Source organism: Rattus rattus, chromosome 1 (genome assembly GCF_011064425.1).
Source record: "Rattus rattus isolate New Zealand chromosome 1, Rrattus_CSIRO_v1, whole genome shotgun sequence".
Lineage (NCBI taxonomy): Eukaryota > Metazoa > Chordata > Mammalia > Rodentia > Muridae > Rattus > Rattus rattus.
In genome coordinates this window covers 46297457-46441635 of record NC_046154.1, presented here as the reverse complement: position 1 = coordinate 46441635, position 144179 = coordinate 46297457, and the positions used below count along the sequence as shown (strand labels likewise).

General features: G+C 39.0%; 2 protein-coding genes and 2 non-coding genes across 9 annotated transcripts; 2 read left to right on the top strand and 2 right to left on the bottom strand.

Moving 5' to 3' along the window:
- Nucleotides 1–42128: 42128 nt before the first annotated feature.
- Nucleotides 42129–143452, top strand: Tut4 (terminal uridylyl transferase 4). 6 transcript variants are annotated; one of them, XM_032900691.1, is made up of 30 exons: nucleotides 42129–42642; nucleotides 60878–61752; nucleotides 66892–67055; nucleotides 71571–71687; nucleotides 74833–75010; nucleotides 77194–77282; nucleotides 79578–79629; nucleotides 82789–82858; nucleotides 85828–85954; nucleotides 87772–87891; nucleotides 88106–88318; nucleotides 91292–91466; nucleotides 92917–93611; nucleotides 95988–96138; nucleotides 97928–98014; nucleotides 100890–100993; nucleotides 105509–105566; nucleotides 105658–105761; nucleotides 109299–109388; nucleotides 110802–110915; nucleotides 121370–121447; nucleotides 121625–121802; nucleotides 122022–122069; nucleotides 122154–122236; nucleotides 127477–127592; nucleotides 128834–129018; nucleotides 130307–130407; nucleotides 134588–135035; nucleotides 141368–141523; nucleotides 142751–143452. In XM_032900691.1, the coding sequence occupies exons 2-30, from the start codon at nucleotides 60969–60971 to the stop codon at nucleotides 142816–142818; spliced, it is 4953 nt and encodes a 1650-aa protein (XP_032756582.1). In that variant the 5' UTR covers nucleotides 42129–42642; nucleotides 60878–60968; the 3' UTR covers nucleotides 142819–143452. The 6 variants fall into 6 exon arrangements, with proteins under 6 accessions (XP_032756582.1, XP_032756574.1, XP_032756566.1 ...); XM_032900683.1 differs by having other exon boundaries at nucleotides 128831–129018; XM_032900675.1 differs by having other exon boundaries at nucleotides 42131–42642; nucleotides 142748–143452.
- LOC116899156 (40S ribosomal protein S27-like) lies at nucleotides 57027–57272 on the bottom strand. Its single transcript, XM_032900712.1, has one exon. It carries the CDS (start codon nucleotides 57270–57272, stop codon nucleotides 57027–57029), a length of 246 nt encoding a protein of 81 aa, XP_032756603.1.
- On the top strand, nucleotides 57381–57508 carry LOC116890601. The gene has a single exon (XR_004386752.1). It is a non-coding gene; the product is annotated as a small nucleolar RNA SNORA40 (small nucleolar RNA).
- LOC116890387 lies at nucleotides 117225–117327 on the bottom strand. The gene has a single exon (XR_004386593.1). It is a non-coding gene; the product is annotated as a U6 spliceosomal RNA (small nuclear RNA).
- Nucleotides 143453–144179: the final 727 nt, after the last annotated feature.

Genomic DNA, 144179 nt, shown 5'->3' with positions numbered 1-144179 from the left:
TGTAAATGGCCACAGGTCCCTCTGGGGAAGGACTGGAGAAAGGCTAACAGTAAAGCTCTTAGGTATTTTATCAATGTCCTTCCTCCAGGGAACCTGGCCATCCCTTTGTTCAAGGGGTTCTGGGCTTGCAAATTGGCTTAAGTCTGGAGATTGGTTCATGTGTGGAGATTCCCATTTGCAACAATCCAATGGACTCTTTCTCTCATTTGTTTGAGAATTTTCTGCTTATACAAACCAAACAGTAAGCTTCTTATCTATTTCATACTTGGAAACACCATAGTTGATTAGCCAGCATCAGAGTCGAGCAAGTCATGTCACCATTCACTTTGCTCGTGCTAGCCATTATGGGTTCGGCCATTTTGGACATTGCTTTGTCTTTGCTGCCCATTATAATAACTACGATCACCTCACCTTTGGTGACTCAGTGCTGCTACCTTGGGACTCGATTAAGCTCACTGCATTTAATTCATCCAACTGAGCAGCGGCATCTCCAACCTTAAGGTCTGGCACCAGGAAAAGGATGACAACGAAGCTCTTCAAATGCGCTGGTGCCCCTCTCACCATTTTGTCTGAAGGGCTTAGTAAAGGGCATGCCTTCTGGGCCTTCCCATAGCACAGGCTTATGTTTTACACAGAGTATCCACTCTGACATTGTAGCTTCCCTGAGCTTCCAAATCATTCCATCAACATTAAGGCAAGGGCTATCAGACAAATGCTTCAGTGAACCATTCAAAATTTAGAAACCTTTACGAGATGTGTGAGCTTCTCCACACAGTGGGTCCGTATTCATGAACACAGCCTGATCTAGTTTTAAGTTCCTTCCTCCATTATCCCACACCCTTAAGATCTATTCCTACACATATTCCCCCAGACTTGCGCTTGAATGAATTAGCAAACTTACTAAGCTCTTTTGTAGTGCAGCATGCGTTCTCATGGACTGTACTTTCTATGTCCTCTCTAGGAGCCTGCTTAGACTTTAGGTATGGTTATGGGTCTAGAGGCAACTACTGATAGGCCCTGAGAGAGAGCAGCATTGTCTTGCCCAGCATCTCCTTTAGGGAAAGTCCACTGATGGATTAGCAGACAATGAAGCATTAATTTCCTCATCCAAAGGTAGAGAAGACAATATTTCAGGGGGGTGGGAGAACATCTTCTGCTGAGGATAAAAAGACTACTTCCTCAGGTAAGATAAACCGTTGAGGATCTGTGGGCCTCATTAGCTTCCTTCCATCCATCTCCATCCCAAACTACAGGATCCCGCTCTCTACCAATGAATGCCCTTACCGGGTTGTCTAGTTGATAGCCAAGAATATTCATCACAATGTGTCTGTACAAAAGAATGGGTTCTATTGTTGCACTTGCATAGTATGGACAGTGTACTTTGATCCTCAGTCCCCTCCACCCTGTCTCATTCTCCTCTCTCCTCACACTGGACAATTCATCGGAAAAGCAGTCTCTCTTTCAGGCTAAAGAGATGACTAATTCAGTAAAGGGCTTGACATGCAATCAGGAGGACCCGAGCTCGGTTTCCAACACCCAGGTAAAGGTGGGTAGCACACACTGGGAATATCAACACACGCTTGTAACTCCACCACTGGTCATCAAGAGGTGGATCTCCAGAGCTTGCTGGCCTGACAGCCTAGCTTAATTGGTGAGCTCTAGGTTCAGTGAGGGGCAGCAGAGGTGGATGAATCTCTGAGTTTGAGGCCAGTCCTGGTCCACACAGTGAGTCCCAGGCCAGTCAAGCTCGTATAAGTCTGACCTTCTCTTTAAAAATAAAAAAGGTAAAGAACGATTGAAGAGTACGTATGTCCACACACATTAACACTTAAAAAATTAAGGAGTCTTCCTTCTAATTTCATATCTTTTGGGGATTGCAATTTTATGTCAGTTCATTAGGAAACCTCATTGAGAAAATGGTACTTGAGTACAGACCTGAAGAATGTATGAGAGAAAGTTAAAAATGGAGAAGAATGTTCCAGATGGTAGAAACAGCAAGTACAAAGGCCCTGAGGTGAGAACATGCTTGATGTGTTTGGAAACCAGCTAAGAGGCCAGTTGGCAGGAGTGAAGTGAGGGATATCAGAGAATGGAATGGACAGGCAGGTCCTGTAGCCGCATATCAGCCACCATGGAGACTTTGCCTTTGACTCTATGTGAGATGGGAATCCATTAAAGGGTTTGAAAACAGGGAATTGACATTTCTTCTTCTTGGGGATGCTAGTCACCACCCAGCTTGGGAAAGCATTTTTATAAGTTGGATATAAGAGCCGAAAGAAGAGAGTCAGAAACGATGCTAAAGTTTTGGGGTGAAGCAACAGGAAGTATACAGTCCCTTTAATTGAGATGAAGCATGGCTACAGAGGCAACTGATTGGAGTGAAACAGTCAAGAGGTCAGTTTTGGACAAACTAAGTTCAGGTTACGAATGAGCAAGGGCAATGCTAGTAAATGTTTAACAACTAGCTAACTAGGAAAAGGAATGGAGTGTATTATGTGGATGTGGGTGTGGATGTATATATGGAGGTTTACTGAGAGTGAGACAGATAATAAAATGTATAGTATGCCCTACTGGAAATTCATGTGTGCACGTCTACTACCGAGCCAACACAGGCCTTGAATATTATCTTTGTCCCATTTATATAATTTAATTTTTAGTAATGGCTATGGTGAACAGGAGGCTTACCAAAGTCCTTAAAAAAATATAATATCTGAGGTTTGAAGCTGGCTCAAGAAGCGACTCTTCAGTGTCATGAGGCTGGATACAGGAGTGAGGAGCTGGGAGAGACCTGAGTCAGAGCTATAAATGTGGGTGTGGGCAGAGTGCAGAACGTTTAAAGCCAGGAGACTGGATGAAGATCGAGAGTTGGTATGGACAGACAAAAGAGCCAAGGGACAGACAGCCTTTGGGACTCCAGCATTGAGCATCAGGAAGATGAAGACCAGGGCAATGAGGAAGGACCAGAAAAGACTGAGATTAGCCAGAGGGAGAGCAGAGAAGCTCAGTAGTTACTTTGGACGCCAAGGGACTGACTAATCTGCTCCAGGGTGGAGAGCCACGAACTGGTCAAATGCTGCTGATAAATCTAGGAAGGTTAAGGCTGAAAACTGAACACTGGGGTTTGGTAACTGGTCCTCGGTGAAGGGAGTCAAGCAAAAACGAACAAAGGAAACATGCTTTTCTTTCCCGACTCTCTTGCTGAGATTTCTGTCCTTCCCTTATTTTTCTTTTCTTTTTTGTTTGCTTTTTGTTTTTTGGGGTTTTTTTGTTTGTTTTTTTGTTTCTTGTTTTGTTTTGTTTTTTGTTTTTGGTTTGTTTTTTTTTGTTTGTTTTTTTTTTTTTTTTGGTTTTTTTTTTTGTTTGTTTGTTTTTTTTAGTCAGGATTTCACTTTGTAGTCCTGGCTGTTTTAGAACTCACTCTGTAGACCAGGTTGGTTCTGAACTCATAGAGATCAATTGTCTCTCTAACCCCAAGTGTTGGGATCAAAGGTGTGTGCCACCACTCCTGGCTTCCACCCCTCATCGTCTGTCACGCTCCTCCCCTGCTTACAGGCTGTTTTTTAGTCAGAGCCTAGATAGGAAGCTCACATGATAGAGGCTTATTTACAAAGGAACTGATTTCAAACATGCAGGTAGACAGCAGGGATAACTCAGGAACCTTTCCGAGCTGTTAACACCCCTTGACCTAGAACTGGTGAAGCTAGTCGCCATAAAGGAGATTCACAGCCAGCCACGGGCTTCCTTTCAGGGACATAAACAGAAAATTAGTTTCTGAGCGAGCCTTCTCCCCTCTCTAATCACCTTCAAGGCTGCTCTGGCTTGAACTTAAGTGAAAGGTGGGAAGAAGAGAAATCAATTATGTTATCAATTGGCACACTAGATAGTGTCAGGTCCCAAAGAAACCCAGGGCCAACAGCTAACTGTGCTGCTGGAATGCCACAGTTTCTGCTTGGCCCCACTCAGTACCTGTAGCTCCCCTGGGCACTTCTCACCCTGCCCCCTACCTTAAACCTCCCTAGTCCAGGGGCTTCCCTTCTTTCCCTTCCCCCAGCTTCCGGTTCCTATAAACTTGCCATTCAATCACCCGTTCCCTTTGTCCCCTTGGTTACCTTGTCTCTCCTGGTCCTCTTGGCTCTCTCTCCTCTCTCTTCCCTTCCTCTCCCCCTCTCCCCATCTTTCTCCCCTCTCATGACTCTCATGCTTTGGAGTGGCCATGCCCTCATTTTCATTCAGATAGGTAGTGAGGCAGACAAATAGAAGGTACCCAGCACCAGAACCCACTCAGAAAAACAAGCTTCGGCCACAGCTAGGTCAGTAGATCAGAGTAGACCAGTGCTAAAACCCCTGCCCAGGGCACCTGAAACTTTGGTTCCATCCCAGCACTGCAAGTAAACACAAGGTCTGGTGTGGCATCCTATACCTGTAATCCAGCACCTGAGAGGTAGCTGTGGGAGGATCAGGAGTCTTAGCTAAATATTGAGTTCAAGGACTGGCTAAGTCTCTACCGCCACTAACCCCCCCCCCCCACACACACACAAAGAACGCACAGAACGAAACTAAGTCATTACAATTAAGTTTGAAGCCAACTTGGGGGTCAAGGAGATCCTGAACTTAAAAACTAAAACATGTACATGTGTACATAGATAACAAGAACAGCAAACCAAACGGAAAGCACCTGCTTCTCTCTGAGCGTCTTTAAGTAGCCCTCTGTCCCATGATTCCCCAGAACGAAGCACTTAGCATGTAATCCTCAGTCCTGGCTGCTGCATCACGGACTCACCTAGGACTTTTAAAAAATGTTCATATCCAGGCTTCACCCTAGACCAGTTGAATCAGGAAGTCTGATATGGCCTCAGTGTTATGTTTTTAAAATCTTCGAGGCGATTCTAAGATGCAGCCAGGAGCGAAACTGTCCATGTGCCTGTGAGTGAGACCCCATCACTGCCCACGCGCCTGTGAGTGAGACCCCATCACTGCCCACGCGCCTGTGAGTGAGACCCCATCACTGCCCACGCGCCTGTGAGTGAGACCCCATCACTGCCCACGCGCCTGTGAGTGAGACCCCTCACTGCCCACGCGCCTGTGAGACCCCATCACTGCCTATGTGCCTTTGTACTGCAGTATAGGACCCAATACAGAGAATCTCAGGATGTTAAAGTTCACATGACTGAGTTTTATGATTTAGGAGTTAGGGATGTACTTAGTACTGGAGCGCTTGTCGAACATGCACATTGGGTTCAATTCTCAGCTCTACATAAACAACAAAGTATTAAGATTTACAGTTTCGGGGTTGGGGATTTAGCTCAGTGGTAGAGCGCTTGCCTAGCAAGTGCAAGGCCCTGGGTTCGGTCCCCAGCTCTGAAAAAAAGAAGAAAAAAAAAAGATTTACAGTTTCATTATACTTTTGTTATATTGGTGCATATAACATCTAGGACTTTCTTCTGTTTATTTATTTATTTGTTTATTTTTATTTTTAAAAATTAAAAACATATTTTTTTTTGGCTTTTGAAACAGGGTTTCTGTGTGTAGTCTTTGATGTCTTGGAATCTGCATATCAGGCTGGCCTCAAACTCAAAGAGATCCGCTTGCCTCTGCCTCCCAAGTGCTGGGATCAAAGGCATATGCCACCACCACCCAGCTGGGGGTTATTTTTCAAACGGTAAATAGAAACCCATTAGTAGGTCATGGAATTAATTTAGTGGTGCACAGTGTCCTAGGGAAAAATAATTAAGTAGAAAATTTGGGGCTGGCAGAATGGTATAGTGAAGATAGATAGAAAGAAAGAAGGAAAGAAAGCAAGAAGAAAGAAAGAAAGAACTGACTCCCGTACGCTCTCCTCTTACCTACAAATATGCTTGCATATTCACATACACACACACACACACACACACATACACACACACACACACACTTCCGGGTGTTTTATATAGTCGGGGTACTGTGAAGTATCATGAAAGTACTTTGGTTTTTTTCTTGTGGTTTTGTTTAAGAATACTTGAAATCCACTGCCCTGGGACAAGAACTACAACTGGGCTTCAGTCTACTTATTTTAAAAATGTGGATAAAAACACTAGCGATTATAATAAAGAATAAATGAGCTGGCACACGTGGAATGCTTGGTGTGTAGCACAGAGTAAATAATCAGCAGGGGCTGTTAATATCGTAACAACAAACGCAGTCTTCACAGGGGAGAATATAACATCATGGTGTGGTAAATACAGCATAACATCATGCACGGACACAGGTGAGGGTGGTTACTCTATCTGATCCACCAGATGGGGTAAATATTGTAGCAACAGACAATCTTTGGCAAGCAAAAAGGAGTGGGGCCAGGCTGGCCTTTCTTATCTTGAGGCCAAGCTTGGGTAGTGGAGGGAGGCCTTACCTTCTGACTGAAATCTCTCCCATTAACATCTTTACTGTATGTGACCAGTGCTTGCTGTCTCTCTACGCACCTGCTCTTGGAAAATTAACACAGCTCTGTCCAAAGCCCTGTGGGGAAGGACTCAGCAGGCTCAGTTATTTAAATGCCTAAAGCACTTAGCACCATGCCTGGCACTCAATAAATGTGGGCCAACTTGAACTGAACTGCTGAGAACTGATGTGTGACCTTGATCAAGTCACACTCCTACTCTTGAGACCAGAATTTTCTGTGAGGAAATAAGAGAAATTGCACAAAAGGCTTAAGCAAGAAGCACTTCTGGTTTTTGAAACGGGGAAGCAGAGCCCCAAATAGAGGAAGGTATCTGCCCAAGTTCAGACCACAAACTAATAGACAAGCTGAGGTTGTGGCTGGTCTCCAAGGCACAGCAGAACACTTTCTGCAAGTGGTGTGCTGCCAATCTGGTGCCAACGAACTACAGCAGGGATCTAGATCCTGGAAAATAGAGTGTGGAGCTAAACGTGGAGATTAACAACCTCTATCATTTATATGAAACACAAAATACCGCTGTGCATGTGTCATGGTTTAAATCCGAATTGTTCCCGGCGGGCGAATGTTTTGGAATCTTGGTCCCTGGCTTGTGATACTATTTGGAGGGCCTTGGAGCCTGTGCAAGGTGGTCATTAGAGGCAGGCCTGTGTACCAGATTCTGGTTCTGGCTCGCTTTCTCTGTGTCCTGTGTCACCTACCATGTCTTTCCTTCCATCGTGGACTGAAATCCTTCTAAAATGGTGAGCCAAAAACTTTTCTCCCCGTAAGTTGCTTCTTCTGTCAGGTATTGTCACAGCGACAAGAAGAGCAAGTCACACAGCACACAAAAGGAATATGCAGTAGAAAAGAGCACACAACCAAACACATTAAATGTCACCTCTAGGGGTGGGGAGAGGAGAGCAAATGGGAGGGGGAGAATAGGTAAATGAAGCAAGAGACCTTTAAGAGCAAAGCTCATGAACTGTGTAGGTAGATGTGCACATATTCTCTCTCTCTCTCTCTCTCTCTCTCTCTCTCTCTCTCTCTCACACACACACACACACACACACACACACACACACACACACACACTCATGTCTTAGGGTTGGAATCATCTATTCCAAGGACAGTAGTAGGTCTGCTGCAAGTATATAGTGAATTCTAGTCCAGCCAAGACTACAAAGTAAGACCCTGTCAAAAAAAAAATGGAAATGAAACCATTAATAAAATATCTGATCATGCTACTCCTTTGTTTAAATATCCATCAGAGATGTAGTCTGTGACCAAGTGGCATGGGTAGTGTGGGGCAGTGGTCAAACACACTAGAATTGTTGGTTTGTGTATGTAGCACTGTTCTCTTAATTTCTGTGGGATTTATTTATTTATTTATCGGCAAGTTAATTGAGCCCACTTTGCCTCTATTTCCTAATCCGTATAGGGGATAATAATAGCATCGTATAGTTGGTAGGTAAATATTTTGCATTGCTGGTTCAAACAAAGTTATTATTCATGTATCCTGAGCTTTTCACAGTTTAGATTCTAAACAATCTTCCAGTTTCATTTCCTGCCTCCTCCATGTTTCTGATGCCCAGTAAGCCCTGCTTTCTCTTTCCCAATAGACTCCCACTCCATTGAGACAATCTCACCTTCTGGGAAGCCTTCTTGGGCCTCTTGCCCCAAGCAGGGCACACTTCTGTGTGCTCCCAAGTCCCCTGTTATCTCTCACGCTTCCTTGTACCTTGCTCTTTAAATGTTTGTTCAACACACAATGCTTGGCATGTGGTAGGTGTTCATAAATATTTTACTTAAAACTTTGTGTTGACAGCGAAGTTAAGATATCCCACGTGTACATCCTAGGTTATCTTTTGAAAACCGAACATACCGTGTTACCTGCTTCCAGGTCTCTACAGGGGATATTCCCAGGGCCCAGAAGCCTTCCTTGTTTTACCTCCTAACTCCTGCCACTCCGATCTGACAATGTGGATCAGTTTACTTTGTTTTTTATCCAATCTGGAATCATATAGATACACTAGCTATACACCCCCCTCTGCTTCTCCTGCCCATTCAACATTCATTCACAGGGTTGCATATTTCTGCGTATGGTTGTAGATTACTCATTTTAACTGGGTGCACACTGTTAAACTGCACGAATAGTTTACAGTCTGTCCACTTTGTTTATAAGCACTCGTTTTTGTGTGTGTGTTTGTGTGTGTGTGTGTTTGTTGTGTGTGTGTCTGTGTGTGTGTGTGTGTGTGTGTGTGTGTGTGTGTGTGTGTGTGTGTGTGTGTGTAAGGTAGATGTGTTTGGAAGCCAGAAGTCAACCTTGGATATTGTTCCTTTCGAAACTGTCCACCATGTTCTTTTGAGACAGGGTCTTTTATGGCCTGGTGCAAACTTGCTAAGCAGGTTAGTCTGGCTAGCTGCCAGTGAGCCCCAGGGATCTGTGTGTCTGTCTCTCCAGTGAACGGAATGTAAGTGGACAGCACCATGCCTGGCTTTGGGTTCTGGGGACAAGACCGAGATTCCTAGGCTTAAAAGGTGAGCACTCTACTGCATGAAGTTCTTCCTCAGCCCATAGTGAAATCTTTCCTTTCTTTTCTGCCTCACTCCCCTTATGCTAGGGATTGAAGCTAGGACCCAATACATGCTAGGCAAATGCTGTACCACTGAGCTATATCCCCAGCCCTCAAATATTTCTTAAGTCTGTGAAAATTCTGTCCATCCCACTACACTAGGAATCTCTTGAGGAAAGAGGGAAAGTTTTATTCATTTCTAATTCATCAGTACCTACAGTTGTGCCTGGTTTTTGTTGGGAGCCCAGGATTTGAGGAATGAGCTGATGTAGGATCCCCCTGAGCCTCTGTAATTAAACTGGTCATTTCCCCATCCTTGGAGGGGCCCCAGCTTCAGATCCCTGGGTGATGCAGGTGAGTTGCTAGGCAATTGCCGGTAATTGGAAACACTTCTATTCAGCAGTCTCTTAAACTGCCTCTGCTTTCTCCCCTCCAGCCCATCCCCCCACTCAGCTGCAGGAGAGATTATTTTAAAGCAAGCAAGCAATCCCAGCACTCCCCCACTCCAAAACCTCCTGTCTATGAGGGAGGAATCCAAGGTTCAAGAGCTAGAGGAACCTGTTCGAAGTCCATGTTAACAAGTACAAAGTGAAACCTAGGTTTTTGTGGTTGCAACACCCAAACTCTGTCCAGTACTTTGGCTTTGGAGAAGTTGAGTTTGGGGTGCCCACTGGAGGAGAGATGCATGCTGGATTCAGCAATGTCTGCATTGCTTGTCAAATGTTCACACTCCTTGTCAAAGCATGTGGCGTGGGTGCTCCAGCAGCAAACAGATGCTTATGGGCTAGGACACCTGAAACTCCCTGGGCTAAGAAATGACCCAAGAGGTCCTTCCCAGTCTGAGTTCAAGACTTGGGGCTTGGGATGCCAACTGATGTACTTTGATCAGGAAAGCAGCAGTACCAGACCCCCAGAGCCTGTTTTCCTAGTATCAGTGATCCCAGAAAGGCAGGACAGAGTGGAGAGTCCTGGATCTGGACTGTAAGAACAGAGGTCTGAGACTTCAGACTAGAAGAACATGTTGAATAGTGGGTAGGAGATAGCCAGGGAGATAAGGGAGCACGATCACGTTCAAATGGATGCTGCTGTGAATTTGAGAGTGAGTGAGTTTTCAAGATGGCCCTTCAGATCTTTCTACCTTTATTTAGCTGATATTATTTTGAGCTGTTGGGCTTGTTTTGTTTCTTTTTTTTTTCTTTTTCTTTTTTTTTTTTTTTCGGAGCTGGGGACCGAACCCAGGGCCTTGTGCTTGCTAGGCAAGGGCTCTACCACTGAGCTAAATCCCCAACCCCGCTTGTTTTGTTTCTTTGCGTGCGTGTGTGTTGTGTAGGAGACAGGATAGGATCTCATTATGTAGCCCAGGCTGGCTGGCCTCAAATATAATTTTCATGCAGCTCACGCCATGTGCTGGGATTACAGGCATGTGCAACCACATTCACTGAGAAGGTCTAATGGAACCCTGTTTACTAGGTGAAATTACAATTCTTTCCAACATTCATTCATTCATTCTATATTTGTGTGTATGAATCGATGTACCCTGTGTTTCAACCACACTGCATTTCTTCATTCAATAAACAAAAACCTTACTTCCTTATATCCAAAGAGGTGCGTGTTCAGTTGTGTGCTAGTGACAACAGCTAAGATACAGAATCAATGTAGATGTCTGTCAGTGAGTCAATAGATAAATAAAATGTGGTAGATACATACAGTGGGATGTTATTCGGTCATAAAAAGGTGACATACAGAAAATGGGTACAACTGGAGGCTGTTATAGCAAGGGAAATAAATCAGAAACAGAAAGGCGAATACCACATGCTCTCTCTTGTATGTGGATGCTTAAGAAATATCCATGTGAGTTCAGGAAAGAGGGAGGTTGGATGAGCAATGGGCAGTTCTCCTCTATCCTTGAATAGGAAGGTTGCTTCCCTTATCAGAAGACCACTGACTGGTGTTGCATGCTCAGTCCCTGTAGGATTTTCCCCGCCTTTTAAAAAAATATCCGTTATGCCATCTGTGAGCACTGGTTTATTTCCTCTTCAGCTTAAAGTCTAAAGGATGGATTCATAGCCCTGGACACTCAGTGCCTGGGACATGAGGAGTAGTTCTCACCAGCCTCAAGCAAGGAGTAGAATAATTAATCTGAATGATACATTCAGGGTGAATATGGGCTAATTTCTACCCAGAAACATTCAGTTTTAAAACAAAAACGTCTTCTTTCCTGGTAGCAATTTTCTACTTCCAGCCAGTGACTTGATTTATTGAGAGACCGTTAAGTGCTGTTAAGCTGAGCAAAAGAAAAGTTGGGGAAGGGTTTTCCTGTCAGGGACTCAATCCTTTCTTTCTATTATGTCAGTTTCTTTAAACAAAGAAGGATTTAAACAATCTTTTTCAATTGATTCTCTTGTAAACACTCAAAGAAAGAACGTCTATCCCACTCTGCGAATAAAGTGGAGGTCCCTTAATTGTAAGGACATGAAATGCCCGAACTCCCCGCCTACATAGTTCGAGTAATTGGCAATAATTTCTCCCTTCCCCTCCCCCTCTTGAGAGACAGCTCACATCTTATTAGAAGCAAACCAGATCACTAACCTGGGAACCCGAGACTTGGAAGGAGTTTATTTTACCAGCTAGCACAGGCTTCCAGAGGGAGCAGAAGGCAGGAAGCCTGGGCTTTCTCTCTGTCCCAGTCCACCTGGTACCTAGACCGATCTCCGTGCTTCTGATTGGCCTCTGCTTCCCCGCTCCCTCGTGGGACACTTTGTAGCCTTCGAAATATTCAGGCAGATGTTTCCTGTGGAAAACATTCCCTAGGACAGCTCTCTGTTATATGGGTTTCTGGTAGAAGTATCAAAGGTTTGAGGCATGGACCCAGATGAAAATCCTAGGAGGTATATAGTGTGCTTTTAAGGACCTGTGGTTAGATTAGAGATTTCCTTCTTTCCTCGTTTGTTTGTTCCTTCGTTCATTCCTTCTTCCCTTCCTTCCTTCTTCCCTTCCTTCTTTCCTTCCTTCCTTCTTTCTTTTTGCAATTTCTTTTCATTATCGACAGTTAAACTCCTTTATTTATTTATTTTTTTCTTTTTTTCAGAGCTGGGGACCGAACCTAGGGCCTTGCGCTTGCTAGGCAAGCACTCTACCGCTGAGCTAAATCCCCAACCCTGACAGCTAAACTCTTTTTCAGTAAACAGATTTTGGTTCTACCTTTTATTATTATCATGGTTTTTGCTTGCTTGTATATCTTTGTGTGTGTATGTGTTTGTGTGTGTATGTGTGCGCGCGTGCATGCGTGCGTGCATGCATGTTCATATGTGTGTAGCACATCCGTGTGTGGTTGCATCTGTGTGTGTGAATGTGTAGGCTGGAGGTTGATGTCAGATGTCTTTCCTCATTGCTTTCCACCTTACTTACTGCTGAACCGAGAGCTGGTCATTTGACCAGTCTGACTAACCAGCTTGCTCCAGGATTTCCTGTTTCTGGCTTCTGCTCATTAGACTACGGGGAAGTTTCCACGCCCATTTGAATTTTATATAGGATCTTGGGGTCTGAATTCTGGTTCTAAAGCGTCACAACTAAGCCTGGCCTAAGACTATGGCTTTGAAAAAGTACTGTAACTTCTCTGCATGTCAATTTCCTGTTGTTTTGAGTCTGGGTTTCATGTACTTCTGACTGGCCTAGAATTTATTATGTAACTGAGGTTCTTGAACTCTTAATCCTCCTGCCTCCACCTACTGGGTGCTGGGATTACGGACCTGTACCACCATGACGTGCTCTCAATTTCCATTCTCAAAACAAATCTTTCCTTTTAGTTTTAGAAATGACAGGTTTCCTCCTCTGGGTGTTGTGATGAGGTTGTATGGAAGTCCTAGGTCAAGGTACTCCAGGATAAATTATAGTAATAATTATTATTGTTACTGTTATGCACTTTTATCAAAGGCTCAGTTCCCTGCAATGTCTGAGCCAATCCAGGCCATCATAGGGAGCAGACGTCTTCACCTCTAATAGCAGCTGGGTCCAAGAATGAGAATTGATTTTAGGAACGTCAGACCTGAGCTCTGACTCAATTGGTACCACTGGTTTTCAGCTGATCAGTCCACTGACTACGCTTGTCTCATGGCTGTCAGCTTGCCTACACCCTACTTATCCCGACTTAGGACAGGAGTGGCGAGGATCCTGTTCCTTGTGCCACTAGTCTGCATACAACTGGGCACAGAATAACAACCCGGAACCATAACGCCTCTCCCATCAGACTCCTGTCAGAACCACTTGATGCCTGGCTTGTTGCCACCACAGCCAGTCACCCAGAGCATATCTGAACTCATCATACTCTTTGAACATTGTGCACTGGCTGGAGAAGTTCTTTATCCTTGTCCCTAGGTTGTCACCTCCCCACTCTATCTGTAGCCTAAGAAAAAAGGAATTGACATTCGATCCTAGGCAGCTCGATATATGGGCTCTTACTTAATGAAACCCTACAAAATCAATATTAGTTTCTAATCTTTGTTTTACAGAGAGGAAACTTTCTGAGGGGGCTGGAGAGATGGCTTAGTAGATAAAAACATGGACTGTGCAAGCATGAAGACCTGAGTTTGAACCCCCAGCACCCACTTGAAAAGCTGGGCACAGCTACATGTGTCTGTAACCCAGGGGCTGGGGGTAACCCGTGGAGATGGGAGCCTGTTAACCGCCAGCCCAGATGAGATGGCAAGCTTCCAGCTCAATAGAAGACAATAAGGCAATAAAGAAGGATGGCTTCCAGATGTGTACACACAGGCGTGTGCTCTGGATTGCATTCTTAGCACACACCCATACACACACCCACACCCACCCACACCCCACACACACGCACCCGAGCACACACCCATATCCACATGCACCTGCACACACACACACACACACAGAGAAACAAAACAAACCCAAAGGCCCTCAAGTCATAAGTCTTAGTCAGAGTTACTATTGCTATGAGGATACACCATGACCAAAAATAAGTTGAGAGAGGAAAGGGTTTATTTGACTTACACTTCCACATTGAAGTCCATCATTGAAGGAAGCCAGGGCAGGAACCCCTGCAGGCAGAAGCCAGTGTGGAAGCTGTGGAGGCTGCTGTTTGCTCCTTATGGTTTATTCAGCTTGCTTTCTTATAGAATCCAGGGCCGTAGCCCAGGGGTGCACTGTCCACAGTGGGCCTGGGCCCTCTCCAGTTCCCATCAATCACTAATTAAGAAAATGCCCTACAGGCTAATATTATGAAGAATATTTTCCCAATCGAGGTTTCTTCCTCCTGGATGATTTTAGCTTGTGTCAAGTTAACAGAAAACCATCCAGCACACCACAACCACTTACCCACCTCAACAGGAAAACCTTCATGAAACAAAAACAAAAAGAAAGGAAGAAAGAAAGAAAGTTAAGTAATTTTCTAGAATCACATATTGAGTGACAGGGTAAGATTGTGAACCCAGATCTCTGCTGTTGAAATCCACGATATCCCTCCATGATAGCCCCTGTAAGGGGCTAAGACTCTTAATTTTGGGACCTCTGTAAACACTTCCACTAGGGCTTTAGGAAGGCCCAAGGAAGGGCTCTCTTCCTGCCTTGGCTTTGCATCTTTTCTGGGACCCTGCTCTTTTCCTCCTTTCGCCCCCCCTTCGTGTGCTGTTCTTGTTTCCATGCCTACTCTGTGAGAAGAAACTACTTTATTTACCCACGGATTCAGTCACTAAGCACAGTCAGTCACCTTGGACCTCCATAGCAACAGGCCAGCTGGTCTGAACCACAGGGATTTATTTTCTTCTAGTTCTTGAGGCTCAAGATGGTCGGCAGGTCTGGTTTCTTTTCTTTTTTAAGTTCTGGATTTAACAATTGTATTTTACATGTCTGTGAATCACTTGCATGCTTGGTGGCCAAAGAGGCCAGAAGAGAGCGTTGGATTCCCTGGGACTGGAGTTAGAGACAATTGTGAGCTGCTGTGTGGGTGCTGGGAATTGAACCTGGGTCCTCTGGAAGAGCAGCCAGGGCTCTTAACCGCTGAGCCATCCCTCCAGCCTCAGGCTTGGCTTTTCCTAAGGCCTCTTTCCAAGACCGGAAGTGGTCTTATGGATGCTTTTTTCTATGGAACCCCATCTGGGAATGAGTGCTCCTGACGTCCCTTTGTGTCCAGATTTCCTTTATGTGTAAGGATACAGCAAGACTGTATTAAGTCCTTGATGAGCTCTTTAAAGGCCCAGTCTTCAGATGAAGTCACATTCTGAGATATTAGAGGTTAGGGCTTCGACATGGGAACTTTCTTGAGATTGGAGTGTCGGTTTAATTCATCCTGTAACAGCGTTCTAAGAAGTAAGCAACAGAAAATGACTTGCTTATTTCAGGAGAATAATTGTAAAAGAGCCCTTAGGATCTCACAGAACCACGGGGAAACTTGAACATAGACTGGACTAAGAAAGTTAAGGCAGGAAGAGCCCCAAGCCCCGCTGATACAGCTGCTGACACGGTGACTTTTGAATCATCTGTGGCCGCTGCTATGCCCACTGGGTTGTAAGAATGGATTCTCCATGCTCCTTGCTTCTCTGGGCTATAAGTTCCTGACTTCAAGTTTGGATGAACACATCTGCTTAGAGCATTCGTGCTTTCTCTGCAAGGGAAGCATTTGTGTTTTCTGCTTTTACATTAGGTGTTCTTCCCCTTATGACTCATGAGGAATCTCTCAAAATAGGGAGGAGGTGGGAGGAAAGATGGCTCAGTGGTTAAGAGCCCTGGCTGCTCTTGCACAGAACCTGGGTTTGTCCCATTCCCTGAACCCAGCTAGGTCTCTTCTGCTCTCCATGGGCAGTGCTCGCCTGTGGTGCACAGACACACATGCAGGCAAGACATCCGTACACATAACCTTTTTAAAACATTTATTTTAAAAATAAAAAAATATATAGGAGGTTCAGACATGGGCCATGGAGAATTATAAGTTATACCAGATATTTATTACACTAGGAATAGTGTCCATCACAAATATGAAGACAACTAGACACAGTGTTGGCCTCCACCCGTTCCAAGTGTGGTAGGATGAGTAAGTGGGCAGCTTGAACGGACTGTGATAATGACCCTGACCGGGGAAAGCAGACATCTCAGTATGCTTACAGAGACGAGGAACTTACCAGCCTTGATGGTGATGTGTAGGGGGTATTAGGAGAAATCAGGGGATGTAGTCTATAATGATAATAGCTCAAACCTGAAGGAGAAAGGAGTGTTAGCTAATCAGGAACTATACTCCCAACTTTTCCATCTCAAGGACCTGCTTTCAAAACTGACGACATGAGAGCAAGAACAAGAGAAAGGGGGAGGGAGAAGGGCATGCTTTTAAGGACCTTACAGTTAGGCTGTTGAGATAATAAAGCATATAGTGGGGCTAAGAAAGGGTTCCTGGGCACAGCCAGCTGGCCACCTGGACTCAATCCAAGGTGTGAGATTGCCCTGGTCCAATGTCTGCAGACATAGAACCTTGATTTTGTGCACTGCACCTCTCAGAAAAGATCTCTGTTATATTAGTAAGCTCACTATGACTGGTACATAAACCAGAAGCCTGTTTATTAATTTGCAAAACGAAAGTACTGTTTGCAAAGTCACTCTAATTTGCAAAGCAGACTGGAACATTCACCTCAGAATACCTGTACATTTTCTTCCTTCCTCAGAGCACGTGACATGTGGCATGGCCATAGGTCTGGCATGAGAGCAAGAGGTGTGTGAGCCAATAAAAGAGAAAAGAGAAAGAAAGAAAGAAAGAAAGCGAGCGAGCGAGAGAGAAAGAGCAGCCAGCGAGTTTGGACTCTGCACTCTGTCTGTCTCTCAGTCTGATTGCCAATAGAATCACCTGGGAGGGTGTTTGGAGTTCTTGCCCCTGTGACTCACTCTCTGGCGTTCCAGATAAGTGGGCTTATAGATTGTAAAGCCTCAGAAAAGGAATCTCATTTTCAGAGCCACTGAGGCAATTCTAGTGTGTAGCAATGGGTTGCTCTCTGGACCTTGCCAAATGAGATGTCTGCAATCCGCTAAGGTGTCTCGCTCTGGGACGCTGCCCGGAAAGATGCCTTAGTGGCTTCCTTTTCAGGGAGGGCTGGATGGTTGGAAATCTTCTATTTACACACATGATCCGCAGTGTGCAACGCTTACTTAGACTGCGACTAGCAGCCCCAGACCATCTTGACTGGAGTCCGAGTGTCCTAGATTTCTTGGACATCATTTCATAGATGGACTTTCACTTTCCTACACATGATTAATCTCATCTATGGAGAGATTTTTATTTCAGGGACATTTTCAGGTCTTCGAAGAACAACCCCCCTCCTCCCGTTTTCTATAGAATTATCCAGAGAATAAGCCAAAGTTGATGGCCTTCAGATAGTGTTTAGTGGTTCAATGGGAAGAATCAGTGAGGTCTAAGTCCATATTTTTTTTTAAGATGAGGTCTCGGGGTTGGGGATTTAGCTCAGTGGTAGAGCGCTTGCCTAGCAAGCCCAAGGCCCTGGGTTCAGTCCTCAGCTCAAAAAAAAAAAAAAAAAGAAAAAAAGATGAGGTCTCGTGTAGCCTAGTGCCAAACTTACCACATAGCCCAGGCTGGTCTTGATCTCCTGATCCTCTTGCCTCAGTGTCTTTTTTTTTTTTTTTTTTTTTTTTTTCTTTTTTTTGAAGCTGGGGACCGAACCCAGGGCCTTGTGCTTCCTAGGGAAGCGCTCTACCACTGAGCTAAATCCCCAACCCCTTGCCTCAGTGTCTTGAATTCACTTCTGGATGCTAACATTCTTAGGTACTGACTTTGGGAAAAGGGCTCTTTATAATCCTGTCTTTCAGAGCTGTGAGCTATATGGAGATGCAAGATGAAAAGTCCTTGGGGCTTGGTGAAAGGAAGTGCTCACCTGTTAGGGAATCTGTCTGTCAGTCAGAGGACACTGTCTCAGAACAAAACTCCCTCTCTCTTATTTTTTAGACTAAATAACTATTTTTTGCACTCCAAAATTATGATACATACTCATAAAAATTAACGTAGTGCATAAATACACATATGAAGAGAAGACAGTAACATATCTCCCTTAAGTGTCACATGGAAGGGGTTGGGATTTAGCTCAGTGGTAGAGCGCTTGCCTAGGAAGCACAAGGCCCTGGGTTAGGTCCCCAGCTCCGAAAAAAAAACCAAAAAAAAAAAAAAAAGTGTCACATGGGGAATAACAGTTTTGACATACGGTGAAGATTGTTCTGGATATGACATATGGTGAAGATTGTTCTGGATATGACATATGGTGAAGATTGTTCTGGATATGACACATGGTGAAGATTGTTCTGGATATGACATATGGTGAAGATTGTTCTGGATATGACACATGGTGAAGATTGTTCTGGATATGACATATGGTGAAGATTGTTCTGGATATGACACATGGTGAAGATTGTTCTGGATATGACACATGGTGAAGATTGTTCTGGATATGTCTCCGTAAAGGTCTACATGTCCTGGTGCAACATCACTGGCACACCATAAATAAGGTATTTTCAATAAAATAAATTATTGAATTTAAAAAATTAAAAACCAAAAATACACTTGGGTGGAGGGTAGAACACGCCTTTATTCTCTGCACTTAGGAGACAGAGGCAGGCTCTATGACTTCGAGGCTAGCTTGGTCTACACACACACACACACACACACACACACACACACACACACACACCACACACACACCACACACACACACACACACCACACCACACACACACCACACACACACACACACACCACACATACACACACACACACACCCCACACACACCACACACACCACACACAACACACACATACCACACAACACACACAAACACATACACACACCCCACACACACACATACACACACCACACACACACCACACACACACACACATCCCTACACACACACACACCACACACACCCCCACCCACACCACACACATATACAACACACACACACACACACACACACACACACACACACCACACAGAAGAGACAGAGAGAGAGAGAGAGAGAGAGAGAGAGAGAGAGAGAGAGAGAGAGAGAGAGAGAGGTTAATGATAAGAATTAAAACAGATGATGAAGACTGGACTGGGAACTCTAGAACCCCAGTATGAGGAAGGTAGAGGCAGGAGCTGCACAGCGTGACCCTGCCTCAAAAAATCAGAACGGAATCAAACACAACAGGACAAACTGCTGGGAATCCGCTGGAGCTGTTGCTTTTTAAACTACACAGCTCCGTGTCAGACAATAGTGACTGACTGCTGTCTGTCATGCTAAGGTGACTCACTCATCCTTCTCCTACCGTCCGTCTCCCACCTCCTAACGCCTGTTACTCGTTACTCGAGTTTTAAAAACTCTGCCAAAGATTCACGGTAATTATGTTTTGTTTTGCAATTAAAATCCTGTTAGTCATTAAGGTTTAGCTTTACACTTAAATAGATTCAGGACTGTCATAATATGATGAGGGAGGAGTAGGGATGGAGTGGGGAAAGGGGGATTCCTTAGAGCTTTGACATATAAACATTCTCTTATGATAGCTTCTTTTCTTTTCTCTTTTTTTCTTTTCTTTTCTTTCTTCCCTTTCCTTTCCTTTTCTTCATCTTTCATTCTTTTAAGTCTCTCCCTCCCATACCCTGCCCTGTGGGTGTAGAAGCATATATATGTAGATCAGAAGATAACTTGCAGAAATTAATTCTCTCCTCCATCATGTGGGTTCCAGGGTTCGAACTCAGGACATCCAGGTTGGCAGCAAAGCATTTTTACCCACTGATCCAGATCAAACAGTCCCAGGAGTTTGGTTGCACAAATGTCTTTCTGTAGATACAAGCGGGTGCTGCTGGAGGCGAGTGCATGCCAGCGGAGGCCAGGAGTTGCCATTTTCTACCTTATTAACCTTTTCTGAGGTAGGGTCTCTCACAGAAACTGGAACTTGCTGATTGGTTAGACTGGCTGTCAGGCAAGCTCCCAAGGTCCTCCCGTCCCTGTCTCTCCAGTGGTGCTGGTATCACAGGAACACAATGCTACTATCCGCTTGGTACTGCAAACTAAACTTTCATATAAAGGTGAAAGGAGAGAACCAACTCCACAAAGCTGCCCTCTGACCCCACACACATGCCATGGCGTATGCATGCCCCTGCCCAATTAGAAATTTTTAAAGCTCGTAGAGCCTGAAGTATAGCTCAAGATAGAAAGAAGCCTTGCCTAATAGATGAGAGGCTCTGTCCCAAGCAGCGCCACCACCATCAACAATAACAAAAGGTAAAATTTACAAAATGGCGTACGGAGACTGCAGCTATGCTTCAAGTTATTGGGAGAGAATAGACTAAATTAACCACCCCAAAGTCTAGGGTTGTTTTCTTTCCTTCCTTGTTAGAAAGGTGACTCTAGGATAGTGATGTTTTGGTGTGTTTGTGTGGGAGGACTGGGTCGGTTAGTTTTTGGTCCGTTTGATGTACCTAGAGTCATCTGAGAGGAGGGATCTCACCTGAGAAAATGCCCTCAGCAGATTAGTTGATAGGCAAGCCTTTGGGGTGTGTTAGGATTAATGATTGACGTGAAAGGCCCCAGTCCACTGTGGGTGGTGTCATCCCTAGGTAGGTGGTCCTGGAGTGTATAAGAAAGCAACTGGACGAGTCAGGAGGAGCAAGGCAGTGAGCATCACTTCTCCGGAGCTTCTGCTCCGGCCTCAGCTTCCAGCTCGGAGTTCCTGCCCTGCCTTCCCTCAGTGACGGACTGTCCCCTGAGAGTGGTAAAACGAAATGAACCCTTTCATCCCCACTGCTTTTGGACATGGTTTATCACAGCAACAGGAAGCAAACTAACACAAAGACACTGCTGTTATCCCATAGACGTTTACAGAACAAAACCTTCCAAGTTAGAGCGGCTTCATCATTCGTGATGGATGCTCAGACGTGAGATGCGACGTGTTCAAGGTCACGCAGGGAGTTAGAGGCACAGCAAGGAAGGGAATTCAGATGTTGTCGTTTCCATTCTACAGCCAGGATAAGGAGACTGAAAACACAGCTGTAAGATAAGGCGAAGTCCATTGGCACTGCCTGCCGCTGTGCCTTCTACTCTTACAGTGAGCGCCTGTGAGCATTTCAAGTGGGAGCAGAGGGAGGGGACAAAGTGAACGGATGCTCTCCTCTCTCATCTGCCTATCCCCAGACTAGCAATCCAGCTTCTGTGTTCTCTAGGGAAGACTCCCCCCCCCATACTTTACTTCATTTATTATTACTGTGTATGTGTGTAGCTGCATGTGGATGGGTGTGGCCCTCCATGCATGTTCTTAGAGGACAGCTTTGTGGAGTCACTTCTCGCCTTCCACCTTAATGTGGCTCCTGGGGAGTTTGTTTAGGCCATCGGGCTTCACAATTGTCTTTACCTGCTGAGCCATCTCACCAGCTCTTACGAAGCCTTGATATCAGAATTTTAGGTGATGCTACATTCCTCTCCATCCGTCCGCCCACCCACCATTCAACATCTAATGGGCATCTTCTTTGTGAAAGACTGTTTGTATATATCACGTGTCCATTTTCATGGAGCTCCAGTGTGGGAACAAAGGCAATCATAGTGTGGTGTGAGAAATAACCAATAAGATCTTTAAAAATAAATCTGGATTGCCCTTTCTCTTCTCTTCTCCCCTCCACGCTCACTTCTTAAGACAGAGTCTCACTGTATCGCCCTGGCACGTCTGGAACTCACAGTAGTTGGCCTGCTTCAGCCTCCAGAGTGTCATGTTTAGAGGGTGTGCCAATATGCCCAGATGATCTTTCTATTTCGAAGCTTTTTGCATTTGCATTCCTTAACTCTGAGGTTGGTTAATTTTTAGTTAGAATGAGGTGTTAAATTCTTGCATATACGACAAAATGGCAGAGTATAAGACAGTTACAGTAGAGCACTACGACTTATTGCACCTAAAATTCTACATTATATCCTAGAGTTGTTTTAACCAAATTATTTCTTGAATAATATCTAAATCCAGCCAAATCAGGGCTGGCAAGTTGGCTCAACAGGTAAGGGCACTTGCCACCGAGCCTGATGACCTGAGGTCAATCCCAGGGTCCTAAATGGGTGGAAGAAAAAACCGACTCCAGCAAACTGTCCCTGATCTCCATTCAAATACTCTAGCATGCATTCACACACACACACACACACACACACACACACACACACACACACACACACACACGAATAAATGTAATAATTATTATAGTCAGACGATTCAGACTCAATCTTAAAGGCAGCTCTCTTTTTTTTATAAAATGGTGAATGAAACTGGAGATTACAAAATACAATGAGAGAGAGAGAGAGAGAGAGAGAGAGAGAGAGATTATAAAACAGTCCCAAAGGCAATTCCAAAGGATGATTATCACCACACAGATTAGAGATGAAACCTAAAACTGGAGTAAGAAAATGAGACAATAGCTCACCACGCTCCTTCAGCCACACAACATGAAGTTTCATCCCTAAAGAATTGCATAGGGCGGTTGGCCAGGCAACCAAACCCTTGTACTGTGTTCCTTAAAAGACAGAGCACTCATGTGCCTGCAGAGCTATAATGCCCTAGGGTGAGAAGTGGGCCATCAACTGTCCCTTTTCTTTAGGGTACTGCCTACTTCATGTAATTACTACAAATGACTAACAGGAATACTTGGCAGTGTTTAGAGATAATACAGACGATGAGTCACCAAAAAAGGCTACTATTAAGACAATCTTCAAAATGAACAGACCAGAATTCTGTATCAACATGGATAAATCTCCAGAGCAAACGCTGGGAGCTGGTGAGATGGTTCAGTGGGTGAAAGCACTTGCCATACAAGCCTGAAGACCCAAGTGAGACCCTGAAACCCACATCGAAGAGCTGGATGTGGTGGCATGAATTTGCTTCTTAGCATTCCCACGGTGAAACAGAAGGCAGAGACGGGAGAGTCACCAGAAGCTTGTGGGTCAGCAGGCTTGGAGTATGCAGCATAACATAAACAACAGAAAGATGGTCTTAGCAAGGTAGAGGAAGAGGAAGAAAACTGACTCCCCAAAATTTGTCCTGTGATTATACACTCACTGTGGTGTAAGTGCAACCACTTACACGCATACGTCATGAATGCATGCACACACATTGTTTATTCATGCATATACACCATCCACATAGACAATGCACACACACACACACACACACACACACACTGTGCACACACATAAATATACCATGCTCAGACACATACCACACATGCACACACACACCGTGCACATAGACAGTGCACACGCACATTGTGCACTCACACGCATAGTGAATACACCCACATAGATCATGTACACACACATCATGCACACACGCTGTGCATGTGTATACAATGCATATACACACATACGTCATGCACACAGACAGACACACACACCATACCGGCACATAGATATACATCACGAGGGGTTGGGGTTTTAGCTCAGTGGTAGAGCACTTGCCTAGCAAGCACAAGGTCCTGGGTTCGGTCCCCAGCTCTGAAAAAAAAAAGGAAAAAAAAAAAAGATACACATCCATAATACACTCACTACTCATACAAAACCATCCACACAGATGGATATCAGAGAACATCTTTCAGGAATCAGTTCTTGCCCTCTACCATGTGGCAGCCAGGATTATGCTCAAGTTTTCTGACTTGCAGCAAGTGCCTTAGACAGCCAAGCCATCTTGTTGACGCCAACTTTTGTCATAATGGCTCATGAGAAATGCCACTAATACTAAGTCACTAAGTGGTGATTCTCGAGTTTGAAGTAAGTAGCACCAAGAGTGGTCTGCCAAAAGCTGGTCCACTAAATCCTACTTGAAACGAAGCCCTGATTCATTTATTCAGAGCTTATTAATATAATGTTAATCGAGTGTCTGTAATACACTATAGTTCAAATGCTGGATCATGGAACCCTGTGATTTAATGAAGGAAAGAAAACCAAATATTTAGAGGTGTGATGAATGACACAGTGAAGACATGTGGGCAAGCCTGGGCTACAGCAGGTAAAAACACTAGCTGCTCTTCAGGAGGACCCAAGTCGGCCTCAAAGCATCCACATCACAAGATCTCACTCTGAGTTTAACCACAGATCCAAAACTGATCTCTGGCCTCCAGTGGCATCTACACATATGTGGCACTCACTCACGCAGACATAGACAGGCACAGAGACCCACAGATATAAATAAAAATAAATATTAAAGAACACGTTAATCTTAAAAAAGTCCAGCGTAGTATAGAACCATGTAATTGGAAGATATAAACTGACTTCAGGTCAAATGAAGTTTCCTTGGAAGTGTTTAAGCTGAAATGTGGAGACTAAGTAGGAGTTATTGAGAGAGCAGCAGGAAAAGGAGTAGGAAGGAGGAGGTGGGGGTGGGGACATTGTTACATTCGGTGACCCAAAGGCTCTAGGGAGCCAAATTTTGTGTAGGGAACTGAAATGTACTTACTATTGGTTGGAGTGTGGGCTATGAGAGAGCTGAGAGAGTGCTGTAAGTCGGCTCATTTAAGCCTTCATGGTGTATATACTACAGGATTCTGAGATCTTTTCTGGGCCTGACTGTGCTTAGGGAACAAGGCCAGCACAGGGCCAAAACAAACCATGAATTCTGTAAAACAAAGCCTTGCATAACTCACAATTAAGTCGTGTAAAGACATTTTGGAAATGGCAGTGGGGCTTAATCAATAGGATACCATAAGGAGAGGAGGAAGAGAGAGGGGAGTAAGAGCGGGGAGAGAGAAGAGAGAGGACCACAGTGCCTATGAAAGGGCAGAGGACAAATTTGGGGGTTCAGATTTTTCCTTCTAGGGACTGAACCCAGGTCAGTTGATTTTTACGGCAAGCGTTATTTACTTTTTTATTTTGGCCGTTTTGTTGTCGTTTGTTTATTTTTTCAAGACAGGGCTTCTCTGTGTAGCACTGGCTGGCCTGGAACCCTCTCTGTGGACCAGGAAGGCCTCGAACTCAAAGAGATCTGCCTGCCTCTGCCTTCATAGTGCTGGGGTTATTCCTGGCTTTTTGAGAGAGGGTCTCATATAGGCCCGGCTGGCCTTGCATTTCTTCATCCTTCTGCCTTCACTGTCTGAGAGCTGGAATCACAGGTATGTACCCCCATGTACAGTGCAACATTCCTCCTCTTGTACCCCCTGGACTTCTTTTCCTCACTAGAAGCTTGCTTGCTTGCTTCTCTGCCTGCCTGCTTCCTTTCTTGCTTTCTTTCTTTTTTGTTTTTTGAGACAGGCTTTCTCTGTGTATAACCCTGGCTGTCCTGAAACTCACTCTGTAGACCAGGCTGGCCTTGAACTCACAGAGATCCACTTTCCTCTGCCACCTGAGTGCTGGTATTAAAGGCTGTGCTACCACCACCAGGCCCCTCCTAGATTTCTTTTTTTCTTTTCTTTTTTTTTTTTTCGGAGCTGGGGATCAGAACCCAGGGCCTTGTGCTGTAGGCAAGCGCTCTACCGCTGAGCTAAATCCCCAGCCCCCCCTCCTAGATTTCTTAAGTGTAGTGATCGTGTCTGGCTCATTCTTCAACGTGCATCACCAATCACCTATTATGTGCAAGGCCTCAGACTAGGTGCTGCAGGCTTAGTGTTAACGGGGAGAGAAATGTTCTTTTTGTGTGTGTCCAGGGAGACTGAGTCTCTCTATGTATCCTTGGCTAGACTTCCATTCACTCTGTAGACCAGGTTGGCCTCAAACACACAGAGATCCATCGGTCTGCCTGCTGAGTGCTGGGATCAAAGACCTGCACGGCCATACCATGTCTGAGACAATTCTTGCTTTCATGGAGTTTGTAGTCTAGTGCAAAAGACAGATGAGTAAATAGGAAAGAGGACCAAGTAGGATCAGGAAGGTGACACAGGGACCTTGGGAAAGGAAATGAAAGGCTTCCAGAAGGATGAGGGTTTAGCTGAGAATTGAAGGAAAGCCACAACTTGGCATGCAATGTGGCTACCATGGGTCTTTGTGGGAGGGGAGAGAGTGGGGAAGGGGAAGGGGAGGGGAGAAGGAGCAGAGGGAGGGGAAAGGGGAGGGAGGAGAGAGAGAGGAGAGGGAGAGGGAGAGGGAGAGGGAGAGGGAGAGGGAGAGGGAGAGGGAGAGGGAGAGGGAGGGGAGAGGGAGAGGGAGAGAGAGAATAAAAAAAGCCAGAGAGCACAAAACACAGGGGATGGGGTGTGTGGGATGGAGAGGAACAGGGACAGCAGTTAGAAAGAGGTGTTTACTGTGCTGATTACACATAGAAACCCTTATGTAGGAGTCATGGAAGGAAGGAAAGAAGGAAGAGAAAGAATAAGGAGGTGAAGAAGGGTAGAGGGAGGGGAGGGAGGGGAGGAAGGAAGAAACAAGACTAGAAGCAAGTTCATTTCCTGCCTTTAACAGTAGGCCTGGGCCCAGTGTTGGCTCAGTGCATGAAAGTACCTGCTACCACACTAATGACCTAAGTTCAATCCCCAGGACCCACAGGGTGAAAGGAGAAAATCAATTCAGGAAATTTGTCCTCTGTCCTCTGTATGTGCCGTGGTCCATACTCAGTCCATGCACACAAATAAATAAAATATAACAAAAATAATGTTTGAGAAGAGTAGAAGGAAGGAAAGGGATAAGAATGGAAGGAGGAACTGGGCCTGATGGCTCACGCCTTTAATCCCAGAATGTGGGAGGCAGGGGTAGGTTGGCTCTTTTGAGTTCAAAGCCAGCCTGGTCTACATAGTGAGTTCCAGGACAGCCAGAGCTACATAATTTGACATTGTAGTACTTTTGGGAAGGGGGCTGCAGAGATGGCTCAGTGGTCAAGGTCGTAGTCCTCTTCCAGAGGACCCAGTTTTGTTTTAAGTACCCGCATTGCTTGGTTCACAACTACCTGGAACACCGGCTCCAATGAAACCCGTGGTATTTTATGGCCTTCTTGGGCACTTACACACAATGGCAATACTTCACATAGAAATATACACATAAACAAAAATAAACATTCAAGATTTTTGAGAAGAGCCAAATTCGTTTGGGCTTGCTCCCTTGTTCACCGGAGGTATTGTCGTAGTAAGTGGCTTCCTGGTTACGGGACCTGGACTCTGGCACCAGCCACTTAGGTTGAATTTTGACTTTGGCCAGTTAGTTGAGTGACATGATCTCACTGTGTAGAAATGACAGGAACCCACAGGATTACAATGAGGATTAAACAAAGCTAATATTTGTAAAGCACTTGAAACAATGCCTAGAACTCGGCGGTTTTGAGCGTTTGCTTTATCATCCCTCCATTTATGAGCGTATTTGTCGAGGGCCAAGTGTTGTAATAGATGCTGTGAGAATGAGACCTGAGCCAGGCGGTGGTGGCCTAGGCCTTCAGTCCCGTATTCAGGAGGCAGAAGCAGGTGGAACTCAGAGTGGAGGCCAGCCTGGTCTACTGAGGGAGTTTCAGGACAGCCAGGGCTACACAGAGAAACCCCTGTCTCAATAAAAACAAAGCAAAAAGAAAAGAAAAGAAAAAAGATCTGGCTTTAGTCATGGATGAGGATCACCAAGTGACGGAGACGTGTAAATAAGAAACGATAACACACTGCAATCAAGTGAGGTGATAGCTGGTAAGTTCTGCAGAATCCAGCCAGAGTGGTGACTCATTCTCTCTGAAGAGGCAAAGGGAGGTTTCAGAGGCGTGGAGGCATTTGAGTATGTATTGACGCACTTTGAACAGGTTCGCAGAAGGGAAAAAAAAAAAAACCTAAAACACAAATGGGAGGGCTTATCGGGACAGGGAAGCACCCTGTCTGTTGCTCAGGCTTAGTAAGAGACAAAGACTAAAGTGTGTTGATACAAGTCACATACGTTGGCGTGTGCTGCTAGTCACAAGTACCCAGGTGTTTGAAGTGGGTGTTTTGTTTGAACTCACAAGTTGAAGGCCGTCCCGGACGATGTAGGGATACAGCAAGATCCTGTAGATTACTGAAGGAAAATAAGAAAAAAAAAAATGTCGGGGTTGGGGATTTAGCTCAGTGGTAGAGCGCTTGCTAGCGCGCAAGGCCCTGGGTTGGTCCCCAGCTCCAAAAAAAAAAAAAAAAAAAAAAAAAAAAATGTCAGCGTGCTCTTACATCCCGGGTCTTTCCTTCTTTCCTTCCTTTCTTTCTTCAACAGTTTTATTCTGTAGCCTTGACTAGCCTAGAATTCAACTATGTAGATTTGTAGACAGTGCTAGCCTCAAAGACATCCTGCTGCCTCTGCCTCCTGACTGCTAGGATTAAAGGTTTGTGCCTGTAACAGGTACTTGTTATTCCTTTTAGTCTCTTCGTGTGACTCCGTATTAGTGTGTGCACGGGAGTATGAAGGCCAGAGGTTAACCTTGGGTGGCGTTCCTTAGGAGCTAGCCTCCTTGTCTTTTTTGGTTGACCTGAAACTCGATGACTAGATGAGGCTGGCTCGCCTGTAAACCTCAAGGATCTGCCTCTTTCAGTGTCCCCACCCTCACCAGTGCTTTCATTCAGTATCCATGCCTGGCTTTTTCAAATAGGTTGTGGTAATCAAATTTGATCCTCATGCTGTACTGTGAGCACTTTACTGAGTCTCCTTAGCTCTATTTTTCCCCCACCCCACTTTGGTTTTCCAGGATAGGGTTTCTCTGTATAACAGCTTTATAGATCAGGATGGCTTTGAACTCACTGCCTGCCTCTGCTTCAGAGTGCTGGGATTAAAGGTGTACACTACCATGTCTGGCTCCCTTTACTCTCTGTAAGTATTTGGGAGGTAGTTATCTATCTATCTATCTATTCATTTATTTTATTTTATTTATCCATTCGAGACAGGGTCTTTCTCTGTAGTCCTGGCTGTCTTGGATATGTAGATCAGGCTGTTCTGAAACTCACTGCCTGACTCTGTCTTCCAAGTGTTGGGATTGAAGGCACGTGTCACTACACCCAACTTCTGGATCCTTTTTAATGTTGAACTGAGCACATTTTATAAGCTAGGCAAGAGCTCTATGCCTTAACTTTTATTTTTATTCCTTTTTGTCCTTGTTTTCTTCTTTGCTACATTTTGTCATTACAGTTACTCAATACACTCAATACACCATGGTACTTATAATTATGGGCACCTTATAGACATTAACCCATGTACTCCTTATGACGACTGTGTGAAATAGTTACTGCTCCTATGTCCATTTTACAGATGTCTTGTTCAATGCTTTTCTAAAAATAATTATTAATTAATTATTTTTGTATATGAGTACACTGTAGCTGTCTTCAGACACACCAGAAGAGAGCATCGGATCCCATTACAGATGGTTGTGAGCCATCATGTAGTTGCTGGGAATTGAACTTGGGACCTCTGGAAGAGCAGTCAGTGTCTTTTTTTTTTTTTTCTTTTTTTTTTCCCCCGGAGCTGGGACCGAACCCAGGGCTTTGCGGTTGCTAGGCAAGCGCTCTACCACTGAGCTAAATCCCCAACCCCAGTCAGTGTCTTAATAGCTGAGTCATCTCTCCAGTTCTGTTCAATGCTTTATGGCTGTTAAGAGATACCATGACCACAACAACTCTTATACAGGACAATATTTACCTGGGGCTGGCTTACAGTTTTGGAAGTTTAGCTCTTTTTCGACATGACAGGAAGTGTGGCAGCACACAGACATATATGAGGCTGAAGAGGTAGCTGAGAGTTCTACAACTAGATCTGCAGGCAGCAGGAAGAAAGAGATGGGGAAGAAGGGGAGAGGGGGAGAGGGGGAGGGAGAGGGAGAGGGAGAGGGAGAGGGAGAATGAGTGCGAGCACCACCAGGCCTGGCTTGGGTTTCTGAAACCCCAAAGCCCATCCCCAGTGATACACTTCCTCCAACAAGGCCACAGCTCCTAATCCCTGTCAAGTACCACTACTTCTAATGACAAAGCATTCACGTATGGGGGCCAACGGGAGCTATTCCTAATGAACCACCACGGATGAAGAAATTGAAGTAAAAACAGTAAGAGGTTCATTCAAAGTCATACAGCTGGAAACAGCAGCACCAGGCTTCAAGCCTACAGTTTACATTCCGGACTTGTGCTCTCCACCACTGTGGTTTTTCTGTACCTCCCACCTCACACTGCCACCTCTATTAGTTGTCATTAATGATCTGGAGTGGGCCTGGAAACTAGATATGCCAGCTTGGGTACAAAATCAGATGAAAGTCACTTCTAGGGGAAGAGTGCATGGATTCTACAACCCGTGCAGATTGCAGAAGACATTCTAACAAGTTACTTCTTCCTCTCTCTGACTCTGTCAGCTTCTCTGGTCATCAAGGGATTGGGGATAGCACCAACATTTGTTGTATTATACAAGATATCTCAGGATGTTTGTGTTAATGTGGGTGTGTGTGTGTTAATGTGTGTGTGTGTGTGTGTGTGTGTGTGTGTGTGTGTGTGTGTCCGTCTTTAAATTTGGATCCCCCAACCATTAGTTTGCTCTTTGGAAGCAAAAGTTTAAAATATGTCTTTCACTCTAGGAAAGGACAAATGTGGGCATAAATGCATGACAAAAAGAATTAGATTTATCTAGAGCAAGGCAGCACCACATTGATTCACAAAGAGAAATGTCATTTCAAGAGACAATAAAGAATTAAAAAGGAAGCTGGGTGGTGGTGGCACACTCGTCTTTAATCCCAGCACTCAGGAGGCAGAGGCAGGTGGATCTCTGAGTTGGAAGACAGCCTGGTCTACAGAGTGAGTTCCAGCACAGCCAGGGCTCACAGAAAAATCCTGTCTCAAAAAACCAAAAGAGAAAACAATAAGGAGGAGGAGGAGGAGGAAGAGGGAGAGGAGGAGGAGGAGGAGGAGGGAAGGGGGAATTTTGCAATTTTACTAGAGAAAGCATTCATATTAAGAGATCTGATTAAGATTACATGATATAAATAAGCATTAAGTAAATATAACTTTAGATATGTGTGTATATACATATCTATCTGCCTACCTACCCATCTATAGCCCAGGGTCCACCCTGATATAAGGAGAATAACAGAAGTTGGGCAGCATAAGATGGGAAGTCTAGATAGATTGAAACATTCCCAGTGGTAAGAGCTTTCTCTAATTTTTTTATTTCAAAATTTTATTTATTTCTACTTTACATACATTGGTGTTTTGCCTGTTTGTATGTCTGTGCGATGGTGTCTGATCCCCAGGAAATAGAGTTGTAGACAGTTGTGAGCTGTCATGTAGGTGTGGGAATTGAACCGGGTCTTTTTGGAAGAGCAGCCAGGGCTTTTAATCACCCAGCCATCTCTCCATTCCCTCTAATTTTTTTTTAAATGGGAAAAGTATGGGAAGTTTAATGCAAACCAAGCATATCACGATTGGAGATTGTTGCTCTGATTTATGGATTAATTAATGAGTAGGATGCTAGGATCAATCTTGTTCAGTGAATTGTTTTTGTGAGTGTCACAAAGTCTCCAGTTAAGAATCTCTCTATGTTCTGCCTCTTATTGTTGGCTCTCTTCCTTTCCCTCCCTGCTTCTCCACATGGTTCAGGGTCATGACCACTCTGGACTCTCCCAGATGTGTCTGCCTCTGGCTATGCTCTCTCATGTATCTATAACCTTTCTCCTCTACCATAGAAACAAAGATTCACTCAGTGTATGTTTTTAATATATGTGCTGTTTAGTATACATTGTTAGCATATATAGCAGTTGAAGCCAACACTGGATATGATTTTTAGACAGTGATTTGGATGTCAATATCACAGACTTAGAGAGGGTAAGATGGGGTACAACGGAGTAGGGAAGCCCTCTCTTTGGATTGAGAACAATATATAGAGCACAGACTTCCAAGCAACTCAGTGTTCAGGTTTCTTCCTGTAAATCTGCTTAGGAGTTGGATTCTGGATAGGTGGAATTTATAGCAACATTATGTCCTAGATTTTTGAGGACAGCCCCAGACTTCAAATATTTTATCCTGTTGTAACAACAGTAGGCTTAAAGTTGTGTTCTCTTGTCCTTTTCTTGGCATGTTTGGTAATAAATACTCAGAGGACGCCTCGGATGAGTTTAGAGAGATAACAATACTGAGAGCATTCATTGCTAGTAAGGATGCAAAATGGCTGTCTGAGGTGAGAGGCAGGCAAAGAGAATCCCCTGTAAAATTGCGGTTGGTGTGTGTGTCATTTGTTTACAACAGATCATTCTAATAAGAGCCAGAAGTTTAGGGATAAACGGGAGAAAGGATGAGCCTGAGGACAAGGAAAGGACTCAGTGAGGTAGGGCTGGAGGGTGAGGGTCAGGGAGGAAGGACAGAGAAGCCTGGAATGAAAAGAGGAGCCAAGATACACAACAGAGGCAGGCAGGCAGGCACACTCAGCGAGAGGAGAAGGGAGGAGGAAAAGAGGGCAGGGAGAATCAGAGCAGGAGAGCGTGAGGCAGTTAGGACAGACAAATAGGCAACCGTGCATGGACGAGACACAGAAAGAAGCTCAAGGTTTAGCTGTGGGCATCTGGAGCACCCTGGGGGGCGGGGTGAAGACTGTGGGAAGGATTATGAAACCACCCCAACGAGAGCTGCAAGCCCCATCTACTATAATGGTCACCCCTTCAGAAAGCCCCCAAGAGAGCTGCTTGTAGACCCGGCATGTGCTGAAGGGGAGAATCTCTGCTTCAAAGTACCTTTTGCTGAATCTTCCTCTGAAGGAAGGGCCCGGAGAGTGTCCTTTAATTTCTCTTTATGAAGACACAATTCCAGGCCAGGCAGTGGTGGCACACACTATAATCCCAGCACTCTGGCGGCAGAGGCAGGTGGATCTCAGAGGTCAGTCTGATTTATAGAGAGAGTTCCAGGATAGCCAGGGCTACACAGAGAAAGCCTGTCTTGAAAACAAACAAACAACCCCCCCAAACTTCAAAAATCACAATTCATGATCCAATCATTTACCAAAAGGCCTTACCTGTAATACTATCTCGTTGTGTATTAAGTTCTAACATGGGAATTTTGCTGGGACACAAGCATTCCAGCCGTGGCACATTTTAACACACCCCTCCTTTATTCTCTTGCTCTTTGCTTTCTTTACACATGTTTGGCTTGGTTTTAGTGAGACAAGGGTCTTGCTATGTAGTCCACGATGGTCTGGAACTCATGACTCAGCCCAGACTGGTCTGGAACTTGTGGTCATCTGCCCTCCACCTGTCACTTGTTTTCTTGTTTTTGACTCATTTGTGACTTGGCTTTTCGTGGATCCTGCTTTGTTTTTTGCCAAAACATACTTAGTGATTACTTTTGGTTCTGACTCTACAGATCTGACTTAGCTCATGTTGCTCTCCTAACATCATAGTCTGCCTGCCTCATCTTGAAGAAAATATAAAACTGACTCAAAATCCAACATACTAAAATAGTAATAGGACTGTGATTGGATCATTGTTACTTTAATGCCAATTTTTTCAAAAGGTTAAAAAATATGATATGGTTATATTACACATATAAATAAAAACTATTTAAGTTTGACTTAAGATCACTCATCAAGTCTTTTCATAGGCAACAACTGAATTATCTTTCCCTTCATTATTTTCAAGAAAGGATATAAAGTTAGTATCCCTTTGGCTAAGCAGCTGCTGCTGAGATCCTGTCTGGACCAGAGAAACCTATTCTCCATTTTCTCCCTCCAAGCTGACTTTGTAATGTCCTCTGGAATTTACTTTCCAAAGCAGAAATGTGAGCATGTACTTCTCCTACGTAAACTTTGAATGCGTCTTAACATTACCTGCAGGATGAAGTCCAGTCTTCTTTCTTTCTCTTCTTCTTCTTCCTCTTCTTCTTCCTCTTCTTCTTCCTCTTCCTCTTCCTCTTCTTCTTCTTCTTCTTCTTCTTCTTCTTCTTCTTCTTCTTCTTCTTCTTCTTCTTCTTCTTCTTCTTCTTCTTCTTCTTCTTCCTCCTCCTCCTCCTCCTCCTCCTCCTCCTCCTCCTCCTCCTCCTCCTCCTCCTCCTCCTCCTCCTCCTCCTCCTCCTCCTTCTTCTTCTTCTTCTTCTTCTTCTTCTTCTTCTTCTTCTTCTTCTTCTTCTTCTTCTTCTTCTTCTTCTTCTTCTTCTTCAATATATGTCTTTTATTGTCCCCAAAGAGCCCATGTTGTACTTGTAATCAGGATCTTGTTTCTGGAACTGGGTATCTTTGGTCTACCCATCAGCCTGCTGCACTGTTCCCTTCTTAGACACATAGATAACATCCAAAAACTTTCTGATATCCTTGTTTTTAACTGTTGTGGCTTGCCGAATCGGAGCCCTTGAGTTTGAAACAAGTTCAATATCATTTACTTCAAGGATTAATTCATCTCTCTGGCTTGAGAGACAGAACAAGCAACACCTATCCTCACCTGACCCCTGCGGATGTAGTTTTCACTCAAGAAATTTTGGATTTCAACCAAAGACCCATTCTCCCAAATAATGACGTTGATGGGGGAAGGGAGCATTCACAGACCTCATCTTGTAACTGAAGCCCAGCGTAACTCCCTTGATCATGTTCTGAACATGACTGCAGATGGTTCTGACAGTGGCCAGTTCCTTTCTGTCACCCCACCATTTGTCAACACGGAGCCTCTTTTTTTTTTCTTTCCAAGGAGACTCAGCTGTACACCGATGTGATTAAAGTCCCTTCTCGGAGTTTCGCTGGTGTCCTTCACAAGGACTGCGCGCCCCTTCCGAGTGATGTCGACATCTTCTGGAATGTCAACAGTCTGACTGCTGAGAATGGTCTTCGTTCTCACAGTAGATGGGGCAAGGAGCGAAGTCTAGTCTTTTTCATATGGCTCTTTGCAACTCTACCTTTCTAACTTCATTTAGCAATTTACTGTGTTAGCCACCATTTTCATCGCTGCGACAAAATACCTGACAAAAGTGGCTTAAGATAGGATTTATTTCAGCTCACAGCTTGATATATTATATCTTATAGCAGGGAGGCGTGCTGGTAGGAGTGTGTGGTGATCAGTCAGGAAGCAGAAACACAGCAATGCCGGTGCTCATGTTTTCTCCTTTGCATTCAGTCTGGACCTTAGACTCTACAGTCCTGCTGCCCCATAGCCAAGTGGGCCTTTCCACCTCCACTTCGTATCTTTGGAAAACCCTCAATATCACAGGAGTTCGTTCCCATAAGATTCTAAATCCCATCAAGTTAATGATCAAGATTTGATCATCACATCTGCTAACCTTTTCTTTCGTCTTTGCTCCATGTTAAGTCAGACTACTTGTCATTGTAGAATCACAGAATAAGGGTACAAGACTTACGTGCACAGCTTGGTGAATGCTTGCATTTACATTTGTGTACAACCGTGGGACCATGACTACTGGTCTTACTTTTTTTTTTTTCTTTTCTACTAGCCAGAACAATGAAATACTATCTCATTGTAGCTCTCTCTGGCATTTCTCTGACCATTTGCTTTTCAGTGTCTTTTCCTGTGCGTACTGGCATTTGGATCTTCTCTGGAGAAGCTGTTCCAATCCTGTGTGTGCTCTGAGTCAGGTTGCTTCCCTGCTCTTGAGTTTAGGAGACTTCTGTATATTGCACTTATCAGTTCCTCTCCACATACGGAATTTGTAAATATTTTCTTTCTTTCCCGGTGTTACCTTTGTACCCCGTCGAGAGTGTCTTTGCAAAAATAAGGTTTATAGGTCAGGGAGATGGCTCATCGTTTAAAGGTGCTTACTGCTAAGCCTGACAACCTGAGTTCCATCCCCAGAGTCCCTATGGAAGAAGAAGAGAAGGGCTCTCAAAAGTTGCCCTTTGACCTTCATTCGTGTACAGCAGCAGCCCATGCATGAGTGTGCAAACACACAGTTTTAAAAAACGTAAAAATAAATAAATAAATAGACTTTGATCAAGAAAAAAAAAATGAACACAAATTTACAATATATCTTAGTTGTTGCTCCCTGTCCCTTTGGTGTCTTAGAGCTCCTCCACTATGTTTTTGTCTAAGAGTTTTACAGTTTTAGGTCTACGGTGTTGCCACTTAGGTCTAGGTTTTACAGATTGACCTCTAGGTCAGGGATCCATGTTGAGTTGGCTTTAGTATGTGGCCTAAGGTTGAGGTCTAACTTCACGCTCTGCATGTTGGGGATCCGGTTTCTCAAGCACTATTTTCTGGAGGAAAAATTAAACACAAGCGATTCCTGATGCATGGCTCAGCAACCTTGTTGAAATCATCTGACCATATATGTAAGGGTTTATTTATGGATAGAGGGCATGGCATTTTATAGGACACAAAGATGAGTCAGAGTACAGATTGTCCTAACACATTAGAGTTGGTTGCAGAGAGACTGGTAGAATGCAATTGGATCTCATTTTTGTTTTAAAGGACAAAGAAGAATATAATCGGTTTAGAGGAAAGTAAAACAGCTCCCTTAAAGGAGAGTTCATATCAGAATTTTACTATTTTGGAGCCTCTTCCTGCCTTAGTTTATCTAATTCATCCTCATTTTTACACATGAAGAAAAAGAAGAGTGAGGCTATTCTTGAAGCCAGAATTACCAGCAGATGAACTGAAAGGAAGATGTCTGGGTTGGAGAAGGAGCTCAGAGTTTGCCAGTGTACATGAAGCCCTAAGTCTGATTCCCCAGTCCTGAATGAAACGGGAGGTAACTACAGATTTCTGGAAGTCGAGGCAGGAGAATTAGAAATTCAAGGTTTTCCTCAGCTAGTAAGTGGGAGATCAGCTAGTAAGTGCTAGTAAGTGTGTAGCTTAGGCTTCACAATTCTCAATCTCACTAGAAGAAGAAAGGAAGAGAGGAAGGAAGGAAGGAAGGAAGGAAGGAAGGAGAGAAAAGACCTCAATAGATTATAAGAAGAACTTCTGTCATTGAGAACTGGTAGATGTAGGAAGGAATGTATCCTCTATTAAATGTACAGATATTCAAATAGAAGTGTAACAATCACCTGTAAGTTGTTATCACGTTGTTTTGTTTTTGAGACAGGGTTTCACTATGTATCCTTGGCTGGCCTGGACTCTCTATGTAGATCTGGTTGATATCAAATCCATAGACATCCATCTGCCTATGCATGCTGAGTGCTGGGATTAAAGACCTGCACTTTGACTCCCAGGCACCTGTATGTTTTGTTGTACAAAAATTAGATTTAAATATCTCTCAGGTTTATAGATTGTTCCAAAACTGACCTGTAATTTTAGGATAAAGAAAGGCTCTTAAATCAATCAATCTTTCTTTTTTTCCTTCTTTCTTTTCTTTTTTCTTCCTTCCTTCCTTTCTTTCTTTTTTTAAAATTGTATTGAGACAGGGTCTCTCCTGGAATTCACACTGTAGACTAAGCTGCCTTCAAACTCAGAGATTCACCTGTCTCCCTAGTCCTGGGATTAAAGGCATGTATCACCATCACCCAGGTAAATTTTCTAAGTTATTTTTTTTTTTTTTGGTTCTTTTTTTCGGAGCTGGGGATCGAACCCAGGGCCTTGCGCTTCTAAGTTATTTTTAATTATGTATATGTTTGTGTGTAGAGTGCCAGTATGCACACAGAAATGCAAGTTCAATTCCCTGCAGCCGCAGTTATAGGTCATTGTAAATCTCCATATGTGGGTATTGGAAACTGAACTCAGAACTTTTCAAAAGCAGTATGCATGCTCTCTTAACTACTGGACCATCTTCTCAGTTCCTAAAAACTCTTTTAAAAGGAAAATTATGCTTTCTAGGCTGTGTGCAGTGGTGTACAACTTTAATCCCAGGCTGGTGGATCTCTGTGGGTTTGAGGCCAGTCTGGTCTACGGAGTGAGTTCCAGAATAGCTAGAGCTTAATGAGCTCCTGTCTTAAAAAGCAAAAAATGAAAACAAAACATATTTTTAAAAGATTTATTTGTTTTATTTTCTCAATGAGTGTTTTGCCTGCATGTATTTATGTTCAGTGCATATGTGTTTGGTGCCCCAAGACATCAGGAGAGGACGTTGGATCTCTTGGAACTGGAGTTACAGATGATTTTGCACCACCATATGAGTGCTGGAATCAAACTCAGGTCCTCTCGGAGAACAACACATGCTCTTAACTGTTGAGTCGTCTCTCAAGCCCCCTAAAGAAAATTATTTTTATTTTAGCCCTTATGGTGTGGTTCTAGATTAGGTCCATAGAACCATAATACTAATGTCTTTTTAAGATCATCTTTTATTCCTTATGAGTGTGTGTGTGTGTGTGTGTGTGTGTGTGTGTGTGTGTGAGACATGACTGTCACAGTGCATGTGTGAGGGTCAGAGGTTCTCTCTCTCCTCTCGCTGCATACATGGGTCTTTATGATCAACCAGATCTTTATTTGGACAGACTTATCTTTAGGTTTATCTTTCTTGCTTTGATTTCACTTCCTCACCAAATTATGTTCACTATTAGGGTTTATTTTATTTTAATATGTTTTTGCTCTGGGTAGGATTTGGTTGTCCCTCAGTGGTTCACAAGTTTAGAAACTTTGCTCCTGGTTAGGCCATATAATAGCAGATGTAACCATTGCGGAGGAGAGAGTAGGTTCAGCAGATCAGAGTGCTTCCTGTGAAAGCCAGGGGACTGAGTTCAAATTTCCAAGAGCCATCTGCAAGCCAGGCAAGGCCTCAAAGTGACTCTAGCATTAAGGAGTAGAGAGAGATAGACCCTGGGAGCTCACTGGCCAGCCAGGTTCAGTGAGAGACCCTTTCTCGAAAAAATAGGATAGAGAGATTGAGGGAGACTTTCAGTGTCCCTCTCTGGCCCCTGAACGTAAGCATACACACAGACAGACTGAGCTTTGTCTCCCAAGACATTTATTTGAAAAAAAGGTTGGGCCTAGTGAAAGATTAGTAGCACTGGAGGTAGGGTTTTCCTGCTAGGGCTGTTACGAATGCCTGAGCCTAGCCCCAGTCCTGGGTGGAGCTAGGAAAGCCTGCTCTCTTATATAATTTCCTGCCACGATGTGACACCATGTCCCACTCTCATCAGAGGCCTAAACCACCATCAGATCTTGAACTTTGAACCTGAAAACTGTGAGCCAAGTAACCCCCTCCCCCAGAGATAGAGAGTAAACACCAGGACTTTGCGCATACTAGGCAAGCAGTCTGATATTGAACTACACTCCAAACCCTAAACCTTTTTCTTACAGAATCGAGCTACTTCTGGTATGTCATTTTATTAACAAGAGCTGGATAATATAGTTCTACTATCTAAAAAGATAACAGAAGTATTGGTGCATTAGGTAATTGCATTTCTCATTTTGCAGGATGGAATCAAACTTTAGCTGCAAGAAATCTTCACCTTTTAGGGTGAAGTAGAGTTCCTGGAACATCTAGATGGGAAGTCTACATTTAAAACCGTAACTACAGCCATGGGGCTGTTTCTGAAAGTATTACAGAGAGGTTCTCTCAATATTTTCACAGAGCAGTCAGATATTTGTAATTTTTTTCAGTAATCTGTAGCTCAAAGCAAAGAACATAGGACTGGCATTCTGGTCCTGTCTGTGATATATTTATGAATGTTGGCAGTAGTTAAACCCTGTATTTCCTCATTCTTCCTGTCAGAATACCAGAACTATTTAGCTGTAATGATAAATAGGAGTATGGTGGCCCAAGCATTCAACTCAACAAATATGTAGGTTCTGCAATATAAATAAAAGTCTTTGTGTTTAAGATTATAATCTATTGGTGTCAGACAGGTAAGATAATTGGGATTCAGAGATTGGAGAGTGTGTAATGTTTGTGTGACCAGATTTAGTAAAGGACACAAGAACAAAGGGGTATGGGAGTACATGCTTGTGATCCCAAGATTTGGGAGTTCAAGGTCATCCTCAGCTACATGGCTAGCTGGAGGCTACAAGAGATTCTGTCTTAAGCAATAACAACAACTAAGTAAGAGTTGGGTCTTGAGAAATAGGAAAAGGGAGTTATCTGGAGACACAGGACTTTCTCATCTGTCTGAAGCTTTCTCGTAGACTCAATATTTTCATACTCTAGACTAAATGCTGTCTTCTGAATCATAAACATGTGTTTGGCACAAAACAGGTAATCCTTGAAGGTCTAGGACCTATCTCTTCCATGTGGAATTTATCAAATTCTCTCCTGTGTTTGCCTAACTCTGTTCATATGATCTATTGACTACAGGTTAACAAAACTACCTTCCTTGCTCAACAGTGAGCTTTCTGAACAGCAGCCTGTGTAGTTTGTCTAGGCACTGAACTATGTTTTGCTTATACTAAGTAATCAGGAGTTCAGTTGAATTTGGTCCAAGGACATTGATATTAGTGAGGAGTGTGTTGGTAATCCTTTTAAATGTGTCTATCAGCTTTAAGTTTTCATTATTCTTTTTCCAGCACCGAGGACCAAACTCAGATCCCTTTGCATGTTAGGCAAGCACTGTTACACTGAACTGCTGTATGCTCAAGCCCTTGTTTTTGATACAAGGTCTTACTTGGCAGCCCTGGCTGCCCTGGAACTCCCTATCATATTGGCTCGAAACTCAAAAGATCCACCTACCCCTGCCATCCTAGCCCCTGCTGGGACTAATGGTTTGCTCTACCACACAAGTCATTTATTTCTATTTATTTAAACTTTTTATTGATTCTTTGTGAACTTCACATCATACACCTCAATACTCCTCCTCTCCTCATCCCTTCATATCTGCCCTCTGCCTTTGCACTCTCCCCAACCCCGCAAAGAAAGAAGAAAGAGTCAAAACAAACAAACAAACAAACAAACAACCATGTCCTTGTGGAAACTATAGGTCTTTTTAAATTTTTTTTTTTTTATTTTTAAAGAGATCTTGTTATGCTGGCTTTGAGCTTCCTGCCCCAGCTTCCAGAGTGCAGATGTAATCCACCACACCTCACACTAGGTTTTCACTTTCGTTTCCTCTTCTGTTCCTTGCCTTATCTCTCTGAAGTACGGACACATTTAAAAATGTTTCAGATGAAAAAAACTCTGGATTTCTATTAGTTTGAAGTCACCCAGGTGATAACTGCTCAAAGCTGGAAGGGTTGATTCTCAACCCTCTACCCACAGCTCCTGGATCTGTTGGAGTCAGAGAGAGGGGGAAGTGCATTTTCAGATCTTATTTTCTCCTCTGCAAATGGAAACTAAAGTATCTATTGTCACCAGATCATTATGAAGATTAGGCTTTTAAGTGTATGAAGTCTTAGCTCAATGCCTAGTAGTTAAGTTGGCAGTGCTCGGTCCCTTCTCAGGAAGCTTAATAGCTTTTGGGATTTAGATGGACGAATCATGTAAGAGGTGTTCAGTTCTGGGATGTAGCGGGAAGTCAATGAACTATGCAGAGACAATTGCCTCTCTGTAGCCTCTTAGCAGCTCTGGTCTCTGAGTCATGAGAAAATTTGTCATTACCTTGTAAATATTTAAGATTCGGCTGCTTCCCTTTATAAACCCCTCACGTTTAGAGTGTCACACACTTTTTCTGCCTAGTAAGTATCAAAGACTCGACTGCAGTTCTGTGATTTGTCCAGCTCTGAGTGAAATAGGAGACTGGCCAAATAATAATCTAGAGGCTTGGAGTTATTAAAATAAACTAACAAAGCCTTCAAGTCTTCTATGAGTGTAAATGTAAATGAGAGGAACCTAACACATTTAAAAAAAAAAAAAAGGGAGGAAGGAGGGAAACCATTCGTGGTAGTTGTTTCTATGCCCACCTGAAACTAAAGAAATGGTTTTCGAAATGTTTCTCAAGATTTCTCTGCTTTGTTATTCCTGAAGTGATGCAAAGCTGGATTGGTTGCAAGGGTGAAGGGGTAGGGGGCTCTTTCCTGCTAGCAGCTTGACAGGGCTCCAAAGCCAGGGATGGTTGGAGGGGGTTCAAAAAAAGCGTGGGCAATCGGACAGTGACAAGCCCGAGCCTGCACCTCTGCGACCTCCCTCTGGGGAACAGCTAGGCAAACTGCCCCCTTTCCCGCCCGGGGGCCTCAGTAGAGCCGCCCGCAGCCGGGGAGCCTGACGTGAGAGGCGCGACGGTGCACGCGACCCTAAGCTTGCTGGCGTCCTCGCGCCGCTCCCTGGCGTCGGCGTGCTGGACCGCAAGACCCTCTCCTTGCAGGCTCGCTCCAGCCAGCGAGTCGCGGGTAGCTCCGACCCTTTCCCTCCTCGGGGGCCCGCCCCCAGCTCGGGCGCAGACGAGAGCCCGCGCGCTCGCTCGCTCTCCTCAGCGCGGGTGTGTGCGAGCGGTCCTCCCACCACGATCCCCTCCCCATTGTTTCCGGGCGACCGCCACGAGCCCCGGAGCGAAGCCCCTCCCCCCCGGGTCTACCCCTCCTCCGCCGAGGTTTGACGGGTGTTTGGGGGATCCCCAGAATTAAAGGAGAGGGAGCCCCCGAACCCAGCCCTGGGAGGCTCTGCTCCGGGCCTCCGAGCTATCTCCTCCCATCCCCGCCGGGATCCCTGTCAGGGGAGCGTCGCTGACTCCCCTCCCCCTCTTCCCGGCGCCACTCTCCCTCAGCCCCCTCCCCTCAGCGGGTCCTCCTCTTTCTCTCGCTCCCTCCTCCTCCCCCTCCCCGTCCCTTCCCCCCCACAATGCAGTTCGCGGCGCGGCGGACATGGCGGTGGAGTCCTGAGCTCGTCGTGTCCTGGCCTCCATCGGCGGCGGCGACGACGGCGGCGGCGGCGACGGGGGCGGCAGCGGCAGCGGGAGGCGGAGGGGGAGCCGGAGCCTCTGAGATGAGGAGGCGTCGCGCGCGCCTGTAGCTCGCGGGCTTCTCAGGTACGGAGCTTCGGGCCGCCGCGCTGCGCGGGCTGCCGAGGGGGTGTGCTCGACCGTGCCCGGAGGCCCCCGCTTGTCCCTTCAGGTGCGGCGCCTCGCAGGTGGCGGGGCCGCTGGGGCGCGTCTCCGCCGCCCCCTTGGGGCCTGGCACTTCCTCCTTTGCTGGAACAGGCTTCTAGGGTCCCAGGGGAAAGCCGAGGGAAGGAGGGAAGTAGAGAAGGTGGCCTGGGCGGCCTGAGGAGGGCTTTGGGGGGCCGACCTCCTTAGAGAAAGCTGGGGCACCCGTCCGACCACCGAAACCTGTTGTAGACAGGGTAGGAGGATCTGAGTTAACGGGATTGGTCTAGCCTTCGCTTAGATCCAGGATGTGTGTCTGTATTGTGTGCCTTTTCTTTCACCCCGTGTAGATGTATATACACACACTTGTAAACACACACACAGAAACAGCGTGTCCCCCCTCCACCCGCCCCCCCCCCCGGCTTGTCCTTGTAGGGAGAAAGCAGAGGTAGGTTTGTGTGGATTTCGTTTCCTGCTCGCCCGCCGTCTCTGTCCCCCGCCCCCCCAGTCGAATGGTGGTAATGCGCGCTTTTGACGTGGGTAACTGTGAGATTCGTATTTGTAAACAGACAGCACTTCCCCTGTGTGTCGCCCGCCTCCGCAAGTGGTTTCTGATTCTTTTGATATCAGGATTACAAAAGAATGAGGTGGTTAGACCTCAAAGAAGCAGCGGGATTTCTAGTCAGTACCTGAATGGGATTAATTACTGTTATCTTAACGTTGGTTAAACATTTTAAAAAAAGATCATCAAACTTTAAAACAGATGCATCTTGTACCTTCTGTGAGATTTTAGTTTCAGTATACCATGTTTCTTCATTTTGATACAAAAGTAATATCTTAAACATTTGCCCTTCTGCGATCTTTTGTAATTTTAGTGTCTAGAAGTGCAATTTGAATTGTGTATTATTGGAATGCATTTAATAATTAGCTCACGGAGGTCATATAACCTTTTATATCTATAGACTTATCCCCTCCCCCTCCTGAGTGTGCCTTGTAGCAGGAACGTGTTTGAAGCACTTGGTGAAACAACATACTCTGTTTTAAAAGGAATAAAATAAGATAATCCCAAGTGGATCTGGTAATTTAGGGGAAATGCCATTCCCAAAAGTTGAATTGTGGGAAGTTTTAAATGTCGACTGTGTATGTATGCGTTTAACATTTTCTTTACTCAGAGTCCATGTGTATCCCCTTAGAAACATGGTGTACATTGCATCCTACTACTGATTAACCACAATTTTGTAAAACTATGAAATACTGTTTTATTTAGCTTTCCTTAAGATAGTTTATTAGGATGCAGTGTGCTTTACGATGCCTTTATAAACAAACTATACAAAGGGCTTAAAAAACATCTTTGTTGAGGAAGATAAGTTTAAGCTGTTTTTTATTTTAAAAACATTATAAACAAAAGAAAGTTACCCAAACCTCTTAGATATGTCCTTTTCTTTCTTAGTTTTATTTGGCTAGTGTAGAAAATGGTTAAAAAAATTGTAAAGCTTCCTTAAAAGAATCTAAAAGTGGAAGTGAAAGTGAATACATTTTCATGTTTTAAGTATTGTGAACATCTAACCATAGAAAGTCTTCATTGGCTTAGGCCAAACTGTTAGTACAGTCAACAAGGTATTATTAACATGTACACAATAAACTTCAAATTTGTAAACTCTAACTTACCTAGAATTACATCTGACTTTGGTTAATTTAACAATAGTGTGTTGCATGTTAAGTTTAGGCTTTAAAATGAAATTTTATGACTGTAATTATAAATTTTTTATTTTATAGGACAGTACTTAAAGGTGATTTTTATTTGTTCTTATAGCATGTCCATTTTAGTAAAAATAGAGAACTTTTTTTTTACATATATAAGTTTATTATGTTGTGTTCTTTTGGGGATGGGGAGCTTTTTGAGACAGGGTTTCTCTGTGTAGCTTTGGCTGTTATGAAACTCAGTCTATAGCCCTTGCTGGCCTCGAACTCACAATAATCCAACTTCTTCTGCCTCCTGGGTGCTGAGATTAAAGTGGTGAGTCACCTCCACCAGACTAAATTGTGTTTTATAGAGTCGAATCAGGATCCAAGGATAGAAAACAACTGAATTTACTGACCATGAAAAGATATGGTTTCAGAGAAGCAAGACATTCAAGACTTAACCTGCAAATACTGATGCTTGTAAGTGTTTAGCACAATTTTTAGCTGTGTATGATGGTACACGATTTAATCCCAGTGTCTGGAGGCAGAGGCAGGTAGATCTCTGTGGGTTTGAGGACAAACTGGTTTACATAGTGAGCTCTAGGCCTGCCAGGGAGGCATAGTGAAATCTAGTTTCAGAAACAAATAAAAAATTGCTAAAACCCACCAACAAACAAAAAGTGAATATTTGAATGTAACAATTAAGTGAACTGTGTTTCTTTCAAGATTAAACTGCATATATTTTAATACAATAGTGTTAAGAAATTGGTGTCATCTGTAGTTAGAAGGATGTTCTTAAAACAACAATAGCAACAACAAAATAAGGGGCTGGAGAGATAGCTCTTCCAGAGGTCCTGAGTTCAATTCTGACCAACCACATGGTGGCTCATAACCATCTGTAATGGGATCTGATGCCCTCTTCTGGTGTGTCTGAAGAGAGCAACAGTGTACTCACATACAATAAATAAATAATAGATCTTTTTTAGAAAGTACTCAGGATATAGCTTAGTAGTAGAGCACTTGTCTAGTGTTTGTGAAGTCCTAGGTATAATCTCTAGTATAACACCCAAAACAGGTTTGTGGTTTGTCAAAAGTAGGATATGCAGATTAAAAAAAAGTTAGAGGGGCTTGGGGATTTAGCTCAGTGGTAGAGCACTTGCCTAGCAAGCACAAGGCCCTGGGTTCCGTCCCCAGCTCCGAAAAAAAGAAAAGAAAAAAAAAAAGGTTAAAAAAATTAGAAAAGAAAAAGTTAGAGGACTTAGGAGAGTTTACATGCTTTTAAATAAATTGTTTTAGGTCTGGAATTGTAGGTGATCATATAATTGGAAGAAGTTTAAAAACCAGCATGTTTCCAAGTACTTCACTTTTCAAACATCCAAACAGGAAAAAGTACCTAAATGCAAATAATAATTCAGATTTCACCATTGATTAATAGTTTCAACATTATCTTCATATAAATTTTTTTCATTGTATGCTCACAATTCTGTGTATTGAAGGAGAAAAAATTTATTAGACTATTTTTTTCAGGCACTGTGCTAAGACTTTTTTCATGCATTTCTTTATTTGTTTTACCTAAAACCCTATGAAAACTTTATAATGAGGAGTTTGTGACTCACAGGTTGAGGTATTTGCTGAAGAGCATGGAGTGACAGATTTCAAAGCAGGTCTTTATTCCTAGTATAGTATATACATGTCACTTGCTTATCAGATCTAGTGAATATTTTCTCAATTTTATAGAAGAGGAAACTGCCTAAGGTTGATTATTCATTCATTCAACCATTTACTTTAACAAACATTTCTATTTGTACTCTATACTAAGACATGTTTTGAAAAAAAAAAAAGCTTTAAATCTTGTAATTGAGTTCACCATGTGAGGTAATTAATGCTTTGAGCTGTGCTTAGAAATGTTTTCTGGGGCTGGAGAGATGGCTCAGTGGTTAAGAGCACTGACTACTCTTCCAGAGGTCCTGAGTTCAAATCCCAGCAACCACATGGTGGCTCACAACCATCTGTAATGAGATCTGATGCCCTCTTCTGGTGTGTCTGAAGACAGTTACAGTGTACTTATATACATAAAGTAAATAAATAAAATCTTAAAAAAAAAAAAGAAAAGAAATGTTTTCTGTCTTGTAGTACAATATTTTTGTTTTTCCAACTTGGCTTCCTTACTAATAGCTTCTATGACCTGCAAGGAAGTTTTTTATTCTTTTGACTTGGATAAACTTAAGAGTTTTCTTGTTTAATACTAGAAAGCAGTATGTTAGGACATTGTGAAGACTATGTAGACTGTCCTCAAATTCAGAAATCATCTGTCTCTGCCTTCAGAGTTCTGGGATGAAGTGCATGCACTAGCATTCCCAGTAGTTTTACTTTATTTTTAATTGTTTATGTAGTTCAAAAAAGAAAATGTATACAAGCTTATTGTAAACCAATAAAATTGAACAAAGACCAACTCTATACAAAACATCTTGTACCTTAAAAACAAATTAGGGAAGGCTAGCAGGATGATTCAGTGGGTAAAGGTGTTTACTGGTGATTCTGACAGGAATCCCTGGGACACATGTGATGCAAGGAGAACAACTTCTGCAAGTTGTCCTCTGAGTTCCATTCTTGTGCTGTGGTTATATGTATGTACATGTGCACACAAACACAAACAACAAACATGTGCATACACACACAAACACATAATTTTAAGAAACTATGGAGAAGTCAGTGTAAAACACATGTAAGGCCCTGCGTAATTCCTTTCACTGAAGGAAAAAGCAAATATTTTCTGTTAATTACACAAGTAAAATAATTTTAAATTGACACTTGATATAGAGTAAGAGTTCATAGTACTTTGTACAAATAACTATCGAAAGATCTTAGAAAATTAACTTAATCTATGCAGTAGTCTTTTATATTATTCTTATTTACTGGTAAAGAAAGGAGATGTTAGAATAGTTAAGTACAAAATCACATCTAGTTTACAACAGAGTCAGGATTTGATCTGAGACTATCCTAGAGTGCCTCACCAGTACACTATGAGTGTCAAATGTAGTGTACAAAAGGATATTAATTCTGGATAGTTACAGGGTATCAAAAATATTTTGTAAGCACAGAAAGCATGAATTATACAGAATAATTAAAATTAATTTTATCTTTTAGTCATTGTAATTTAAATGATTTTGATTATTCAGATCAGCTAATCATTAACTATTAAGTAGTCATGTGTAGATTTATAGTACTCAGTGGTAAATCAAACTTTTTTTTAGACAGGCTTTTACTATGAGGTTATCCTCAAATTCAGAGATCCTCTTGTCTCTGCCTCTAGATTAAATTCATGTTCTACCATATCCAGTAATTTTACTTTGTTTTTAATTGTATATGTATCTGTGGGTTTGTGCACATTAGTGTGACTGCTCAAGGAGGCCACAAGAGGGCTTTGTTTCCTAGGAACTCATGTTATTGGCAGTTAAAAGCCATGTGGCATAGGTGCTGGGAATTGAGCTATCACTTCAGCCCCACATCTTTTTGTTGTTGTTGTTGTTGTTGTTGTTGTTGTTGTTTTTGAGATAGTGTTTCTCTGTGTAGCCCTGGCTGTCCTAGAACTCACTCTGTAGACCATGATGGCCTAGAACTAAGATCCACCAGCCTCTGCCTGAGTGCTAGGATTAAAGGTACATATCACCACTGTTGGCTTTTTTCCCCCCTCAATAGCTTCCATTTTTAAAATTTATGTGTTTCTTTCCTTTTTGAAACAGGATCTTTTTATATAGTCTTGGAGTTTACTATGTAGACCAGGCTGGCATATGCCTTCAGGTGCTGGGTTCAAAGGTGTGTGCCACCATGATGCCTGGCTAGCTTTTATTTTTATTTTTTTCAGAATTTGTGTGTGTGTGTATGTGTGTGTGTGTGAGAGAGAATGTATGTATGTATGTATTTATGTGTGTGTGTGTATATATGTATACCTACATGTATATGTATAGTACAGGTTAGAGGACAACTTGTGGGAATCAGTACCCTCTTCTGGCTTCCTCCAGTACCTATACCCATGTGGTACACACACACATACACACGCACAAACACACGGGTGTGCACACACGTAAAAAAATCTTTTAAAGTACCACAGGTTAGTGGTATACACAATTTAGTGTACTTGTAAGGTTGTGTAACCATTGCAAGCATTTAATTCCTTAGTATTTTTATTATCCCAGAAAGAATTTACTAACAATTACTTCCCATTTCAACCTCTTATACTTTTGATGACTGTCTTAGTCAGGGTTTCTATTCTTGCACAAAACATCATGACCAAGAAGCAAATTGGGGAGAAAAGGGTTTATTCAGCTTACACATTCACATTGCTGTTCATCACCAAAGAAAGTCAGGACTGGAACTCAATCAAGCAGGTCAGGAGGCCCGAGCCTCCTGCATAGGCCATGGAGCGATGTTACTTAGTGGCTTGTTTTCCCTAGCTTGCTCAGCTTGCTCTCGTATAGAACCCAAGACCACCAACCCAAGGATGGCACCACCCACAGGGGGCCCTTCTCACTTGATCACTAATTGAGAAAATACCTTATATATAGCTGGATCTCATGGAGGCATTTCCTCAAAGGAGACTCCTTTTCTCCTGTCACACAAAACCATCCAGTACAGTGACCACTAAACTTCCTCTGGAGATTTTGCTTGTTTTGGGCATTTTATAACTGCAGTCATGTGATGTGTGTCTGTCTAGTTCCACCAAGCCTAATGGTTTTTAGGTTTACCCATACTGTAACCAGCACCTTCATCCTTATTTATGAAGTAGTATTGCAGTCTCCGAAATGCCTTAAATTGTCTTTATCTATTCATCATTTGATGGGTTTTTGGGGGTTTCCAGGGTTTTTTTTCTTTCTTATTTTAAAAATCAATGTAAGTGTGGTTTTTCTTGCCTGTACAGTTAAGAGTGATCTTTCTGAATGTTTTGATATATTTGTGTTCAGTTTTATTAGGAACTGCTGTTTTTCCAAATTGGCTAGGCAGTGGAACAATGTTGTGTGTGAGGTACCAGATTACCTACAACCTTATTGTTACTTGATACTGGGGCTCACGCCTGCCTGCCTTCCTTTCCTTTCCTTTTTTTACTTTTTTTTTTTTGAGATGGTCTTGCTACTCAGCCTTTGCTAGCTTGGAGCTTACTCTGTAGACCATCCTAATTTCATAGCTATCTTCCTGCCTCTGTCCTGAGTGCTGGACATTGTGCCCTGCTTTAAATCCTTTTACTATAAACTCACTTTTTTTTTTTAAAGATTTATTTATTTATTGTATGTATGTGAGTACACTGTCACTGCCTTCAGACACACCAGAAGAGGGCATCGGATCCCATTACAGATGGTTGCGAGCCACCATGTGGTTGCTGGGAATTGAACTCAGGACCTCTGGAAGAGCAGTCAGTGCTCTTAACCACTGAGCCATCTCTCCAGCCCTAGACTCACTTTTAAAAAGACATGTTTTATTATTTGTGTGTTTATGTGTGTATGCCTGTGTGTATATGGGCATTTTGTGGACCTGTCTATCCAGAAAAGGGTGTTGGATCTCTTGGAGTTGGCATTCTCTAACATGGATGATGGGAACTGAACTTGGATTCTTTAGAAGAAATATAAGTTCTCTTAACAGCTAAGCTGTCTTTCCAGCCCAGGTTATAGACTTTATAGTGGCATGCAGGAGCCTTTGGAGGTCAGAAGGCCACATTAGATCCCCTAAAGCTGGAGTTAGAGTGGATTATCAGCCACTCTGTGGGGTCTAGGAACCGAACCTGGGTCCTTTGTAGGAACAACAAGGGTTTCATTAGCAGCTGTTAATTAACTCTCTACTAAACTTTTGTTTTTAGACATGTGATTTTCAAATCTTTTCTTTCTTTGGTTTTTTTTAAGACAAGGTTTCTTTGCATAGCCTTAGCTGTACTGGAACTTGCTCTGTAGACCATGCTAGCCTCAAACTCACACAGAATCCCCTGCTTCTGCCTCCTGAGTGCTGGGATTAAAGGTGTGTACCACCACCATCTTCCTGCTATCTTTTTTTTTTTTTTTTTCCTTCGGAGCTGGGGACCGAACCCAGGGCCTACCACTGAGCTAAATCCCCAATCCCCCCCCTACTTATTTTTTAATTGGGGTAAACAGTACAGTTTAAAAATTTTTGAGATTGTAGTAAAATATTCACAGATTTTAAGTTTTATAAAATTAATAGCTTAATAGTTTATGTAAAGTGGCTAGTTTTTATAAAGTTAATAGTTTATGGTATTTAGTCATTAGTCATTACTTCATTTTCTCCTACACCATTTTATCCTTTTTGACTATTTTGTGGTTTGTGACTGGCTTATTTTATTTAGCACAAAATGGTCAAAGTTAATCCATATTATGGCATATTTCCTTGTTCTTAGTCATTTATTTAGAGTTGTATATGTGTATGAACCCTGTACATGCCTAGTATGTAGAGGTCAGAGGATAACTTGGAGGATAAATGGAAGGTGTCTCTCCCTCTATTATGTGGGTCCTAGGATTTGAATTCAAGGTTATCATGCTTGGTGGCAAGCACCTTCACCTGCTGAGCTAGATAAAATAAACCAGTCACAAACCACAAGTACTTTACAATTCCTTTCATATGTAATGAAAAAAAGAATATAAAATAGTATTTTACTTTATTTTCTAAACTCAATTACATACCATTACACAGGTAGTTAAGCATTTTCTTTCTCTGTGGACACTTGTGTTCATTTTTTAGCTCTTGTGAATAATGCCACATAGAAATAAGATATATCTCCTTAAGTGCTTATTTTTGTTTTTTGTTTTTTATTTTCTTTTTTGGTGAAATTGCTACATTTATATAGTGTTAGTCATTTCTCTGTATTGGAACAAATAGCCTAGATAGTTAATTTAGAAGGAGAGATACTTTATTTTAGTTCACGGTTTTAGAGTTTCAGTTCTTGATCTGTTGCTTCTGAGCCTGTTGAAAGATAGTACACCATATCAGTAGTATGTGCTGCAATGTGCATAGTAAAAGAAGAAATGTGCTGGTGTCTTAACCTGTTCTTTAGGAACCATATCATCAGTGATTTGCAGACTTCCCATTAGGTTTTTCCCCTTAAAATTGTTTCTACTACCTCCCAATAGCACTAAGGTAAGGAGTAACAAGTATTCCTTTAGGGGAAGTTTAAGATCCAAATTGTAGCATTGTGTTCCCAGTTTAGGAAAAATTATATCCCTCAGGCATTTAATCCCAGCACTTGGGAGGCAGAGGCAGGCGGATCTCTAAAGTTTGAGGCCAGCCTGATCTGCAGAGCTGTTTCCATGACACATAGGAAAACTCTGTCTCAAAAAAACCAAAACAAACAAGAAAGGCTTACATTTATCTTAAAATTTAAAATGTTCATTTATTTCAATCCTTAAAGTTTTAAGTATTCCATCATTAAAAATCCAAGTCTGGGGACCTGGGGAGATGGCTCAGCAGTTAAAATCATTTGGTTTTCTTGCACAGGACCTGGGTTCAATTGTTAGCATCAAAATAGTGACTCCGTGTGGTCTGTAACTTTAGTTCCAGGGATCTGATGCCCTCTTCTGTTTTTCTGTAGCATCAAACACAAAGGTGGTGCATGTACATAGACGTAGAGCACTCTTATACATAAAATAAAAATTCATACATCTAAGAAACAATGCTATTAAAAACATCCAGGGGTTGGGGATTTAGCTCAGTGGTAAAGGGCTTGCCGAGAAAGCGAAAGGCCCTGGGTTCGACCCCCAGCCCCAAAAAAAAAAAAAAAAAAAAAACCCACAAACCATCCAATTTCAAGTCTGGAGATGAAGCTCAGTGGTAGGGTATTTGCTTAACTTGTTTAAGACCTGAGATTTTTTTTCAGCATTATAAAAGGAAAAGTCCATACTCTCTGAGATTCTAGGCAAACTCATGTGTGAGCACTTGTGAAAAAAATAAGTTAGAAACTTCCAAGGTACGGATAGTGCAGGATAAATACCTCCATTTCAAAAGGGAAAAAGGGAAAAAAAAGCATGGAGAGTTTAGGACCAAAGCATGACCAAAAACCCGGTAGGACAAACAGACAGACACTTTGTGTGTCCTGGCATCTCTTAACTTTTTGGGTTTCCATTGGAGCGTTAGCTTTCTTTCACTAACAGCTCCATGATTTTTTATCTTGTTGGGTGCTTCTTTCAGTGACTAAGCCTGTCATACATTGCCTAGCTTTTTTGACTTTGCTTTGAAATCTCAGTGGCATTCTTCATAATTCCAAAAACTTGAAAAAACTCGTGTTATTGAAGGCTTGTTTCCTAGCTGATGGTAAGAGGTGGTGGTTGGATCATGGGATACCTAATTTCATTAATGAGTTCATTCGTTGATGAGTTAATATTGAATGGGTAGTTGGGAGATGGGACTTGATTAGAGGAAGTATGCTTTTTAGAACAAGTCTATGAAAAGTGTGTCTTAGCTTTCTTCTGTCCCTTTCTGTTTGGCCACCAGAAGTTTTACAACATCCTTTTCTGTGAGATGCTGTGCTTCATCTCAGATCTACGATAATAGAACCAAATGACTGTAGGAATCTTTGAAACTGTCAAAATAAATCCTTTCCCTTTAAACCATTTCTTGTGGAAGTTTGACAGGTTCTACTCTCTTTATGAAGCAGTTGTACCCTTCTTGGCTTCATCCTTAACATCCCCCAAACTTGTTTTTCCAAACTACAAGTTCCCCAAATCTTTCTGCTCTGTTTCTCTTTGCTCTCAGTTTTCTTTTTCCTTTTCTTTCTTTTTTTTTTTTGGTTCTTTTTTTTCGGAGCTGGGGACCGAACCCAGGGCCTTGTGCTTCCTAGGCAAGCGCTCTACCACTGAGCTAAATCCCCAACCCCTGCTCTCAGTTTTCTGTAAAGGCTAGTTTGCTCTAAAAGCAGCCAATACTTCATAGGCCACTGTCTGAGTGCTTTGCTACCTAGGAAATTTCTTTCCATATAAATTTATCTGTTATCTTTTAGAGAATTTGAATAAAAGCCAGCCATCCTACTTGCCACTGTTTAAAAAGGGTAGCCTGTTATTCAGTTGTCAACACAGGCCCTTCCGTCTGAAACGTCATCAGCACAGCTTTTACTGGCCCACATTCCTGTCAGCATTCTAGTCTTTTGAATCCCATTAAAATGGCCAGTGAATTATTGGCTGCTTTCAGCCTTTTTGGCTTTATCTAATTTTCCTTCAAACTTTTCCAAACTTCTCCTTCAAGCTAGTTCCAAAGGCTCTGACATTATCTCAGGTTCAGAAACATTGCAGATCTCAGGTAGCCTAGGCGGTCCTCAGGTTTGCAGGGTTGTTGAGGCTAGCCTTGAATGCTTCATCCTCCCTCCACCTCTCAAGCATTCGTGAGGTGTCCAGCTCACCAATTCACTTTTTTGGAGTAGTTTTTCCGGGTTGTTTTCCTTTTTTTAAAAAAATAAATACCCAAACCAAAACCGAAGAAAATCACCTTATAAAGAGAAAAGGTGTATTTTGGTGCACAGTATTGGAGGTTTCATTCTAGTTGACTGACCTTGTTGGTATTTGGTGAGATCGCACATCATTGAGGTAGTGAGTTGCAAAACTTTATCCTACATCCAGGAAATTAAGTTAGTCCCCCCTAAGGGCATGCTTCTAATGATTAATATTTTAAATTTAATTTTAAAGTTGTAGTATTTGTAAATTGTAAAATTGTATCTCCCCCAACCCACCGTGTGTGTGTGTGTGTGTGTGTGTGTGTGTGTGTGTGTGTGTGTGTAGGTCAGGACAGATAGACAGATAGCCTTCCTTCGGTAGACAGTCCTGTTTTCATTCTATGACATGGAACCTAGTTGTCAAACTCAGGTCCTTAGGGTTGGTGGCAAATGTCTGAGCCACTGAGCTATCATTAGACTAGGTCCTATGTTTAAAAGTTTCCACCACCTTTGTTATTGCATGGACCTTTTGCAAAAAATAAGATCCAAATTATGTAGCATGGGTTATTCTGGTTTTAATATATTTGAAGAACCTTTATAAAACCACAATGATTTGTGCATTTCCACCAACAGTATGCAAATGTTATACTGCAATACCTTTTTGTTTTGTTTTGTGTTTTGACCGTATTTCTTAGTTCAAAACTATCCTGAAGGCAGGTTTGAATAGCCAGTAAGCTCCTGGGATCTGCCTTTTCACCTGTAGTTGCCCACTGCTACAGTTATAGATGTGCACCACTGGTGATTAGAATTTGAAGTCAAGTCTTCATGTTTTTGCAGCAGATACTTGTCCATTTAGCTGTCTCTTCAGGCTACTTTATCTGCATCTCTTAAATTGTCTTTTATGAATGTTTGAAAATAATGTTTGTAATATTTCACTCCAGATTTATTTATATCTGTTTGCCAGAAAATAAATGCTGTGTAATTTTCAGGGCCCAATACAAAATGAAAACGTAGAGCCTCTTGTTTAAGAAGTAGGAACAAATACCCACAAAGCTGCTAGAATATAAAGTTTACTCTTTCTTATGGGTAATTTTTTGTTTTGGGACCCACTGAGTTTAACCGCTTTGTGAGTATGGATTTGTAGCTAGGCATTGGAGCCTGGCTGTTTAGTAGTAGGCACACAACTGTAGAATATTATATCCTCCTCCCATTCTCCATTGTGGCAAAAGGTGAATAAGGTCTTTGCGTTTAGTTATTAATGTAGCTTGTATGTATGCACTCTCACATGCCACAGCACATGCGTATGTGGAGGTCAGAAAACAACTTGTGGGAGACAATTTTCTCTTTTCCACTATGTGGGTTTTGGAGATTGATCTTAGATTATCTGGCATGGTGATAAATACCTTTACCCACTGAACCATCTCATTAGCCCTAATGAGGTTTTTATAAAACAGAACAAAGAAAGATATAACACAGTGTTTGTTGGAAACATCAGGTTAAGTGGATTACAGTAAAGCAGGGAAACCTCAGCTGTAGGCTTCATATACTATCCGAGGATATTTTAGCCTGTGGGTAGTTGAAGCTTGGGATCTCTTTGACCATTCCTGGTAGTCATAAGGCTGTTAGGTCAAACACAGAGCCAAGCAACATTTAGTTATTAAGGGGACAATAGATAGAGATTATTTGTCTCTCTGTAGTCTTAGTTCTAATTCAGTTTGCCTTGTAGAATTTTTAACACAGGTTTGACTTTTTTCCTGGAAATTTCAGTTTACTTCAGTAAGATACTTATCTACAAAATATTAAAGACTAATAGAACGCAACTAGAAAATAAAAAAAATTAGTGGCTAGGTGATGTAAAATAAAACTTCTAAAAATATAAACCATTTTCTTCCAAAATTTTTTACATTTATTTTGTATGTGTGTCTGTTTTTGTGTATGTATGTGGTCATGCATATGCATGTATCGGTCAGAGGATAATTTGGGGAGTTATATCTTCTACTATTTGAGTGCTAGTGATTGAATTCAGGTTGTCAGACTTTGAGACATTCCTTTATAAGCTGAGCCATCTTGTTGGCCTTATTTTTTTCTTTTTCTTTTTTTTTTTTTTAAATAAGATGTATCTGTTTCTGTATGAATTTAGGAAGAGCCATTTATTTAAGGAACTTTAAAAACATTTTGTGTGTATTGAGTGAGTATGTGCATGTGAGTGCTGGTGCCCATGGAGGCCAGAGCTGTTGGATCCACTGGCCTGGGATTTATAGGTAATGGTGAGCCATATGACTTAGTTGCTGGCAATTGTAGTTTGGTCCTCTGCCAGGGCAGTACATTCTCCTAACCTCTGAGTCATCCCTCCAGCCCTTGGCAGCCCTTTTAATAGTTGTATAGAACATCAAGAATAGGAAAAGCAGAATGTGTTTATTATTAAAATACAAAAACACAAAATCCAGGAGCAGAAACTTTTTGTTTTGTTTTTGTCTTTCAATAACAGTTTCTCTGTGTAGACAGGGCTGGCCTTGAATTTAGAGATCCACTTGCCTCTTCTTCCAGTGCTAGAATTTGTGTGCTACCACCACCTGGTGCAAAAACATTTTTTGCATTTGTAAATTATTGTAGATTTTACTAGAAAATATTAAAAAAGTTAATATACACTGATGAGATGGCTCAGAGGGGCTTGCTGATCTAAGTTTGATCCCTAGAATACACATAAAGAGAAAGAGAACGACTTGACTTTATAAAGTTGTCCCTGACTTCTACCTGTACACTATAGTATGCACCCCTCTGCCCCCAAGCACAAATAACAAATATATTTAAGAAGATTTACTTTCATTTTCTGTATATGAGTGTTTTGCCTATGTATATATGTGAGCTGTGTGTGCCTGGTATGCCCAGTAGGCTCAGAGGCCAGGAATAGGTGATAGAGCTGGAGTTTTTGTTTCAGACAATTTTGAGCCACCAAGTGGATTCTAGGACTTCAACCTGGGTCCTCTGAAAAGCAGCCAGTGCCCTTTTTTGTGTTCCCCTCATGCTCCCCAAGACAGTCTCACTATGTAGCTCTGACTGGAACTCACTGACCTTGAACTCACAGAGCTTCACCTGTGTCTGCCTCCAGTGCTGGAATTAAAGGCGTATGCTACCACACCCATACAGTCATTGCTTTTTTTTTTTTTTTTAAAATCCAAATGTGTTTATTGGGAAGGTTCCCACTCGTCTTTGAATCAGGGGCTTTCTTTCAGTGCTGCTTCCTCCTGAAGGAAGTTAGCCTTGCTTTTCCACCTGTAGACTGACAGAGTACAGTGGCGCAGCCAACACACAAGACTACCAGTTGTGCATGGCTAAAGACCGTGGTGATTTTATAGCATCCTGGGCATTTCACATCCATAAAGTAGGAATTGGGGCTCTGCACCAGGCACTTTTTCTTGTGTTTCCTCTTCTCCTCTTCTGGAGAGGGATGAAGGAGATCCTTTGCAAAAGGCATGTTCTTGTAGGGAGGTCGTCACTGCTGTAAAGGACAGCCAGTGCTGTCCTTTAACAGTAAGCCATCTCTTTAGTCCCAGAACCTAATACTTATAAAAAAACAAAGATAGGTTTTTTTTTTTTTTTTTGTTCAACTGGTAGACAAAGGCATGAAAGACAGGTGCAAAAATAAATCATCTTTTGCAACTAATAACTCACTGTACAGTATGAGTTTTGATACATGTAAGAAGGAGTATAATATGACAGCTCTAAATGATAATGGTGGTGATAACAAGGCTTGTTTTGAACATGAGTTATGGAGTTGAACATACTTGTCTTACTGTGAGTGGATGGATGTTCATTTCAATGTTGTATTGGCATTACAGAGCCATAGTGTTCCTGAATGTGATATTTTAGGAGTATAATAACCTTTTTCTTTTTTTCATTATTATTTTTATTGGTTATTTATTTACATTTCAAATGTTATCTCCCTTCCCAGTTTCCCCTCTGGAAGCCCCCTATCCTGTCCCCCTCCCCTTGCTTCTATGAGGGAGCTCTCCCATCCACCCACCCACTCCTCCTACACCACCCTAGCATTCCCCTATGTTGGGGCATCGAGTCTCCATAGGACTAAGGGTTTCTCCCCCCATTGGTGTCAGATAAGGCCATCCTTTGCTACATATGCAGCTGGAACCATGGATTCCTCCATGTGTAGTGTACTCTTTGGTTGTTGGTTTACTCCTGGGGAGCTTTTGGTTGGGTAGTCTGGTTGGTTGATATTGTTCTTCCTATGGGTTACAAACCCCTTCAGTTTCTTCAGTCCTTTCATTAACTCCTCTATTGTGGTCCCCGTGCTCAGTTGGCTTCGAGCATCCACATCTGTATTGGTTAGGCTGTGGCAGAGCCTCTCAGGGGACAGCCATACCAGGCTTTTGTCAGCCTGCACTTCTTGGCACCTGAAATAGTGTCTAGGTTCGGTGTCTGCAGATGGGAATGGATTCCTAGGTGGGGCAGTCTGTGGATGGCCTTTCCTTCAGTCTCTGCTCCACACTTTGTCCCTGCATTTCCTTTAGACAGGAACAATTCTGTTAATATTTTTGAGATGGTGGGTGGCCTCATCCCTCAACTGGGAGCTTAACCACTGGATATGGTCTCTACAGGTTCTCTCTACCCTTTGTTTGGTATTTCAGCTAATGTCATCCCAGTTGGGTCCTGGGAACCTCTTGTTTTTCTGGCATCTTTCTAGTGGCTAACCCCAGTTTCCCCCAGCCCCCACTGCTACACACCTCTTTCAATTTTCTGACCCTCTGTACTTCCCCCTTCCCAGTCTCCCCCCCACACCTGCTCCTGTCCTCCCCCCCCCCACCCCAAGCGCCTCCCTCCTTCTACCTTTAGTGATTATTTTGTTCCCCTTTCTAAGTAGGACTGAAGCATCCACACTGGTCATCTTCTTCAGCTTCATATGGGCTGTGAGTTTATATCATGGGTATTCCAAGCTTTTTTTTCCCTAATAACCACTTATTGAGTACATACCATGTGTGTTCTTTTGTGACTGGATCGCCTCACTCAGGATATTTTCTAGTTCCATCCATTTGCCTACGAATTTCATAAAGTCATTGTTTTTGATAGCTGAGTAGTACTCCATTGTGAAAACGTACCATATTTTCTGTATCCATTCCTCTGTTGAGGGACATTTGGGTTGTTTCCAGCTTCTGACTATTATAAATAAGGCTGCTGTGAACATAGTAGAGCATGTGTCTTTGTTATATGTTGAAGTATCTTTTGGGTATATGCCCAGGAGTGGTAAGAGAAGTATGAGGTGCCAATAAGCGAGAAACAATCCATTCTAAAATGGTTTCTAAAGTAAATGGTTAGAAGAAATTAATTAGATGTCAAAGATCTTTAATAAAAAATGTTGACATTATGATTATGTCTATCCTTGATTCATGTAGAGATAAAAGAATAAAAGAATTATGGGTATTGATAGTACACCCAGATCAAGCATCAGTTGTTTCAGAATAGACTTTATTGAGAATTCTTGAACTTAATTAAGCCTCCCAAGTGAACAGTGATTAATTAATTACGTGTGAAGTTTCTTAAAGAAAAACTTGACTTTACAATAAAAAATAAATGAAGATAATAGTAATCTAGACTGAAATTAAAGCAGGATATATAGAAGACTTTCCTACAAATTAGAATTACAAATTACAGTTCCACCTGGATGAGATGTAGACATACCTGGACTTGTTTTCTTTTTGTGTGTATTGTTTTGCATGTATCACAGTTACAAGTAAATTGACTAAATGTTCTGAGCTTTTTGTTTCAGATACTTTTGTGTTTATATGAGTGTTTTATATAATTAGACTTGACTACTTTGATTCATAATTGAATAATATTACCCAGTAAAAGTCAAAGAAAGGGATATACTTTAATTCCAGGGAATTAGTTTTTGTTGATAGAAGACTCAAAAAACCCAATTTCTATGATATGTAATATATAAAATATTTCTGATGTACGAATACTTTAACAAAATGCAACATTTTTTAACTGTGTATAGTCTGTTAAATTTAATATTTCTTCACCAGTATAATTTTTTCTATTAATTTTTTTAGAGAAAAGTAGACTGATTAATTTTAATGTGCCCTTTACTGTCACTTTCTTGAATTCACAGTAAAATTGAGCAGAATATAGAGTTCCCACTTAATTTTTGTTCTTCCATGTACATAGCCTACCCCTACCATCAAAACTTGGCACTACAGTGATAAATTTATTACAGCTGATGACTCTACACAACAAAGCTATCCTGCAAAGTCCATAGTTTTAAGCAGCATTTGTACTTGGGAGTGTTCATTCTGTGGGTTTAAGTAAATATATAATAATGGAATTTAAAAGTTTATTTACTTGAATTTGTTTATATTTCTCATGTTTAGAGAATCCAGTTAGAAGTAGGGTGTGGTATAAATTGACCTGTTAGTAGAAAATCATTGGGGTGCAAGACTTTATTTAACACTGGGGATACTTTAACTTTTTAAAATTAATTAATTATTCACTTTATGTCAATATCAGGTCCCCCTTTCCTCCCAGTTCCCCTCTTATAGTTTCTCCCTCATTCCCTCCTCCCATTTTCCTCTGAGAAGGGTGTCCTCCTGGGTATCTCCTCCTTGTACATCAGTCACTACAGAACTTTACTTACAGTGCATAGAGATTGAAATTCTGCAGCTCTTCAGTTTTCCATTTCCTTACAGTGATGGGGGCTTATGATTTTAGGTTTTATTTTTCTGTTAGTGAAAATTTTTATGAGGCAATATAAAGCAACTTTGTTTTTTTTAAAAAGCCTATTTTTTTGTTGTTTTTGTGGGTGTTTTGTTGTCTTTTGAGACAGTCTTACTCTGTAGTCTTAGGTGGCCTTGAAGTAGTTATGTAGACCAGGCAGGCCTGGAACTCAGAGAGATCTGCCTGCTTCTGCCTCCTGATAAATGAGTATTTAAGCCCTTTTCATACGGCTTTCTGAAGAATGTTTCTTTAGTTTCAAGAACACATTTTAAGTTTTTTTTAAAAATACCTAATAATTAAACATGTTTTTGTATTTAAATAACAGTTTTTTATTTTTATTTTTAAATCCTATAGTTTGCTTGCCTAAACTAGATTTGGAACAGTTGATATACCTGAGACCTGCCATTTTACAGTATCAAATTGGGAAGAATCAGATTTTCAAATAATGGAAGAGCCCAAGACTTCTAAAAACGAAAATCATGAACCAAAGAAGAATATTATTTGTGAAGAAAGCAAAGCAGTTAAAATTATAACTAATCAAACCTTGAAGCCTAGAAATGATAAGTCCATGACAGAAATTGGGACCAGCTCTCTGAATAGAAATAGTAGTAAAAAAACCAAGCAAAATGATATTTGTATAGAAAAAACAGAAGCTAAATCATGTAAAGTAAATGCTGCCAGTGTTCCAGGCCCTAAAGATTTGGGGTTAGTACTTCGAGATCAAAGTCATTGCAAAGTGAAAAAGTTACCAAATTCACCCATGAAAGCCCAGAAGGGATCTTCACAGACAAAATTAGAAAAGGCACCTAGTTTACAGGCGAAAGCAGAAAAAGTACCAAAGTCTCCGAATTTACCAGTAAAAGTAGAGAAAACGCCCTGTACAACAGCAGCAGCAACAACAGAAAAAGCACTTAATTCACAGAGAAAAGAAGAAAACGTACCCACTTCTCAGATGAAATTACAGAAGACACCCAGATCACCTTTAGAGCCAGAAAATGTGCCCAGTTTACTGTTGAAAGAAAATGTGAAACAGACAGAATCACAACAGACTGGGAAGAAACTTACAAGCTCCTTTGTTTCTATGGATAAAAGGAACAGTGCAGCTCTACAAGGAGAGAAGTCAACCCTGGAAAATTCATCACTGTCTCAGAAGCAACAGACACAGGCAGATAATATTGCTGATTCTGATGACAGTGCTTCAGGGATGGAAGATACATCAGATGATTTGAGTAAGTATAAATACACATAGTGCTTTCCACAAGCTCCATTGTGGGCAGGATTTTTCTATGTTAATGTTCTGTAGTTTTTCTCTGGTTTAACTACTTTAATTACAAAAAGTTGAAAACAAATAAGCAAAACCTCTATGGTGTGTATATACATCTGTCTTAGTTATAGGATATGGACATATGAGTTTAGTGGGTGTTTATGAGTACTCTACCTACTGATAGTTAGGATCTGTCTTCTTATCCTTGTCTGTTTTAGACAAGGACAGCTGATCTACCACTGGGCTACACCTTTGGCCTTCTACACTATTTAGGTTTTTTTTTTAAAGATGGTCTCATTGTATATCTCATACTGGCCTTGAACTATGTGACTCAAGCTGACTTAGAATTCTTTTTTTTTTAAACTTTAAAATTTATTAATTTTGTACATATATCTGTGTATAGGTGTGTGTGTGTGTGTGTGTGTGTGTGTGTGTGTGTGTGTGTGTGTGTTTTACATGTGCATTCAGAGGCCAGTGGTGTTGAATCTCCTGGATCTAAAGTTAGAGAAGGTTTTTACTCACTTGGTTGGTATAGGTGCTAAAACTTGAACCTGGCTCCTGTCAGAACAGTATATGCTTTTAACTGTTGAGCCATCCCTCTAGCCCTAGCCTTGAATTCTTAATCCTCGTATCTCAGACATCTCTGAAGTGCTGGGGTTACATGACCTTACCACTATACCCAGCTTTCTAGTCTTTAAAAAAAAGTAATCTTCGTCATATATTTTCAATTACTCACAAAATATGTTTATATGTGTTTCTGTTTGTAGTCCAGTCATGTGTTCACGGTAGAAAACTGAAAACAAACCCAACTCTAGGTCTCAGGGTAGCTTCCTGTTTGATGCTGTGATGCAAAACTGATTTTTCAGTGGTAAAAACTTGGGTTGAGAAAGTATATGATTTAATTTTGTTAAATGTGAGACAGATTATAAATGCAATTCAATATTGATTAGAGCAGGAATTTGAGGGCATGATAAAATTTCAGCTTTCAGGGCATCTTTTGGAAAATGAGTCTTTTGTGTTATGACATAACATTATGAGTGATTTTAAGAGATATCCAAGAGGTCAAAGATAGTTCTATATAAAGTTTTCTATCTTATTTCTTTTAAAATCTTTTGAGCTTCAGTTCACTAGAATTTTTGTTAGGAGTTAAAGTAGAAGCAGAGAATAAAATATAAACTGTTAAAATTTATTTGAACTTACTGTAATTTTTTTTTTCTTCTGTTCCACTGGATGTGTGTGTCTTGGGGAGAGAGAACTTTTTTTTTTTTTTAAAAAGAGAGTGTCCTTCTGTGCTGTACTGGACCAGGCTGCCCCCCACCTCTTTAGTGCTGGGATTATAGGCATGGTCACCACATCTGAGCTTTACTTCTGTTTTAAAAAATGCTTTGGCTGACTTTGGTGGCCATTCCTTTTCTTTTTTTTTTTTTTTTTTTTTTCAGAGCTGGGGACCGAACCCAGGACCTTGCGCTTGCTAGGCAAGCGCTCTGCCACTGAGCTAAATCCCCAACCCCTGGCCATTCCTTTTTAATACCAGCACTAACACTAAGAAGAAAGGAAGGTGGGTCTCTGTTAGTTTGAGGCTAGCCTGATTTACATAAAGAGTTCCACGTTAGCCAGGGCTACATCATGAGACCCTGTCTCAAAAACATGTTTTAAATTACATTTTATATGTAAGCATGAGCCACCATTTTTAGGTGTTTTATTTTCAATTAATTATGTAAGTGTATGCATACTTTCTTCCTATTCTCCTCTGGTCCCCTCTGGTTTTAGGAAACTTATGTAGCTTAGGTTAGCCTGAAATTGCTGGGTAGCCAAAGATGAAGACCTTGGACCTTGTACTCTCTTGATCTTATCTCTACTTCCCAAATGATGGTAGGATGCTCAGAGCGCTCGCTCGCTCTCGCTCGCTCTCGCTCTCTCTCTCTCTCTCTCTCTCTCTCTCTCTCTCTCTCTCTCTCTCTCGGTGGGGGTACTTTTATTTTGTTTTGATTAAACCAGTGATTTGGGAGAGGCAGTCTTTTTTCTGTTGTTTTTATGACTGGAGAATAAAATTTACCTTGTCGTAAAAATAAAAATAAACTGGGGCTGAGGATGTAACTCCCTGGGTAGAACAGTTGCCTAGTATGCATAAAGCCCCGGAGTTGATTACTAGCACCTCTCTCAAATTTGTTTTTCTTTTACAAATGTTTGTTGCCATATTTTGTGAAATGTTGGTAAAGAGTTCAGAAGTAAGGCTGATGAGTTGTCTCAGCAGTTAAGAGCACTTGCCATTAAGTTTGATGACCTGAGTTTGGTTTCTGGAACCCACATGATGGAAGGGAAGAATTGACTCCCTGAAAATTGTCCCCTGACTTGCACATATTTCCCCCACTCCCCAATTTTTTTATTTTCAGAAATAGCTACCTTTTCATTTCTGGTTAGGATATGGATGATGGTCTGTACTTAATTGGGTTTGCTTACAGTTTCAGAGGTTTAGTCCATTGTCATGGTGGGGAGCATGGTGGCATACAGGTGACTTTTTCTAATTATTATGTTAGAAATGATAATTTTATGGGATTTGCTATTATTTATCAGTCATGGAGGGAAAGTTAAACTTTTTTTTTAAAAAGAGGGTTATGTTATTATATGGTCTTGTTATTAATAGTTTTTCCTGAGCTATAGAAATAAACTAGATTTTATCTTCTGTACCTCCATAATAAAAGTCACTAAAAATTTCCCAAATATTAGGAGATAATTCAGTATATCATTTTAATACTTATCATGCAGATTGTGACATTGTACTCAGAAAGCGAAAACAGGTGGATCTCTGTACATTCAAGGTTGACCGAGACGTTTTCTTTTTTATAAAAATTTTATTTGAGTACACTGTAGCTATCTTTAGACACACCAGAAGAGGGTATCAGTTCCTATTGAAAATGATTGGGGCTGGGGATTTAGCTCAGCGGTAGAGCGCTTACCTAGGAAGCGCAAGGCCTTGGGTTCTGTCCCCAGCTCCGAAAAAAAGAACCAAAAAAAAAAAAAAAAAAAAAATGATTGTGAGCCATCATGTGGTTGCTTGGAATTGAACTCAGAACCTCTGGAAGAGCAGCCAGTGCTTTTAACCGCTGAGCCATCTCTCCAGCCCCTTAAATTTTCTTTTTAAATAAAAATTACTATTTACATGCATGGGTGTTTTGGCTGCATGTATGTCTGTGCTCCACATGTGGAGGCTGGAAGAGTGTGTCAGATCTCCAGGAACTGGAGTTATAGATAGTTGTGAGCTGACTGACTTGTGGGTGCTGGAAATTGAACTTAGGACTTCTAGAAGAACATCCCAAGAAATCTGTTCCTAGGAAAAATCTGAGGCACTTACCTTACCAAGTAACATTTGAGTATTTGTGTTTTTTTTAAATTTTTTTTAAATATTCTTTTAAAAATAGATTTATTGGGGTTGGGGATTTAGCTCAGTGGTAGAGCACTTGCCTAGCAAGCTCAAGGCCCTGGGTTCGGTCCTCAGCTCCGGAAAAAGGAAAAAAAAATAGATTTATTGAGCTGGGTATAATGGCTCAAACAAGTGGATCTCTGAGTTTGAGGCTAGCCTGATTTAGTGAGTTGTAGGACAGCCAGGGCTGTGTAAAGAGACACTGTCTCAAAAAAAAAAAATAGTTTTATTTTTTGTGCATGGATATTTTGCCTGAGAGTGTGCTTGTGTGCCATGTGTGTGCATTGACTCTGGAGACCAGGAAAGTGTCAGATCATCTGGAGCTGAAGTTGCATACTGTTGTTAGTTGCCATGTGGGTGATGGTAACCAAACCTGAATCTTCCATAAGAGTAGCAAGTGCTCTTAACCACTGAGCCATCGTTCAAGTCTCCTATTATAATATTTTTAAGAATTTGCTTTTTATTCTAGACAGTCCTTTGCCCTTTGGTAGGAAATGTACCCACTTAGAAATACTATTTCTTTTCTGTTTAGAAAATTATAACTTTAGTATTTTAAAAACACACACACATCTCTCTCTCTCTCTCTCTCTCTCTCTCTCTCTCTCTCTCTCTCTCTCTCTCTCTCTCTCCCTCTCTTTCTCCCCTCCCCCTCCCTCTGTCCCTCCTTCCTTCCCTACCCTTACACTTATCTACCGTAAATTCAGCCAACCAAAGGTGAGATTGACTGTCAAGCTTTCTGTATAAGGCAAGTAGTTGGATTTTGAAGACAATAGGGTGTTTTATTGATTGACTATAAAAGAAAAATACTTTGTGCGTGTGGGTGTTTTGCCTCCATGTATCTCTCTCTCTCTCTCTCTCTCTCTCTCTCTCTCTCTCTCTCTCTCTCTCTCTCTTCTTTCTTTCTTATTTGGCCTGGTGTTAATGGAGGGCAGAAGAAAGCAGCAGATCTCTAGAACTGGATTACAGACAGTTTTAAGCTGTCATGTAGGTGCTAGAAATAGAACCTTGAAAAGCGGAAAAGCTCTTCTCTTTTTTCTTCTCTTTTCTTTTCTGTTATTTTTTTTTCTTTTTATCTTGACAGAGTCTAGTTCTGACTGTTCTGAGACTCACTGTGTAGACCAAATTGGTTTTGAAGTCTGAGAGATCTATCTGCCTCTGCTTACCTGCCATCAATGTGCTTAACTGCTAAGCCATCTGTCTCTTCATTTCCTTAGCATTTCTTTTTTGTTGTTTTTGTTTCTTTTTAGGACAGGGTATCTCTGTGTAGAGCTTGATGTCGTGGAACTTGCTCTGTAGACCAGGCTGGCTTTGAGCTCACCGAGATCTGTCTACCTTTGTCTCCCAAGTACTGGGATTCAAGGTGTTTACCACCACCACTTGGCTTCCACTGCTTTCTAAAAAGATTACATTTATTCATTTATGTATGGGTGTGTACATGACATACATATATGGATATAAATTCTGGGGATTGAACTTAGGTCATAAGGCTTAATGGCCTGGCTAAGCCATCTCAGCCATCTCATGAGCTCACCATGCATATATATATGTATTTTGACCTAAACTAGCAGCTTGTACAACCAGGAGTGTATAGAGAAAGAATTTACCCCCATAGTTAAATGTTTGTTTTATAATTTTAATGATGATAATTTATTTAATAATGATAACTGATTGCTTCTTTTTTAGGTAAAATGAAGAATGAAGAATCTAACAAAGAAAATTCTTCAGAGATGGACTATTTAGAAAATGCCACTGTGATAGATGAATCTACTTTGACACCTGAGCAGAAGCTAGGCTTGAAACAAGCAGAAGAACGTCTAGAAAGAGATCACATCTTTCGACTTGAAAAAGTATGTTATGCTATGTTAGTTATTGAGGGAGAAATACATGCTTTATGACTTTTTCCAGAGGGTAACACTTAACACTTTGTGTCACTTTTTTTGATGAGACACATAGTATTCTGGTCTCTTAGGCAACCTTCCACCCCCATTCAGCCAATGCACTTGTAAACCCTCCCCCTTTTTTTTGAGAGACAGTCTTATTGTGTAGTCTTGGCTGATCTGGAACTCACTATGTAGATCAAGATGAGCTCAGACATCTACCTACTTCTGCCTCTTGAGTGCTGAGATTAAAGGCAAGTCATAGGGGTTGGGGATTTAGCTCAGGGGTAGAGCGCTTGCCGAGCGAGCGCAAGGCCCTGGGTTCGGTCCCCAGCTCCAAAAAAAAAAAAAAAAAAAAAAAGGCAAGTCATCATGCCTGGTGTAAGGTGATGTATTTATTGTAGGCATTAGCAAACTATGGCCTATCTCTCTTGTTTGAATACGGCAAGATATATTTTACCTCCCGTTTTTGTAAATATTTACTGGGATACAACCGTGCTCATTTTCTTTATTTATTCTCTATGGCTGTTTCCATATTGTGATGGCAAAATCAACTGGAGACCATTTGGCCTGATTAAAATATTTATTGTTTTCTTTCTTTTCCCCTTTCTCTTTTAGTTTCCTTTTATTTCTGCTTCTCCTTTCCCTTTGCTTCTTCCTTCCTTCCATTCCTTATTGTTTCCCTTTTATGACTGTAACCTAGGCTGTACCTCCTATAGGCTCCTGAATATTGTGATTATATGAATGAATGGCCAGGCCTTCCGAGTATTTCCTGTTTTTCTTATTTTTAAAAAATATTTATTTAAATTTCTAATTATATATTTGTGTTATTTGTATGGGATATGTGCATGTGAGTGCAGGTACCCTTGGAAGCCAGAAGAGGGCATCAGATGGAACCAGAGTTAATCATGGTTGTGAGTTGCCGTGTATGGATTCTGGGAACTAACATGGGTCTTTTGGGAGAGCAGTAAATACTCTTTTTTTTTTTTTTTTTTTTTTTTTGGAGCTGGGGACCGAACCCAGGGCCTTGCGCTTCCTAGGTGGCGCTCCACCAGCTGAGCTAAATCCCCAGCCCCATAAATACTCTTAACTACTGACTCATCTCATCTCTTCAATCCCTATGTTTACTATTTTTCAAAGCTTAAAATATTTACTAAAATGCCACCTTGGTTGCTATAAGTTGTTGACTGATGATTTACTCCCTCATTTAGTAAATATGGAGTGCTTGCTATGTGCTAACAACTGTGACAGACATTAGGTATATATTGATTAAAAATGGCATGTTACTTTTCCATCAGAAGTCTAGCTGGAAATGTAGTTCATTAGCAATGCATTTGCCTAGCAAGGAAAAGGCCTTGGATTTAGACCTCCCTCCCACAATTCATTCAGTTATTCAGATGGATGAAAATAAACTATTAAATGCTGCTTTACATTATTATACATATTGTTACATTCTTTCTCTCCTTTTACTGATATTGTAAGTAAAAAACTGTTCTTTTGGTGTTTTGTGTCTGAGTGCTAATTAATCAATCTCTTAATCTGGAAACACATTCATAGGTTAAGCAATAAAAACACCACTAGATATTGAAAAATTAAAAATCAAACTACAGAGAAATGCGTACTTAAGATGTTTATAAATATGTATACAAAAAGATAAGTCATTATTCTCAAATAAGAATGAGATGAAGATAAAAGTATGATTTTGTAAAGTTTAGGAAAAAAATACCTAGATAAAAGAAATTCTTGTGAGGACACTTTGTCTCATTTGGTATTCATTTATTACTGTATCCATAATTAGAGTTAACATGCATATTAGTAAAGCACATGGAATTTGGAGTCATCTGGTTTACTGTCACTTACTGATAGTTAAAAATATGCTATTTAACCCTTTTAAAAAGGTTTTTTCCCCTTTCTGTTTACTTAATGTGTATAGATAGGTGTTTTGCCTGCATGTGTGTGTGCTGTGCAACATGTGGGTGCTTGGTGCCTGCAGAGGCTGGGACAGGGTATCAGATCTTATGGGACTGGAGTTAGAAAAGATAGTTGTGAGCTACCATATGGGTGTGGGGAATCAAACCTGGATTTTCTGAAGAGCAGTCAGTGCTCTTAATCTGTAAGTCATCTCTCCAGCCTCCTACTTAACCTTTTTATATATTAGTTCCTTCATCAGTAAAATGAAGGTGGTAAAAATAACACCTTCTTAGGACCAGGATGACGGCTCAGTGGATAAAGTAACTACCACACTAGTATAAGGATTAGAGTTTAGGTCTGCTAAATTAGATGCAAAAATAGATGTAGTAGTGTGTGTCTGTGTTCTCAGCTGATGAGAAGAGTAGAATATCCAGAAGCTGACCAATTATCTAGCTTAGTAGACATGGTAGTGAATAAGAGACCCTGCCTCAAACAAGAGAAGAGGTAAGGAGTGAGAGCTGAGGTTGCCCAAATGCACATGTGTGTGAACATATATACACACCACCTTGCTCATAGAACTGTGTTAGATAAGATGATGTAAGTGAAATTTTTGACATAAAACTAGTATATAGTAAAGATTAGCTATTCTATATTCATTTAAAACTGTTTTGTTACATAAGTATAGGCATAGAAGTAGGCCTCTGTGATAGTTTCCAAAAAAAATCAGATGAAATATCATCCTAGTATTCTTCCCTTTTACTCAGTGTTTTTAGCTGAAGTTGGGATTCTCCCACCCCACTAAAGAAGATACACATGGTCCATCCACTACGTTTTAATCACAGATTTATGTCTCCCTCAGTGATCTCATCAGTACTCATTGCTTTATTAGTATTAGGTATATAGTATATATATTTTAAGTTCCAAAATTCAGCTCGCTTTATTACTCTGCAACTTTTGCTACCTCTTTTCTGTATTAGCGCAATATGCTAATGACTGTGAATCAGTCTTTCTTGTTCTTAGAAAACAAATAGTTCTTTTAAATAAAGATTAGAGATGTGTATTTATTTGCTTGTTGCTTTGGGAAATAGTTAAATATTTGAGGTTTAACTCCTTTGTCAGTAAAATGGAAAACCTCGACAGTCTTAAAAGTTAATAGTACTTTATAAATGTTGAGTTTGTTTCTAGTAGTCTATGGTAGTACTGTTTCTAAATTTGGTGCAGGTTTCTCATTTAAAGAGTATCTTTTATTGAGGCTGGAGAGATGGCTTAGTGTTTTAAGGACATTTGCTGTTTTTACAGAGGACCTGAATTCAATTCTTGGCACCCATATTGTGGCTCAGTGTCCTGTTAACTTCATTTATAGAGGATCTTGACACTGTCTTCTGGGACCACCATACACATGTGGTGCACTTAAATACTTGTAAGCCAGATTCTAACACACATGAAATATATATGAATAAATAAACTCTTTTAAAAAAGAATATATAGGGCTGAAGAGATGGCTCAAAAAGAGGACTGACTGCTCTTCCAGAGGTCCTGAGTTCAATTCCCAGCACCCACATGGTGGCTCCCAACATCTGTAATGGGATCTGATGTTCTCTGGTGTATCTGAAAACAGCTACAGTGTATGCATATGTATAAAATAAATATATACATCTTTATACCCCTTCCCCCAAAAAGAATATATTCTCAGATGAGAAAACCTTTTTGTCAGGAGTTTCATTGAATATTGAAGATTAATCTGAAATAAAATGCTAAATATTACTGAAACTTTAGTGTATGGCCATAGAAACAGTGATTTTAAATTAGCATTTTAAAGCTTTCTTTTTACTGAATGCATGGTGTTTTGTCATTTTTATTTTTGTTGTACAAGAGTGTTGACTTTGGACTTAGATACATATCAACTGAAATTTGTTATGTCCTTCTCAGTACTATTGAATTGGTGTGAAGTCCCAAGCTCCATAGTTTTTATATATCTATAAAATAAAAATATTAATCTTACTGGATTATTAAGAATTAAAATGACAATTTATATATGAAACATTTGGCATAGTGTCTGGTACCTTCAACCATTTAATAATTATCTTATTATTTTGAGGAAATAAAAGTCGCGACATAAGGGTACATTTTATTTTTCAGAGTACTCAGAAAGACCCAAAGTTAAGTTTGAAATTGATTTTGAGGACAACATTCGAATGAGATTTAAGGAGCAGGATAATATTAGATAAGTAGTAAACCTATTTAGCATTTTTGTGATACAGTTTGAAGTTAGTATTTAATATCCTATAATGGGTATTTTGAAAAAAGTTAACTATCTCTTGAGTGTATTAGTTCTGGTTGGTTACCCATTACAGCATTTGTTCGTGCAGTGCTCACTTGTTTTCTTTCTTGTGGTGCTAATGGGTATCTAACCTAAGTCCTAGACATGCCAGGCACGTGTTCTACCACTGAGGTCCACAGCAGTCCCTCAGGGCCTTTGCAGTCTGTTACAGTTACATAATCACATTGCTCACTTATCTAGTCTACCACTCCTTTGAATACTGAAAAGGTGTGTTTTTAAACTTGTTTCCTCAGCGCTCACCAGAATATACCAATTGCCGTTATCTATGCAAACTTTGCTTAATTCATATTGAAAACATCCAAGGAGCACATAAACATATAAAAGAAAAACGACATAAGAAGAATATTTTGGTAAGTTACCTCTTTTAAAAATGATCTTTAGTATTTGAATTATAAAAGTACATTAGGCAGTTTTCAAACCTATGAATCTAATAAGAAGCATGCTTTGAGTCTTACATAAATAAAGTGATGGCCTTGAAAGCTGTGATAAATTTGTTTAATCTCCTGAGGTTAGAAGGAACCTTCTAGAAACCAGTTTAAAGAAAACTGAATCCTTAAATCAAATCTGTCAGGGATAGTTAGTTTGTCCATGTTCTCAGCAGCAGCAGAGAAAGGCACAGCTCCACACTGCCATCTTCAGGAGTTCCCTGAAACTGCATACTTGGCTTTCATTCAAAACCTGATCCAGGACAGTCTGTGAAGCAGACCTGAACTTATTAAAAGACTGTGTGTATGTATAGGGTGTTGAGGAACCTACTTGTACTGAGGTCATGGGAAGTCTTGGGTGTCCTGCTCTGTCAGTCTCTCCGTTATTCCTCTGAGACATGGTCTCAATCTGGAGCTAGGCTGCAGGCCAGGAAGTTTGTTCTTCCTCTCTTCCATTGTTGACTCCTTGCCTGACTTCTTGGATGTGGGGAGCTGAACTCAGGCCCTCATACTTGCTCAACAACCTTTCTTTCCAGCCCTCAAAAACATCTTTATTTTGAGAGTTTTTAAACTTTTAGTATAATTTATTTTCTACACGTGGGCACACATGCTATAGTATACATGTGGAAGTCAGATGACAACTTTCAGGAATAAGCTTTGTCCTATCATATGGATTCTGGGATTAAACTCAGACTGTCAGGATTGGTGGCAAGTTCATTTACTCATTAAGTCATCTCTCTTGCCCCCTAAAAGTCTTTGTTTGAGACAGGGTTTATGTAGTTAATGTTGACCAGGTTGGCCTCAACTCAGAGATTGGCCTAATCACTTTCTGAGAATTGGAATTAAAGAGTGTACTACCATGCTCAGAAACACTTTTTATTTCCTAGACAGGTGTTCTTTGTGAGCTCTGGCTGTCCTGGAACTTTCTCTGTAGACTAGGCTGGCTTTGAACTCATGCAGATGCACTTGCCTCTGCCTCCACAGGCTGGCTTTTGCATTGTGTTTTAATGTAGATTTTTAATCACATAGGTTAAGAAAAAGGAGGCCTTAGGAAGCAAGACATACCTAAGATCATTGGTGTGGGTTTTTCAAAGAAGTAGCACTTTATTATCTTTTTAACAGTCATATGTATTTGAATGGGTTTTGAGTCTTTAAAAGGTTGCTAGTGAAACCTAAATGTGATTATCGGGTAGGGTAGTTCCTGTGGAGTTCCTGACAGGATTAAAATTGATAAAATAAAAGCCTATAGGGATCTTAAAGTTAATTTCTCTTATTTTCTTTTTTGAGATTCTCAGAAAATGTCTGTGACAGGAATGAAGTCCTACTCAAGATCAGGCCTTCAGCTTTGTTCCTTGCTATTTTAACATAAAATGTCTATATATGGAAGGAATATTATCTCTGTAGCCTTCACAATGAACATTTATTGTACTGGAAGTTTGAGGCTCCAACTGGACTCTGGGATGAGGAGCCCTTTCCACCTCCTATGTCTTTCTACCTTGCCTCACATATCCAACTGGTATTTATTGTCTACTTGCTAGATGTAGGTAGAGGTGAATATGACAATCATGGTTTCTGCCCTTGAACTTGTAGTAATTGGTAAATAAGGGTTAGGTATAGTCTGTCTTATTAGAGGGAGAAATGTGCTTAGGAAATGTACAAGGATATTTACTTGATCTAGAACAGATTAGTATACCTGGATACCTTTTGAGCTGAAGTTTAATAGCAGTTTAAAAAGCAAAACAGGGGTTGGGGATTTAGCTCAGTGGTAGAGCGCTTGCCTAGCGCAAGGCCCTGGGTTGCTTCAGCTCTGAAAAAAAAAAGCAAAAAAAAAAAAAAAAAAAAAAAAAAAAAACAGTAAATACGGGACATTAAAACATCATAAAGAAAGGTCTCTAGATGTGTAAGGACATGAATGAATTCAATCAGACTGAAGGAAAGAACTAGAAGGAAAATGGCATGATATGAAATCCTCATCAACTTTCTACTTCAGAATTTGTCATTTCAAAATTATTTTTATTAAATATCTCATATACAGATTTGAATAGAGTACTTTTCTAAGTATAATGGTGTGTTATTTAATTTCTCTTGAACATTGTAATACAACTAGTACATTGCCTAAGTCTCAGCTCACATAACTTCTCTGAGAGGAACCCTCACCTGATCTTCCAGAAAGTCTCTGCATTCGCATAGAAGCTTTTTCATAGTTTGTTGGTAAAGCCTAATAATCTTTAAGTTTGTGTCTGTGTGTGTGTGTGTGTGTGTGTGTGTGTGTGTGAATACTCTACGACCCTTTGACTTGATACTGCCTGCATTGATTAGATATGATTGATAACTTTTTGATATACCTAAGATACCTGTCTTTGCTGCTACAGAATCATCAGCCTTTGTTAGTTTTAATGTAGATTTTTCAGAATTTATTATACTTCATAGCACAGTAGAACAGTTTTTAAAATTATTATTTTGATAATTATTCATTTATTTATTTACTTTTGTGTGAGTGCTATCTGTGGGGACCAGCAGAATCCTGGAGAGGATGTCAGGTCCCATGGAGATTGCGTTATAAAAGCATTTGTAAGCCACTGGATGTGGGTACTGGAAACTGAAATGGGGTCCTTCACAAAATTTGTTCACTATTTTTTTTTTAAAGACAGGCTTTCTGTGTGTAGAGCTGGCTATCCTGGAGCTCACTCTGTAGATCAGGTTGACTTCAGAGATCCACCTGCCTCTGCCTCCTGAGTTCTGGGATTAAAGGCTTGGGCCATCACCATCTTAGCCACTAAACTCTCTCACCATTTGCTGTAAAGCAGATTTTAAAATTTAATAAGATGATGTAATTATAATTTCAAAAAAATTAAAATTAGTTTTGAAAAACTTACTAGTAAACTCCCTTGCTGTACCTTTTATTCCTTGAATCCTTTTTCCTGAAAGCACCAGTTTTTCTTTGGTTTACTTACTTAGTGCATGTTTTATTTCTCATGTGCAGAAGATAAATATTTGTTATTTCTAATCATTCTTAAGTATGAGGATATTAAAGTGGAAACTTTGTTATTGTTGTGAAATATACTAACAGGAAAAACAAGAAGAGAGTGAACTTCGATCTCTCCCATCTCCTTCCCCTGCTCACTTGGCTGCTTTAAGTGTTGCAGTTGTTGAATTAGCAAAAGAACAAGGAATAACAGATGATGACCTCAGAATCCGCCAGGACATTGTGGAGGAAATGTCAAAGGTTATAGTGACATTTTTACCAGGTACCAGATGTGTTTTATATGTTTAATTCATAGAATCAAAAATATTCTTTTACTTCTTCTTAAACTAGGGTAAATTTTACATATATATATATTCTTAAAAGTAGATGAGTTTGAATGTGTTAGGAATGACCTTTTTGTACATTAAAATTTTTTTTGTTTGTGTATATATGTGACTGCTTATGCATTGGTATATAAGTGTAGAATCAGAGGACAAGTTCTTTCCTTCTAGTGTTTGTGGTCTAGGATGTACCTCTGGTCCTTATGCATCTAGCACCTTTACCATCTCCCTCTCTACGAACTGCTTCTGTTAAAGTATTTCCTTTTAATGGAACAAAAAGAAAGAAAGAAAGAAAATTGAATAATTTTGTAGTATGAGAAAAAGATTTTAAAATAGGTACATAGGTAATTTCTCACTAGTCAGATGTATTCTACTTTGGTCTATTATAAAAATTGTGTGTGTATAAAAATTGTGTGTGTGTGTGTGTGTGTGTTTGTGTTTGCGGTTGCGTGTATGTGTGGGTGTGTGTGTCTACATATGTGCCAGGTGCCTTTAGATCCTTCAGAGCCTGAGTTACAGATGGTTGTGAGCCTCTTGGTGGGATGCTGGGAACTGAACTTGGATCCACTTTAAGAGTAGCAAGTGTTCTTAACTGCTGAGCCATCTCCAGCCCCTGAGTACCATTGATTTTTGAGTGGATTTTAGTGTTTTTTTTTTTTAAATATTATTTTCAGTATAGACATTCTAACATTACTAAATAAAATTCTTATTGCTTAATGTTAGGGGAAAATTAGTTTAGTTTAAAGACTTTAAGTAGAGAATTTATTTTTGGGTTCAAGGTGTTATAAATTCAAGTTTATTGTTATATACATTTATGTGTGTAGGTTGTAGTCTATCTTCTTTTTTAAAAACGTTAAGGCAAATGTGTCTTAAGCAAGACATAATTTCTTACCATTCAAAGAGATGTTGGACATTTGATTAATTATAGTTACATATAGTCCTATTGTGAGAGTCCTAAGGAATAATTACTAATTGGAAAAATGGAATTTCACTTTCTGTTATTTCTGTAATAATGTTTTTCTACCTAAATAATGCATTGAATACTGATTAGAACTGTTGAAAAGTAATCCAATATTATTTCAAATTCAGGACTTAAATTTTTATGATTTTAATAATGTAACGCTTAGACATTTTTAAGTTTGGAAAGTATACAACTAAATATGAATGTTAATTTTTTAAGAAACTGATTCTGCCTGGTCAGTACCACATGTTATTTTCACTTGTTCTTTGATGTGAGCTTTTTAAAATATGCCTTGTTTTTGTAACAGCACATAAGGTAGTCTGAGAAAGTCATAGGTAGCTTCTGTTTATATTGATAGCCACAAAGTTTTTCTGTGTTTTAAGTTGCAGCATCAGTTGAATTGGAGTTGCTTCATATTTTGAAAAAGCATTTGTATTAAGTGTCTGATCCTTTCCTTAAGGTTGGTTCTTATATAAATACCTAATAGAGTACATTCTGTGACAATGGCATTGCCTGAGTACTTTACTTGTTAAGTATTTTTAGACTGTTTCTAAATGAACTCTTTGAATTTGCACACCAAACTTTTATGGTAGTTTTTTTCTCTTGTTCTTTCTTCTGGTACCATAATTGTTCTTATGGTACCATTTATTATTATTTTATAGATCAGTTAGAAAGGATGTCAGTTTTGTAAAAATCATTATGCCAGGATTAAAAGACATGAGATTGAAGTAATATACAGTTTCCATATGTTTTTCTTTTCTTTTTTTTTTTCCCCCCCCGGGGCTGGGGACCGAACCCAGGACCTTGCGCTTCCTAGGCAAGCGCTCTACCACTGAGCCAAATCCCCAACCCCAGTTTCCATATGTTTTTATTTACTTATTTTGATGTACATGTAAGGGGGCTAGTATGAATTTATGTGTAGTATGTGTGTGAGAGTGCCTAGTAGGTTAGAAGAGGCCATTGGATACTCTGAAACTGGAATTCCAGATGGTTGTAGCTTGCCAATGGGTGCTAGAATTGAACTCTGGTCTTCTACAAGAGCAGCAAGTGCCCCTCACTCCATAAAGATGGAGCCATCTTTATGGTTTCCAGTGCTTTGTCTGTCTGTTTTGTTTCTTAAATACTCCTATTTGCAGTTTCATACTTTGTTTTCCTTTATTCCAGAATGTTCACTGAGGTTGTATGGTTCATCTCTGACAAAGTTTGCTCTGAAAAGCAGTGATGTTAATATAGATATAAAATTTCCTCCCAAGGTAAGTAATTAAAAAAGAGCCTTCTTAATTATTAATTGATAATTTTAATGGGTTATCTTTTTAGAGAAGGGAGGAAGGGGGAAAAAAAACCTTTCACCCATAGAGTTTTACCATGAAGACTAGTTTTTAAGTTACTATTACATTTTAAATAAGAAGGGAGAGAAAAGTAATAAAAGGGAGAAATGTGTGTATTTGAGCTTGTTGACTAGTTAGTACTTCTGGTAACTAGTAAGTAGTACTGAAAAGTAGAAAGATTGAAACAAGAAAACCGGGTTTAAAACCTGGCTGAATAAAGCCAGGAATGGAGGTGCATGTCTTTAATCCCAGCACTGGGGAGGCAGAGGCAGACAGATCTCTGTGAGTTCGAGGACAGCCAGGGCTTTGTTACAAAGAGAAACCCTGTCTTGGGGTTGGGGGTGGGAAGCAAACAAAAAAACTTGACTGAGTTAAAAACGGAGTACTTGATCTTTTTGTTTTCCTGAACTTAAAAATAGGTCTAAAAGCATTTAGTTGTTTTTGGTTATTTGAGGCAGGATTTCTTAATCTACTTAGTGTATAGTTTAGGCTGTACTTGAACTTACAGTAATCTTCATGCCTCTGCCTCTTGAATGCTGCTATTATAGGCATGAAACACCACGGTGGGCCATAAAATGGTGTTTCTAAGAACTTGGGTCACATTCTGGAGTATACCATCTCTAAAGAGAGGGGGGATATGTTTTGGTGGATGTGTGGTGAGGCATGGGGGAAAGGAGTACCTCCACGGGCCCAAGCTGAGGCACCCCTTCCCCCTGAGTGACCAGCCACTCGACAATATAGTATAGAATAGAGTTTATTCATGGCATGGGAAGGGTAATTAAGGATAATTGAGGCAGAGAAAGGCAGAGGGGGGGATTGGAGGGGTTGGCCATGAGCAGGTGGTTGTGTGTGGGGGGGAATGGGGAGAGAGAGGGGAGGGAATGGTGAGAGGGTAGGAGCAAGAACAGAATGGGCAAGCAGCCCCTTTTATAGTGAGTCAGGCATACCTGACTTGCCAGGTAACTGGGATGGAACATACTTGGCTGTTGGCCTTAGACAAAGATCCTCTGCTTCTGTCTGCCCTGTGCTTGCATTTAAAGTGTATTCTATCACATCTGGCCCAGTTTTTATGTTACATGAGATGAACTCAAGCATATAAATGATACTTATATAAAAAGTAATAGGTTATTAACAGCTATTAGTTACTAGTGGCAGTTATTATTATTAGTGTTATTAGCAACAGTGTCAATAATATTTAGCAATAGTTTTGCTTATTTTTGTCAAGTAAAACACTTAAATTAGTCAAGGGTTGGCAAGATATCTCAGTGGGTAAAAGCATTTACTTATCAAACAAATCTGGTGAACTCACATCATTGGAACCCACAGCAAGTTGGAAAAAGAGAACTGACTCTTGCATGTTTTCTTCGGGCCTCCACATATGTGGAATGACCCTCCCCCCACCCCCATTACACCCAATAATACAATTTTTTAAAGGTACTAGTCAGAATTTTATGGTTTTTTTTTTTTTCTTTTTTTTTTTTTTTTCGGACCTGGGGACCGAACCCAGGGCCTTGCCCTTCCTATGCAAGCGCTCTACCACTGAACTAAATCCCCAACCCCTATGTTTGTTTTAGTTAGGGTTTCTGTTGCTGTGATAAAACATCATGACCAAAGCAACTTGGGGAGGGAAGAGTTTATTTAATTTAATAGTTTGTTGTCCATTCTCCAGGGAAATCTGTGCAGGAACTCAGGTAGGCAGGAACTGAAGCAGAGGCTGTAGAGGGATGCTGCTTAATAGCTTACACCTCATGGCTTGCTTGATCTGCTTTCTTATAGCACCAAGAACCACAGCCCACGGGTGGCACCACCCTACAGTAGTAAGCTGGGCCCTCCCACATCAATCAAGGGAGAAAATATTCCTTCAGGCTTGTCTGCAGGCCTGTCTGTCTAGTGTTAATTTTTTTAATCAATGTTTCCTCCTCCCAAATGAGTTGAGTTTAAAGTTTCCTTTTTTTTAATACTTTGTACTCAAAGATGTTTGATTTGAATGAAAGTTTGGCATTTAAATTTCTAGTCGTTTTGTAAACTTTTCTATTTTTCCTTGAATAATAGTTCTGCATTCATTGTATTCTACATTTATAAATAAGAGTTGTTGATATAAAAGTAGAAATATTATTCTGGTAGTTATACTTTAAAATCAATAGTATGATTTTTTTAATGTTATTTTTTTATCAAATTGGATTTTTAATAATGTCCTTCTGTTTTAATGAAACTTTTTAGATGAATCATCCAGATCTTTTGATACAAGTGCTTGGAATTTTGAAAAAAAGTGGTACGTTTCCTGATTTTCCTTTTATAAAAATATTTTTTAAAAATCATATGCACTGTGTTGTTTACATATTGCTAGCAAAGTTAAAATTGCTACCATGTATAAGAATACTACATATACATGTGTATATATTTATTTAGTAGGGTACCTGGAAATGTAATTTACATGTTGGTTAAGTTAGGTATACTGTATCAAAGTTAATAATTTAAAAATGTAAGTCTCAGCTGATTTAAAAGTAGCCTTTAATGCAGTAGTCTCTCTTTTCTGCAGGATTTACTTATTTATATATTCATTTCAATGCTAAGGGCTAGGGTTTTACTGCTGTGACCAACGAAGGTCTTATAAGGACAACATTTAATTGTGGCTGGCTTATAGGTTCAGAGGTTCAGACCATTATCATCAAGGCAGGAGCATGGCAGTATCCAAGCAGGCATGGTGCAGGAGGAGCTGAGAGTTCTATGTCTTCATCTGATGATTGCTAGGAGGGGACTGGTTTCCTAGTAGTTAAGATGAGGATCTCAAAGCCCACACCTACAGTGACACACTCCTTCCACATTTTTTTCCAGCAAGGCCATACCTCCTAATAATGCCACTCTCTGGGCCAAGCATATTCAAATCACCACAGGATGGAATCCAGGGCCTTGCACTAGGCATGTGTTCTGTCAGTGAGCTACAATCACTTTTTCAGTTTTGCTTTCTGTGGTTTCAATTAACCTTCATTCAACCACAATCTGAAAATTAAGTGGAACATTTTAAAAACAAGCAATTCCTTGTTAAAAAATACTTATTTTATGTGTATGAGTGTTTAACCTGCATGTGTGTGTGCTTGTGTGCATGTGTGCGCGTGCCTGCCAAGGTCAGAAATGGGTGTCAAGTTCTAAAGAACTAGAATTACAAATGGATGTGAGCTATCATGTGGGTGCTGTGAACTGAACCCAGGTCCTTGTTAAGAGCAAGTGCTCTAAACCACACAGCCGTTTCTCTAGCCCTTTCTCTTTTTTAAATTGCATTCTATTCCTACTAGCTTCATCCACTAGTCTCTTACTAGTTGTCTAGTTATCAGCTTATTAGATGCTCTGCAATTTCATGCACAGAAAAGTCCATATTCATGCATCTTACTATGTCATAATTGTTCTGTTCTATTTGGTTGTTCCTGGTAATCTTTTACATTGTCTAATTTTCATATTAAAATTTGTTATGCATGTATGATTAAGAAAAAGCTAGTATTTTCAGTGTTTGATACTACTTTGTGTTGCAGATATTCACTGGTGTTTTAGAAAGTATCTCCTTAAGTAAAAGGGAAATGCTCTGTTATGGGCATTTCATGTGTAAATGAAGATAAATAGGCCTATTTTCATCGTATTGAAAAGTCACTGATGAAGAAAACTAGAGGGGGTGCCGAATAAAGATGTGTATGCTTGGCTTTATTTCCACTTGTTTGTTTGCTTGTTTGCTTGAGACAGGGTCTCTACATAATCCTGGCTGTCCTGTGTAGACCAGACTGGCTTTAAAGTAACAGAGATCCACATGTCTCTGCCTTTGGATGCTGGGTGCTGAGAGTAAAAGTGTTTGCCCACCATGCCCGGCCATTTTCTTTCTACTTGAAACAGTAATAGTAGCCTAACGTAGTCATTATGTTATGTCAGCTGAATCATACCAAGTATTTTTTTCATATATTACTTGTCTGGAATGCTTTTTATTAAAAAAAGATATTTACATAGGTAAACTACTTTGAAGCAAAATAAAAATAAGAGTATAATATTTCAAAACAAGCCCCAGTTTGTGTATTACACTCTATTAAATCATTTGTTTTATCCTTTATTTTTTTAATTATGTAGGTTTGTGTGTGTGTGTGTGTGTGTGTGTGTGTGTGTGTGTGTGTGTGGCAGTTGTGGTGGTGGTGGTAGTGGTGGTGGTCGTGTGGGATGGGCATGGTAGTTGTTCTTTTATACTATGTGGAATCAAACTTAGGTTGTTAGGCTTGGAGGCATGGACCTTTATCTGCTAAGTTGTATTATTAGCCCATTTATGAACTTCTTGTCAACATTGTCCTGGGAAAGTAATTTATATAAGAAATAATATAGAAATATTTTAAATGAGTTGCATCCCCTAATAAATACTTGTTTTTAAATACACAAAACGTAAAAGCATATTACAAATATGAGTTAAACTTAAAAGTTTTTGCTTCTTGAGAAATATAGAGAAGTGTTCAGCCTATTCAAACTTTAAAACATTCGTCTTTGTTACATGAGATATTATCTTCAGTTATATGTAGGTTTCAATGCATCTGAAATTATGTTCTATTTAATATTCTCATTGTCTTCTGTAGATTCCTGCTATCTACAAGATTTGTTTTCATATTTGTGTTTCAAACCTCTCATCGTTTTTGTGTTTTAAGTTACTGCCATATTCACTGTGTATAAAGATATTTCTGACATAATGGGTTTCTAGTACATATTTTTAATCATAAATCATCCCAGCATATACTACTGAGAGATTTCTCTTTTTTTTTCCCAAATGAAATGTCAATCCATTTGTCTATACATGAGTGGATATTTATATTTAACTTTTAAGTTAAATTTATTTTACATACCTGTGCATGTTTGTTCTCTTCTTCCATCACATGGCTGCTAGCAGTTGAACTTCTCCCAGACCCAAAGTGGTACTTATTACATGAGGTGTACTTTGATGGTAGATTTCAGGGTAGATGCTCTCCCCCGTTATTGTTGCCTTAGAAGCTTCCACTAGGCAGATTTTGGAAATATTAACAGTGTGGGGTCAAGAGTTCTACTTGAAAGCAAAGCATACTTTTACTATGGATGTAGCCCTCAAAAGTAAGTGATGCGCCCTCTTGCTGTATATCCATGAGGTTTCCATATCTACTTGGAAATATTCAAACTTTTAGAGATGTTAGAAGCCCTTTCGTCTTATGGTGCTTCTGATTTTCAAACAGTATTTGATATTATAGTTGTGACTTATGTCAGATAACAAATGACACCAGTAGAGGTAAGAGATTCTTTTGGGTTCATTTTCATAATGAGAAGAGTTAGTTATTCCACGGAAGTAATGAGAGTGAATTTTAAAATGAAAATTACTACTTATACTGTTTATTACTTACTTAAAAATATTGACATTAACTTACTTTCCCCCCCCTCTTATTAGCATTATATGTAGATGTGGAATCTGATTTTCATGCTAAAGTTCCTGTTGTGGTGTGCAAAGATCGGAAAAGGTTGGTAATCAAGAAAATAAAGTATTTATACAAATAAGCAAACCTTGGGCTCAGGAAATGGCTTAGTGGGTAAAGTGCTTGCTGCACAAACATGAGATACGAGGACTTGAAACTGGATCTCCAGCACTGATATAACAAGCCTGGTAATCTTATGACTGGGAAAAACAGGAAGATCCTAGGGGCTTGCTAGACAGCCAGCTTACCCAAAATGGTGAGCTCCAGGTTTAGTGAGAGACCCTGTTTTCAGTAAGAATGAAGAGAACAATAGTCACAGGCACCCCACATGTACCTCTACTTTTGGTCATTACACACGTGTGACTAAATCTGTTCATATTTGTGAACACATACATACACATGTATGCACGCATGCACAAACATATTCACAGCCATTTGCACACATGTGAATCCACCCCAGGGACAGCAAGATGGTTCATTTGCCATATAAACCTTACAAACTGAATTCTATCCCTTGGATTCCAAATAAGCCATTATTTATACACACATACACAATAACTCCCCTTCCTCCCAAAACATACAAAGAACCAGATTTCGTGGCCGACATCTTCAAGAGAAGAAATTTTGTGTTTTAGGTTTCTCATTAGGTTTATATGACCATACTAGTCGTCATTTATTAAAGCATGCCAAATTTGTATGATCGAGAAATTGAGCTAGCAGAGAATTAAAAAATAAAATAGTCTAGGTGAAACTTTTTCCTTTCCTTCTTTTTTGTCTAAATTAATTTACCCACCCAACAATGCTAAGAGCATTTACTTTTGTGTAAGTATTATATTACAGGCTGGAGAGATGGCTCAATGGTTAAGAGCACTGAGTGCTCTTCCAGAGGTCCTGAGTTCAATTCCCAGCAACCACATGGTGGCTCACAACCATCTGTAATGCGATCTGATGCCCTCTTCTGATGTGTCTGAAAACAGCTACAGTATACTCATATAAATAAAATAAGTAAATCTTTTTTTTTTTTGCCCGGAAACCGGGAAAGGGAATAACACTTGAAATGTAAATAAGAAATACTCAAGTTAATAAAAAAAAAAAAGTATTATATTGCTCTGGACATATAAACATAAATTAAGAAATAGCCATTCTTTTTTTTTTTCTTTCTTTTTTTTGGAGCTGGGGACCGAACCCAGGGCCTTGCGCTTGCTATGCAAGCTCTCTACCACTGAGCTAAATCCCCAACCCCAGAAATAGCCATTCTTGATAAGGTTTTATTGACTATTGTAATTGAGAGGCTAGTGAGGTGGCTTAGTGGTTAAGGGCACGACTGCCAAGCCTGAAATTTCTGAGCTTATTCTAACACATACACACAGTACAAAGAGAGACCCAATTCCTGAAAGTTGTCTTCTCTCACATCCATATAAGGATGTGCATATATATGCACACACACATACAAAATTAATAGTGTAAGAAATAATTTTTTACAATGTAGTTTTTATTTAATTACTATGACTCATTACGTTTCTAGTCAGATGTCTGTAGGCCTGAGAGGGTAAATGTACCTTTGAAAAAGGAAAATTAGCCAGTTATGGTGGTGCATGCTTTTATAGCCTGTACTGGTGAGGCAGAGGCAGGGATCTCTATCATTTTGAGGCCAGTCTTGTGTACATGGTGAGTCCCACCCAGACCAGCCAAGGCTACAGAGCCTTGTCTTGGCAGGGGGAGCAGGATGCTGAATATTACTTGAGATCAACATGGGAAAAGTACAAAAATAGATGTTCTTCTATAGATTATTCAGTTGTTTTTCTTGTAGTTTAATAATGTGTTTTTAAATTTAAAGTCAGAAGGTTCTATGGAGATCTACTTTAATGAGATTGAATGTATATGTATGAATATTTGTTTTCCATGATACATGTGTCAATGTTAGAAGACTTCATAATCTTAGTGTTCTCCTTCAAAGTATCACCTGGGTTCCAGGGTGGGATCCAAGGGATCCAAGGATCTTCAGACTGGTTAACCCATCTTTCCAACCTAACTTCCTTACTTTGTAAATTGGAAAATTGAGACTGGGAGGGGATAAGCATTTGTACAAATTTATATCTTTTAAGGTAAAATCAATACTGGAAAATAGGCATTTGACTTCTAGTAGGTCACAACAAAACAGAAAACTGGTTTTTTTTTTTATAAACATTGTATTAAACTGCCATTATGGGACATAGAGCTTCAGATTCATTTTGTTTTTTTGCTATTCCCCTTCCTCCCCCTAGATATTCTCTACTGTATTCCTCTCATTCTACTTAAGGCAGCTCCTGTTTCACTTCTACAAAAGCATGAGTCATGGATTGATAAGTAAATTCTAACCTTTAACTTGATAGCAACCACAAAATTATGAAAGCTTGAATACGAAAGTTGAGAAGTATAGCTAGTACATTTGTTTTTGTTTTTGTTTTTGTTTTTTAATTTATTTTATCATGGACAAAGCAAAAGAGAATGAACTAGAAGTATGCTATATTGACATTGAAGATGTTAGTATTGTTGGTGGCTTGTGCTTGTAATCATAGCTTGAGCTATAGCCAGATCCTGTCCTTATTTCTCCCAAAAATGTAGGCTGATAAGATGTCTCCATGGATAAAGTCACTGGTCCCCAAACCTGACCATCTGAGCTTGATCTGTGGGACTTAACATGAAGCAGACTGCCAACTTCCCCAAATTGTCCTCTGTCTTCCACATGCACATCATGGCACACATGTGCTCATACACAATAACTAAACAGAAGACAAGTTGTACTATGACTTAAAGCAATTATTTTTAATTATATCTATTTGTGCGTGCTAGGAATGAAACCAGTGTCCTCTACAAGAGTAGTTCAGGGTCTTAACTACTGAGCCATTTCTCTAGTTCCTGTAATAACTGTTTTGGTTCTTAAAATACGATGACTGAAAAGGATAACCTGTGGGGATTTTGAAGCATTCTTCTTTTAAAGGCATTAATACGGTGAAATTGTTTCTCATTCACAGTGGTTTACTATGTAGAGTAAGTGCAGGAAATGATATGGCATGTCTCACAACTGACTTACTTGCTGCTCTTGGCAAAGTGGAACCGGTCTTCACTCCCTTAGTGTTAGCTTTTCGCTATTGGGCTAAGGTAAGTGGAACAGAAGAAAATAAGTCAAGCTTTTTCTTGTTTTGACATATAAATCATAATATGTAGGAGAAAGTAGTTGTCAGCTCCCGTGGGAAATTGTGTGGCCAATTTCATCGTAGACATTAAAATAAGGTTTTATATGCATGTAATAAGTTCCTTTATCCGTCCCTCAGTTGATGCTTGAAACTATAGATGACACTGAGCCATTATAATATTTTTTCGTTATTCATATTTGTGATAAAGTTTAATTTATAAGTAAGAGACTAATAAAATAGGACATTTATGACAGTGCAGTACATTAAACTTGCAAATTGTTTATTTTTAGAATTTTCCACTTAATTTATGTACATTTCTCTTTCAGATTTATTTATTGTATTTATTGTATTTATTGTACACACAGGTGCTTTTCTCAAATGTATATCTTGGGTATCTGGGACATGGGAGGTGAGAAAAAGGGTGTTGGAGCCTCTGATACTGGAGTTACAGACAGTTTTAATCGTCCATGTGGGTGCTGAGAATTGAATTGAGGTCCTCAACAAGGACGAGTGCTGTTAATCTCCCTTTAAAGAGTAATCTCTCTCCTTCCTCCCCTCCCTCCATCCCTCCCTCCTTCTCTCCTAGTCCTTATTTATTTATTTATTTATTTATTTGAGACAAGGTTTGTATAGTTTTGGCTGCCCCAGAACTCATCTGTAGATCAGGCTGGGTGCTGATTCGCAGAGATCCCTTTGCCTGTCTTCTGAGTGCTGGGATTAAAGGTGTGTGCCACCACTGCCCTCCTAACCATTACTTATTTTTAAAACTTTATTTTTGATTCATGCCAACACTGAGGAATGAGCCAGAGTCTCATTCATTCTAGGCAAGGGTTCTGCACTTATCTACAACTTGAGCCTACTTTTCAGTATTTTTGAACTGTACTTGACTAAGGGGAACTAGAAGTTTAGACTGTAGCACTATAAATGGGCACTATGATAATGAATCATTATATTGGTGGTTTTTTTTTTTTTTTTTTTTTTCGTTTTAAGACCATTTTCTTTAGCCCTGGCTGTCTTGGAACTCACTCTGTATACCAGACGGGCTTGACCTCTCCACCTGTCTCTGCCTCCCCAGTGCTGGGATCCATGGCATACATACGGGTTACATTAGGATTTTTTTTTTTTTTTTTTTTTTTTTTTTTTTTTTGGTTCTCTGGGGACCCGAACCCAGGCCTGGGATCCTAGGTAAGCGCTCTACCACTGAGCTAAATCCCAGCCCCATTACATTAGGATTTTTACTTGTTCTCTTGCTAGAAGGGAAGCAAATGACTCAATACACAAAAATACTGTAAAGTGGTCCTATAATAAGTAAATTTTTCATAAATAAAAGACTTAGTAGTTCGGGAGTGATTTGGTCTTGGCTGTTCACTTGGAGAGGGGAATTTGAACACGATTCTTCTCTCTCATCAGACATTGAACCTTATAGTTTTGGAAAAATTGTCCATGGAACTAATTCTTTATGGCACATGATATTCCCAGAGATAAGAGTTGAGCAGGACCAATTTATTTTAACACTTGGGCACGTAAGGCAAATGTGGCAAGATGCTTACAAGTTCAAGGCTAGGCTACACGGTAAAATCCTGTATCAAAAAAGTGGGCATGTGTGCAGGAGACATGGGTATTGTATTCTGAATGGTGAGATTTCAGATTATTTCTTAGGTTTCATCGTTGTTTGGACTTTTTTTTTTTTTTTTTAAACACAGTGAAGAACAAGCTACTGTGTTTTACTTGAGTGAAGAAAGCTTAATGCTAGGACTTTTTTTTATTTTTTTTATTTTGCAGTTGTGCTATATCGACTCCCAAACTGATGGTGGAATCCCTTCTTACTGCTTTGCTTTAATGGTGATGTTTTTTCTTCAACAAAGAAAACCCCCTCTTCTTCCTTGCTTACTTGGAAGTTGGGTAAGGATGAGTTTGCAGTGTGTGTGTGTGTGTGTGTGTGTGTGTGTGTGTGTGTGTGTGTGTACGCATGAATATGTAGTTATTGAGTGTTGTACTCAAAAATTTTAAGGTAGAATTCTAGTTGTTTTTTTTTTTTTATATTTTCTCTTTTTCTTTCCTTTTTGTTTTTTAAATAACTTTTCTGTTACCAATTTGGAATGCCTTTTTTATGTAGATTGACGGCTTTGACCCAAAAAGAATGGATGACTTTCAGCTGAAGGGCATAGTAGAAGAGAAGTTTGTGAAGTGGGAGTATAATTCAAGCAGTGCAACTGAGAAAAGCTTAATTGCTGATGACAACACAGCTAAGGCAGACCAACCAAAAGATGACACCAGGAAGACAGAGACAGACAACCAAAGTAATGCTGTGAAGGCCAAACATGGCAAAGTAAGCTTTTGGTTTGTTTTCTGCTTTTGGCTTTTCTATATGTAGAATTTATGTTACTGTCAGTGAACTACTTGACTAGCAGTAGATTGACCTCTTGGTCTCATTTCTTCATCTATAAAGTGAGGAATTAATCTGGTTTAGTTTTGGTACTAAGATTAATAAATTTATTTCATGTATTGTTTGAATCTTGTCAAGTAATTTTATTTCCATTTTCATTTAAACCAGTAAAATTCCCTTTATGAGTTAAGTTTGCATTAAAGCTTAAGCATATTATGGATTTTGTAGTCAAATTGTGTGGAAAAGTAAGTCTTTTCTCTGTGAGGGGATGGCTTGCTTATTTAATTAGCTCAGCACATACTTATTAATGAACTGCTGTGCTCCAAGCATTTTCCTGAGTGCTAGATAACCATAGGCAAATATACGTGAATTCTGTCCCTCAGAAGCTATTCTAAGAGTATAGATGTACTGTGCTTGAAATAATTACTCTTTTCAACACTGAATTGCACCTCCCTGATTTTCAATATTCCCAGTTAATTATCTTGATTTTTAGTTTACTGAGAATACTGAAGCAATGGAAAGAGGTCTGTAAACTCACTGTCATCTGCTGTCATTTATACTTGTTACCTTTTTCTAAAGGAACTTCCATTTTGTAATCCACTGGCATCTTCTCCATTGCCTTTTAATTAATCTAAAATAATTAAAACTATTTATTACTCTAGCATTTTAGTTATCTTCCCATTACCAGTTTTTCACTTTATTGAATCAAACATTTTGCTATTTCTCCCATTTTAAAGAAAAGTGTTAGGTGCCCTTCCTCCCATCTATTGCTTGTTTTCCCTTTGTAGTAAAACTAACAGACTTGTTTATAGTATCCATTTTTTATTTTTCTCTGTCTTATTATCAATTTGCCAAAACATAGTATCAGCTTCTATTTGTTAAATTTCATAGGCACTTAAAATTCCCTCTTTTGATGGAGCAGCATTTCCAGTTGATTACTTCAGTCCACCACAGTTGTTGCTGTGTAGTCCTTCTCAGTTTTCTTTGCTGATTTGTTCTTTTCCTCAGGTCAGTTAATGTTGAAGTGCTAAGCTTGACTTATGATCTTTTTCTGATTTCTCTACTTTCTTTTGATAGGCGATGCTGTCCAGTCCTTTTGATTTTAAGTGCCGTCTGTGGGATGAAAAGTACTCTGTATTTGAATCCTGTGATTATATATAACTCCCTATTTAGTGTTGCCTTAGGTATCTTTTTATGTCTAAACTCAACATTGGGTCTTACTCTCAAACTTGAAGGCTCCATGTTTCATTAATTGATAGTATTCTGTCTCTTCAAGCATCCAGTTCAAAATTTTAGAAGCATCTTTTATTCTTTTCTTTCATGAAAACCCTTTATCAAGTAATTCAGAAATCTTGAATCCTGTTATCTTTACTTCAGAATGTATCCAAAGTTCCATTCCTTTTCACCGCATCCAGTTAACCATCCTGGTTCTAGCCACTGTTACTCTGGGCTGGACTTTTGCTCTAGTCTTCAAACAGATAACCCGGCTTGTGCTCCTGGTCTTTATTCGCCGACACAATAATCTGAGTGATTGTTAAAAAGTCAAGTCAGACATTGCCCTGTTTCTCCTCATACAAACACAGTTCAGTTGTTTTTCATCTCATATAATACAGAAAAAAGCATATAGTCATCGGGTCAGTCTTTGCTGCTTCTACATCTCTCTGTTATACTAGCTTTCAGTGTTGTTCTCTCCTTTTCCCCCCTCTTCCTTCCTGTGATGTTGAGAATCACCTGATTTTCATGTTAAAGCTAGTCACCCTTTTGTATTATATATGTTTATCTGTTCCCCGTTCTTATAATACCTTTCTTTTTCAATCAGGTCAGGAGTTTTCAACAAAACTGATCTCTGACACTGAGTTTAACACTAAATTTTTTTTCTGTTCCTAGAGTCCCAGAGTCCCACCTTTGTTCTGTTCAACCTTTTATCCTCATGGCACTTAGCTGCTTCTAACTTACTATTTAATTGTTTTCTTTTCTTGGGAAGTAAACTTTTTTCCAAAGAGTATCCGAAATTATACCTTAGCGTTTAAGTTTTCACTGCAATTGTTGAAATTATCTCTGTGTTTGTAGAATAGGAGTTTGCCTTACTTGGTGTTAGTATAGTGTGGTGACTCACAGCACAGACACAGTAGGCAGTGGTCTCAGTCAGAGCCTTGCTCTGCAGTACGTGTTTCAAAAAATTGTTAATGTAGGTTTAGGTTTCAGAAGCGCGAGTAAGGACGGTAACCATTATGTGTTGTAAATATGAGCTTTTCTTGTTACAACATCCCTAGCACAAATCTAGGAACATAATAGGTATTAAAGATGTGTTTGCTGAATGTCGATTTTTTTTCTTTAGTTTTTGAAGATAGATTTTGCAACAAGAATTTGTAATATCTGTCCAGTAGTTTACAGCCTTGACTGTGCATGAGCTTCACTGTAAAGAGCTTTACAAAATTTAAAGGACTAGTGTTCTGTGTGTAATTCCAATACTTAAAAGGTTGTATCTTGGATTAGAGTCTAGCCTTTGTTACAGCATGAAGCCCTGTCTCAAGAACACACATGGACTCATAGAAACAAAGAAACAGAAAAACCTATAAGGACTGGTGATGTACCTCAGTGGCAGAGCATTTGCTTAACATTGACAAGCCCCTGGGTTTCATTCACAGTGTTCTCATTCCACATACTCACACATACAAAACCCTGTCCGCAGCCAAATACCCCAGATCAGTTAAATCAGATTCTTAGAAGTGATAAGGAATTTCATGCTCACTTGGTGATTGTAATGTGCACTCAAACTTGATGATCACTGGCTTAATGAAAAGAACACAGAATTCCTTGGATTTCTGTAATTCAAACTGATTGATTGCTTTTTTTTAAAAAAATGTGTTTTTTGTGCCTGTTTTTGAAAATATATGCACTTAATTTTTTTTCCAGTCTCCTTTAACATTGGAAGCACCAAATCAGGTACCCCTAGGACAGTTGTGGTTGGAGCTGCTAAAATTTTACACACTGGATTTTGCTTTGGAGGAATATGTCATATGTGTACGGATACAAGATATTTTAACTAGAGAGAACAAAAACTGGCCTAAAAGACGGATAGCAATTGAAGGTGAGATAATACGCTGTGCATATTTGTACTATTTGTGTGTGTTCCCCATCATTTAACACTGAATCCTACTCTTACTTCATTGGGTAAGATAAAGAAAATGATGATTGATGTTGACTGAGTTCCACATCAAATTTCAAGCATATAATTACGCTATGACAAAAAGCCAGATGTAGTTGCTCATGTCTGCAGTCACAGCACTTGGGGTGCTTAGGCAGGAGAATTGCTATAATGAGATTCAGTTCAGCTTAGACTACAAGAGTGAGATCCTGGTTCAGAACGGCACTATGACAAGAAATGAGATTTTTTTTTTAATGATTTATTTATTTATTTATTTACTTATCTGTAAATACACTGTAGAAGAGGGCGTCAGATCTCATTACAGATGGTTATGAGCCACCATGTGGTTGCTGGGATTTGAACTCAGGACCTTTGGTAGAGCAGTCAGTGCTCTTAACCACTGAGCCATCTCTCCAGCCCCGAGATTTTTTTTTTTTTAAGATTATTTTATGTATATGAGTACACTGTAGCCATCTTCAGACATACCAGAAGAGGGCATCAGATCTCATTACAGATGGTTGTGAGCCACCATGTGGTTGCTGGGAATTGAACTCAGGACATCTGGAAGAGCAGTCAGTGCTCTTAACCTCTGAGCCATCTCTCCAGCCCAAGAAATGAGATTGTTAATGTATGTACTTGCCCTGTCCTGCAGGGCAGTCGTCCAGGGTCTGGGGTCCACCTAGGAGAGAATGAGGGACAAGAGATGCAAAGAACGGACAGCAAGTCAAGAGATCTGATGAAGCTGACAATTTTTAATTTTTCTCAGGCAGAAGATATACTGGTAGAAGCAGGATGTGGGGAGGGGTTAGGTAACCACAAAGGAATGAGTCTGGCTCGATGACCAGGATATTGGCTGGGTAAATCGGTCAGTGGGAAGAACAGTACAGGGTGGGTTGCTTAGTGACCTGCCCACCAGTGCTAAGCGACCTGACAACAAGATTTATTCTATCTATTAAGTTCAAGCAGAGCTACAGGTCCAGGCTTAAGTATGGCTGCTTTGATCTAACATAAGGCTGAAATATGATTGCTTTTGATCTAACCTACTCCCAACATGTACTGGAATTTGAAATGTTTCATTTAGTGACAGTATATTGGGGAAACAGAGTGGCACAGCTTCTTGTGATTTCTTGCTTGTAATTGTAATTATTGAACTGACTAGCTAATTCCTTAAAATTAATATTTCCCTTTTAATTTTATGGAAGAAAAAAAAAGACTCCACATTTGTTTTACTTCCGCTCTGTTTTCAAGAACTCACTGGGATCCTGGACTAGAAAACTTTGGGAAATTGTATTCTGTTGATAGGCTAGAAGTTAAGATCTGTTTGCATGAGCATGGAGATGGGATTTGCTAATGGAGACTTAACTGTTGATTTTTTTTTTTTTCCTAAAACTAGATCCATTTTCAGTCAAGAGGAATGTTGCACGGAGCTTAAACAGCCAGCTTGTATATGAATATGTTGTGGAGAGATTCAGGGCAGCTTATCGATATTTTGCCTGTCCCCAAAGGAAGGGTGGAAATAAATCTACAGTGGATCTCAAGAAAAAAGAGAAAGGGAAGCTAAGCAACAAGAAACCAGTGAAGTCTGATTGCTCGGCAACCAATGGTTGTGTTCTTGGAGAAAGTACAGAAAAAGTAAATATGGAACGAGGCCAACCTCTTAAATATGATGAAATGGAGTTTACGTCACAGAGATGTATTGTTGATAATGACCGTTTATTGGTAAATGAACTAGGTTTGGCTGACCATGGACAAGATTCTTCATCGCTTTCTACTGGCAGTGAAGGCAGTGAATTACAGCAAAAATCAGCTGAGAAACAAGGTGATTTAACACCTTCAGAAACTTCTTTAAAGAAGGAACTCAGCCAGTGTCATTGCACTGGGACCCCTGATGGAGCTGGATCTGCTGGAACAGACTGTAGATCAAATTTAGAAATGGAGAGTTCACATCAGATTGTGTGCAACAACATATCTGCTACCTCTTGCAACTGCAAAGCTACAGAAGTTGCTTCTGACCTTATTGATGATGATAACCTCCCCTCCCAGGAATTATATTATGTGTTTGATAAGTTTATTTTAACCTCTGGCAAGGTAGGATACAGTAAACAATTTGTAAAACTTTGGTTACTATATGACCATTGATACTTTTTAGATTCATAAGTACTAACATAAAATACCTTGTGTCCTTGTTTTGGAATGATATTTTGGTATGTATCTGACTTTTATTTACATTTTCTCCTATAATTGCAGTTAATTTATGTACATTGGTGTATGTCTGTATGAGAATGTCAGATCTCCTGGAACAAGACGTACAGACAGTTGCCAGCTGCCATGTGGGTGCTGAGAATTGAACCCAAGTTTTCTTGGAAGAGCAGCTAGTGCTCCTAACTGCTGAACCATCTCTCTAGCCATGTAGTTACAGTTAAATAGAGCCCATATAAACTATAAGAACGCATCATTACTCTACCAGTAGTTGGCATTCTATTTCTTTATACATAAAATGACTTATCTGCTATTATGCAGTTCAGATTAGCAAAACAGTATGTGTGTGTATATGTATATGGTTTGGGGTTTTTGTTTTATTTGTTTTGTTTGTTTTTCCTGCCTCTGCCTCCTGAGTGCTTGGATTAAAGGTATGCGCAACAAGAAAGCAATCTATATTTTTAAGTTCTGGGTGCGCATTTGCACGCAAACGTGCACACGTGCACACACACTTTCCTCTTTAAAAAGAAAGCAAAGTTGGGGTTAGGGATTTAGCTCAGTGGTAGAGTGCTTGCCTAGCAAGCACAAGGCCCTGGGTTCGGTCCCCAGCTCTGGAAAAAAAAAAAAAGAAAAAAGAAAAAGAAAGCAAAGTTAAGTTTTAGTTAATTTTTCTCTTTTTTTGTGATGTGAATTTGTAACTATATTGGTAAGTTGTAGGTGGAGCTATGAATGAACAAGAGTCAAAAAATGGAGAATCTAGATTATGTCCTGCTACTGAAATTTTCTGGACTTTTTAATGTCCTTTATGAATTACAGGAGTACTTACTGTTCTTTTAAAGTGAAAAAAAATCTCACCTTAAGTAGAAGTTACTGCAGTGAATAATAGTACAATAAGCAATAACTTTTGCTAACGAAAGTTTAGCTAAATTGCATTCTTTAAGTGCTGTGTACATAACTAAATATCTGTATTCAGAAGTGGAAAATGATTATTAGACTGAATTGTAAGCATAGAAGATTATTGGAGGGTGGTGTGGAGAGGAGCTGGAAAATTATTGTTTTATCCATAATTAGTATTTCTTTTTTTTTTTAAAAAAAAATCTGCTTAGCTGAGACTGGAGAGATGACTAGGTGGTTAAGAGCACTGGCTGCTTTTGTGGAGGATCCACTTGTTAGCTCATCTCATATCTCTAGTTCCAGGGGACAACTTTCTCTTTTTGCCCTGTGTGGGCACTGCACACACTCAGGTGCATACGTATACATAAGATAAGATTCAGTTTTTAAAAAACAATTTTTATTTTATATCTCTGGGTATTTTACCTGCATGTGTGTCTGCTCAGCATTTGCATGCCAGATACCCTGAGTAGAGGGCAGAAGAAGATATTGGGTCCCTTGGAACTGGTGCTTATGTGTGCTAAGAATTGAATCCATGTTCTCTGCAAGACCACTCAGTGCTCCTTAATCTTTTTTTTTTTTTTTCTCTTTTTTTCGGAGCTGGGGACCGAACCCAGGGCCTTGTGCTTCCTAGGCAAGCGCTCTACCACTGAGCTAAATCCACAACCCAGTGCTCCTTAATCTTGAGCCATTTCTCCAGTCCCCTTTGTATAATTTGAATCAGAGTTTATGGCTATGTAAATGGCTAAGCTAATATTGGTGGGAAACTCTTTAGGTACAGATAGTAACAGTGAGGGTACAGGGATCTTCCTTAAGCATGTGTACTTTTTGTAACTTGTTGGCTTAAATGTTTACTATTTAACTCACCTGTCTGGTGTTCTGCTCTTGGGTTCCATTCCCAGCACCTATACCTCACAGTCATCTGTAACTCTGGTTTCTGTGCACGAAATTCCTTCTAACCTCAGGGAACCAGCGTGCAAATGGTCTACAGATACAATTGTAGGCAAAACACCCATATACATAAAATAAAGATAATGATTGTGTAGTGGAGAAAACCAGACAAATAAATATATTGGATATGCTTTCTTTTGGGAGTTGATCAAGTTGTTTGAATAATACAGACCTTTTGCATTGGCTACTAATTTCTGAGTAAACTGTTAATTATGTAATTTTAATGGGAGAGAAAAGCAATTAAAACAAATTTTTATATTAATTGCCATCATAACTTTTTACAAAAATCTCCTGAATTGAGTAGGTTATCGAATTGAGTTAACTACAATTTGTTTGTTGCTGCTATATTTTTGGATCTGCTTTCTAAGCGATGAAACAACTTAAACGTTCATTAGTTTTTTTTTTTTTTTAACCATTATTTAGCCGCCAACAATAGTATGCAGCATCTGCAAAAAGGATGGCCATTCAAAAAATGATTGCCCAGAGGATTTCAGGAAAATTGATCTAAAACCTCTACCACCAATGACAAACCGATTTCGAGAAATACTTGATTTAGTATGCAAAAGATGTTTTGGTAAGTGTTTGGTACTATAACTACCTGAAGTAGATTGTTAGATATTGAATATTTTTCTCATTTAAAAACAATTTTTCAGTTTGGTTTGGTCAGTGCTAGGATTAAAGGCATGTGCCACCATGCCCAGTTGATAGCACATGTTCTTAAATCGGCTTTATTAAGTTATGGGTACTACCTCTGTCACCAGTCATTTCTTTATTTCATTGTAAACCTTATACTTGTGGGTGTAACCCAATATAACTTGTTGGAGCTTGTGTCTCTGACAACCTCATCAGTGTGTGGGTTTTTATCAGTTTTTAGGTTTCTTTCTTTCGGAACTAACAAGATACTCCAGGCTCATTGTGTATATTTTCTGACTAGTACTAGAATTGGACTTTTCTCCAAGGTGCTCTAATTTCTTTCTTTGTAGAATAGTATTAGGATTCAAGATGTGAATACACGGTGTTCTATTTTTTGTTGTTGTTTCATTTTTGAGGTGGAGTCTCCCTGTGTAGTCTTCTCTGAGCCCAATTCTTAACATTTGCCTGCCTCTGCCTCCTGAATGCTGGGATTAGTGGTTTGTGCTACCACACCCATCATGTGTTATTACTGGAATGTTGTTACTTATAAGCTCTCTCAGAGCAAGAAAATACCTGTGTTAGTATTTTACCTCCAAATTTTTCTATATGTAGTCATCTTATTTATGTTAGCCTAAACATGATTTCACAGAATCTCCTACTCTGAACCATTACATTTTTCATTTTTTTTCTCCAATAAGGAGAAACCTGCTTCTCACAATCTACTACAATTACTTGTTTCCTTTTAATACCATCTGTGTTAGCAGTCTCAGAGCTGTGAAATTAAACTCTTTATCAAAAATTAGCTTCGCGGCTGGGGATTTAGCTCAGTGGTAGAGTGCTTACCTAGGAAGCGCAAGGCCCTGGGTTCGGTCCCCAGCTCCGAAAAAAAGAACAAAAAAAAAAAAAAAAATAGCTTCATCAGAATTGAGTCTCACTTCTTCCATACAAGTAAATAAATAAACAAATATTAATAACAAATGAAAAAAAGGATAGCCTGGAACTGGAGTTAGAAACAGTTGTGCGCCACCATCGGGGTCCAGGGGATTGAATTTCTCTGGAATAGGAGCTAGTGCTCTTAACCACAGAGCCATTACTCCAGCCTGATACATTTCCATTCATAAAAGTAAATGTTAATCTAATTAATTATAACAGAGTTCTAAGTAAAGTCTTACATTATTTTCATTACTATACAGAGTTTTGAGATTGTGTCTTTGGAGAAGGGGTGAGGGACACATGTTATGACATTTGGATGATTCTGTTGGGTAGGAAAAAGTAATATAAATGAAGACTGGAAAACTGCAAGAATATTAGAAAATCATTTGTTGGTTTGTGGTAGGCAACTTGAAATAGATAAAGTAAATCAGGGTGCGGTGATTAGGTTTCAGGGACGTGGCTTCATTTGTAGGGAAAATGGAAATCTTGACAAGATTTTAGTGTGTGCTCTGGTAACTGAACGCATAGAGATGGAGGAGAGGACAGGTGTGGGAAAGAGCTAAGTATCTGAAGGAAGCAGTATTAATAACTTTCAAAAGGTAAATGCATGTGCAGAATATAGGGAAATTATGTAATATGTAGATATACTTTAAGTTTTTTCTCTGTCTCCTTGCCTGTTTTCTAGTTTCAGTTAGGGTTTAAAGTCATAAAAGTAAATAAGCAGTAAAAATACTGAGAGTCAAAGTTTTTAGGTTAAAAACCTGAAAAATTACTGTATTCTGTTCTCATGTTTCTAGATGAATTATCACCGCCTTGCTCTGAACAACACAACAGGGAACAAATTTTAATCGGCTTGGAAAAGTTTATTCAAAAAGAATATGATGGTATGTCATAGGCTAAAAGTTGGTCGATATTGTTACTGTAATCACATAGTTTTGAGGTTGATTTTTATTAACTTATATATTATGTACTATTCTAGTTTCTGTGGTTGTATTACTAATAAAAGAGATAAAAACTGCTCTCATGAGGAGTATATTTAAGACAGTATAGTAGTCAAGTTAAGAAATAAATTAAATATTTCAGTAAATATTAAATGACATTAAAAGTATGGTGATAAAAGAAATGCTAGGTTGGGTAGTAAATCCCTCATGTGGTAGCATTTGAGTTGAGTTTGAATAATATGAAGGAACATTTATATGAATTCCCAGAGAGAACATTATGTAAAGAAAGGGTAGATACCAAGACTATACCTGACGTGTTTAGAGACCAACTGGGAGGTTCAGTATGTTTACATATTCCAATACGTGAGATCGCTTGTAAATAGAAAGACGAGGTCATAGAGATATTTTAAGGATTAGCTCATTAGAATCTTTTGGACAATGATAGAAGGACTTTTCTTTTAATGAAAGCCTTGTAGAATTTGTAGCATTAAATGATACGATCTCAGTGAACAGATTGTAGCACTATGAGAGTACAAGCAAGAACATTGCAGAGAACTGCGACATAAGTACAGATGAAGCACAGTAGTGCCAGAGGTAAGTGGTCAGAATTGGATTATGTTTGAAGATAGAACTAACAGGAACTGCTGAAGCATGTCTAATGTAAAGGAAAGAAAGAAGCCATGCATGATATGAAGGCTTTTGCTTCAAACTATTAGAAGAGACAGGTTTTTTTCTTTTTCTTTTTTCTTTTTTTTTAGCATGAGAATGAAGAATCAACTTTGTGATTACATGTTTTAGAAAAGGATATTTACAGTAATTTATTTAGGGCTAGAAAGATTCCTTACTAGGTAGTGTTTGTAAGCATGAGGACCTGAGTTTTATTCCCAGAATCAGGATCTAGAGAGATGGTTCAGTGGTTGAAAACATTTGTTCTTCCATAGAACCTGAGTTTGGTTCTCGATACTATTGCTCAGTAGACTGTAACTCTAGCTCTAGGAGATTCAACACTTTCTTTTGGTCTCTATAGGGACTTGCATGCTTGTGTGCATACATGTACTCATGTGTGCACACATTTGTAACCGCAGTACTGGAGAGGTCCTGTCCTAGTGCTTTCTAATTGGCTAGCCTAGCCTAATTGATGAGGATCTGGCTAAGCTTACATCTCCTCACTCCCTTTTAAATAAAACTCATATTCAATTTTATTTTATCATCATAGCCTGTTTTTTGTGAATATATTATATATCTGAAAATTAAAGTCTCATGCTTTGCAGTATTTTATATTAAAAATACTTTAAAGAATGTTTTGTTTAGTAGACTTCAAAGTAAAACCCCTAAAAGTCTGGACCTCTTAGGCCGGGGAGATGGCTTATTGGGTAAAACTGCTCAGCCTAGTGACCTGAATTTGATCTCTTAGACCCAGGAGGTAGATGGAGACAACCAACTTCTGGGACTTGTTCTCTGCCCTCCATACGTATGTGTTGTGGTGCATACATACACATGCACAAATAAAGTTTTAAAAATTAAAAATACATGGACTGCATCACAAATTTATATGCCATCTTTGCATAGAGCCTTGCTAAGTCTCTATGTTGTACCAGTGTTGTTATATATGCTCTGACATGAGTGAGCATTATAGCGTCTTTTATCCTTCTTAGTTATCATTGAAATTTAATTAGTATTACATGGAAGGATTGTTTTCAGAGCATGGGATTTGTTGTCTAGCTATGTAATTAAGGGCCAATGAGATGGCTCAGCAGGTGAAGACAGTTGCCATCAAGTCCGACAATCTGAGTTCAGTCCCTGGGACCTACATAGTAAAAAAAGACATCCAACCCACACAAGTTGTCTTCTGACTAGATGTGCATATTGCATGCCCTCACTAATAAGTAAATAAATTTAAATGTGTAATTAAACCTGTAAGTTATAGCTTATTTGAGAGAGTGTTATTGGAGAACTCTTAAATGAGAAGGAACAACTCTTAACAGGATTTTTAGGTAGTGAATTGAACTGACTGTAGGAGGAAAATTAGCCCTATATATTGAAGTGATAAAAGTACTTGAATTGTTACACTGAAAGAACTAGTTTACTTTAAAGAGATGAGTTATCAAATAAATGAACTTAACCTTTGGTACTAGTGTTGAAGAACATTAGCTGGTAGATAATTGAGTTGGAAGACGCTCAAGGTTTTATGATTGACTTGTGCTGGTTGAGCAAGGCATTAAAAGATGTTATACCTTTCTGGTTAGTATCTAAATAGATAGTAATACTCTTTGCTGAGAGTTGTCTCCTTGCTTTGACAAAATACCTGAGAAAAGCACTTTTAAGGAAGAATGGAAGGATTTATTTTGGCTTACATTTTCAGAGATTAGAGCCTCTCATGGCAGCAGGAGCAGGGCACATTGTGTCCAGGTAGAAAACAGGAAATGATGACTATTTGTGTTCAGCTCAGTTTCTCCTTATTATTCAGTTCGTGTAGTAATATCAGTTGCATTAAGGTATTCTACCTCAGATTTCATAATCTAGATAATTTCTCATAAACATATTTAGCCATCCCCCATAAAACTATCATATCACCTTTATCAATCACAGTTGGGATTATAGGAATAATAGTAGATCTGAATGAAGTAGACAGTTTATACCAGTACAGTTCATGAAACGTTGAAAAAGCAGTTAGCTGATGGGGTGTGAGAACCTAAGTAAAAGCTGCCAGCTGGGCTTGGATGTTTTGTAATTTCTCAGTGTATCATTTTAGTTAAGCTGTGAGTAGATGCTAGATGACTCCTCTAACCTACTCATCCACTTGTTTTCCTGAGCTTAGAAAAAGCAAGATTGTGCTTATTTGGTTCTTCTAAGAATGGATTTGGATTCCGTGATAGTGATTTGGATATTTGTATGACTCTGGAAGGCCATGAGAATGCAGAGGTAAGAGGTAGTATTTGGAAAGATTCAAAAGTTTCTTTTTGTCTAATAGTAAATTTATTTTAGTTGTATGTGTGATATTTATTATGCATGGTATTATTCTTTATCAGTGTGTAAGTAGTGAGGTGCAGAAGGGTTAGTGTTACCAATTTGGGAAGGACTTAGACTCAGCTAATATGGAAATCTATTTTTTTAAAAATGTTCAGAATTAAAATAAGTAAATTTACTATTTATCATGTTTTAGTGTAACAGCTAGGTCTTTGAGACTTATAAGAATATAGAAATGAATTAGGTGAAAAAGTTAGCTTACCATGAGTTGGAAAGTTTTCATTAGAACCAATGAGAAACTGGTACTTTTGTTTGGTAGTAAGCAAATGAAGTCATGTCCATATTCCCCCCAAACCCCCGTTATATACGCTGTTTTTCTCTCTCTCTCTGTTATGTACTCTGTAAGTAGAAAATACTGGTAGTCATTTAATTTATAAATGAATCATACTGTCCATCCCCCTGCTGTTATATACTCTGTAAGTAAAATCTATAGGCAGTCATCTAACATAAATAGATTAGATTCTAAAAATTCATTATAGTTTTGAGGCACTGACATCTTTCCCATAGAAGAAATATTCTAATGATAGAGGGTTAAAATCTTTTTGGGGGGTGTGGGATGGGAAAGTAACATTTGAGCTGTTGTATACACTTATACATGTCTTTTTTCATTTTTCATCCACTTTGAGATAGATATAATTACCCCATTTTCTCAGTGTTATCACTTTGTATTAAGGAGACTGAAGCTTTGAAAGACAAACTCGGGGCTGTAGAGAGAGTACAGCAGGTAAAGATGCTTGTTTCTAAGCCTGACCATCTGCATTTGATCCTTGGATCCACATAGTGGAAGAAGGGAACTAGCTTTAGCAGGCTGTCCTCTAACCTCCATATGCACTGAGATGCTTCAACTTCCTCCATACAAGTACATACATAAACAAACGTTAATAACAACCAAAAAGAAAGAAACAAAGAAAGGGAGGGGTAGGGAGAGAGGGAGGGAAGACAACCCGGTTTATTTAACTTCACGTCACTCACCTTGAAAACTTTGGGCCAGCATTTGTATCTAGGGCTGTGTAGTCATGGATTTACGCTCTTCCTATTATATCTCCATGCCTCTCTGGTAATTTTTTTTAGCTTATAATGTAACTGAATGATGAATAGTAATATAGAACCTAACTACAATTTTCTGACATTGAAAGCTCTCTGAATAACCTTGAGACGGAGACAGTCATTTTCTTCAGTGAGAGTCTCAGCAGTGGGGATGGGTAAACTTTCCTCTTCTGATTCCAGATTTTAGTCATGTGAAAGAGAGTCTCTTAAGCTCCAGTGAAGAAAGGGACTAACTAGGTGAGAAGAAATGTCTCAGGCATTGTTGGAGCAATTAGAAGTGGAGTAGACCCTTGTAGAGTTCTTTTACCAATGCATCTATTGGCTTTATTTTATCAATAATCCTGTATGTGTCAGATAAAACTCAGTGGCTACATTACTGCTAGTGCACCAAGCTATTTTGGTTTTGTTTTTATCTATACTGTGGTGTGCTGTACTGTAATCTGCTGTGCTGTTGCTCTGCTACATTATGATAGGGTATCACGTAGACCAGTCGGGCATAGAACTTCTTACCCTCCTGACTCCTAATCCCAAGTGTTCCTACAGAGTGAACTCAGAACTCTGTGTATGCTAGTTGAGTATTCTGTGCCCGAGCCATGTTCCTAGTCCTGCTGTTGGTATTTATGTTTCAAAATCGAGTACCATTTGTAAGATTGGGACAAGGCCATGCTTTTTTTGGCTTCTATAGTAGTGTCAATATAGCTGTTGCTAGAAAATAATCAATGAGCTGGAGAGGTTGCTCAGCACTTAAAGTGTGTTACTTACTCTTCCAAAGGACCCAGGTCTCTATCTTAGCATCCAAGTCAGGCAGCTCAAAAACTATCTGTACCCTCCAGTTCCAGGGGAATGAAGACCTCGATCCTCCTTGGACACCCGTCCATACTCATGCATACATGATTATAACGTAAATCTTTTAAAGGAAAGAGTTCAGCAGAATAGTGCAGCTGTGTGTTTCTGAGGAAAGGATTTTTAAATTAGTAGGCCTGAAGTAAAAATGGCAGCGATGTCTTTTATATATCCTTTTTTCTGACTCTAAGATATTGATTGCCATTTTTATAATGGTAATAACAATAATAATAATAATAGTTATTATTATTTGTGCACATGTGTCAGAGAATGAAAATTCATGGAATAGGAAAGAGATTTAGATAGCTTTGTTAACTTTAATGTTTAGACTTTAATTGTATATGTGTTGGCAAGTTGAGGACAATTATAAAGAATAAAATTTTATTCCATATGAGCTATCATCAAACCTTTAAAACTTAATCAGAATTGTATATTTTACACAGTAAAGGGTAGTTACATCTTGTTTTAGTATATGTGAATTAGTAACTAATGGTTCCTTTGAAATCTGCAGATTTAGCTGCATATACTCTCTTGAATGAAGGGATATATGTTGAATATAGCTAATTTATAAAGCCATTATTCTCTATGTTGTATTTTGTATTTTATTGCCATACCAATTTTGCTGCCTTTGCTTTTAAAAAAAATAACATTTAAATTTGCAGAGGGATGAGTTTTCTAGAGAAAGTTGGTGCAGTAGTAATAGGATTATACTTGGATATTTCATCAACAAAATCATACTAGGGACCTGGGGTAGTGGTACATGTTTTAGTCCAAGCACTTGCAGGGAAGGGAGAGGCACAAGGATCTCTGTGAGTTCAAGGCTATCCTAGTTTACAGGAGCTTTCTAGGATAGCCAGGGCTACATAAGAAGGGGGAGACCCTGCCTCAAAAAGAAAAATTTAACAAACCCCACAGAATATATGAAGACAATGACAATGACTGCGACGGCGACGACAATGATGATTAAATGGCTAAAAACCTTGAAATGCTTATCTAGCATCAGACTTGCTTGCTATTGAATGCTGTTTGTTTGTTTGTTTGTTTGTTTTTAAGACAGGGTTTCTCGGGGGCTGGAGAGATGGCTCAGTGGTTAAGAGCACCGACTGCTCTTCCTGAGGTCCTGAGTTCAAATCCCAGCAACCACACGGTGGCTCACAACCATGTGTAATGAGATCTGATGCCCTCTTCTGGTGTGTCTGAAGGCAGCTACAGTGTACTCATACAATAAAATAAAATCTTAAAAAAAAAAAAAAAAAAAAAAGACAGGGTTTCTCACTAGCCCTGTCTGTTCTGGAGCTATGTAGACCAGGCTGGCCTCAAACTCAGAGATTTGTCTGCCTCTGCTTCTCTGGGATTAAAAGCATGTACCACTACTGCCTGCACTACTGAATGCTTTAGAACAGGGTTTATGCTCTTCTCCAGCAACTCTGTAGAGCAGAATCTTACTACCTTGGTTTTATAGAGGAGTAATGTGATGCTGGGGCAAGTCAAGGATCAGTCATGCAGACAGTTAGTACTTCAAAATTCGGATCTAGGTTTGTCTAAATTCAGTGCCTGTGTTCTTTTTTGCCCTCACTAAACCTATATTTAATTTCGTTCTGTAACTTTCAGCACAATGTCATCTTAAAGATTTTGCAACTATACCAGTTATGGTTTATAAAGAGAATAACCTAAAATAGCTGTCCTGTTGTTGTTGTTGTTGTTGTTGTTGTTGTTATTGTTGTTTTGAATGCGAGAGTTTATTGAATATATAGGACCAGAACTAAAGCAGTAAAACAGGAAGTAAACTGACCAAATGTTCTGCATTGGATTCTCTTTTCAAAGGGTCCTAATGTTTTGGTTACCCAATCTTCGCTGGATTATATGTCTGATACAATGCCTGTTGCTGCTGCTGCTTCTTCCTTATTTATTTATTGCTACTTAGGATTTTATTCTTTTACTCCCACTTACTATATTTTTTTTAAAGATTTATTTATTTATTATATATAATAAGTACACTGTAGCTGACTTCAGATACACCAGAAGAGGGCATCAGATCTCTTTATAGATGGTTGTGAGCCACCATGTGGTTGCTGTGGTTGCTCAGGACCTCTGGAAGAGCAGTCAGGCGCTCTTAACCGCTGAGCCATCTCTCCAGCCCCACTTATTATATTCTTAATAAATACACTCACTTAAAACCAAAGGATAGATATCAGATAACTTTAAGTAAAAAAACTTATTCACATACTGAAAATCATTTTATTCTTTTCATGCTTTTCAGACTTCAGTCTCTGTGAATAACCTTGGGATCTTTCTAGAATACAGTTATAATTACTTAGAGTGGGAGAGGCCTGAGCTTCTGCATCTCTACCAGGCTCCAAGTCTATACTAACGATGTGGGTCTTTGAACTCTTACTTAGTTCACAAGTATACAGCTCATTATGCTCATCAGAAATTTTAAGTGCTAGAATTATACTTTGGTTAAAATAAAATTTACAGTAGGACAAATGAATCCTACCATATTTCTTTATTTATTTACAGAAATTAAACTGTAAGGAAATAATTGAAAATTTGGCGAAAATTCTTAAGAGGCATCCAGGTAAATTTTCATATCTTTATTCCAAACGAAGACTTTCTAGCATTATAAAAGTTATTTAACTTTCTTAAGTTTTTTTCCTCCCAACCCTCAGGTTTAAGAAACATTCTGCCTATAACTACTGCCAAAGTGCCTATTGTAAAATTTGAACACAGGAGAAGTGGACTAGAAGGTGATATCAGTTTATATAACACATTGGTAAGTTTTTCTTTTAGGCCCAGACAGCTATAATTATACTTTTAATTTTTTACTTAAAAATTATTTTTATCTTTTAAGTATATACATTTATATTAAAATATAACTACATTTTTTTCTGTTTTCCCTCTCTTCCCATGTACTGCTGTTCTTCCCACAAATCGTTGATATCTATTTCCTTAATTGTTGTTTATGTATATGTTTATATATATGTATGTATGTACATATATTCCTAAATACATGAATACAGTCTACTTAGTTTGTATAAAATTACTTGTATGTATATGATTTCAGAACCGTTCAGTTGATATTAGATAACCAATTTGGGGACTCTTCTCCAGGGAAGACTATTTCTCCTGTTCTTAGCATTCCCTAGTTGCCTGGAGTCCTCCTTCTAGGGCTAAGACCCTATGAAAGTTCCCCCTTTGATCTGTTATATGTATTCGTATGTCCTTGTTTAGGTCTTATTTCAGCAGCTATGTTGATGAGATTTCATGGCTATCTCTTCTTGACATTTCTAGGAAATGTCTTGCTCTTCAGGTCTTAAAATGTTCATGTCTCCTCTTCTGCTATGATTTCTGAGCCGTAGGTTCAAGAGTTGTGTTGTAGGTGGATCAGTTGGGTTGGGCTTCATTCACATGGATACTTGTTCTCTGCATTTGATTGGTTGTGGTTTTCTGTAATGATCTCTATCTGTTAGAAAGAGACATTCCTTTGATGAGGAGTAAGTCCTATGTATCCCTTTTCTGGGTAGAATGGTATTTGGAATTCAGTTAGGAACTATGCTCATTTAGTGAATGGGTTCTCTTCCAAGATCCATAGAATTCACAGTTGGCTCTGTTCCCAATACTAGGTATATATATATATATATTTTTTTTTTTTTCTTGTTGAACCTTTGTTGTTTTTTCAGTCTGATTAGAGAAACATTGCTTACTGCCAAAATATGCAATTTCACCCTTGAAATGGTGACATGCTGGTCACTATATTAGTTCATAGGTATCCATAGCTGAATAGGAATGTTGCCTACTTTCCTCCCTTGGAACCTTGCATGGAGCGCTCTGGTCAGAACTGGAGTGGATTTTTAGTTCCTGAGTAAGAAGAACATGATGTCTTAAGCAGGAGGAAGTTAATTGTAACCTCTGGAGGGCAACATTAATAGTCTGTGTTTTGGACATCTCTTGGATAACTCTGACTAGCAACTCAATAGGGAGCATCTAAACTATATGTATTATATGCAAATTTAGGTAGATAGTCACATGATTCCTATGACTTTTTCATACATCCTTACTGTTAGTTTATTCTTCTTTCTCCTTTTTCTGAAATATTCTCCTTCCCATTCTGTAATTAAAATTCCCACTCCCCTTTTTTCCAAAATCACTTGTACTCTGCTATTTCTCTCTGTTGCTGCTCTCCTCTCCCATGGTCCATTTTTACTTTCCTGGCTTCTGGAGTTACTTTGTTATATATTCACATCTGAAGGTTTGAGCCTAGGGAACTTCGCACGGGTGGGAACATGCAATGTTTGTCTTTCTCAATCTGGATTATTTCACTCATTCTGATTTTTTTTTCCTAATTTATTTCGCTGCACGTTTCATGACTTCAGTTTTCTTTACAGCTGAATACTATTCCCCAGTGTATGTGTGTATGTGCTACATTTACACATTCACTTGTCAATTGAGGAATGTTTTTGTTATCATGTCCTATCTGGTATGAACAGAGTAGCAGTCATGATGGGTGATCAGGTATTTTTGGAGTGGGATGTAGAGTCCTTTGGGCATATGCCAAGGAGACATAGAGCTGGCTCAGATGATGGAGCTTTTTGAAGTTTCTAGCTGCAACAGTTTGGAGTTCTACCAATAGAGGATAAGGGTTTCCCAAATTCTCTCCAGCATTTATTGTTGATTCTTTTGTTGATCTTTCCTATTATGACTGGACTTAGAGAAAATCCCAGAGTTGTTTTGGTTTGTGTTTTTTTTTTTTCTTTCTTTCTTTCTTTTTTTTCTTTTAAGAATCCCCTGAGCCTGATGGTGGTGGTGCACACCCCAGCACTCGGGAGGCAGAGGCAGGTTGTATCTCTCTGAGTTTGAAGCCAGCCTGGTCTACAGAGAAAATTTGAGGACATCCTTGTCCACACAGAGAAACCCTGTCTTGAGAAACTTAAAGAGCCAAAACAAAAAATTTCAGATCCCAAGCTAAATGAATTTTTTTTGCTTTGTTCTACTGTATTTTGAATTCTTTATATATTCTGAATATTAATCCTTTGTCGTATTTACAGATGAAAAGGTTTTCCCATTCTGTGGACTTTCTCTTCAGTTGGTTGTTTCTTAGTTGCACAGAAGCTTTTTAGTTCTATGAGGTCCTCAATTGTTGGCTTAATTCCTGGGCAAGTGGGGTCCTAGTTCAGAAAGTCCTCCCCATACCTGCATCCTGTAAGGTACTGCTTATGCTTTCTTCTCGTAGTTGCAGTGTTCCGGATCCATGGCTAAGCCTTTGATCCATTTTGAGTTAGTTTTTGTGATAGGTGCTAGACACCAGTTTAATTTCATTCTTCTGCATATGGATATCCAGTGTACACAGCACCGTTTGTTGAAGATGTGGGAGAGGTTATATTTTTGGCATTTTTGTTACTATTAGGCAGCTGTATTTAGGAATACTCATGTTTGGATCTTCAGATTTGTTCCATGGTCTACATGTCTTTTTTCATGCCAGTACCATATGTTCTTATTATGACTCTGTAATGTGTCTTAAGATCTGTAATTGTAATCCCTCCAATATCACTCCTTTTGTTGAGGATTTTTTTCTGTCTTTCTTTTCTTTTTTTTGACTCTCTGTGTTCTTTTGTGTTCCTGTACGCATTTTAGGATAGGTTATTTTTATAAAAAGTGTTTTATTAGGTTTCATTGAATCTGTAAATGATTTTTTGGTAGGAAGTCATTTCCACAATATTGATTCCACCTATCTGTGATCATAGTATATCTAGTGTATTACTTTTTTTCTTCAGTAATTTAAAGTTTACTATTTAGAAATCTTTCACCTGCTTGGTCATGTTTATTTCTAGATAATTTATTTTCTTTGGGGCTATTGTAAACAGGAGAATTTCTGTGATTTCTTTCTCAGTGTTTGTTGTTGGTTTATACTTTTCATTTTAAAAGTTGATAGATATACTTCCCTGGTAGGGAAAAGACCATGATTCTGTAGGTGGCTTGCGCTGAATCTGTTGACAGTATCCTTGCAGTTTCCACCAAGGTGGGAAGCTTGATAGTATACTTAATTTTGATAGTAGGGGCAGTACATTCCAATTCTCCCTTATTAACTTAAAAAAAAGTTGACAGATTATTAATGTGTTAAATTTTTTCAACTGTGAGCAATGTAAGAAAAAGTGTTTTGATATTGGTTTTAGAGTGAAGTTGGTTTGTTTGACTAATTGCTAGGAATTTGGAAATCTCGATATATTATTCACAGAATACTGCATCTTTTTACCTGATTTGTAAGTTTAATTAATGTTTATTAAATGATTTCAAATATGTAATTATTTTTCAGGCTCAACACAACACAAGAATGCTAGCTACTTATGCAGCTATTGATCCTAGAGTGCAGTACTTGGGATATACTATGAAAGTGTTTGCTAAGGTACTTGTGAAGAACTTAAGTCGTCTATCCTGTTGAGTACTTGACAGCTAAGTGACGCTTACTGACATTAGACTTGTGAAAAGTACTGACTTTATCTTATATCTTACTACTTAGTTTTTTTGTCTTTTTTTCTTTTTCCTCTTCTAAGATAGGGTCTTACTGTGTTTCTTTGACTTCGGTGATCTTCCTGTTTTAATATCTTGAGTTGTACCTAAGCTTTTACTGTGCAATTATTTAATTTATTTATGTTTTTAAATTTATTTTTGTTATAGGGTCTTAACTATGTAGTTCCAGCTGTCCTGCAACTTGCTGTGTAGATTAGGCTGGCCTCAAACTCGAGAGATCATCCTGCCTCTGTCTCTGAATTGCTTAAAGGAGGGAGTGCACTACCAAGTCTGGCTGGTATCTGTCACCTTTAAAAAGGAAAAAAAAAGCTGACCAACAGGCTCCCAGGATTTTCTTGTCTCTGCTCCTCAGTGCTGCATTTACAGGCACATGTAGGCCTTCTTGAGCTTTCATGTGGAAATTTGGGGGTTTGAACTCGGGTCTTCTTGCTGTTTAAGCAATTTCTCTAATCCACTGAACCATTTTTCCCCAGTCTTCTTTGTTTTTTTTAAAGTTTTTGTGGATATAAATTACTTTGTCTGGATAGCTCTAGTATTTTTCTTCAAAGCTCTACTAATGAACTTAAACTTTTTCCTGATGTACTGTTATTGTAACTTTTTCAATTTTAAAATCCAATATCCTTGTTATTTTCCACATTTTTAAAGATAATTTTTGGAATGGAACTATTAGAGCATTAAGTTTGTTTTGCTTTTGTTATTTTGATTTTGCCTAACTATTCTTCCTAGAGTTTGTATTAAACTGATTTTTAAAGAGTTGCCAAGGATGGTAATGTGCCTTTAATCTCATGTAAGCAGAGGCAGTTGAAGTTCTTTGAATTTGAGATCAGTTTGGTCTGCATAATGAGTTCCAGGTCAGCCACGGCTCCATAGAGAGAGTCCTTGTCTTTATAGATATTTTAAATAAATTAGTGTGTATGACTGTTTTTGTGCATGTATGTATGAGCATTATTTGCCTGCTAAATATCTTCAGAGATTAGAAGACAAGTTGTGAATATCTTGCCACTAGAATTAAGGATGGTTATGAGCCACCATGTGGGTAGTGGAACTGAACCTGCATCCTTCTGAAAGAGTAACAGTTGCTTTTAACCCCAGTCATCTCTCCATCTTTGTGTTAGTACTAATTTCTACACTGAGCTGTAATATATAGAAATGCCTGTTTTCTCACACTTTTGTAATTTATTGTTACTGGACATCGTTCAGTTCAGTGAGTTTTAAAAATAAAACGTCAGAGTAGTCAATGGTTTGTGGAATGAGTTTAATTTGTATTTGTAATCGATGTAATTTTTAGCGCTGTGACATTGGAGATGCGTCTCGAGGAAGTTTATCTTCATATGCTTATATCCTTATGGTGCTGTACTTTCTGCAGCAACGAAAGCCACCAGTTATCCCAGTTCTGCAAGAGGTGAGTGTCTGAGGCTATTGTAAACCCCAGAGCATAGTGGCTGATGCCAGTAGTCCCAACACTTGGGAGGCCACAAAAAGAGGCACCATCACTAGGAGTTTATTGCCAGCCTGGCTTACGCAGTGTGTTTCAGAATATACTTGGCAACTGAGGGAGAGCCTGTTTCAGTTTAAGAGAATTGTTAGAGGTGTTTGTTAGAGGTGTTTTAAGTAAATCATGATTGAAACGGGAGAGCTTGCTGGGTTCATGATGAATTTTTCTGTCATGAATGTTCCAAGTTTTTTCGTTAAAATTAATGCTATAATTAGAATAGTGAATATTTTGGGAAAATTTATTTTTGGAGCATATTGACTACTAGACAGATTGTTGATTATCTTCTGTAATATTTTAAAATTTTGTAGTCTTAGGATCCTGAAGATATAAGCTGGGCAGTGGTGGCACATACCTTTATTCTGACCACCTATGAGGCAGAGGCAGAGGCAGAGGCAGAGAGGCAGAGAGAGGCAGAGAGAGGCAGAGAGAGAGGCAGAGAGAGAGGCAGAGGCAGGCAGATTTGAGTTTGAGTTCATCCTGGTTTATAGAGTGAGTCTAGGACAGCCAGTGCTATACAGAGAGATTTCCAAAAACCAGAAAGGAATATTGCAGATATGTATGATCAAGTTTTGTAGGTCAGCACAATCTCATACATATAACAGGCTCTCACATAGAAACATGTAAGTTTCTTCCCTCTAGAATGTTTTTCTTCCTCCTGCTTGATAAGTCTTACATATTCCTGCATATACTTGACAGTCTTGAGAAGTCTGGCCAAGAATATGCAGGAAAATTTTTCCTTTTTCTTCTAAAGTCGTATTAATTAAGCATAAGATGCACATTGAAAGGATATTAATATACTCATAAACTGGTGTCTCAGAGTCAGTCTCAGTAGCCAGTGTATGCCCTCCTCTCTGAAAGAGGTGTGAAACAGTTTTTATTCTTCTAATTGCTTCTCCCATTTCTGGGAGAGTGGATTTGTTGGTATTAGAGAATATCCAGTTCTGTATTCATAGAAACATAAGCATTTAGAGATGGGAGAGATCTGGAAAAACCACATTTTTTTTTTAAAAACCATAATGCTGAGTTTGTTTGTGTAGTCCTAGTTGTCCTTGAACTCACAGAGATCTGCCTCCCTCTGCCTACCTTGGGATTAAAATTGTGTGCTGCTTTGCCTGGTTTTAAACCACATATCCTGTTCTTACCTAAACTATAATATAATGACAGAAAAGAAAATGATGAGATACTAAGCCGTGTGGTATAAGTATCTGATAGCCATCTTAAATTTTCAGATAGTCTCATGATTGACATGGTTTTAGCAATTCCTCTTTCCCATTTTAAACATTCAGTAGCATAGAAATAAAAATTATTTTTCCTAGGCAAAATTCCAAACTAAATACTATGTTGGTGCTATTATGCATTTATATTTAAAGTCTTTGTGGTGCTGTGTATCAAATGTAATGACTCATATATGCATAGTAGATGAGCATTATATGGCTGAGGCATAGTCCCCAAAAACATCTGTATTTTGATTAATTTAAGATCACAGCAAAATTGAGGAATAGGTAGAGATTTTTCATATTACCCTCATCTTGGCAGGCACATAGTTCCCCCCAACCCCATCAGCCTTACTTAAGTAATACATTGTTAAATTTGGTGAGTCTGCAGTGATATATCACAGTCATACCAAGTCCATAATTTACACCGGGGTTGCATATCATGTAGATTTGAATAGTATATAAGTGTATGCTCGTTGTTATTATACAATACAGTTTCCTTCTGAACTTCTAAGTCTTTGCTTTGTCTAGAGATCACCCTTCCTGCCAATTTTTGGTAATCACTGATCTCTTTATTTTCAGTCTTTTTAGTCCATCATTTTGTCTTTGTGTAGAATATCAAATAGTTGGTACCAGTCAGACCCACTATCTTTTTTGTTTGGCTTCTTTTTTACTCATTGTTAGCTTCATATTAATGCAGTGAACTAAAACAGTTACCTATAATAAACGCTATATTTAAGGTTATGATTCTAGGGGATATAGTTTAAGGTTAGTAGACCCTCTTCTTTTGTTAGGATATCACATTTCACATCTGTAGTAGAGGAAGCTACTTACATTATGAACCAGGATACAGAAACACTGAGAAACTGGGGTACCACAGTCCACTTGTAGGACGTGTCCTCAACAACCTAATACATTTTTTATAAAAAACTAGTAATATCTTCATAGCATCATCTTGATTACCAATTCTTTAACAGATTGTCCCAGTTTCATTTCTGTACTATGATAAAATGTTCTAACAAAAAAGTAGCTTAGGGAGGAAAGGGTTTAGTTGGTTTAAACAATTTTAGCTTCTATCCGTAATTTCAGGGAAGTCACAGCATCAGGAGCTTAAGATTTAAGATGGTTACGCGATATCCACAGAAAGGAGCAGAGAGAGATAGATACTTTCATGCTTTCTGGTAGCTGTCTCCTAATATAAATAGTCTTTCCCCTCCCAACAACCAGGGAACAAACTGTTGATAATGGAGTAGGTCCTTCTGCATCAATTAACAGTTAAGACAGTCTTCCACAGACCTGTACTGACCAGTCCTTGACTTAGGCAGTGCTTTATTCTGTGCTCTATTAGAGATACTGTGTTCTGACAGGTTGACAGTAAGTATCTGAGGACTGGAGAGATGGCTCAGCAGTTGGGAGCACAGCTGCCTTCATTGAGCACCTGGGTCCAGCTCCCACAACTCACATTGCAATTGCAGGGCATCTGATACCCCATCTGATAACCTCTTCTGTCTCCCTGGGCACCAGGCATACACATGGTACACAGACATTTGTACAGGCAGAACACCTGTACACATAAAGTAAATGTTTAAAATTACTCTCACACATATGTACTTTGAAGGCAGAGCAAACTTACACATATTCAAATTAAGTAATATGCATTTACATTTTCTCATGTCTTTTCATTGATAGATTTCTCTATGTCGGTGTCTTTATTCACTTTATTTATTTACCCACTGAAGGACATCTTAATTGCTTTTCAGTTTTGACACTTATAGTACAAATGATACAAAGATCCACGTGAATGAGTGGCGCGATGTACTCATATAATCCCAGCAGTTGGGAGGCTAAGGCAGAAGGATTGCAAGACCAGGACCAACTTGGGCTATGGAACAAGGCCTTGTATCAAAATCAAAATCAAACATTAAAAAACCGAGGCTGGGAGAGTTGTGTTTCTTAAGTGTTTGTAGCTTGCATGAGACCCTGGATTTGCTTCCCAGCCCCAAATGAAGGAGGCATAGAGGTGCCTGTTATCTTAGGTTTTGGAGCTGGAAGCAGGGGATCAGGAAGAGATCAAGGTTATAGTCAACTACCTACCGAGTTTGAGGACAAGTGAGGCCCTATCTGAAACTGACAAAAAGACCCAGTTGTGTGTTTTCATGTGGGTGGTTTTTTCAAGTCTTCCAAGCAAATATCGGTTAAGCAGGATTAGTGAAGCGTATAACTGAATATTTAGTTTTTTAAGTAAAATTGCTGAACTCTTCCAAAGTGGCTGTAGCATTTTGTATTCCCACCAGAAAAGAAGGAAAGTTCCTCTTGTTCACATCTTTACTGGAATTTGGTGTTCTCTGTGTTCTTCACTTTGGTCATTGTATTAGAGGTCTAATAGTGTTTCATTGTTTCCACCAGCATTTCCCCATCATACATGTTGGAGACTATCTTTCCATATGTTTATGTGTCATTTTCAGGTCTTTAGTATGGTGTATGTTAAAGTCTGACCAATATCTTTTAATTATTTATAAGCGTGTATACACATGAATGTATACCATGTGGGTACTTGGAACCAAACTTTGGTCCTCTGTGAGAACAGCTCATGATTTTAACAACCACTTAACCATCTTTGTAGCTCTGGTCTTTGCAAAAATTTTAAAGTGGCATGTATCACAAGGGGGCGGCAGCATAAGGAGGATTCTAGATTCAGGGAGTTGGGCAAGCATGAGGTTCAGGCAAGGATTGAACAGAAAAATACAAATTAGCTCCAAGAAGAAGCATTGAAAGACCATTCAGTGTCACTGCTTGACTTAGCTTAGCTCTGCCAAAGGGAGAAACCTGCAGACTTTGTTTTTCTTGTCATGTATTTTAAAAAAGTCACCACCCCTAATTTATGGAGGGTTTTTTTGTTTTTGTGGTGGTTTTTGTTTTGTTTTTTTAATTTTATAAAGTTTTTCTTTGTAGCTGTTGGCTGGCTTAGTACTTGATATGTACACCAGACTGGTCTAGGATTTTATAGTCTTATACTACCATGTCTAGCAATTTTTATATTTTGGGGATACAGTTGTGTGTGTGTGTGTGTTGTGTGTGTGTGTGTGTGTGTGTGTGTGTGTGTGTGTGTGTGTGTGTGTGTGTGTTTTGTGTTGCTCAGGCTTTCCTTGATCTCCTAAGTTTATTTGATTCTTAACCTTAGAAGTAGTTGTGTGCCACAGTGCTTGGTTTTACTTTGATTATCATGAATGGGTATTGAGTTTCACTAAATGCTCTTTTGTGAATCTGTTGATAATATTAGATTGAGTTTTCTTCTTTTTATTAATGTGATTGATGAGTTTGATTTTATATGTTGAACCAGTCTTGAATACTTGGAATATTTCTCTCTTGGTCTTGATGTATAATTATTTCGATATTGTTGTATTGTTTTAAAATGTTACTAGGTATTGATTTAATTTCTTTGATTCAGGCCTATTTTTTTTCCAGTTCATTTTGGCTGAATGTACCTTTTAAGAAATGGTTTTAGCTGGTCTCATGCTTGTCATTGAAACACTTTGGGAGGCTGAAACAGGGTCTTCCTGCCTTTGCTTCCCAAGTGTTTGGATTAAAGGAACACAACCACTAATCGTGTGTATTGGCTTTCATTTCTTAGTGCCTAGCAGTAACCTTTGCTTATTTCTTGCCAACAGAAATATAGTCTAGGCTCCAAGTTATAGACACTTTGTCTGAGACAATTAAAGCACATGCTAGCAGCAAAGAAGATGGTCTTGGGTGCCTTATGGCCTTCTTTATATCTATGACCCCATGACAAAGTTGAGCAAATCTCTCTGTAAGCAGAAAACCCATATCATATCTTGATGGTAACTTTTTAAAAGATGGGTGATTACTATAGAATTGTGTTTGTTTAAAGACAGGGTTGCCCTATTTAATTCTGGAACTCACTATGTAGATCAGGCTGGCCTTGGACTCATAGAGATCTGCCTACCTCTTAAGTGCTGGGATTAAAGGTTATGCCTACCTTTCACTAAAGAATATTTAAAATTTTCTATAAATTATGCCTGTCAAAATCAATTTTCTCACTTTCTGTGTTTACTTCTTTCTTTTGATGTCGTTTGATTAACATGAGTGGGCGCCAGATTTTGTTTTCAGAGTATTTTCTGTGATCTCTCATGGATTAGTAATCATTGAGGCAGCATTGGCTAATATATGAGGGTGTGTTATTTGGGTTCAGAATTTAGTCAAACCCATAATTATGGTAGTATGGGCTTTTAACAAGCTGCCTAACCTTCATGATTTCTGAGTTTCATTATCAGTAAAGCTGTAATACCATGGGCAGATGTGGTAAGCGAGAATGATTTCAAGTTTAAGCTACATAGCAAAATTCGGTCAAAACCAAATAATGCATTAATAGTATTTTTTTCAGTGTTATGTAGATCAGAGGCTGAAGGGGTTCATGGGTGGGTTCATGTCTATAATGAGCAGGAGGCTCACAAGTTCAAGACTGGGATACAGCAAGCAGTTCCAAACTCACCTGACTACATAGTAACACCTTTCTTCAAAAGGTAAAAAACAAAAGCAAGCTGAGCTTATACTTACCTTTAATCCCAGTCCTCAAAAAAGCAGAGGCCAGGGACTTCTGGGAGTTCCGGGCCAGCCTGGTGTACATGGGGAGCCCAAGCCAATCAAGGATACACAGTGAGACACTGTGTTAAGCAACCTCACAAACAAAACCCAGAAATTGAATGCCTTTCAAACAATAGATGTTAAAATAGGTGTTCATAGTGATGGTTGTTTTAAATATTATTTTACCATATTTTTGTGATGATTATTACCAAAATTATTATTACTGTCGAGAGAAATACAGTAGGATTCTTTTATTCAACTGAAAGTTTCCCATGATCTGTTTTTAAAATACTTTTTTTTTTTTAAGATTATACTATAATTACATTATTTTCTCCTTCCCTTTTCTCCTTCCAAACTCTCCCCTATACCTTTTTTGCTCCCTTCTGATTCATGGCATCTTAAAAATGTAGACTGCTTCACGAGTTTGCAGTCATTCTCATTCAGAGGCCATGCTAATCTTCCCTGTGTTACTTCAGTTTAAGTATATTTGCTGTTGAAAGAGACCACCCCATTATCTTTTTAACAGACTGTAGTTGTTAAAACGACAGGCAATCAGTGGATCCAGTATAATGAGCTGTGCTTATGTTGAGAATGATACTTTTAGGCTGATGATATGTACATTTTTGCTTCTAGACCTTTTCCATTGTCATATAGGTTGTAGTTTTTGATATTATTTAAGTATTGGCTATAGTTCATTTTTTTACTGTTAATGATTTATTTAATAGCATTAATTATCTCTGGCTTCATTTGCAATTAAATCTAACTTTTAATAGATGGTTATTCAAGTTTAGTTAAGGTTTTGCTTTGTGGTACTGTGTATTGATCCCTAGGCCTTTTTCATGCTAAACAAGTACTATAACAACAAGCTATTTCTCAAGTTCCTGTATAATGTTAGATATTTTATAAATTTATAATTTTTATGTTACAGATTATATTTTATGACAACCTTGGTAAATTGCTCAGAATGGCCTGTCGTTATTCTTCAGCTATCTCCTGAGTAGTTGGGGTTTCAGGTATAACTCCACACTATGTTCTGGCTTTTGGAGCATTGTTTTGTTTTTGTCATACTGGGGACTGAACCTTTAGGCTAGGGCTCTCCCACCAAATTGAGTTCCTAACCCGTGGAGGGTTTTTTTTGGTGTTGATCAATAATACATTCGGGTCAAAAGGAACTTTCTTAAGCAGAGTTTTTTTTTTCTGCTCCAGCAAATCGTAAGACCAAGAAAATTCTTTACATAAAAATTAACAGTAAAAGAGATTTAGGAGTGTTGTTCTTAGTTGATTACATGAAAATTTATGCTTTCTTAAACTGTATCAACTGGAAAATTAAATTTAATCAAAGAACCTTGAGGACATTATACCAAATGAGATAAGCCAGTTACTAAAGAGACATAGTATTTGATTCCAGTTAGGTACTTAGAACAATCAAATTCATAGATACACAAAAAGAATGGTGGATGGTAGTGTTCACCGGCAGGGGAAGGGATATATGGAAAATAACAATTTAACACACACAGGGTTGTAGTTTTACAAGAAAAAGAAAAATACTAAAGGGCTGGTGATGGCAGCTCAGCACTGTGAATGTACTTGATATCAGTGAATCAAATATTTAAGATAGTAAATTTTGCTTTAACACAACTAAGAAAAGGTGTAATGGTATATGAGTAGACCATAACAATTAATAACAACAAAGTAGACAGTAGACATGGGAATAATTTCAAGTTTCTTGTACAAATATGTTTCCTTTTTTTTTTTTTTTTTTTTTGGTATTTGGGATTGAAATTGGGTCTTATACATGTTAAGCAAGCAGCAGCACCAACCACAGTACTACATCCCTGTTCCTAACATCTAAACATCTAAATCTTACATAATAAAATTCATACTTCAACCTCTTAAATCTTTAGTTTTTTGAGAGCATAAACCCAGACCTTGACCATATTAAGCTAATATTCTACCACTGGTTTACAACCCCAGTTCTAGAATCCCTGTCTTGCCTGCCTCCTGTTCTGCTGTCACTAGGATTACAAGAGCATACCATTATTCCCAGCTTTTTATGTGGGCTCTGAGGCCAGTGTGTCACCAACTGAGCCATCTCTCCGCGTCTTTGCTGTTTCTGTTTTAGAAAATACCAGAATGTACACTGAGCCATTTCAGGTGACTGTATTTCTTTAAATTATATATAGGTATTCCCAAGATACTTAATTAGTTTAGTTGTTACAAACTTGATCTTTAACATACAGATTGTATTCGGTCCACAGTCTGTGTAAGCTTTGGTTTAGTGCTGCTTCACATTTAGGGTATGGGCTCTTTTAACCACAAGAAATTTAAACCTAAGAATGAAATTTGAGATGCGAGACATACAGGTGTGTAAACCACTTGCCCTTTGATAAGGGCTCCATGGATTAACTTATCAAGTGATTTGAAACATTCTTCAGTTTTATTTTATGTATGTTTGGAGAGGTAAAGACAAAGAAAAGCTGTGTTATGTTTAAAACACTTCTGTACCTGGGTTAGAGGCAGGGGTGGGAACACAAACCATTAATTCTAGCAGTAAAAAGCAGAGGCAGGGAGCTCTAAGTTTAAGTTCAGCCTGGTCTTCATAGTGAGTCTACATAGTACATAAGTAGTGAGTTCTAGGTCATTGAAACCTACGTAGGCAGATCCAGTCTTTAAAAATCATAATATATATGAATTTAAAAACTAATAAATATTAAAATTAATAATTTGTTTTTTATTTGCTTCACATTTGATTTTTCACAAAAGCTACATTTTAGGGAAGCCAACAAGATGGCTCAGCAGGTAAAGGCCTCGTCCCTAAACATGGTGACCTGAGTTCCATTTCTGGGACTCCAAAGGTGGAAGAAGAAAACCAACTCCTAGGAGTAAGCTGTCTTCTGACCACATGTATGATATGTGTCATGGCACACGCTCTTGAGTGGTGTGCACATATATGTACAATAAGTGAATGTGATTATTTTTTCAAAATAACTTTTAGGGGGTGGAAATATGGCTCAGTGGTTAAAAGCTCTGATTGCTTTTCCATAGGACCTGGGTTCAGTTTCCAACAATCACATGACACCTAACAACCATCTCTAACTTGAGTTCCAGGGGATCAGACACCTTCTGGGTCCCCACAGGTACTGGGCACACATGTGGTGCACAGATACATGCAAGTAACACACACTCATAAATTAAAAATCAATAAACCTCTTTTTAAAAAAAATAAATTTGGGGACTCTAGAGATGGCTTAAGCAGTTTAAGAGTGCTTACTGCTTTTGTAATGGACCCAAATTCAATTCCCAGCATCCTTCTGCACTTACTTGCACACACACTTAACTATATTAGTAAGTATAAAATAAGTACTGTTTTAAAAAGTCAGTTTATAAACTACTTGTGTGGTTAAAATTTTATTTTTACTTGATTAACTTTATGGAGACTTATAGGAATAATTATCTTGACCAAAATTTATGTATAGGTTGAGAATAAAAATTAGTTTTGTTGATTCTGAAGCAATACTATATACCTTTCTACTTTGTTGGGTCATTTTATCATTTTATATTTATTTTAGAAAAGCAAGTCACAAGGGCTGGGTGTATGGCTCAGTTGGTAGCATGCTTGTCTAGTTTGCATAAAGATCTGGGTTTGATTCCTTTCTCTTTTTTTTTTTTTTTTTTTTTTTCCTGGAGTGAGGACCGAACCCAGGGCCTTGCGCTTGCTAGGCAAATGCTCTACCACTGAGCTAAATCCCCAAACCCCTGGGTTTGATTCCTAATATTGTAACCTGGCCATTGTGTTATATGCCTAGGGGCAAGATAAAAAATTCATTGTTATCCTTGGCTACATAACAAATATGTGGCCAGCCTGGGCTACTTGTCTCATAAAAAGGAAAGCAAATGATAAAATTACTTATGAAAGGAAGTCAGTTGTATCTTAAACAACTGTTTTATATTGGATGCTTTATTTTTCATAAAATAGTGTTTCTTAGTCAGACATAGTGACACATGTCTATTATCTGATGCTCTGGAGTCCGAGGCAGGAGGATTTCAAGGTGGAGGCCAGAATATGCAACCTAATGAGAAAGATTCCTGATTTGCTTATAAAGATGTCAGGGAAAGCTATCTAATTTCCCATTAAACATACCTGATATTTAAGTACTTTTCAGCCTTATATTAGTAAGTGATACCAATTTTCTTTGGGTATAAAATCAATATTATCTTTTGTATACCTCTATTTATAATCCTTTAATGATACTTTTTTTTTTTACTTAATCTTGGGCTGCAGATATTCATACATATGCATACAAATACATTTTGTTAGGCCAAACAGCATTAAATAATACTGAATGTTATAGAGACTTTCAGCTTATATTATTCTCAGTAATATTTCATTAGTCACTTACTTAGCACCAAGCTATAACATTCTAATGTTTTTCCTTGGAAAGTAATTCATTAGTGTTTTTTGTAGATTAATTCTAAAATGATCCAAAGTCTTGTAGGTCTTCAGGTTGGATAACTTGAAATCTAATAATAAAATTTTTTATGCAGATCTTTGATGGAAAGCAGATTCCACAGAGAATGGTGGATGGATGGAATGCCTTTTTCTTTGATAAAACAGAAGAACTGGTAATTTTTGTATAATTACTATATTATAGAATGCTCAATGATATTAGGACTTACATACTTTAATAATTTTACTTGTTTTTATTTTTTTATATTTTAATACCATATATCCTTCTCTCTTTTTTTCCTTATCCTCCTCTTCCCATATTTCTCCTTTCCTTCCCATTTCGTTAACTGAAGAAAAAGCGTTTACCTTCACTTGGAAAGAACACGGAATCACTAGGAGAGCTTTGGTTAGGACTACTTCGCTTCTATACTGAAGAGTTTGATTTCAAGGAATATGTAATCAGTATTCGGCAGAAAAAGCTGCTCACTACTTTTGAAAAGCAGTGGACTTCTAAATGCATTGCAATTGAAGGTGATTGTTTACATTATGGTCAATTCAAGAACAAAAATTTAACAAGGAAAGCTGATCTAAAAGAGTCTACCTCTTGTTTTCTGTCACTTAATAATTTTAAAAGTCTAATTCACTGACTTGGTTAGTTTGAGAATATATAGCATTAGACTCCTGTTCAGGCACAGTCCACTTAATGGTATAATACTTACAAATATTAATTTACAAATATTTCTTTTCTAGATCCTTTTGACTTGAATCATAACCTTGGTGCTGGTGTTTCTAGAAAAAGTAAGTTTTAAATGTAGAGAATATATGCATTAAAATTTTTGGTAAGTAGTGTCTAAATCTTTTATTATCTTCTTTCTTCAACAGTGACCAATTTTATTATGAAGGCATTTATCAATGGAAGGAAACTTTTTGGTACCCCCTTTTATCCACTCATTGGCAGAGAAGCTGTAAGTTTTCATTATTTGAAAATTTAATTCTCTTTTGCTTATAGAGCTTCATTGTCATTGCGGTTTTTTTTTACAGATGGCAGAGTGAAAGGGAGGAAAACCTTTGATGCAGATTTTCCCATTCTGAAATTCATAGAAAAGAGAAATCTGAAGTATTACCTTACCATGACTTCTGCCTACCGTCTGCTGTAGCTGTAGTGTACTGGAGTAGACTGCAGAGGCTGAGCTGTCCCTCCTCCGACTCCAGATGCAGTTTTCACACTGCTGTTTGGGCTCCCTCAGCTTTTGCTTCCTTTTTATTGCTTGGGAGACCACAGAGGAAGTTTCAGTTTTAGCAGGAAAGACTTGAACAGAAAAGATCTTGAGAATACCTATTAATTTGTCTTTACATATGAATGTCCCTGGAACTTGTTCAGTCCAGTCTTAGGAGTCTTCATTTTTATGGTAGAGCAAGAAAAGTTGGATGTTTTCTCTTGGACACTAGTTCTTATGTTTATTTGTTAGCCCTTTAGTAGTTAATAGTTAAATAGGAAATATCACAACACAAGAGTTTTGAAACATGAAATGAGGTAGAAAAAACACAGTTTCACTAATCCATTAATTGACATAGCATACACATTTAGTGACGTCTGGGAATTATGGTAATTCTGACTATGTGCATGTACAGTAAGGACGTGACAGTAGAAGGCAACAGTGCAGAATACTAATACAAGACCTCAGTAGACTTGAAATGTGCTACCTTCATCTTATGAATAAAATTTCTACTAGTCTTTTATAATTCAATACATTGTAACTAGTCCCTAGTTATATGGAGATATAAAAATCTTTAGTTTTGTTTTTTATTTAGCATGAAAACAAAATGTTATTTTGAAGCTTAGAAAGAGGAGTCTATGAGCTTGCTAATCATTTTTAAAATCTTTTTATTCTCTTTTAAGTTTTAATATATGGTATTTCATAAGTTATTGTTATGTATTTTCTTTTGGACATTTTGTCTTTATTATGTCAGTATTATAATAAACAGGAACTATTCACTGACTTTCATGCTCACATTTAATATCTTTTGTACTATTAAACATGTTGTATACTTGTAAAATGTCCAGAAAGATAAATATTTCGTGGCTCACAGTTATAATTTCAGCTCTTGGGAGGTGGATGCAGGGGGATCGAGGCCAGCATACATGTTATCGTGAGACCCTGTTTCAAAGCCAACACACACACACACACACACACACACACACACACTCTCTCTCTCTCTCTCTCTCTCTCTCTCTCACACACACACACACACACACACACTCACACTCACACACAGAGTATATTCTACTTTTATCTTTCTTATTTCCACTTTATTTTTTCTACCATTTGGTTCTCCAATATATAGTAATCTACTTTCTCCTTATCCATCAGTTGTCTTAGGTCTCCATTTTCTTTTCCCATTTGACCTTTTATATTTTCTGTTTCATATTTTTTTTATTATATACTGCCTACTGTCCTTTTATATCTATATATGTTCAACCTTATTATTATTCCAGGAATCACTTGTCTGTTTGAATAACACTAATGGGAAAAGAGTCATAAACCCAGACAGTTTCAAATGTTTATTACATTTATAAATAAATACTTGCAACCCTCAACTGGACTTTCAATACAATTTGAGTCTTATTACTTGTAATCTCTCATTCTGAAAAAGTTATTTTAAAGGGTCAGAGAGATGATTCAATGGTTAGTAGCTCCTGTAGACGAGCAGAGTTCAGTTCCCAGCACCCACATCAGCTCATAACTGTCTGTAACTACAGTTCTAGGGCTCTGGCCTCCATGGGCACCAGGAAGCATAGATATGGTATGCATGCATACATATACATGCTGATAATCACATGAGTAAATAAGTAAATAAGTAAATAATAAAGCTTTTGTAAGTATTTTAACTTTTGTTTAAATCAAAATTCACTAAGTCCTGCATTTTGTCCTACTTTATTTCTTTTTTCCCCATTAATTTATTCACTTTACATCCTAATTACAGTCTCCCTCCTTCCCTCTTCTACTACCATTCCCATCCTCCGAGTCCCCTTCTCCCACTGTACCTCTTTCCCTCTAGTGGTGAAGGGGAGGGAGCCCCCCACCCCACCCTGCCTCTTAACAACTCACCCTGGCACATCAAGCCTCATTAAGACTAAGTGCATCCTCCTCTACCACTGAGGCCAGACAAGGCTCAGGAAAGGGCTCCAAAGGCAGGCAATCGGGTCCAAGCCAGAGACAAGCCCTACTCAAATTGTTGGTGACCTACTTTATTTTATTTTCCTTTTTTATTCTTGTTAGAGACGGATTACAGATGAGTTTTTGCCATGCATCTTGATAGAAAACACTGTCTTTTTAACCTCAAGTAAACTACTTTACATATACACTCAAAAAATTACATTCTTCTTAATCAGCAAATCACATATTTTGATATTCTTTTTTTTTTTTCTTTTTTCTTTTTTTCGGAGCTGGGGACAGAACCCAGGGCCTTGCGCTTGCTGGGCAAGCGCTCTACCACTGAGCTAAATCCCCAACCCCTGATATTCTTAAATATATGTTTTTGCAAATATTTGCTTTTTCATTATGTAAACTCTTGTATTGCATTTCATGTTTGCCTATCACCTAAATGTCTTAAAGTATTTGTATTCTGAAATTTTTAAATCTGAAAAATAGGTCACTAATGGTGAGGTTGAGAAACATGAAGATCATTCAGGAATAGAATGGCCACTGCTTGGTGATTAATTAGAAATATAGATAAAGAAGAACAAAAGAAGAACAGATTCTAAATGATACCTGTTGCTGCCTTGAACAACTGGACAAATGAGAGAGAATTTTTTTTTTTTTTTTTTTTTTTTTTTTGCTGTTTTCTGTTTATTATTTGTTGTCATGGTTGTTTTGTAGAAGATAGAATTGTAACTATACATAGTGGTACATGACTGTAGTCCCAGCACTTGGATGTCAGTCATAAAGGGCCTCTGTCATGTAGTGTCCGAAATCTGACTGAGTTTATTTCTGTGTCCATTCTAAGCATGTTTGCTTTAAACTTTGGGCTTCTTTGTTCATTTTCTAGCTCTCTCCCTGCCATTTGGCTGCCTGCTCCCATGTACCATGCTAGCTTAAACAGCTTTGTTGAGGTAGAAGTCTGATAAAGTATAATTCAGAGCCTTTTGTTATTCTGAATATTCAGCAACTGTGTCAACAAAATGCATTGTTTTTATTTCTGAGGTTTTTTTTTTATTAAAAGATTTTGTTTTGGGCTTTAATTATTTGGATACATGCTCATTGATGTCTGGGTATGTTCACTTGGGTATCTCTGCTCTTGGAGAACTGAAACATTAAGTCACTTGTAGCTGTAGATACAGACAGTTATGAGCTGTTTCATATAGGTGCTTGAGATTGAAATTTGGTCCTCTAAGAGCAGTACTTAATTACAGGGTCATCTCTCTAGTTCTTCCTCCCCCACCTCAGTCACATAGATATACAGAATCCTCCTCTTCCTCCTCTTCTCCTTCTTTAAAAAGAGGAAGTAGAGGTTTATTAAGTTAAGAAAAAACTCCTGAGTATAGGACAGGTTCAAGAAAGCTCCTTTTTCTTACTCTTAATTCATTAGACTTCTTTTTCTAGACTTTATGCCTTTTGTTCAGTTAGAATCATACAATTTGTAGTGTTTTAGCCCTGGTTTCTTTCTTTAAACATATTTTTAAGTTTCATACATGTTGTAACGTGTCAATACTTTATTTCTTATAGCTGAATAATGTTTCCACTATATAAATGTACTATATTAAAACCCATTCATTAGTCATTTAATCGAGTTGCTTTTGTGCGGTAGTTGTTATGAGCAATGTTTTTATGAATATATGGGTAATTCTTTTTGCATGAGTATGTTTTCATTAAACTACACCAAGAAGTAGAATTACTGGTTTGTTTGAATATGTGCCTGTGTGTGTATGTGTGGTTAACTTAGCTTTGCAGTCATACCAGATTTATGTATGGTTTTCAGTTTTTGTACACTAACCATTGTTTTATTTTTAATTCTTTTATTACCATTCTATTTTGGTATCTCTTACCTTTATCCTAGGTTTTACATGATTTTATAGGCAGCAGATTTGTTCACGCGGCTTTCAGGAATATGCTATTGTTAGGATAAACCAGTGTTTCTGAAAAACTAAGCACTGAGACAGTTAAGCAAGTGCTAGGAAAAGTAAATGAACTTAGTACTGAGACTTGGAAACCATTTATATATATATGTTTTTTATTATTACTACTACTACTACTACTACTACTACTACTACTACTACTACTACTACTACTGCTACATATTCTTTAAAGGCTATTTGCAAAGCTAAAGAGATGGCCCCGTAATAGGAGCACTTCATAATTCAGTTCCTGGACAGCTTACATGTAACTCCCAACTTCAGTAGACCTGATGCCTTCCTCTTACCTCCTGGGTTCCTGAATGTACACAGTCCATGTAAACCCAGGATCAGATACCCATACACATTTTTACAATTAATTTCTTTATATAAAATCATTTGGAACGGAGAGCAATTCCTTTTGGTTTTGTGGGTTTTTTTTGGGATTGGGTAGCTTTTTTTTTTTTTTTTTTTGTGGGACAGGGGTTTTCTGTGTAAAAGAGTTTTGGCTCTCCTGGACTTTTAGGTAGAAATAGTGTGGTTTAACAGAAAGCATGAGCTTTGTAATCATTACAGAGAAAACTTTAAATCTTTCATATGAAACTTAGCCAATTTCATTACCATGTGCAAATGATTTGAATCTCTGAGGTGCAGTTTCTTCTGTAAATTTAATCGAAAATAACATTTACTTTATTGAGGTTCCACTTACTTGAAGCCTCTCTGAATTGTAATGTGGTGGATACAAAGTATTAGTTCTGTTACCTCTTAAAATGTTATAATAATTCTAATTTTTTAAATTAATCAGTTATATTTGTTTAAAGCCAAGTTTTTTTCTGTGTGTCTTTGGCTTTTCTAGAGCTTGCTCTGTTGACAGTCTGGCCTCAAACTTTTAGAGATCTGTCTGCCTTTGGTTTCCAAGTGCTGGGTAAAGATGTGTGCCACCACTACTTGGCATAGTTCTAAATTTTACTTTTTTATCCATAATTTCAATTATAGTGAAATATTGTTAATGTTGGGGCTTTTTTTTTCATATTGATCTTTGCATTTGGGACATTTTACATTTTTTAATGTAAAACTGTATTTTTCCTGCAGGAGTACTTCTTTGATTCAAGAGTATTAACAGATGGAGAATTGGCTCCTAATGATCGGTGTTGTCGTGTGTGTGGAAAAATAGGTCACTATATGAAAGACTGTCCCAAAAGGAAAAGGTTAGCAAATAATTTTTTATCAGTATTATAGACAAAGTAAATGTGAGACTGATTTGTATTTATAATTTTATTTCGAAATGTGTTAAGTATGAAAGTTATTTTTTTAATGTTCAAGTTTGTTAATTAGATCTTTAGTAAATAAATGCTCATCTGAGAGGAATTTATGTTATATTCGTAATAACATTTGTTTATTAATTCATTCAGTTATTTTTTTAATAGAAATGTTTTTCAAAACATGCTATGTGTTTGGAACTTCTAGGAGCAAGAAACTAAAGGACTTCATAGTTACACAAGTTCATAAGTACAATCAATTGAATTCTAGAGTTACATATTGGGCTACATCTGTATATTATGTTAATTGAGAAATACATGTCCTTTCCACGACCTCAAGATATATCTGTGGGTCTGGACATGGTGGCACACACCATGCTCTTGGGAGGCAGAGGCTATGAATTCTAGACCTATGTAATAGGAAAATCCTGTCTCAAAACAGCAGCAACAACAAGGGAATCTAAAAGAAAAAAATAGAAGAGGAATAAAGGAAGATAAAATATGAATGTGATTCATGCATTTGGAAGATTTTAAAAAGAATAAGTTCTATCTTCTGTCACTGGTGGTTATTAAGTTTAGGCAAGGTGCTTATTTTCTCTAAACCTCTCTTCTTTAAAGTAGTGATAAGTATCAGTCTCTAAAGGTCTTAGAAGTTTAAAACTTGATAGTAAAAATTTTTCATGTGGCTGAAGATGGTGGAAAACCCCTTTAATCCCAGTATTCGAAAGGTAGAGGTAGGAAGATCTTTGACCTTGAGGCTGGTGGATTCTACATACCAAGCAGTATAGTGAGAGCCTGTCTCAAAAATTAAATAAGCAAACAATGTCATTAAAGGCTATGATACTTTAGTTTTGTCATATGACTTAGGTATACTATAAATAGAAGTAGCCTTTTTTTTTTTTTAATTTATTTATATATGTAAGTACACTGTAGCTGTCCTCAGACAGGGCATCAGGTCTCATTACAGATGGTTGTGAGCCACCATGTGGTTGCTGGGATTTGAACTCATGACCTCTGGAAGAGCAGTCAGTGCTCTTAACCACTGAGCCATCTCTCCAGCTCTAGAAGTAGCTTTCTTAGAGAAAAACATAGAATTGTGTAGTTAGTCCGTTTTTTATTATATATGGTTTAGTTTATTCTGTGACTTATCAGTTTGTAAGTTCCTGGCTCCACATTATTGGTATCAGCAGTTTACTGTTTAGACTAAAGAAGAAAGACAGTGAAGAAGAGAAAGAAGGAAATGAAGAAGAAAAAGACTCCCGAGACCTTCTTGACTCCCGAGACCTTAGGTGTTTCATATGTGGAGATGCCGGACATGTTCGCCGGGAATGCCCAGAGGTCAAGATGGCCCGCCAGAGGAATAGCAGTGTAGCAGGTAAGAAAAGATAAGAAAAATGTTTGCAAATGTTAACTTACTTGTTGCTAGGGATAAAACTAAGGCTGTTGTACACGCTAAGCATATGGCTTATTACTGAGCCACAGCACCAGTACACTGCATTTTGGGAACATAGTGCAGGCTGGCCTCAAATTTGTGGTCTTCCTGCATCAGCTTTCTTGGAATTACAGATGTATAATACCTGGCTTTAGGTATTTAATTTTTAAGTGATCTGGGCTAGGGATTTAGTTCAATAAGAGTACAAATCTGCCATGTACAAGGCTCTAGGTTTGATGCTCTACAGTGGCAAATTAAAGGAAAAAAAAGCCAAAATCAGAAAAAACAAAAAACAAAAAAAACTCCTAATTTATATGAGAGATTGGCAGGCATCTTTTAAGCCCATTATCCCTGAGAAAGAAACAAGTGTCTGGCATAGGCTGTGTAACAAGAGTGTATTTCACAAACCGGGTGGGGTAAGAGATGGCTCAGCTGTTACTTGATACTCCACTTGGGGATGTGATCAGTTTCCAGCATCTGGTATAGGGAATGGACAATGCTGACAACTTTAGTTACAGGGGATCTAGTGCCTTCTTCTCGCCTTTATGCATTTGTGAATAAACGTTATACATGTAGGCAAAATATTTATACACATAAAATGAATTATAATAAAAATAAAAATGTCTGAACAATAAAAGAAGGGGAGGAGGATACAGCTCAGCGATAGAGTCCATATGCAATGCCCTGGCTTTGGTCTCAGCATGGAGCAGGACAAGGGAGCAGTGGTACACATCTTTCTCTAGAATAATCCTTGCTTGAAAGTTTGCTTTAGTCTGCTGTTTTGGGAAATCTATATTGCGTATGTACAGTATACTACTGTACTTTCAGTAATCAATGCCAGCCTTATTTCAAAAAGTATAGCTTGATAAAATTTATAGACAAGAAATTGTTAAGATATTGGAGTTTAGCGTTATAGCTCAGTGTTGAGTGCTTGCCTTACATGTAAAATCCTGTGTTCAACCCACAGTGCCACACAAATAAATGCCATTAAAATCAGTATTCTATAATTTTATGGAATTCTGTTTATTCATTCCTGTTACTTTCTGAAGTTCGAGACAGAGTCTCATGCTCTACTCAGTGCTGGCATGGTGCTCACTGTGCAGGTCAGGTTTTGAATTTACAGAAATCTTCTGCCTTAGTGCTTCAAACATTGAGATTATTGATATGAAACTACCTGCCTCCTGCTTTTTCTGTATCTTGATTTTTTTTTCTTTGTGATGTCTTCTCTCAGCAGCCCAGCTGGTTCGTAATCTTGTTAATGCTCAGCAGGTGGCTGGTTCAGCCCAGCAACAGAGTGACCAGTCTATAAGGACTAGACAGTCTTCAGAATGTGTAAGTACTCTACCTATGAATGAGCTTGACAGGAAGAAAACCACAATTTTTCATGTGTCTTAGTTCTTTTCCTGTTGCTATAATAAAATATGCCATCAAAAGCAACATAAGAGAGAAAGAATTTATTTTAGTTCACAGCTCAAAGTCTAGTTGGTCAAGTCAGCAGAAGTTTGAAGCAGCTGTCATATCACATCTAAAAAAGGAAATGGATGCACACTCATTCATCTTCCTCTTTACATTTTATACAGTTCAGAGTCCTGGCCAAGAAAAGGGTACCTGTTCAGTAGGTGTGCCCAGAAAGAGACCCACGTCCCCCGGATTCTAGACTTTGCCAAGTTGACAGTTGTCTTAGGGATTTATTACGCTCAAGAGACACCATGCTCATGGCATCATATAGGAAATTTTCTGTAAAGAAAAATACTTAATTGTGACTAGTTTATAGTTTCAGAGATTTAGTCCATTATGGCCATGGTGTGAAACATGGCAGCATGTAGACAGACAGTGCTGGAGAAGGAGCTGAGAGCTCTACATCTTGATCTGCAGGCAGCAGAGGAAACCACCATGTTAGGCTCAGCTTGAACATATGAGACTGCAGAGTCCACTCCACAGAGACATTCTTTTTCTAACAAGGCCATCCCTCCTAATAGTGCCACTCCTTATAGGCCAAGCATCCACGCACGAGTTTATGAGGGGCATTCCTATTTAAACTACCACAACAGTTAACACCAACCATCATATCATGTGTAATATTGAAGAACACATGGTAATTTGTAGAATTATTCTTGCTAGACCCATAAGTTAAAGTAACATTTGATTTCCTATTAATGTTGTAGTTTCTTAATTTACACGAGCCTGCTTTCTCATTTTTATAATAAAATAATATGGAGGACCAAGTATTAATGTTGCATAGGAGTAAAGTATTAGTGTTAATAAAATAGACATAATGTTGAAATGTTCCTTTTCACATTTCATATTCTTCATGTTGCTGAACCTAGCTGTAAAAATTTATAGTTTTATTTGCTAGCATAAATTAATTTTTATACTCCTATTTTTGAGACTACTTTGACTAAATGTAGGAAAGAAAACATGATTTTTATGTGTAATATTCAAAAAAATAAAATTATAACACTGTGATATGTTTTTTTGATTCTTACCAAAATAAAGGTTGGGAGCTGGCATTAGAGATAGAGGCCTGGAAGACCAGGGCAGCAACATGTTGAGTTATAAGCCAACCTGATCTAGGGACCAAGACTCTGTCGCAGAAAGGGGGATTTATATATCTACTAAATTTAAAGACTATTCATTTATTGCTATCAGTATTTCATTTACTCAGTATATGCTCTTTAGTTAATAGCTTTATTTTTTTCAGAACATTTATTTGAATGTTCCCACTGTTTTTGGTTTTCTTTGTACATACAGCATATTAGTCAAGGCTGTCTTTGGAACAGAATTGATAGAATAAATATGAGTGTGTGTATATATTGTTATAGATTGGCTTACACTGCCTGTGGTCTGCTTAGTCCAATAATGGCTGTATCCTGACAGAAAGGCCCATAATATGGTAGCTGTCGAATCCTTGGGACTAGATGTTTCAACAGTCTCTCTCACTCTGGTGCCAAGGAAGTCCAAGAGAGCTGTCAGTTTTCAGTTCACATTGGAATTTCAAAGTAGATTCTAGCACCAGAAAAGAAATGGTTCAGGATAGGTGATCCTGCTAGTGAGATTGAGGCCAAACAGAAAAAAGTCCCTCACAGGTGTGCCCAGCTCCTTGGGTTTTAGTTACTTTCAAATGTAGTCAAGTTGACAAACAAAGTTAGCCATCACACATAGTCATTGTTTTTTTATTTTTTATTTTTTTTAAAGATTTATTTATTATATATGAGTACACTGTTGCTGTCTTCAGATACATCAGAAGAGGGCATCGGATCTCCTTACAGATGGTTGTGAGCCACCATGTGGTTGCTGGGAATTGAACTCAGGACCTCTGGAAGAGCAGTCGGGTGCTCTTAACCGCTGAGCCATCTCTCCAGCCCCATCATTGTTGTTTTTTAATAATGTTGGAGATTCATTTCTATTAGTGTAGTAGCTTTGTAATCCTTTACCTGCCTGTAGCTTAACTTCTTTTTCTCTCTTTCTTTTTTTCTCCCTCCAATCTCATGCCATGGTATCCTAGAGCTCACAGTGTACATCAGGCTGGCCTAGAACTCGGCCTCTTCCTCCTGAGTGCTGAGATTGAATGTGTATTCCACTATGCCAGACTTGCAAATGACTTTTGTATATATTCTCCTCACCTCATATGTGGATATCTAGTGAGTGAGAATATAACTTGTGAAAGACCAGAGTATCAAATGAGAATTCATACTTCATCGCACCCTTTTAATTAGTTCCTTTAGTGTTTTCTTTAAGTAGATTTTTTCATTATTATTAAATCAGAAAAATTATAAATTGCAAGTTAATTATATTCCTGGTTTGGTTAAAATTTTCAATGGTTTTCTACTGCTCTTGTATAAGTTGCATAAATTACATGATATACAAAACACAGGAGCTCTCATTGCCTTGTTTCTGTTTTTGTTTGGTTCTTGTTTTATAATGGAGAAAAGATCTGGATGGGCTTGAATCCTCAAGCTGACAGGCATACTTACTGATCATTGTATAACAACCATATTCATGATTTACTTCTATTTTATGTGCATTGGCATCTTGCCTGCGTGTATGCCTGTGTAAGGATGTCAGAATCCCTGGAACTGGAGTTACTAGCAATCGTGAGCTCCGTGTGGCTCCTGGGAATTGAGTCTAGGTCCTCTGGAAGAGCAGCGAGTGCTCCAAAGCAGCTGGGCCATCTCTCCAGCTCTTAGTTTGTTTCTTTTTTGAAAGTTTCTCTGGGTTGCCCTGATCTGTGGACCAGAGTGGCATCGAACTCACCAAGATCCACCTGCCTCTGCCTCCTGCATTATTTCTGTTTAGTTCTTAAGCCTCAGATTCCCTTAGCTATATACTTCACTATTTAAGTTCTTTTAGATTTTAGTTACCTTAAACAGTTAAGTATTTCCATGCCCATTGCCTTAGTTGGGTTTTATAGCTGCAAAGAGACACCTTGACTATGGCAACTCTTACAAAGGCAACGTGTAATTAGGGCTGACTTACAGTTTCAGAGGTTCAGTTTATTTTCAGCCTGGCAGGAAGAATCACAGCATCCAGTCAGGCAGACATGGTGCTGCAGAAGCCCTGAGTTCTACGTCTGATCTGAATGCAGCCAGGAAGAGACTGGCTTCCATGCACTGTGTAGAGCCTGAGCATAGATACCGTCAAAGCCTGCCTACACAGTGACTCACTTCCTCTAATAAGGCCACACCTCCTCCAATAAGGTTACACCTGATAGTGCCACTCCCTTTGGGCAAGCATTAAAGCAAATGAATCTATGGGGGCCAAACCTCTTCAAAACACCACACTTATAGACCTTCAGACATATTGTTCCTGTTGCTAAATATTCTTACCGTCTCTGTTTCTTCTTTCTTTTACCAGATTTGCTTTTAGTTTTTATTCTCAATTTAAAGGTTATTTAATCTTGGAAACTCCTTCATCTCTACGTTTCTTCAAAAGTGGAAGTTAGGTATTTGTTTATCATAGTAACAGAAGTGACACTTTTTGTGTAGGGAGGATTAGTCTCAACTAGTAGCCCAGTTTTGCTACCCTCCTGCCTGCTCAGACAAGATATACACGGCTGAGCCTGCCTGTCTAATTATACAGTCTTTATCATAGTAAGAATTGTTATACTTCATTATAATTACTTTTGTAATTTTTTTCTGCTCCCTGATATCTGTGTGCAGTAAACTTTTAAACTTAATGAAGGCATAAATGTATATTCAGTACCTAGTAATAATGCCTAGTATGCACAATTGTTCAGGGGCTGAAAGAAAGTGGCTGTGTGTAATTTATGTGTTAATTTGTAGTTGACAAAGGAGATATATGTTCATGACGATAGGTTCTCTCTCTCTCTCTTTTTTTTCTTGAACATTACTCATGTGAGAGAATTTGAGCACCTTGGGGAAAATTTTATCTCCATGTAATAGATTTTATTATTTGTTATATACATCATATAGTTCTGTATCTGATGTTCTAATGAAATAACTATTATATTTTAATAATCTTAATTTTTAAAATTATCTTTTTTTTCCTGCAGTCTGATTCACCATCTTATTCTCCTCAGCCTCAGCCTTTTCCACAGAATTCTCCCCAACCGTCTGCTCTTCCCCCACCTCCATCCCAGCCAGGATCCCAGCCTAAGCTTGGCCCACCCCAGCAGGGAGGCCAGCCCCCTCACCAGGTTCAGATGCCCTTGTATAACTTTCCTCCATCCCCTCCAGCTCATTACTCACCCATGCACGGTATGGGATTATTGCCAATGCACCCCCTCCAGATCCCTGCCCCGTCGTGGCCCATCCACGGCCCAATGCTGCACTCTGCACCTGGCAGTACCCCCAGCAATATTGGCTTGAATGATCCCAGCATCATCTTTGCACAGCCTGCTGCCAGGCCGATGGCAATCCCTAGCTCTTCTCATGATGGACACTGGCCTCGTACTGTGGCTCCCAACTCCCTGGTGAACAATGGTGCAGTGGGTAATTCGGGTAATTTCCCTTTTTTTCCTTTTATATTTGGATGTGGAAAGGTTGGGTGACTAGTATTATTTGTTGAATGTGGAGTAACAATGAGAAGAAAGGAAAGTAAGTTGTATTGATGAAGGTAGAATATAAAATTAAACCGTATGGGCTATAGATGCAGACTAATCAAGACTTGAATCTCGTTTGCCATTTCTCAGTGTCTTGACATTATCTCTGTGCATTTCTTTCACTTCTAAGATAAGGATATGAATAGCTTCTAACAGGAATGTTGAGTATTACGTGAGGTAATTAATACTTATAAATATTAGTCCTTATTGTTCTCCTTTTCACCTTTACCTGACTTGGTGTAGGTATTATTAGCAATCATCCTATAAATGATCAAATTTAGACCCTGCTGTGTATGATACTGCACATTAATGATTGAGTCTAGCCTAGGCTACATGAAAACCTCTCTCCAAGAACGAAAGCCGACAGACAGGCAGGTGTGGCAGTGTATTTGAGGCCAGCGTGAAGTACATGCTATGCTTTCCCTCATTTTAGCGTAGTGAAATTGAAGAAATAAGTAACTTAAGTGTTGTCAGCTGATCATGGTAGAGTGAAGGCTCTAAAGTGAGGAGCAGTTCACTTCTTCATGCCTTCCCTTCCTTCTCTCCCTCTTGTTTTAATTGGGAAAGGAGGTAATAAAAATGTTTTACCGTAGGCTTAAACACAAGGGTTAGGAGAAAGAAAAGCACTCAGAACAAAGAAAACCTAAGGAGAGGTCTAGAAAATGAGATGTGCCCAGGTGAGGCAGTGGGCTCTTCACAGGAGTCACTTCTCTCCCTTCTTGTTGTCTATTCTCTTTCCTTCTCTTTCCTGTATATGGTTCCCTCTTTCCCTTTTTTCCCTTTCCCCTTTCCCCCTCTACCCATTCCTGCTGCATCACAGGGTGGCGTTGAACCCATGCCAGTCCTCTTACTGAACTCTGCTGCTTCATTGCTTGGATTACAAAAATGTGCCACCATGCTTGGCGAAAGTATACTTTAAGAAAGCAAAGGATAACAGCATTTAATAGAATTAATAAACAGTATTTTTCTGATATTTTAATAAATATAGATTTGAGACATATAATAAAAATGTTTTAAGGATTATTTAATACATTACATTACTAAAATGTTGTTATACTTGCCTATTTAAAAATAACCTATTTGCTGCATTTGCTAATTTTATATCCAGCTTTGTAGTACTCAGTATCTTTACCTTCCAAACGATTATGGAAATCTCACATAAACAAACATTATGCATCACCAGTGAACTTATTGTCGCTGAGCTTAACAGTTTGTTTTTCAATCTGACTCTTTTTCACAGTGTTAAAACAAAATCTCAGACAGTGGATCAAATTTGCTTTTAAACTTGCATTTGGGATAATTGGGTGACTAAGCAGGTAAACGTCTACCACTAAAGCCTGATGACTTTAGTTTGGTTTCTAAGATTCACATGGTGGAAATGATGGAACAAGGCAAGTGTGTCTTCTCACTTCTTCCACAGACATGTGGTGAGCACTGGCACACATGCATACTTAAGTTGCTTAATCTGCCTTACAGTGCAGCTCTGTTTCAAGACACATTTTACCCACCACACACATCTTCTCTCTCTTCCTCATCATCCCACTACTTCCACCTACCCTTCCTTTCGTTCTTGCTCTCATCTGACTCCCACATATACACAGATTTGTCTAAGAAAGGTGAGGCCAAAACTGTTTATTGATTTTTTTTTTTAATTTAATGGTGTCCCATCATTATTGGTAATTATTGTTAATTTTCAGTTTCACTAATTGTAAAGATTTTGTGATTCTTTTCCCAAGAACTTTTTTCTGCTAACAAATTATTCTAATATATAATTTGCATAGGGAATACAGACAGAGGCACTTATTGTTTTTGTTTTGGGTTTTACTTATTTTTGAGATAGGATGTTGCTGTGTAACATTGATTAACCTAGAATTTATAGTGGAGATAAATATGGCTTCTAACTTGAAGGGTTCCTTCCTCTTGCTTCTGTTGGGATAACATAGGTGTACCACCACACACCTGGCTCAGTTCTTTGGCTTTATTAATACCCCATCACCACCACCGCCCCCATACACACAGTTTCTCTCTATAGCCCTTGCTGTCACATAACTCTGGCTGGCCTTGAATTTAGAGGTCCCCTGCCTGTGCCTCCAGAAAGCTGGGATCAGAGTCACGTACCCAGACCTGGCTCACTTTACTAATTTTGTAAGAACATTAGAGATAATTTTCAATGGGAGTATTGTTTGGATTTTCTTTCTGGTGGTATTAAGAATCGAACCTAGGGTTTAATGCATGCTTGGATGACACTGTACCATAGAGCTGTATCTCCATCCCCAAAGTAGTTACTTCTCAATGGAGATGCCTCTAGCCTGTTAGGAATAAAGCAAATTGTTTTGATAATCAAACATCAGAATGTGAGTTCTGTGGTTCTTAAGACCAAAGAAGATAGGGTATATGCAGTTTCTGTGCTTAAATCCGTCAATAACATTTATCATGTATATGCTGTAATTGTCAATGAGTGTAAAGACAGACCCCATATTTTTTCCTTTGATAGATTATGTTGAGGTACTTTTTTCAACCTGCCAGTGGTATATCTTGTTTTTGTCATAATGGACTAATAATTAACAAAACATCTTGGAAATCTACCATGCTCTGTCTTACTTTGGTTTTTAAAGTGGTTGCTGCTACGTAGGAAGTCTTATCCATTACCTGTAATACCAGTTTTCATACCTTCTGCCTTGCCCTAAAGATTTCTTAATTAACATCACTGCCCTCCAAAAGCCCTTGAGTCTTACTGATCTTGTCCTCTGATTGAATTTTATCTTTGTCTGTTTGTTTACTTAGTATCTATATCATAGCATTTGTCTAATTGTGTTAAAATCATAGCCTTAGAATGAACTTCTAAAGCAGTGGTTCTCAACCTTCCTAATGCAGTTAATCCTTTAATACAGTTCTTCATGTTGTGGTGACCCACAACCATGAAGTTATTTTTGTTGCTATTTCAGAACTATAATTTTTGTATTATGAATTATAATATAAGCATCTGATATGCAACCCCTCTGAAAGGATTGCTCACCCCTAAAATGGCTGAAACCCAAGGATTGAGAACCACATTTTAAGACTCTTAAGATGTTGGGGGGATGAGTAAATCACTGGTACTGAGGTGAGACACAGCATCAGATGAAGGCCAGAGGTTGTTTATTTCTGGCCTTGTAACTCTCTAAGTTGATGGCCTGTGGCTGTTTAATTCTTAACTCTTCTATGGCTAAAAGCTGCTAGTTTCTGGTAATTAAATCCTGTTGGTAGCAGCATGGGATTAAGAGAAGAAGGTTTAGTTACTTGGCTTGAACCATTCTTTCTGGTTCAAGAGTCCCTAACTGACCAGGCAAGAAGCTGGGAATTCATTAACTCTTTGTGAACCAGAGAAAAAAGGAAAGATAAAACAGAAATCGATGGGGGAGGGGCAGAAGGTCCAACAAACCTTTATTTCTGTTCTAAGTATTTATACTTTCTCTGACAATTACCTCATATAACTATCAGGTAGAACCATAACAACAGGATAATTGATTATTTGATTTTCTAAACACTCTTACAATCTAACTTCATAGTAAGTTTAAGGCAACAGTTCATGTCATAGGTTTGAGGAATTATAACAGAAATGTTTACATGTCTTTCCACGGAGACTAGTACCTGATTGAAAAACATTCATTATCTATCTTATAGATCCATAAGTTCATTATAAATTTTAAGCAGTCATTTTTATGTTTTAAGTTAGCATGGTTTTGTCAAGAAAGAAATCATCTTCTTTGTGTCTTATCAGTTTTGAAGTTTTATATAGCTAAACTACTCCATTTATTCATTTATTTTCTGTCTTTGCACCTAATTTGTGCATTCCTAGTTTATGACCTTTAGCTACCAAATGGTCTCATACCTACCTAGAAGGAATGTTTTTCATGATTGTAAATTTTTTCCAAGCCTGCTTTCTTTTCCTAGTACAATTAGCCCATGACACATGAAGGTTTACAGAGCTCCATTTGTAGCTTTTATTCTACAGGGGGCTTGAAAATACTTGTATCAATTTAGGCATTCTGTAGAATCATAATCAGAAATTATGAACTCATCAATTCATCTACACAGCATCACTGTGTGAAAGTATATCTTTATATTGATTCTTCAGGAAATCTGCACAATAGGGTTGGCTAATGCTGGGGAATCATTAGGCTATGTGATAGTGACAGGTAAGGTATATCAGCAGTAAGAAGCAATCCTGGGACGAAATCTCCAAGTACCGTACATTCTTAGAGCTCACCCATTATAGTCAACCAAAATGGTGGGCCATCTCCAGAAAATTTACTTGCTTGCCTTAGCCTTTTCTAGATCACCTCTGACATTAAGAATTTTTTTATCTGTACCTCTATACTATCTAGATTAGTGTCTGACAATGTTAATGTATTATTTATGTTCTGTACTAGTACTACATAATAACCAAGTGTTGGGTTTCTAGGTGTACAACTCATAATAATATTAATCCTGCATGAAAGTAGGACTAAGTGGGACTATATTAAATTGAAAGTTAGGTTTTTATCTTTTAAATGGGAGATCACAAATGCAGTTGCCTACTACCTCAGTTATGCATTCAAGGCTCTCAAATTTAGGGACATTGCAGGGGTCAGCACATCCCAAGTGCAATGGAAGAATTAGGATTTGATTAGAATGGAAGATTCTGTAATTTATACTCTTCATATGTGTTTTTTTTTCTTTTTTCTTTTCTCCCATTATTGTTTGAGATGAGGTCTATATTTAGCCCTATCTCTTCTGAATCTCACAGAGATCCACCTGCCTCTGTCTCTGGAGGACTGGGATTAAATTTACCCTATCACCCCTGGATTTCTCCATTTTTGAATATAGTGTTATATATTTGGCTATGAAAACTGAGCAAGGGAAATTGAGGTATATCCTTCAAAATTTACTTTTTTTTTCCTGAAATACCATTTTTCTACTGGCCATCATAATACCTATTCTCATTTATTTTGTAAGCCCTGAGTCCTTAAGTTTCATCTCTCTTAATTACAATATGGCTTTTTAAACTTAACCATCGTTTTCTGATTGCTACCCCAAGAAAACTGATTGAGAAAATTCAGCAAATACAGACTTTTCCATTCCACAGCTCCTAATCGGAATTAGAGGTTAGGGGTGTCTTTCAGTTACTCTTTCACACAAGTGTTATCTGAATAAGAAAAACTCGAAGCAAAAAAAGAAAAAAGAAAAACTCGAAGCATCCAGTTTGGTGGTTATTATACTATGAAAAACATATACCTTCAAAGATACAAACGACTTTTTTGAGATTGTCCACAGGAAGAATATGACATGACTCATATTTAATTTTTTTCATGTGTGTGGGTGTGGGTGTATGTGGATGCCCACACCCACACCCACAGGCTTACATACGCTACATCTCACATTTGGAGGTCAGAGGAAACCTTTGAGGAGTTCATTTTCCCCATCCACTGTGAAATTCTGGATTCAGGCTTAGGTTTTCAAGCTATTGGGGAAGTACCCATTTTGCCTGGATTCAGTATATACATGTTCCTTTGTATTTTCCAGAGCTGTGTAAGCCACTTAACTTTTAAAATCATCATTTACAGCTGAGTTTCCTAATGGAACTATAGTAATTTTCAAAACAGATTTGAAGCAATATGTTTGGTTACAAAACCAAGTTTTCAGCCATAGTACTCTAACCTTTTTTTGTACAAGCTTCTTTTGAATAGGATTATGGCGTAGTTGATATTATCAGTCAGGTTCTCTGTCCTAGATTCATTGAGTGGCCCAGGATGGCCTTAATCCCCCTGCCTTTGCCTCAAATTAAAGGTGTTTGCCACAATGCTCAGCTTGAACATTTCTTCTTCGGTCTTTTTCTATGATGCTGCTTCTTTTGTAGTCCCAGACTTTGAGTGCTTTTTTATTCTCAGACTTTAATTCATTCTCATCCTCTAAATTACTCATCTTGCTACTTCTGTCTGTCATTTAAAATTCTAGTTAGCCACGATAAGAAAATTATAGATTAACCATGTTTGGTATAGCAGATATATTATTGTGTGTAATATGTATATATATAAACATTTTGAATAAATAATATTGCTTGATTCTTTAAAAGAAATTTGGTATCTGGATTTAGCATAATACACAGCTCATGTTAGGTACTTAGTATATCTCTAGATACAGTAGTATTTGAGTTACTAAACTTAATATTTTAAAATGTGTGTGTGTGTGTGTTTTCTTGTTGGAATGCAGAGCCACGTTTTCGAGGACTAAATCCTCCAATTCCATGGGAACATGCACCACGTCCCCATTTCCCCCTTGTCCCAGCTTCGTGGCCTTATGGTTTGCATCAAAACTTCATGCATCAGGGAAATCCAAGATTTCAGCCCAAACCCTTCTACGCTCAAGGTACCAGTGCTTATGACTCAGCATCAGGCTGGGTGGGTTTTCTTCTGAGCTGGGAATCTCGGTGGAGGCCATGATTTAGGAGTATCATCCATGCATTCAGCAAACATTTATTGAAATAGTGTACTGTATGCCAGACTGTATTCACTACTTGTTACTTAAATACTAGGTAAAACAAAATACCCATGCTTAATGCATATTTTAATATGAGAGCAAAGCATGTCAAAACTGCCAAAAATAGTTGTCTACCTAGGCTGGCCTTGGTATTAGAGATTGCATCTGAATTTCATCTTATAAGAATTATTTATTACTCTAGAATTTAGAAAGAAGGAAAGTGTTCTTAGTTAAGGGAATGCATTTAAAATATCACTGAGTTTTGTCTGACAAAAAAAGAAAGGAGATGGATATCAAGGATGCGTGACTGGTAATTCTAGATTGGAAGGTAGGCTGAAAACTCTGTAAAGGAGTTTGGATTTTGTTTAGGAAACTAAAGATCTAATAATGTTTGAGTCAGATTAGTAAAAGTAATACATGAATGACACTGGAATTAATTATACTCATCTGCTACTAATAACTGTGACTGAGGTAATAAAGATTACAAACCCTACATTTTAAGGATTAAAACCATTTTATCTTACTTCAAAATTATCAGTCTTAAGAAGGAGTAACCTTCCTGATCTATGAACTGCTGGACACTTGGATAGTAGAAAGCAATGGTTCTCAACCTTGGGGTTGTAACCCCTTTCAAAGGACCCTTTCAAATGGGTCACCTAAGACCATTAGAAAACATATATTTACATTCTAACTCATAACAACAATAAATTACAGTTATGATATAGCAATGAAAATAATATGGTAGAAGTCCCCACAACATGAGGAATTTACTGAATTAAAGGGTGCCAGCAGAGAAGGCTGAGAACCACTGGTATAGAATGAATGGCAGGACCCTGACCATGGTTTAGATCTCTTGAGCAGAGATCTAAAGCTGAAGTTATGTCAGTTATAGGAAAATTTGCAGTTTTCTGCATGTGGAGTTTCCGCTGTTTCTTGCCCTTTTTGATTTCCTGTCATCATACACCTATATTTGCCTTCCCCCTCCAAATGTTTTGTTATTATGTGGATTTTTAAAACACTGTATGTATATCTAGTTAACACATTTACTTTAAGGGGGTGTTGAGGTAAGTAAACACAAACCTTTCACAAATCTCTGCTCTCTGTCGTCTCCAGCAGAGAGATGTGCCACGCGTCGCAGTAGAGAGCGTTGTCCCCACCCACCACGAGGAAACGTGTCGGAATAATGCCAGCCCACAGCAACCAGCCAATCCTGATGTCTCAAGGGTATCCGTACCTCAGTGTCAGTTACACTCAGCAGAAAAATTGACATTTAAGGAAAGGAAAACAAATCAGGTCCTGATTTAAAATTTTAACACACGTTTAGATAGCTTATTTAAATTCTAAGACTGTTTTTAAACACTGTATTATTTGTATATAAATATGAACTATAGTTTTTACTGGTATCACTAAATTGAGTGATACAAATTTCATCTATTTTATTACCCTATTTTTAAGGGAATTTTATGTTTTGTTTAACCTTGATGAATTGTATAAAGAGAGAATTTAAAAAATTACATTCTTTATTTTCTATTAGCTGTATTCATACTTTGGTTGCTTCAGACTTTATATATATTGTTCTTAAGAATTAGGAAAGGATTTCATGTGTTTTAAATTTGTCACTTCTATTCTTTACAGAACCTTGTAGTGCCAAAAACTTTTTAAAAGGTTAAAAAAAAAATAAAATTACAACATAAAGATTCAAAAAATTTTTTTCTTTTACATACTTGTATATTGAATATATTCAAACTTGAATGGAAAGTTGCTTTTTGTCTGTATTTGAAGTTCTATTTTAAGTTAATAAATCTTTTTGACAAGAGTCAGATTTGGTTAATTCATCTGGTATAGTTTGACAAGAGTCAAATTTGGTTAATTCATCTGGTATAGATGTTAGGAATATATCGTAGTAATTGAACGAATTTATTCTCAGTGACTGTTCCAAATCAGACTTAATTTTAGAGATTCAAAGATCTTTTCCTCATTTTACTGGATTGTCACAACCACTGTATGAAGATGATAAAAGCAAGTGCTTTGTCCATGTTATCATTGAAAATGAAAACTGAGGAGCAGAGCAGTGGAGTGAATTCCAAAGGTAGCAGTTACATGCTAATTTGGCCCAAAATAGATCCTTTGAGGGCCCGGTTGTAGTTGTTTTGCAGAGAGCTTTCCTATTGTGTACAAGACACTGGGTTCAACCTGTAGCAATGCCCCTCCCCTCCAGCCCACATTCCCCCCCAAATTTTTTTAAAAGGAAAGTTTACCAAATAAAAGTAGAGGAAAATAATTCTTTAGTGAAGAGCTAGTATGTGGCAGGCTGTCCATTTGTTATCCTATACTACTGCCTGGAAAGACACTGGCCAGGATGGTGTCTGTTTATCAATGCTTGTGGTCAGTCACGAGTCCTTCAGCTGCTGGGATGTATCTCAAGAAATACATCATAGGGCAATGTCAACATTGTTTAAACACCAGAGTTTGCTTAAATTTAGATGATATTGTCATTCAGTTTATTTTGCCTCAGGTTACAATTAACAGATAAAATAAACACAAG

Coding starts and splice junctions, on each gene's coding strand:
- LOC116899156 (XM_032900712.1), bottom strand. CDS start 57,272: ATGCCTTTTGCAAAGGATCTCCTTCATCCCTCTCCAGAAGAGGAGAAG.
- Tut4 (XM_032900658.1), top strand. CDS start 60,969: ATGGAAGAGCCCAAGACTTCTAAAAACGAAAATCATGAACCAAAGAAG. Junction 100,994..105,508: donor AAGGCCATGAGAATGCAGAG/GTAAGAGGTAGT, acceptor ATTTATTTACAG/AAATTAAACTGTAAGGAAAT. Junction 110,916..121,369: donor TTATCCCAGTTCTGCAAGAG/GTGAGTGTCTGA, acceptor TTTTTTATGCAG/ATCTTTGATGGAAAGCAGAT.